At 39.9% G+C, this 108602-nt stretch overlaps 3 protein-coding genes, 1 long non-coding RNA gene and 1 other non-coding gene across 9 annotated transcripts; 4 read left to right on the top strand and 1 right to left on the bottom strand.

Moving 5' to 3' along the window:
* Positions 1 to 14736: 14736 nt before the first annotated feature.
* Positions 14737 to 26223, top strand: LOC122435250. Its single transcript, XR_006267620.1, has 3 exons — positions 14737 to 14836; positions 25621 to 25703; positions 26110 to 26223. It is a non-coding gene; the product is annotated as an uncharacterized LOC122435250 (long non-coding RNA).
* Positions 26224 to 37503: 11280 nt separating this feature from the next.
* Positions 37504 to 73018, top strand: SLC25A14 (solute carrier family 25 member 14). 5 transcript variants are annotated; one of them, XM_043459285.1, is made up of 12 exons: positions 37568 to 37651; positions 37782 to 38031; positions 38268 to 39002; positions 42967 to 43060; positions 44425 to 44572; positions 47039 to 47133; positions 48399 to 48484; positions 51864 to 51959; positions 61945 to 62069; positions 62849 to 62984; positions 71541 to 71621; positions 72576 to 73018. In XM_043459285.1, exons 4-12 carry the CDS (start codon positions 42997 to 42999, stop codon positions 72615 to 72617), a joined length of 873 nt encoding a protein of 290 aa, XP_043315220.1. In that variant the 5' UTR covers positions 37568 to 37651; positions 37782 to 38031; positions 38268 to 39002; positions 42967 to 42996; the 3' UTR covers positions 72618 to 73018. The 5 variants fall into 5 exon arrangements, with proteins under 5 accessions (XP_043315217.1, XP_043315220.1, XP_043315219.1 ...); XM_043459284.1 differs by lacking the exon at positions 38268 to 39002 and having other exon boundaries at positions 37782 to 38022; XM_043459283.1 differs by lacking the exon at positions 38268 to 39002.
* Positions 73019 to 86759: 13741 nt separating this feature from the next.
* Positions 86760 to 87764, bottom strand: GPR119 (G protein-coupled receptor 119). Its single transcript, XM_043458142.1, has one exon. The coding sequence runs from the start codon at positions 87762 to 87764 to the stop codon at positions 86760 to 86762; it is 1005 nt and encodes a 334-aa protein (XP_043314077.1).
* An 8582-nt stretch (positions 87765 to 96346) lies between these two features.
* On the top strand, positions 96347 to 105896 carry RBMX2 (RNA binding motif protein X-linked 2). The gene is made up of 6 exons (XM_043457861.1): positions 96347 to 96450; positions 96650 to 96765; positions 97875 to 97926; positions 102907 to 103036; positions 104626 to 104803; positions 105259 to 105896. The coding sequence occupies exons 1-6, from the start codon at positions 96386 to 96388 to the stop codon at positions 105816 to 105818; spliced, it is 1101 nt and encodes a 366-aa protein (XP_043313796.1). The 5' UTR covers positions 96347 to 96385; the 3' UTR covers positions 105819 to 105896.
* Positions 105897 to 106201: 305 nt separating this feature from the next.
* On the top strand, positions 106202 to 106308 carry LOC122436040. Its single transcript, XR_006267813.1, has one exon. It is a non-coding gene; the product is annotated as a U6 spliceosomal RNA (small nuclear RNA).
* Positions 106309 to 108602: the final 2294 nt, after the last annotated feature.

The raw sequence follows: 108602 nt of genomic DNA, 5'->3' as shown, positions 1-108602 counted from the left end.
TGACCTGCCTCTTGAGAAACCTGTATGCAGGTCAGGAAGCAACAGTTAGAACTGGACATGGAACAACAGACTGGTTCCAAATAGGAAAAGGAGTACATCAAGGCTGTATATTGTCACCCTGCTTATTTAACTTATATGCAGACTACATTATGAGAAATGCTGGGCTGGAGGAAGCACAAGCTGGAATCAAGATTGCCGGGAGAAATATCAATAACCTCAGATATGCAGATGTCACCACCCTTATGGCAGAAAGTGAAGAAGAACTAAAGAGCCTCTTGATGAAAGTGAAAGAGGAGAGTGAAAAAGTTGGCTTAAACCTCAACATTCAGAAAACTAATATCATGGCATCTGGTCCCATCACTTCACGGCAAATAGGTGGGGAAACAGTGGAAACAGTGGCTGACTTAATTTTTCTGGGCTCCAAGATCACTGCAGATGGTGATTGCAGCCATGAAATGAAAAGATGCTTACTCCTTGGAAGGAAAGTTATGACCAACCTAGACAGCATATTACAGAGCAGAGACATTACTTTGTCAACAAAGGTCCGTCTAGTGAAGGCTATGGTTTTTCCAGTGGTCATGTATGGATGTGAGAGTTGGCCTATAAAGAAAGCTGAGCGCCGAAAAATTGATGCTTTTGAAATGTGGTGTTGGAGAAGACTCTTGAGGGTCCCTTGGACTGCAAGCTGATCCAACCAGTCCATCCTAAAGGAAATCAGTCCTGAATATTCATTGGAAGGACTGATGCTGAAGCTGAAACTCCAATACTTTGGCCACCTGATGCGAAGAGCTGACTTATTTGAAAAGACCCTGATGCTGGGAAAGATTGAGGGCAGGAGGAGAAGGGGACGACAGAGGATGATATGATTGGTTGGCATCGCTGACTCAATGGACATGGGTTTCGGTGGACTCCAGGAGTTGTTGATGGACAGGAAGGCCTGGCGTGCTGCGGTTCATGGGGTGGCAAAGAGTTGGTAATGACTTAGCAACTGAACTGAACTGAACTGCATACAGTTGGGTATATCTTTTCCTTTCGCCTTTGCCTTTTGCTTTGTGTAAATCATGGAACTAAATCCCCATGTAGATTATGGAACTAAATCCAGGCTGCAAAACAGTCTGGTAAAATGAGTATTTGACACCTTCCTTCTGCTTTCATAGTGAGAGCTTGGCTCCACGTTCCTTCAAGAAATATGTTGGTGAATTCCTTATGCTCAGAAAGCAAGTTCAGATGCTGGGCAGCCAAAACACACACACACACACACACACACACACACACACACACACACACACACACACACACACACACACACACACACACACACACACACACACACACACACACACACACACACACACACACTCTCAAATTTCCAGTAGAGCCCTGCTCAAACTGTGATCCAGAAACCAGCATCATTGGCATCAACTGTTAGAAATTTAGATTCTCCTGCAGATCCTCAGAATTAGAATCTATTTTTCAACAAGCGCTCCAGATAATTCTTATGTACACTCTATTAAAGTTTTAGAAGTGCTACTCTACCTTGTACAATATGTAGTCCTTTTTAACTTCCCGAGATTAGTCACTGTTAACTCTCTACTCATCCTTAGGGTTGTCAGATTTAACCAATAAAAATACAAGACTCTCAGTTAAATTTGAGTTTCAAGATAAACAATGACTCCTTTTTTTAGTATGCATATATCCTGTATTTTATCTGGCAACTCTGCTCATCCACATGCCCCTCTCTCTGCAGTTAAGAAAATGAACAAAAAGAAAAATGAACATAATGGCTGAGAGGAATGCATGTACAACAGTTTTGACATGGTAGATAATAAATAGCGTAACAGCAGAACATGTAAACTCTACACAGTTTCCAGCACACTGAGTTCTGTGCAAGCATTCCAAGCCTGAGGTCTTTATAATTTGAGAAGTGGGTGGCTTTCTCTTTTAACTGTACTATAGAATAAAGTCTTTTTCCCCCAATAGACCTATGAATTGCAATTACTTATACTTAATGAACTTTGACCAACACCTTTATCCCATAGAATCAGACTTGCATTCCTTTCAAAATATGGATTAAACAAATCTTAAATAAAGAAAATACATGGTAAAAAAAAAGAAAATTTGAAAATATGTGCTGGCTTTCCTCTGGAGAGTACTTCAAGTATAAGACAGCTTAATTCACTCTAACATTTCAGCCAATACACCTATTGCCAAGCAACCAAATAAGGAATTTTGTGTGGTTGGGAGAGAGTGCTTTCTGTTCATAATTCTTAAGAATAAGGGATAAGTTTCCTAGGTAAAAGCTTCTTGCATAGGTGAACAAGAAGTGAGTTCCCTCCAATGAAGGTTAACAACAAACACCTTTCAGTTATCATATTCCTACCCAGTGTTATCCTCTACTATACTCATTTTTGCATGGTTTCTTTCATTCAACACTGTTATTTTGAGATTCAGTCAATCTTATGCATGTATCAGTAGTTCTTCCTTCCTGCTGCTGAATAGTATTCTGCTAGACACTTCAGTTATTCCAGTTTTAAGCTATTACAAATAGAGCTGCTTGGGACAGTTGTATACAAATCTTTGTGTAGATATATGCTTTCATTTGTCTTTGGTAAATACATAGGGGTAGAATAGCTGGCTCATATGGTAGTAATGTTTCACTTAAAAAAATATTTCATTGCACCAGGTCTTAGTTGTGACATGCGGAATCTTCGATCTTTGTTGAGGCATGTGAGATCTTTAGTTCGGGCATGTGAGATCTAGTTCCCTGACCAGTGATGGAACCTGGCCCCACGCATTGGGAGCACAGAGTCTTAGCCACTGGACCACCAAGGAAGTCCCCCTGTTTCACTTTTAAAGAAACTACCAAACTATTTTCCAAAATGGTTGAGTGATTTTACACTCTCTTCAACAATGTATGAGAGCTCCTCCACAACTTCACTAACACTTGGTACAATCAGTTTTTCAATGTTAGGCCTTCTTATAGCCTGTAGTGGGCTTCCCAGGTGGCACTAGTGGTAAAGAATTTAAAACTTTTGTGCTTCAAAAAATGCTATCGAGAAACTGAAAAAACAACCCATAGAATGAGAGAAGATATTTATAAATTCTATATCTGATAAAAATGTTTTTCTTATTTTTATATTTGGAAGTTTTTCCCTTTGACCACTTTCACCCCTTTTACCCATCCATCCACTTGCTGCCTCTGGCAACCACCAGTCTATTCTCTGTATGCAGGAGCTCAGTTTTGCTTTTGTTTGTTGCTGTTTTAGATTCCATATATAAATTAGGCGAAATAGCATTTATCTTTCTCTCTCTGACTTGTTTTACTTAGCATAATGCCCTGAAGGTCCATCCATGTCTTTGCAAATGACAAGATTTCTTTCCTTTTTTTTTTTTGCCACATATTCCATTGTGTACATGTACCACAATTTGTTTATCCATTCTTCCATCTTGAAACACCTAGGTTGTCCTCATTTCCTGGCTACTGTAAATAGTGCTGCGATAAACATGGGGGTGCATATATCTTTTGAGTTAGTGTTTTTGCTCTCTTTGGGTAAACAGCCAGAAGTGGGCTTCCCTTGTGGTTCAGCTGGTAAAGAATCTGCCTGCAATGCAGGAGACCTGGGTTTGATCCCTGGGTTGGGAAGATCCCCTGGAGAAAGGAAAGGCTACCCACTCCAATACTCTGGCCTGGAGAATTCCGTGGACTGTATAGTCCATGGAATCACAAAGAGTCAGACAAGACTGAGTGTCTTTCACTTTCACTTTTTTCCAGAAGTAGTAGAATGGTTGGATCGTATGGTCATTATATTTTTAATTTGTTGAAGATCCTCCATACTGTTTTCCATAATGGCTGTACCAATTTGCATTGCTACCAACTATGCATGAATGTTCCCTTTCCTCCATATCCTCATCAATACTTGTCATTTCATATCTTTTTATAATAGCCATTCTAGCAGGTTTGGAGGCAATTTATCATCGTGATTTTTATTTGCATTTCTCTGATGATTAGTGAAGCTAAGCACATTTTCATGTTTCTGTCAGCCACATGTGTGTCTTCTTTGGAAAAGAAAATGTCTGTTTAGTTCCATTTTATGCTACTGAGTTCTTCATGTATTCCAGATATTTACCCCTTTTCAGATATTCCCAACCCAGGGATAGAACCTGGGTCTCTTGCATTGCAGGCAGTCTTTACTATCTGAGCTATTACATATGCTTTATGAGATATTTAATTTGCAAATATTTTCTCCCATTTGGTAGGTTGGTCTTTTGTATTGTTGATGGTTTCCATTTTTTTGTGGAGAAGCTTTTAATTTGGTATACCCTCACTTGTTTATTTTTGCTGTTGTTGCATTTGCTTTTGGTGTAAAATCCAGAAAATCATCATAAAGACCAGTGTGAAAGAGCTTATTACCTTTATTTTCTTCTAGGAGTTTCATGGTTGCAGATCTGTGTTCAAGTCGATAGTTCATTTTGAGTTGACTTTTTGGTATAGTATGAGACAGTTGCTGTCCAGTTTTCCCAGCACCATTTATTGAAGACACTGTCCCTTCTCCATTGTATATTCTTTGTTCCTTTGTCATATATTAATTGACCGTATATGCCTGGGTTTATTTCTGGGTTCTCTGTTTTGTCCTATTGATCTATGTGCCTGCTTTTATGCCAATACCACATTGTTTTGATTAGCATATATATTTTAAGCATAGTTTGAAATCAGAAAAAAAAAAAAAAAGAATCCACCTGCCAATGCGGAAGACATAAAGAAATCTGGGATCGATACCTGGGTTGGAAAGATCCCCTGGAGGAGGAAATGGCAACCCACTCCAGTATTCTTACCTGGAAAATTCCATGGACAGAGGAGCCTGGCAGGCCACAGTCCATGGAGTCACAGAATCGGACATGACTGAGCACGTGCATACAATTATCCTCTTGACTGGTGATGAAATGTCCAGGGACTGTCAGAGGGATTATAGTTCCAGGAAAAAGCAGAATATCCTTTGAGGCTGATGAGTATTAGGGCCTAAAATATACTTAATTTCCTCTCTAGAGGTTTTATTTAATGTTTGCTGCTACCTTTTATTTTCCTAATTATTTTTTTTGCTTCCACCTTTTGATTCATTGTTTGCAAGTCCCACTGTAGAAGCAAATGTCTATAATAGGTGAATGTCTATATAACAAACGGAAATGGCAACCCACTCCAGTATCCTTGCCTGGAACATCTCATGGACACAGGAGCCTGGTGGGCTGCAGTCCATGGGGTTGCAAAGAGTCGGGCACGACTGAGCAACTAACACACTAACACTTTCATTATAGAACTGATAGAATGTCATCATTTTGTTATCCTTAATGAAGCGGTAAAAGGAGGAAAAGATCTTCAGAGACTGCTAACTTCAGGAAAACAATAGGTTAGGCCCCAAATGGGTCAATTGACTAGGCTTTTGTTAAATATCAATGTTAAATAATAGAGAAAACAGTTATAAGGTCATTATCAGTCACTTGTACATGCTATTCCTATAAAATAGCTCAGTATTTAATTTATAATATAGAATAGTTACAGAAACTATCTAAAGCTCTTTCCCTTCAAATAGTGGACTAGTTGAATAAGAAGTACATTCAAAAGATGTGGCCATTAAAAACCATCTTTTCCAGGTCTCCTTGGAGGTATAGCTGTCTCTAGGATTGGAGCAGGAAATTACAGTGTGATCCTGAAATATCTTGTCATATCAGAAAAGTATCAGTGATCACTGGATCTTGCTGAAAAGAATTCAGGAGCAACTTGAAGATCCCTCCTGTTGTTCAAAGAGGGGAAAATCTGAATATCAATGAGAACAGTAACTATTGGATTGAAACATATCAAGTCTGTTTCAATGCTTTAGGTCAGATTGATACTGTAAAACAACGCTAGGGAACCAACTCACTTTAAAAACTAGAAAACAAAAGAGAATGATGTATTTATCCTGCCTTTCATAGGGCATATTGTACTTGAGGATAACCACAGAGTTAGTAAGAGGATGTTTCTCTTTATAAAAGTATTCTAGTTGATAAATGGAGAAGAAATGATAGAATGTCATCATTTTATTATCCTTAATGAAATGGTGCAACTAGGAAAGGATCTTCAGGGGCCATTAACTTCCTAAAAACAAACATTGTTTATTTTGATGAAGTCCAAGGCATTTACTTTTTCTTTTCATGCTTGTACTTTTGGTATCATAATTAAGAAATCATTTCCTAATCCAAATTCACAAAGATTTAACTTATATGTTTCCTTCTAAATTTTTATAGTTTTAGGTTATATTTTAGGTTTTGATCCATCTGAGTGAATTTTATAGATGGTTTGAGGTAGGGGCCAAATATCAGTATGTTCTTTTGTATGTAAGTATCTATATTGTCACAGAATGATATGCAGAAAACACTATTTTTTTCCATTGAATCAATGTGTCACCCTTGCTGAAAATCAGTTGCCCATAGTGACATAGCTTACCTCTGGATTCTCATTTTATTTCACTGTTATATATTTTCCTTCCTTATAGAGAAACAACACTGTTTTGATTATTGCAACTTTATAGTAAGTTGTGTAATTGAGTAGTGTGAATCCTTCACCATAGTTCTTCCTTTCCAAAATTATTTTGTCTAGTCAAGGTCTTTTGGAATTCCACATGAAATTTAGGATAAGCTCATCTACTTCTATAAAAAAGGTATTTTGATAGTTCTTTCATCAAATTGAAGATCGATTTGGGAACAATTACTGTCTTAATCATATTATCTCTCTATTAAATTGGGCTTACTATCTGCTTATTTAGATCTTTGTTAATTTCTTTCAAGAATAGCTTGTATTTTCCAGTGTACAAATCTTGCATTTCTTGATTACATATATTAAATATTTTCTTAAGTACTTTTTTCCTTGATGATACCTTTTTAGAGGGAGTGATAATGGATTTTTCAAAAGAGCTTTATTGAGATATAATTTGTATATAGTGGATTTTCTGACTTAAAGAGTACAGTACAGTGGTTTTTGGTGTATTATGCTATTTTTAATAGTGGCAAAATATGTATAACATAAAGCCATTTTATCCATTTTAAGTTTATGATACAGTGGCATTAGATGAATTCATATTATTGTGTTACCATCACCACTATCTTATTTCATAACTTTTTCATCACCCCAAACAGAAAGACTGAAACCATTAAGCAATAACTACACATTTCTGTTGCCTCTCAGTGCCGGGTAACCTCTATTGTACTTTCTTTTTCTATAAATCTGTGTAATGTAGATAACTCATATAAGTGGAATCACATAGTAGGTGTCCTTTCGTGTCTAGCTTATTCACTTAGTGTAGTGTTTTCAAGTTTTGTCCACGTTGTAGCATGTATCAGAATCCCACTCATTTTTTTAAAGTATTTATTTTTGTCTGCTGAGTTTTTGTTGCTGCACAGGCTTTTCTCTAGTTGCGGCAAGCAGGGGCTACACTCTAATTGTGGTGCGCAGGCTTCTCACTGTGGTGGCATCTCTTGTTGCAGAGCACGGGGCTGTAGGGCATGTGGGCTTCAGTGGTTGTGGCTCCCGGGCTCTAGAACACAGGCTCAATAGTTATGGCCCACAGGCTTAGCTGCTCTGCAGCATGTGGGATCTTCCTGGATCAGGGATCCAACCCATGTCTCCTGCATTGGCAGGCAGATTCTTTACCATTGAGCCACTAGGGACATACCCCTCCTTTGTTTTTTAAAGCTGAATAATATTCCATTGTACATGTATACCATATTTTGTTTGTTCATTTATCTGTCGATGGACATTTGACCTTTTGGCTAATGTGAATAATGTTATTATGAAAATGAGTGTACACACACCTGTTTGAGTCTCTGCTATCAATTCCTTTGAGCATATATACAGAAGTGGAATTGATGGATTGTATGGCTTTGCTATGGATTAAATATTTGTCTTCCTAAAATTCATACATTGAAACCCTAACCCTCAATGTGATGATATTTGGAGGTGGGGGCTTTGAGAGGTAAGTTTAGATGAAGTCATGAGAGTATAGCCCACATGATGAGATTAGTGCCCTTATAAGAAGAAACACTCTCCCCTTGATTTCTCTCCTCCTATGTGAACATACAAGAAAGCAGCTGTCTGTGAGCCAGGAAGAGGGCTCTAACTAGGAATGGAATTGGCTGGCACCTTGATCTTGGACTTCACAGCCCCCAGAATGGTGAAAAATAAATGTCTATTGTTTAAGTCAACCAAGCAGACTGAGAAAATAATTATGTGTTTAACTTTTGAGGAACTGTCAAATTGGTTTCCCACAGTAACTGCATCATTTTACTTTCCTGCTAGCAAAGCAAAGGTCTTCCAATTGCTCTGCATTCTCACCAACTTGTTATTTTGAATATGCATGGTAGTGGATGTGAATTGGTGTCTCAGTGTAGTTTTATTTGCGTTAGAATTATGTCAAACATCTTTTTATGTATTTATTAGCCATTTCTGGTGAAATGTCTGTGTAAGTTCTTTGCCCGGTTTTTTTCATTACCCATTTTTTAACTTGACTGTTTATCTTTTTGTTGTTGAAGTCATAATGCCCAATGAGAGAAACTAGACAGAATGGTCATATGTATTTTTTATTTTTATTTTTTTCAAACTTTAAACTTTTTTATTTTGTATTGGGGCATAGCCAGTTAACAAAGTTGTGATAATTTCAGGTGAACAGCGAAGGGACTCAGCCATACATACACATGTATCTATTCTCCCCCAAACTCCTCTCCCATCCAGGCTGGCACATGACATTGAGTAGAGTTCCATGTGCTATGCAATAGGTCACAAAGGTCATACTGTATGATTTTTCTTAATGTGAAATATCCAGAATATCAAGTATATAAAGACTGATAGCAGATTAGTGGTTGCCAAGGCATGGATGGAGAGGTGAATGGGAAGAGTTTACCGGGTATGGAGTGTTGTTCTGGGATAATGAGAGGATTTGAAACTGGATGGGGGTGATGGCTGCATAGCATTGTAAATGTACTAAAGTGAAGTGAAGTCGCTCAGTCGTGTCCGACTCTTTTTTTTTTTTCATTTATTTTTATTAGTTGGAGGCTAATTACTTTACAATGTTGTAGTGGTTTTTGCCATACATTGACATGAATCAGCCATGGATTTACATGTGTTCCCCATCCCGATCTCCCCTCCCGCCTCCCTCCGCATCCCATCCCTCTGGATCTTCCCAGTGCACCAGCTCTGAGCACTTGTCTCAGGCATCCAACCTGGGCTGGCGATCTGTTTCACCCTTGATAGTATACTTGTTTCAATGCTATTCTCTCAGAACATCCCACCCTCACCTTCTCCCACAGAGTCCAAAAGTCTGTTCTGTATATCTGTGTCTCTTTTTCTGTTTTGCACATAGGGTTATCGTACATTTCTAAATTCCATATATATGTGTAGTATACTGTATTGGTGTTTATCTGTCTGGCTTACTTCACTCTGTATAATGGGCTCCAGTGTCATCCATCTCATTAGAACTGATTGAAATGAATTCTTTTTAATGGCTAGTATAGTCCATTGTGTATATGTACCATAGCTTCCTTATCCATTTGTCTGCTGATGGGCATCTAGGTTGCTTCCATGTCCTGGCAATTATAAACAGTGCTGCAATGAACATTGGGTACACGTGTCTCTTTCAATTCTGGTTTCCTCTGTGTGTTATGCCCAGGAGTGGATTGCTGGGTCATATGGCAGTCTATTTCCAGTTTTTTGAGGAATCTCCACACTGTTTTCCATAGTGGCTGTACTAGTTTGCATTCCCACCAACAGTGTAAGAGGGTTCCCTTTTCTCCACACCCTCTCCAGCATTTATTGCTTGTAGACTTTTGGATAGCAGCCATCCTGACTGGCGTGTAATGGTACCTCATTGTGGTTTTGATTTGCATTTCTCTGATAATGAGTGATGTTGAGCATCTTTTCATGTGTTTGTTAGCCATCTGTATGTCTTCTTTGGAGAAATGTCTGTTTAGTTCTTTGGCCCATTTTTGATTGGGTCATTTATTTTTCTGGAATTGAGCTGCAGGAGTTGCTTGTATATTTTTGAGATTAATCCTTTGTCTGTTGCTTGTTTGCTATTATTTTCTCCCATTCTGAGGGCTGTCTTTTCACCTGCTTATAGTTTCCTTTGTTGTGCAAAAGCTTTTAAGTTTAATTCAGGTCCCATTTGTTTATTTTTGCTTTTATTTCCAATATTCTGGGAGGTGGGTCATAGAAATCCTCGCCTGTGTAGTGTCCGAGTGTTGTGCCTTTTCTTCTCCTCTTAGTTTTTTAGTTTTGGACATTTCTTTATTCTTTATCCATTTTGAGTTTATTTTTGTGTATGCTGTTAGAAAGTGTTCTAGTTTCATTCTTTTACAAGTGGTTGACCAGTTTTCCCAGCACCACTTGTTAAAGAGGTTGTCTTTTTTCCATTGTATATCCTTGCCTCCTTTGTTGCAGATAAGGTGTCCATAGGTACGTGGATTTATCTCTGGGCTTTCTATTCTGTTCCATTGATCTATATTTCTGTCTTTGTGCCAGTCCCATACTGTCTTGATGGCTGTGGCTTTGTAGTAGAGCCTGAAGTCAGGCAGGTTGATTCCTCCAGTTCCATTCTTCTTTCTTAAGATTGCTTTGGCTATTCAAGGTTTTTTGTATTTCCATACAAATTGTGAAATTATTTGTTCTAGTTCTGTGAAAAATACCGTTGGTAGCTTGATAGGGATTGCATTGAGTCTACAGATTGCTTTGGGTAGTATAGTCATTTTCAGAATATTGATTCTTCTAATCCATGAACACGGTATATTTCTCCATCTATTTGTGTCCTCTTTGATTTGTTTCATCAGTATTTTATAGTTTTCTATATATAGGTCTTTTGTTTCTTTAGGTAGATATGCTCCTAAGTATTTTATTCTTTTTGTTGCAATGGTGAATGGTATTATTTCCTTAATTTCTCTTTCTGTTTTCTCATTGTTAGTGTATAGGAATGCAAGGGATTTCTGTTCGTGTCCAACTCTTGGCGACCCCATTAACTATAGCCTAATGGGCTCCCCGGTCCTTGGGATTTCCCAGGCAAGGGTACTGGAGTGGGTTGCCATTTAGGCCACCAAATTGAACACTTTAAAATGGATCATTGTATATGATGTGAATTTTACCTTAATAAAAATAAACAAGAATACTAGCAAGGTTTAGAGGGATCTTTGTATCTACCAATGTTCAGAGAGTAAATCTAAATAAATTTTCTAGCAGGGAATCCCAGAGATGGGATTTTATTGCTGGCTGATAGAGGAGAATAGTGGGAGTAAACTGGCTTATGATAACGTAGATTAAAATCTTGGATTTTTTAAAAAACTGACCTCATAAGTCTTCTTTTATATATGTGTATATACATACATATATACATGTGTACACACACACACACACACACACACACACACATATATATATATATATATAGTTGCTGTGAGGGCTTTTCTCCAGTTGTGGGGCACAAGCTTCTCATTGTGGTAGCTTCTCTTGTTGTGGAGCATGGGCTCTAGGGCATGTGGGATCTTCCTGGATCAGGGATCAAACCTATGTTCCCTGCATTAGCAGGTGGATTCTTTACCACTGAGCCACCAGGGAATCCCCCTAAATCTTGGATTTTAGTTCAGTGATAACTGACATGTCCTGAACTGAAGGGTTTGATTGCTCTTAAACAATTTTTTAAATCATATTGTTCCCTCTAGTCCCAAGTGTACAGAGTTATTATAGGAAATCCCCTGGTGGGAATAATAAAATGTATCATTAAAAATAATTTAAAATGACACATGCAAAGACTGTGTTGTGGCATAAATTTTTTTCTGTTATAATGTCAAATGATTGACAGATGTCATTCCAGCTCCCATTTTTTGAGTGTCTGCTTTGTAGTATGTTATACAAAAATGCCTGGCAACCCCAGCTTTCATGGGATTTGCAGTCTACTAAGAAAAAGAAAGTATAAAATAAAAATATTGTGGGCCACAATAGCTATGAAAAGTTCTCCCAATCAGTCCCTCACAGGAGTCACTTGCCATGACTGAGGATTTGGGTAGATGGCTGTTTCTCCCTCTGAATCAGTTGTCTGTAAAGGGTGAAAAGTTGGCTGTTCATTACTCTTGAAAGCAGACGTGAATCTCTCAGATCAGGTTATGGGCTTCCTCCTTCTCCAGGATTTCCTTTTAGCTCTACCACTCAAATGCGGTAGTCTCATCACTGGGAAAGGGCCTCAAAAGTTATTTAATCCATCTGCTCATTTGATGCTTAGGTCTTTGCTATCAAAAATGATCATTGGGCCTGTATTAGTTAGAAATGTGAAATGACAGTCAACAGAAAACTCAAATCTCACTACCCTAATCAATGAGGGTTGACATAGACTCAAAAGCTGCTTGATTCAGAGGCTCAAAAATGACACCAGAGTCAGATTTCTTTCTGCCTGTGCTTCTTGATGTGTGCTTTATTTTGACTTGGCTCTTTTTTATTGCTGATACGTGGCTGCCTTTAGTTATCAGGGGCTCTTTGTTTCTTTGAGCACATGCAGAGGAGGCGGTTGCTTGCTTCCACATTCCTCCAGATAATGAAAGAAAAAGTTTACTCCAAAGCCCCAGGAAATTGCTACCCTCACCTGCCCCAATTAGAGTATGCTCATAGCCAGCCAGTGGCAAGGAATGGGACAAGGCTGATTAATTTGGATTTGAATTGTGCTAATTTGCTAAGATTGGAATCATATATTCCGGAGGGAGTTAGGGCAAGGATGTGACATTAAGGAACAGAAGGTGACCACCAAGATAAGGAGAGGATATTGGGGAAGTTACCAAAGGGTCTGTCTGGTACAGGGTCTTGGGTTAGCCATTGACAGCATCATGAAAATCCCCTGGAGAAGGGAATGACAACCTACTCTAGTATTCTTGACTAGGAAATCCCATGGACAAAGGAGCCTAGCGGGCTACAGTCCGTGGGGTCACAAAGAGTTGGACACAGCTCAGTGACTAAACAACAATGAAGCTACAATTGCCTTCCCTGCTGGACAACTCCCATTTTAAGAAAGTATATTTTCCATTGAATCAACCTCCCTGTATCCATGCAGCTCAGAGTACCAACGGCTCCTTCTTGCCATGCTGTTTCCTTGAATTCATTACTCTGGATGTGTCGTCCTTCTCAGCAGCCTCTTCTGCCTGGGCCTTACCATTCTTTACTGAATTCACTGACCCCAAGGGTGACTGGCTGTCGCTGGTATTTCTTTCTGAATTCTGAATTGAACTAAATGGAGGTTCAGTTATCTTTTCTTTCTCTTCGGTTTTTGGATTCTTCCTCAAGCCAAGTTCAGAAGTTGTGCCAGATAGTGGCTATGTTAGGGGAAGCACACTGACTGAAACCGCCCACCCTGGCCAGGCACCATAGTAACCATTTGCATGAGTTGTTTTATGACAGGAGATCCTGATAAGGAATAGGGAACTAATAGGCCACCACCAGCCGGAAGAGTTGGGGAAAGGTCAAAAGGAAACACCGCGTGTCTATCCACTTCCCAGAATCCCTCTTGCTAGCATCCATCTTGGCTGAGCGATGCGTGTGCCACCAGGAAAGACTCTGAATTAGAATGATTGGCCAAAGACTACCCGGGAAACGAATCCCATCACCATAAAACCCAAGACTGCGAGCCACACGGCAGAGCAGTGCTCCTGGGTTCCCTTACCTACTGCTCTCCACCCAGGTGCCCTTTCCCAATAAAATCTCTTGCTTTGTCAGCATGTGTCTCCTCGGACAATTCATTTCCGAGTGTTAGACAAGAGCCCAGTTTCGGGCCCTGGAAGGGGTCCCCCTTCCTGCAACAGCTATGTGATAGAACCTATCTGGTTCTCAATGGTAAAATGAGAGGAAATGGGAGGAAATGATTCTGGGCGTGAGGGGCTCTGTGAGTGCCGTGTTTGGAAACCTGAAGCCCACACTGCTTTGTCGAGTTTGAGGGAGTTTCTGCCCTTTATTCTGCACTGGGCTCCGCACCGAATGTGATCAACCTAAACCTACTCCGAGGGTAGCCCGAGGTAGCCTGGTCTCCCTTCTCTCACGCGCGCATCTTCTTCGCCAAGCGCAGCGTAGCCGCCCCGGCCTGAGTCGCCAGCAGCCAGAACCGCTGGCTCGGGGACGGCAGCCATCAATGGCCTGGGCAGCGGATCCAGATGCGTCCGCAGCTGCATCTCCTTCTGGCTCCGCTTCGGGACAGGGGGAGTAGCTGGAAGAGCGCAGAAGGCTGGAGGCGTCCCGGTGCCCGTCGCCCCGCACGCCCCAGGGGCCCGCAAGCCTCTCGGCCGCCCCGCCTTCCCCCACGGGCGGCTTTGTCCTCCCGCTGTGCAGCATCTCCTTCCCCTCCCCCGCGCTTCAGATTCCCGCCGGCCTTTCTGCGCCCCCCGCCCCTCAGCCTCCGGCGGGTCCCTACTTCCCCGCGCTGGTGGCGCCAGCGAGGCAGGGACTAACGGGTTAACCAGGGGTTCTTCCAGGCGAAGGGGGCGCGCCAGAGCGGGCGCTGGGGCCACGCCGGTGCTGAGACCACCCCAGCGCCAAAAATGCCCGCCCGAGGCGGCCCACCAGCTGTGTTCCCGGGGACGGCCCCTTTGCCTGGGAGGAAGGGGCGACCCGGACGGTGGGCCGCCTCCCTCGCATGGACTCAGAGCCCCTGCTCTGGGTGAACCAGAGGCGCTCTCCCCACCCGAGGAACTGGAATCCGGGTGGCTGGATGCGACTGTGGGGCGGCCGGCAGTTTCGGGCTGGCGACGGGGAGAGGAGTGACCCTGGCCCGCGCCCCCACTCCCGCGCTCCTCGGTAGCGCGGGGAACACCTAGCCGGGTCTGCACTGGGGAGGGATGGGGGCCGCGAGTCCGGGATCGCGAGTCCGCGGGCGACGTGGGGGTCTGGGGCCGGGGCCCGGGCTCGGGGGCGCGTGGGCCAGAGCGTGGCTTCCGAGCCCAGCGAGCCTTCTGGTCTCGGTAGGTGCCGAGCTGGTCGGCCGCGGGCACGACGGCAAAAGTGGGAGGAAGCCAAGCCAAGGGAGGAGGATGCTGGGCGACAGCGAGACGTTGTTTTCTTTCTTTCTTCTTCTTTTTTTTTTTGAATTGTTTTCTTTTTAACAACGCTCCTTGGACCCGCTTTCTGACTCCAGGGCCCCGTTGAGGATATCCGGCGGCCGCTCGGACCTGGCCCTGCCACCGGCGCCTTCCCAGCATCAGGGCCCTTCTATCCTTGAGGGGCGAGCGGGTCACTTTTTGTCCGGCCGCCCAGCTGGCAGGGATGCCCAACTGACTCTCACCCGGCCTGGGCTCTTCCGCCTCCCGCCCGCACCGCTTTGGGAACTAGTAGGGGACCTTGGGGATCAGCCCGGGACCCCAACCTTCTTCCTCTTTCCCGACGCCCTGCTCCATCTGCCCACTCCCCACTCTGGCTTTGGTGGTCTCTCACTGAACCTCTTTCCCCAGATTAGGACCTGCTGGAAGGGGTCCTAAGATGAAACTCGGCAGCAGCGCATACTGTAGGGACCTAGGAGCTGAAAAACCTGCTCCACTTCAGTTCGGTATGAGAACTCCGCGGCATCTTGGAATGCTGCGGAAGTTTACAAACAAAAAAAGGAAAGAGAAAAATGCGGGGGCGGGGGGGGCGGCGGGAAGCGATCTGGAGGTTAGGCAGCTTGAATTCCATCTGCTTTGAGCAGTAGTTCTCGGGGCCAGAGTCCAGCTTCCCTGACTTGGACATCTGAATTTTGATGTAATGTCTAGACTTGCAGATTTAAAATTTGACTGCCAGAGGGGTCATTTGATTTAACCAGTTGAAAACAGTGAAATCATGAGTCACTCTCTGACCCTGATACTTATTAGGAATTTAGGTATTTGAGGTCTTATATGAAAAAAAGGTTAATTTTTTTTTTCAATATCCTTTTTAATTCCCTTCTCCAAGATCAGATTAATACAGTTAATGCTATCTGGACTTCCCAGGTGGCGCTAGTGATAAAGAACCTGCCTGCTAATGTAGGAGATGGAAAAGACCCGGTTTGATCCCTGGATGGGGAAGATTCCCCTGGAGAAGCAAATTATAGCCCACTCCAGTGTTCTTGTTTGGAGAATCTCCATGGACAGAGGAGCCTGGCAGGCTATGGTCCATAGGGTTGCAAAGAGTCAGACACTACTGAAGCGACTTAGCAGGCATCCACGTGACATCTGAAAGATGTCAGTTATAACAAAGTACAGGGCTAGAATTTTCAGCCAGTTTTAACTGGGCACTTTTAAGATCGTTTTGGCTTTTTATTTTTGACACAGGAAATAATTTAATACCTTAAAAACCCCCTTGGTTTTGGTCGATATTTTTTAAGCTATTAAATTAATGGGTTGAATTTTGTTGTTAACTGCATAAGAGGCAGAACCAACACTTGTTCTATCGAACTGTCATATGGTAAATCTTTACTGTGTGTGGTAGTGTCATTGAACACAATTTTGACTGCATATATGTAAATATAGAGTAAATGTAGTGAGATTTTCTTTCTTCCGAGATGAAGCTCAGAGGCAAAAAATTACAATGCAAATTTAACGATCTTAATCTCTCATATAAGTGACTAGTTTTTCAAAACAGAACCACCTTATTATTGGGAAGTAGTATCACTCAATGCATTTGCCGTATATTTGTGGACTATTATTTAAAATGTTAATGAAATAAATGATACAAATGAATAGAAATTCAGATTTTAAATGAGATTTTTATTCCTAGAATAGTGCTGTCTTGACGTTTACTTTCTGTGTATTTATGACTAACTCCATTATTAAACATTTAGCCCATTTTTGTGCTTTGTTTTTCAAACTTTTGAAACGTAAATTTTTATCAACATTCCAGAAGCAAGGTCTATCTTATCTGTAAGGGGAGTGTGAGAATTACATAAAAGAAGCTTTATAAATTGTTTAGTAGAATATGTGGAATTTATTAAGCACTCTATAAACACTCATTCCTCTTTTTACTTCTGTTCCCATGAAAAGTAACAAATTGATTTTGATACAAACCATGTTGGGAAGTCTTAACAGTCTTGGATGCTCCTTGAAGAGGCAGCTGTTTTGAATTCCTGCAGTTTGTTCTGAGCAAGATATGGACCTCTTAACCATTTTATTTAAGTGCTCAATCAAAGTTCCGTAAGTCAGGAAAATTAAACTGTTTGTAAAATTGGAGACATTGGAGAAGTTCCCTACATTGAGAGGTTTTTCTTGGTTTGGGAAATTATTGAGAAAAAAACTGGATCACCCCAGATTCTTATGACAGAATGCAAATTCTTAGAAGACAGAACGCCTCAGTTTCTCAAATCTTTTTAAAGGGAAAGGGAGATATTTACCTCACAGGGTAGTTATGAGACCTAATGGGGTATGTCTGTCAAGAGTTTGTCATGCTCAATAAATATTAGTTCCTTTCGTTTATTTATTTTTGGTTGCCCTGAGTCTTTGTTGCTTCCTGCGGGCTTTCTCTAGTTGTGGTGAGTGGGGGCTACTCTTCGCTGAGGTGCATGGGCTTCTCATTGGGGTAGCTTCTCTTGTCGTGGAGCACGGGCTCTAGGTATATGGGCTCCGTAGTTGCGGCTTGCAAGCTCTAGAGCACAGGCTCACTAATTGTGGTCCATGGACGTTAGTTGCTCTGCAGGCTTGTGGAGTCTTCCCCGCCAGGGATTGAACCTGTGTCCCCTACATTGACATTCTTAGCCCCTGTACCACCAGGGAAGTCCTTTTTGTGATGTGCTTTTGTTTTCATATATTCTAGTACTTTTATTTTGAGAATAACAAGCTTGAAATGATTTTCTTCAATATATTGAACCTCTACTTATTTATGATATATATCCAATGTTACCTAACTGAAATGATTATTTTAATGTTATTATGTCTTACTGTGCATTTTTTTTTGCATGGAGCAAGGCATTTTCTTGGCCTTTAGCATAGCTAATTATGCAGTAAGGTACCAGCTGCCCTGAACCAAATATCTTCTCTGCATTAAAGATACCACTGTGTCTAATTGTTTCTTCTTTCCTGATTTCTTGCTGTGCAGTTCTTAATTTTCCACCAATCCTATCTCCCTCCGTTGTATCACTTTTGCTCAGTATCTCTTTTCCAACTTGGAGTCTTACACTCTTAGATATCTGTACTCTTGTCCTTGGACTGTTTACATAGAAATCTGCCCCCTCCTTTCATTTGTGGAACATTTATTGAGATTCTGTTGTATTCAAGCCACTGGAACTGCTTGGACAAAATAAAAATGATCAGTCCACATTCCCTGGGCAGGAGTGCTGAATTCCATGGGAAAGACAAGTGATTGTACTATATGCTGATAAGTGGTATAATACAGACAGCCCAGAGTAGTGGAAACACAGAAATACAAGCAACACTTGTTTATGAGGCCTTCAAGGTATACACTAAACTTAGAATGAAAATGATAATCTGTTGTGTAATACAAGGAGCAGAAGATTTCGGTCTGGAGACATCTTCCATTATTCAAGTGGTCTTGGTCAAGTGAATCACTCTATCTAGATATCCCATTCCTCGAGTGTAAAGCAAAAGTTTGGGACAAGACCATGGTTTCCAAAGTGTATTTTATAGAATATTACTAGTGTGCAGATAAATAGCTCCATGATCAAATACATTTGTGATTACTGGGTGAAACCAAATTAGGCCAATTTGTTTATTGTTGAAATTTTTCAGTTTTTGATTGGATATTGTAAATATACATCTTTAAGAGGGGAATCTAATTCTTTACATTTTTTTATACCATAGAATCCTTTTGTATCAGAAATTAACTGCTACATAACATTTCAAGAAATATTTAACCTTTAGGTCTATGATTCACTGAGAGTTTATTGCTATATGGAACATAAAATGAGTGAAGTGATTTTTTTTTGTGTGTGTAAGGTTATCCAATTTTTACAGCGCCATTTATTGAAAATATTATCTGTGTCACCTCAGTGGAAAATCAGTTGACCATATGTGTATGGGTCAACTTCTGGACCCTCTGTTCTGTTCTGTTGATCGCTGTGTCTATCCTTTTGGCAGTACTATTATATCTTGATTACTTTACCTTTATGATAAATCTTGAAATCAGATAGTGTAAGTCTTTAACTTTGCCACTCTTTTTCAAAATTGTTTTGTCTATTCTAGGTCCTTTGCATATCAATTATGAATCTTAGAATCAGTTTATCAATTTTTACTGGAAAGCCTCCTAGGATTTTGGTTGGTATTGTGTTGAATCTATTCCTCAACTTGAGGAGAACTGACATCATATCAATATTGAGTCTTCCAGCTCATGAGGATAGTATCTTTTTCTATTTAACCCGTCTTTAATTTTGCTTAGTGATCTTTCATAGTCTTGTAGTTTTCAATGTCTAGGTCTTGCACATTTTTCATTCCATCTATCCCTAAGTATTTCATATTTTGATGCAATTTTAAATTATTTTGAAAATCTAAGTGTCTGACTAATATATGAAAATACAATTGACTCTTGTATGTTGACTTTATATGCTGTAACCTTTCTAGGCTCATTTGTTAATTGTTGTAGCTTTCTTGTATTAATACATTCTTTAAGATTTTCAGTTTCAACAATTTATCATCTTTGAATAATGAGGACATAACATTTTCCTTTCTACCCTAGATGCATGTTTTTTGTTTTTTTTTTTTTGTCTTACTGCTCTGACTAGAATTTCTAGTATAATATTGAATACAAGTGGTAAAAGTGGATAGCTTTGATTTGTTCCTGATGTTAGGGGAAAATCATTCAGTTTCTCATTAAATATGATGTTGGCTATAGGATTTTCTTCAGACTGAGGAAGACCCCTTCTAGTCTAAGAGATTTTATGCTTTTGCTAAGAAATTTTATTCTTTTGTCCAATGCTTTCTGTGTCTAATGAGATGATTATGTATTTTCTTTATTCTTTTATTAATATGGTGAATTACAGTGATTGATTTTCTTTTTATAATTGAAGTAAAATTTACAATGTTGTATTAGTTTTAAGTGTATAGTAAAGTGATTTAGTTATACATATACATATTCTTTTTTGTTTTTAATTGATTTTTTTATTGAAGTATGATTGACTTACAATGTCATGTTAATTTTAGGTGTACTGCAAAGTCATTCAGTTATATATATACACATGTGTGCATATATATTCTTTTCCAGATTCTTTTCCCATATAGGTTGCTACAAAATATTGAGTATAGTTCCTGTGCTGTACAGTAGGTCCTTGTTATTAATTTGTTTAATACATAATAGTGTGTATTTGTTAATCCCAAACTCCAAATTTATCCCTTCCCTCTACTTGCCCCTTTGGTAAGCAAAAGTTTGCTTTCTATGTCTGTGAGTCTACTTCTGTCTTATAAATAAGTTCGTTTATATAATTTTTTAAGATTCCTCGAAGTGATATCATATATTTGTTTTTCTTTGACTTACTTCACTTAATATGATAATCTCTGGGTCCATCAATGTTGCTGCAAATGACATTATTTTATTCTTTTTTATGACTAATATTTCATTTTGTATATACCACATCTTCTTTATCCATTTATTGATGTACATTTAGGTTGCTTCCATGTCTTGACTATTGTACATGGTGCTACTGTGAACACTGGAGTACTTGTATCTTTTCAGATTACAGTTTTCTCTGCATAAATGCCCCGGAATGGGATTGTGGGATCATATGGTAGTTCTATTTTTAGTTTCTTAAGGACCTTCCATACTGTTCTCAGTAGTGACTGCACCAATTTATATTTCTACCAACAATACAGGAGAGTTTCTTGTTCTCCACAGCCTCTCCAGTATTTATTGTTTGTGGACTTTTTGATGATGGTCATCCTGAATGGTGTGAGGTGATACCTCATTATAGTCTTGATTTGCATTTCTCTAGTAATGAGTGATATTGAACATCTTTTCATTTGGCCATCTGTATGTCTTCTCTGAAGAAATGTCTATTTAGATCTCCTGCCCATTTTTTGATTGGGTTGTTTTTTTGATATTACGCTGTATCAGTTGTTTGTGTATTTTGGAAATTAATTACTTGTTGGTCACATCATTTGCAAATATTTCTGCCCATTCTGTGGGTTGGCTTTTCATTTTGTTTGTGGGTTCTTTTGCTGTGCAAAAGCTTTTAAGTTTAATAAGGTCTCATTTGTTTATTTTTGTTTTTATTTCCATTACTGTAGGAGACAATCCAAAAAAAAAAATGTTGCTGTTATTTATGTCCAAGAGTGTTCTGCCTATGTTTTCCTCTAGGGGTTTTATATTATCTGATTTTACATGTAGGTCTTCAATCTATTTTGAGTTTATTTTTGTATATGATGTTAGAGAATGTTCTAATTTCATTTTTTACATATAGCTGTGCAATTTTCCCTGCACCACTTATTGAAGAGACTGTCTTTTCTCCATTGTATATTCTTGCCTCCTTTGTTGTACACTGCGCTGTGTGCTTAGTCACTCAGTCATGTCCGACTATTTTGTGACCCCATGGACTGTAGCCCGCTAGGCTCCTCTTTCCATGGGGGATTCTCTAGGCAAGAATACTAGAGTGGGTTGCCATGCCCTCCTCCAGGGGATCTTCCCAACCCAGGGATCAAATCCAGGTCTCCCACATTGCAGGCAGATTCTTTACCATCTGAGCCACCAGGGAAGCCCAAGAATACTGGAGTGGGTAGCCTATCCCTTCTCTAGGGGATCTTCCTGACCCAGGAGTCCAACTGGGGTCTCCTGCATTGTAGGCAGATTCTTTACCAGCTGAGCTACCCAGGAAGCCCTTGTCGTACATTAATTGATCTTAAGTGCATGGGTTTATTTCTGGGCTTTCTGTCCTCTTCCATTGATCTATATGGCTGTTTTTGTGCCAGGGCTATACTGTTTTGATTACAGTGATTGATTTTTGATTGTCAAACATAATTTGCATTCCTCAGATAAATCCCATGTAGTCATGATGAAGTATCCTTTTTACATATTGCTAGACTTCACTTGCTAAAATTTTGTTAAAAATTTTTGCATATAAGTTCTTGAGGAATCTTGTTCTTTGTTTTCTTTCTTATAATGTCTTTGATTTTGATTCTGGAGTAATGCAGGTCTCATATAATGGGCTGGAAAGTAATTTGGTAGCTTCTATTTTCTGGAAGAGTTTGTGTAGAATTGCAATAATTTCTTACTAAATGCTTAGGAACATTCACCAGTGACATCATCTGGGCCTAAAGTTTCTTTTGTGGAAAAGTTTTTAAACTACAAGTTAATGTTTGTAATAGCTGTAGGGCTAGTTGGGTTGTTGATTTCTTCTTTTGGAAGCTTTTTAAAAAATGTTTTAAGTTAATTTTTATTGGAGTATAGTTGCCATACAATGTTAGTTTCTGCTGTACTGCAAAGTGAATCAGCCACATGTATACTTATATCTCGTTTTTTCTTTTTTGGATTTCCTTCCCATTTAGGCCACTACAGAGCATTAAGTAGAATTCCTTGTGCTATACAATAGGTTCTCATTATTTATCTATTTTATCGTACTAGTGTATACTTGTCAACCCCAGTCTCTCAATTCAACCCATCTTCCCCACCAGTATCCGTATGTCCGTTACTGATTTCTTTTCTTTTTTTAAAGGTTGATTTATTTATTTTTAGCTGCACTGGGTCTTCGTTGCTACACTCAAGCTTTGTCTAGCTGTCATGTGTGGGGGCTACTCTTCGTTGCAGCGCACGGACTTTTCACTGCAGTGGCTTCTTGTTGCAGAGCACAGGCTCTAGAATGTGGGCTTAGTAGTTTTGGCACACAGGCTTAGTTGCTCTGAGGCATGTGGAATCTTCCCAGATCAGGGATCAAACCGGTGTCCCTTGCACTGCAAGGCTGATTCTTAACCAGTGGACCACCAGGGAAGCCCCTGATTTCTTCTTGAATGAACTTTGATAGTTTGTGTATTTAAAACAATTTTTCCATTTATCCTTTTCATTGTCAAATTTATTATCATAAAGCTGTTGATAGTATTTCCTTATCATTTTACATTCGTATTAGTTAGCTATTTCTAAATAATAAATTACCCAAAACTTAACAGCTTAAAACAATAGATATTTATTATCTAACAGATTCTTCAGTTCAGGAATTTGGGTACAGCTTAGCTGGCCTTCCCTGGTGGCTCAGATGGTAAAGAATCTGCAGTGTAGGAGACCCAGGTTCGATCCCTGGGTTGGGAAGATCCCCTGGAGAAGAGAATGGCAGCCCACTCCAGTATTCTTGGCTGGTAGGCTACAGTCCATGGGGTCACAAAGTCAGACACGACTGAGCAACTTACACTTTCACTTTCACTAGCTGGATCCTCAGTTCAAGTTCTCCCATAAGGCTGTAATCAGAGTGTCAGCCAGGGCCAGGGTCTCATCTGAAGACTTGACTAGGGAAGAATCCAATTCTCTGCTCACATGAGTGTTAACAGGATTCAGTTCCCTGTGGGTTGTTGAACTGAGGTCCTCAGTTTTTTGCTGGATGTTGGCAAGAGGTGGCCCTCAGTTCTTTGCCATGTTATCTCTCCAGCATGGCAGCTTGTTTCATTCAAGTCAGCCATAGAGGGTAGCAAGATGGAGTCATAGCCTAGTTATGGAAATGACATCCCCCTACCTTTGCCATATTTTACTGGTTAGAAGCAAGTCACTAGGTCAGTTCACACTCAAGGGGAGAGGACTACACAGGGGCATGACTACTAGGAGGCAGGCATCAGTAGGGATCATTTTAGACACAGTATTTGTAGGATCTATGTTTTATAGTTTATTGACATTCTCAAAGAACCAGCTTTTCTTTGTTTTTCTGTTTTCACGGTGTTTGAATTCTGTCATCTTTATATTGGGTTTATTTGCTTACTTTAAGTTTAATTTGCTTTTTATCTTTTAATTTCTTTTTTCTTTTTTGGCCACACCATGAGGCATGCAGGATGTTAGTTCCTTGACCAGGGATCGAGCCCATTCCCCCTGCAGTGGAAGCACAGAGTCCTAACCACTAGACCACCAGGAAAATCCTTTTTAATTTTTTAATGTGAAAGCTAAGGTCATTGTTTCCAGGTCCTTAATGTTTTCTAATATAGACATTTAGTGCTATAAACTTTCTTCTAACAATTGCTTTAGCTACATCCTATAAATTTTTCTGATTTCATTTTCTTTTTAGCAGTAGAATTTTTATTTTTATTGAGGTATAATTGGCATATAACATACTAATTTCAGATGTATAGCATAATGATTTAGTATTTGTATATATTGTAAAATGTTCACCACAATAAGTCTGCTTATTTGTGTGTTCATAATTTTCAGTTGTTAACAACTGACCATGACCAGAAAACTCAGCACCCTAACATTCTAGTTGACTCAAGCAATGAAAACAGGTTCATGTCATCAATCTTGATATTTCTGTGCAAAGCAACCCTAACAAGATGATACAACAGTGTCTGCTACTCCAGGTGTACACAACAAAATCATCAATCCATTGGTGATATAAAGAACACTCTGACAGACCTATTCTTTTGGGTTGGCTAAGGATCAGTCATGGTTCTTTTGGAGACAGGCAAGGAGTAAGTTACCAAGCCTGCTGTGTGAACTCTGTACCCACAACACGCAAGCATGAGATTTCCCTATTGTTAACTCTTGCAGTTTGAGGCACAGGTCTCAGTGATGGGGCAGTGAAAGAGGGTCGGGGATTGGGCACCATTTGGGTCTATAATCACATATAACCTGGGGCCATTTGTTTTAATGGAAATTACTCTCTTCTTCATTTAAAAATGTGAAGAATAGATACCTCCGCTTTTTGTGGGTTTCTTCTTTCCTGATAATGTCAACTTTCTCAGACTCTTAGAATAAAATCCAGAGTTGTCACCGGGATGTTACAACCCTATCTGGTTTGCCTCAACTCTTTTATGTTTCTGACCTCATCTCTAACTTCTGTCCCTCTTTATCCATCTGCTCCAGCCACTCTGGTGATCTGGATGTTCCTCAAACACACCAGGCTCACTCCTGCTTAGGGGCCTTTGCTATTGCTGTTCTCTTTGCCTAGAATGTTCTCAAAGATCCTTGGAGCTCCCTCTCTCACCTCTTTCCCGCCTCTCCTCAAATATCATTTCATTAGAGAGGCCTTCCTGACCATTTAATCTGAGACAGCAGCCCCTGCCATTCTCTGCCTCCTTTCCTTGCTTCATTTTTCTTTACACTTGATAATGTGTTATTAACTTGAATATTTGCTTCCTTTTTGCCTGCTCCTCCCTCAACCAGACTGTGCTCCAGGGGGGCAGGGGCTGTTTTTAGTTCATCACTAGATTTCCCATGCCCAGCAGAGTACCTGGCACACAGTAGGTGCTTGTAGGTACTTATCAGTGAATTAATGAATGAATCTGATATATAGACACATGTCTATCGATCTAGATGTATTTATATATGTATCCATAGATATAGAGAAGGAAGGCATTTAGAACACAAGATTCTTTATCCTCAGCTCCAGACTATAGAGGAAAAAAGCTCAACTAAAGTCAACTTTTCTTTCAGGATTTGAGTATGCAAATATATTTAATATCATAAAATCTCTTTTATAAAGATGATTTTTTTTTCTTTACTGTTTTCAGATTGGAAGTGACACTTGCGGAAAAGAAAATGTGAGCAATGCAGAAAGGACTCAGATAGAAAGTGAAGGTCCTCTGGACTGAAGGTGAGGAGACTGAATTGCATGCACAGTGCACTGGGGTGGGACACGGGAAACTGCAGTGCACTAGGGCAGTGGTGTCACAGGGCCATCAGAATGTCCCCACAGGAAAACTGGCCACGGCAGACTGTCTTGCTTTGCTGCTTGTTATCTTCTGTCTATTTTTCTAGGAAAATACGTTTCAGTGTTCGTATTTTTTTTTAAGTTATGAAGCTTGCTGTATACTAAAGAGCTTTTAGTCTGTCCATTTTTATTGTGTTGTCAGTTCTAATAATCCTTTTCTTTCGTTGTCTCTGCCTCTGATAGCGTGCTTAGAAACACTTCTTCAGCCCCAGGGTTTTAAAAGTGTTCACTTGAATTTTCTTCTACTAATGTCATGGTTTGATTTTCTTTTTCATGTTTAAATTTTCAGGGGACCTGGAATTTACTTGGTGAAAATGCATGTCTGGAATGCTTGTGGTGTGCCGGGTTTTATTCCAAGTGCCTTACATGGATCATCACATTTGAATGCTCAGAAACTCAGGAGGTGGGTGCTAATAGGAGCATTGTTTTCACAGGGGAGGAAATTTAGGAACAGGCAGGGTGGGTACGTGTCCAAGACCACACAGCTGGTGAAACCTAGCCCATCAGTGGGAAAGCCTAAACAGGATTAAGGAATAGAGTTGGCATGTGAAAAGTTTCTGAAATATAGTAGTCAATAGAAGGTAGAGTTTATTACTACTATTATTATTATTACACGGTTCTCATAAACTTAATTTCTGATGGCTGCAAATTATTTGAAAAATAGTGTATATTTAAGGCAAGCACAACTCCAAAATACTATTCCTTCCTTAGGAAGGACTCTTCAAAAACATGTTTAGAATTCCATGGTAACAAAACCTTTATTTTAAGAAACAGTTGTCATAAAAATAAATTCAGAAAGAACATTTATCAACATGTGAAGAGTTTTATAGGATAATGGGATTATAGATTTTTACAAAAATCTTATCTCTCTACTCCAGTTTTCTTAAAAGAGCATATTTTTAAAATGTTCTGATCAGAAATAAAGCCACAATAACTGTTCTTGTTTTTTTTAGAAAAGCTATAACAAAATAATGAAGCTGCTATGAAAAGCAGTTTGGTGGTTCCTTGAAAAGTTTAGTATAGAATTACTGTATCACCCAACAATTCCACTTCTAGGTGTAGGCCAAAGAATTCAAAGCAAGGAGTCAACCAATACAATTCAAACCAGGAGTCATAGATTCTTGTACACCAGTTTTGAAAGCAACATTATTTACATTGACCAAAAGGTGAAAACAACCCAAATGTCCATCACCATATGAATGGATAAGCAATATGTGATACATATATCAGTTCAGTTCAGTTCATTCGCTCAGTGGTGTCTAACTCTTTGTGACCCCATGGACTGCAGCACGCCAGGCTTCCCTAGCCATCATCAACTCCAGGGGCTTACACAAACTCATGTCCATCGAGTCGGTGATGCCATCCAACCATCTCATCCTCTGTCATCCCCTTCTCCTCCTGCCTTCAATCTTTCCCAGCATCAGGGTCTTTTCAAATGAGTCAATTCTTCACATCACATCAGGTGGCCAAAGTATCAGAGTTTCAGCTTCAGCATCAGTCCTTCCAATGAGCATTCAGGACTGATTTCCTTTAGGATGGACTGGTTGGATCTCCTTGCTGTCCAAGAGACTCTCAAGGTTTTCTCCAACACCACAGATCAAAAGCACCAATACTTCAGCACTCAGTTTTCTTTATAGTCCACCTCTCACATCCGTACATGACTACTGGAAAAACCATAGCTTTGAATAGATGGACCTTTATCAGCAAAGTGATGTCTCTGCTTTTGAATACACTGTCTAGGTTTGTCATAGCTTTTCTTCCAAGGAGCAAGCGTCTTTTAATTTCATGGCTTCAGTCACAATCTGCAGTGATTTTGGAGCCCAGAAAAATAAAGTCTTCACTGTTTCCATCGTTTCCCCATCTATTTGCCATGAAGTCATGGGACCAGATGCCATGATCTTAGTTTTCTGAATGTTGAGTTTTAAGCCAGTTTTTTTCACTCTCCTCTTTCTCTTTCATCAGGAGGCTCTTTAGTTCTTCTTCACTTTCTGCCATAAGGGTGGTGTCATCTGCATATCTGAGGTTATTGGTATTTCTCCTGGTAGTCTTGATTCCAGCTTTTGCTTCATCCAGCCCGGCATTTTGCATGATGTACTCTGCATATAAGTTAAATAAGCAGGGTGACAATATACAGACTTGACGTACTCCTTTCCCAATTGGGAACCAGTCCATTGTTCCGTGTCCAGTTCTAACTGTTGCTTCTTGAGCTGCATACAGATTTCTCAAGAAGCAGGTAAGGTGGTCTGGTATTCCCATCTCTTTCAGAATTTTCCACAGTTTGTTGTGATCCACACAGTCAAAGGCTTTGGCATAGTCAATAAAGCAGAAGTAGATGTTTTTCTGGAATTCTATTGCTTTTTCTATGATCCAACAGATGTTGGCAATTTGATTGCTGATTCCTTTACCTTTTCTAAATCCAGCTTGAACATCTGTAAGTTCTTGGTTCATGTACTGTTGAAGCCTAGCTTGAAGGATTTTGAGCATTACTTTGCTAGCGTGTGAGATGAGTGCAATTGTGCAGTAGTTTGAACATTCTTTGGCATTTGCTCTTCTTTGGGATTGGAATGAAAACTGACTTTTTACAGACCTGTGGACACTGCTTAGTTTTCCAAATTTACTGCCATATTGAACTGAACTGATTGAGTGCAGCATTTTCACAGCATCATCTGTTAGGATTTGAAATAGCTCAGCTGGAATTTCATCACCTCTACGAGCTTTCTTCATAGTGATGCTTCCTAAGGCCCTCTTGCCTTTGGAATCCAGGATGTCTGGTTCTAGGTGAGTGATGACACCATCGTGGTTATCTGTGGCATGAAGATCTTTTTGGTATAGTTCTTCTTGCCACCTCTTCTTAATATCTTCTGCTTCTGTTAGGTCCATACCTTATTCTGTCCTTTATTGTGCCCATGTTTGCATGAAATGTTCCCTTGGTATCTCTAATTTTCTAGAATAGATCTCTAGTCTTTCCCATTCTATTATTTTCCTCTCTTTCTTTGCATTGATCGCTGAGGAAGGCTTTCTTATCTCTCCTTGCTATTCTTTGGAAATCTGCATTCAAATCGGTATATCTTTCCTTTTCTCCTTTGCCTTTAGCATCTCTTCTTTTCTCAGCTATTTGCAAGGCCTCCTCAAACAACCATTTTGCCTTTTTGCATTTCTTTTTCTTGGGGATGGTCTTGATCACTGTCTCTTGTACAATGTCATGAACCTCTGCCCATAGTTCTTCAGGCACTCTATCAGATCTAATCCTTTGAATCTATTTGTCACTTCCACTGTATAATCATAAGGGATTTGATTTAGGTCATACATGAATGGTCTAGTGATTTTCCCTACTTTCTTCACTTTAAGTTTGAGTTTGGCAATAAGGAGTTCATGATCTGAGCCAGTCAGCTCCCAGTCTTGTTTTTGCTGACTATATAGAATTTCTTCATCTTTGGCTGATTTCAGTATTGAACATCTGGTGATGTCCATGTGTAGAGTCTTCTCTTGTGTTGCTGGAAGAGGGTGTTTGCTATGACCAGTGCGTTCTCTTGGCAAAACTCTGTTAGCCTTTGACCTGCTTCATTCTGTATTCCAAGGCCAAATTTGCCTGTTACTTCAGGTATCTCTTGACTTCCTACTTTTGCATTCCAGTCCCCTATGATGAAAAGAATATCTAAAGGGTGTTAGTTCTAAAAGGTCTTGTAGGTCTTCATAGAACCATTCAGCTTCAGTTTCTTCCGCATTCCTGGTCGGGGCATAGACTTGGATTACTGTGATACTGAATGATTTGCCTTGGAAACGAACAGAGATCATTCTGTCGTTTTTGAGATTGCATCCAAGTACTGCATTTCGGACTCCTTTCTTTACTATGATGGCTACTCCATTTCTTCTAAGGAGTTCTTGCCCACAGTAGTCGATATAATGGTCATCTGAGTTAAATTCACCCATTCCAGTCCGTTTTAGTTCGCTTATTCCTAAAATGTCAGTGTTCACTCTTGCCATCTCCTGTTTGACCACTTCCAATTTGCCTTGATTCGTGGACCTAACATTCCAGGTTCCTATGCAGTATTGCTCTTTTCAGCATCAGACTTTACTTCCATCACCAGTCATGTCCACAACTGGCTGTTGTTTTCGCTTTTCGTCTGCTGCACCCAGAGCCCTTGCCTATGCGGCAGGCCACTGTTGACCCGTACCTTCGCAGGAAACACTCAGACCCAGTTCTGGCTCAGTCTCTGTGGGGTCTCTGGGTCCTGGTGTGCACAAGGTTTGTTTGAGCCCTCTGAGCATCTGTGGCAAGTAAGGGGTTTGATTCTAAACGCAATTTTGCCCCTCCTATTGTCTTGCTGGGGCTTCTCCTTTGCCCTTTGACGTGGGGTATCTTTTTTTTGTGGGACCCAACATTCTCCTGTTGATGCTTGTTCAGTAGCGAGTTGTAGTTTTGGAGTTCTCGCAAGAGAAGATGAGCACATGTCCTTCTATTCTGCCATCTTAATTAATCTCACTCTATAATGTTGGTATATATATACAATGGAATAATTATTGTACAAAGGAAGGAAATTCTGAAATAGAGTACAACATGGATTAACATTGAAACCCTGTACTAGGTGAAATAAACTAGATACAAAAGGACAAATATTGTATGATTTCACTTATATGAGATACCTAGAATTCAGATACCTAGAATTCAGAGAGACAGAAAGAACAGTGGATATTAAGGGCTGCAGGGAGAGGAGAAAGGGAAGTGATTGTTTAATGGGCTTATGTTTGAAATAATGGGAAGTTCTGGAAATGGATAGTGACTCATCCCATGTGGCAGTGGTAAAGAACATGCCTGCAATGCAGGAGAGGCAGCATGAGCCACAGGTTTGACCCCTGGGTGGAGAAGATACCCTGTAGAAGGCAATGGCCACGCACTCCAGAATTCTTGCCTGGGAAATTCCATGGACAGAGGAGCCTGGTGGGCTACAGTCCAAGTGGTTGCAAAGAGTCAGATATGACTTGGTGATTGAGCATGCATGCAATGTTGTTTGCACAACACTGTATGTACTTAATGCCACTGAAGTATTAAAATGATAAATTATATATATTTTACCATAAACAACAATGACAGCAGCAAAAATAACAAAAGGAGTCAAAATTAGACTATTTCATAGAGTTGTTGTTCAGTTGCTAAGTTGGTTGAGTTTGCTCAAATTCATATGCATTGAGTCGGTGATGTTATTTAACCATCTCATCCTCTGCCACCCCTTTCTCCTTTTGCCTTCAGTCTTCCCCAGCATCAGGGTCTTTTCCAGTGAATCGGCTCTTCGCATCAGGTGGCCAAAGTATTGGAGATTCAGCTTCAGCATCAGTCCTTCCAATGAATATTCAGGGTTGACTTCCTTTAAGATTGACTGGTTTGATCTCCTTGCAGTCCAAGGGACTCTCAAGAGTCTTCTCCAGTATCACAATTCGAAAACATCAGTTCTTTGGCACTCAGCCTTCTTTATGGTCAAACTCTTTCATCTGTCCACAACTATTGGAAAAAACATGGCTTTGACTATTTGGGATGTTTGTCTCAGAGTGCTGGGCCTAAATGAGATAATTATGTGCTGTGCTTAGCATAATGCTGGGCTTACAAATATAGTTCTAATACTTGGAACCATTTGAAGATGGAATGGGCTTCCTTAGGGATGGGATAGTGAGTGAGTCCATGCTACTGGATGTGTTTAACGGGAGGTGGATCAGACCTAAGTTTTGTATGCAAATGAATCACCTGGGGATAGTGTTTAAATACAGACTGTAATTTAAATAGGTCTTTTGTGGGGCCTGAAATTCTGCATTTCTAATAAGCCCCAGGTGATGATGAAGAAGCCTAGTGATGACATTTGAATAGCAGGGAGCTAGATGATTCTTTCGGAGAAGGCAATGGCACCCCAGTACTCTTGCCTGGAAAATCCCATGGACGGAGGAGCCTGGTAGGCTGCAGTCCACGGGGTTGCTAAGAGTCAGACACGACTGAGCGACTTCACTTTCATGTTTCACTTACATGCATTGGAGAAGGAAATGGCAACCCACTCCAGTATTCTTGCCTGGAGAATCCCAGGGACGAGGGAGCCTGGTGGGCTGCCGTCTATGGGGTCGCGACATGACTAAAGTCGGACACGACTAGAGTCGGACACGACTAAAGTGACTTAGCAGCAGATGATTCTTTAGAGTGAGGGGATGCTGGAGAAGGTCTGTGATACTCCATTAGATGGAGCATTGAATTAGATCTCTGCTGTCCATTGTGGTGGCCATATCACCATATGTAGCTATTTGAAATGTATCTTGTCTGAGATGAGTTGTGGGTGTAAAATACACAAAAACTCAGTATAAAGAAAAGAAACTGTAAGACAACTCATTAATACTTTTTATATTGATTACATTCTGAAATGATATTATTTTGGTTATATTGGGTTAAGTAAATATTGTTAAATTTTTTACAAGGGCTGTGAATAGAAGGTAATTGGGCAATAACTAGAGGGTGTCACAGGATTAGAAGAGGATTTTCTTGCTTTGGCATCCTGGAAAGAATATGAGGCTAATAAGAAAGGGAGACTTTGACTCTCCAGGATCAGCAAGGTGGGTGAGTGAGGGAGTGAGGTCTATAAGGAGGAAAGGAGGTTAAGACAAGGTTTGTGTGGCTTGTATTGTTGTTTAGTCGCTAAGTGGTATCCGACTCTGCGACCCCATGGACTACAGCACGCTGGGTTTCCCTATCCTTCACTCTTGTGCCTTGTATACAGTTATATAAATGATGGAAAGACTGGAAGGAAACATGTAGAAATGTTAACGCCATTATCTAGGTAGTGGGGATGACGTTTGCATTATATTTTTGTGAAAGTGAAAAGAAGTGTTACTCCCTTCAGTCGTGTCTGACTCTTTGCGACGCCATGGACTGTAGTCTGCCAGGCTCCTCTGTCTGTGGAATTCTCCAGACAAGAATACTGGAGTGGGTAGCCTTTCCCTTATCCAGGGGATCTTCCCGACCCAGGGATCAAACCCGGGTCTCTTGCTTTGCAGGCAGATTCTTTACCGTCTGAGCCACCAGTACTTCTTTGTCTATGTTTTTGTATTTTCCTTTTTCTTCCATAAAGATGCATAACTTTAAAAATTGGGGCAATGTAGAGGGACCAGAAATTAGAGGTAGCTTGGAACACTGACTTTAGCACATGAGGCCACCCCAGAGGAACGTGTGATAGGAGCACGCAAATCACAAGAATGATAGTATAATAAGCAAATGTGTAGGCATAGAAAGACTAGGAAGAGTTGCTCCACACTATTAAGAGGAGTATCTGTGGATATTAGGATTTCAGGTAATTTATACCATCTTTTCACTCCCAATCCAGGGATCGAACCCGGGTCTCCTGCATTGCGGGTGGATTCTTTACCAGCTGAGCCATAAGGGGAGCCCTAAATACCATCTTTTGACTTCTGTATATAATTCATTTTTTGTGTATAAAGTTTTAAAATGATTATGTACTTTTTTATAATCAGAAAACAAAGCTATTGTACTTTTGAAAAATAAGCATATTCTTTCCTCACAGAAAATAATAGTCCCACTATATCCTGTGTTGATAAAACCACATCTTAGGCTCTCGTCTTCTGCCAGCTTGGAAGAAACAAGTGGCCTATAGAACCGCCTGTGAACTGCCTATAGAGAGGGCCAAATCACGGGAAACTGGGCCTGCTACAGGCGCTGGGAATGGCCTCTGGCCAACAGCCAGCAAGAAAATGAAGCCCTGGTGGTACAGCTCCATAGAAGTGAATTCTGCAACAACCTGAGTGAGTTTGGACATGGATTCTTCCCCAGTCAAGTCTTGAGATAAAAACACACTGGCTATTTACAGGATAGGAGGCAGGCGGTCACTACAGGTGGGTCACTGCAAGATTATTGCAAAACACACAATAATCTGGAGAGAAAAGGGAGGAGGGAGTATCTTTTAGGGCTGTTTAAGAATCACTGAAACAATGGAATATTACTCAGTCATAAAAAGAATGAAATAATGCCATTTGCAGCAGCATGGATGGACCTAGAGACTGTCATACTGAATGAAGTAAGTCAGAGAAAGATAAACAGCTGATTCTTTTTTTTTTCATTTATTTTTATTAGTTGGAGGCTAATTACTTTACAATATTGTAGTGGGTTTTGTCATACATTGACATGAATCAGCCATGGAGTTACATGTATTCCCCATCCCGATCCCCTCTCCCACCTACCTCTCTACCTGATTCCTCTGGGTCTTCCCAGTGCACCAGGCCCAAGCACTTGTCTCATGCATTCAAACAGCTGATTCTTAAACAGCCCTAAAAGACACTCCTGCCTCCCTTTTCTCTCCAGACTTTTATGAAGTGTCTTTCAAGTATTTTTTCTATTAAAAAAAAATGAGTTGCCTGTCTTTTGATTGCTGAGTTTAGGAGTTCTTTATTTATACTGGATATGAGAGTTGGTGGGATACGTGGATTAAAAGTCTCTTCTCCCAGTCTGGGATTTACCTTTTCACTCTCTTAATTGTGACTTTTAATGAAAATAAAAATGTTATCACTATTATTTATTTTTTGTTTTTCCCTCAGTTTTATTGCAATATAACTGACATAATATTGTATTAGTGATGTGAACTTCACCTCAATTAGTTAAAAAATGGGCTTCTGACTCCAAATAAAATTCTTTTTTCATTTTTTTAAGACCAGGTGTTTCTCTTGGGAGAGTATAAAGATGAAAGCACTTTTTCGTTCAACATAAGTGAGAGTTTTCAAATAGAACTATCAAAGAGCTTAATGGGTTGACTTGTGATCTATGCTTACACTCGAAGTATTCTAGCAGGGACTGGACAACTGTCTGTAATGAATATTATAGAAGGGACCTCTAAATCTCCTTCCGACTTGAAGATTCAAGGATACTATTCACTTGAATAGCTGATCTCTTGGAGAGATCAAAATTTGAACATTCCTGGAACCCACAACTACCGCATAACCCAAGACAGTGTAATCAAATTTGGGTCATGTGGTAGAGACTAATAAACAGAAAGTGATTAAAAAGTGTCCAACTTTGACAAATTAGATTTTTTAAAAATTTGCAGCTTTAGAAAAATGTTGGAAACTAAGCAAACTGCAAATGTGTTAAATAAAAGTGTGCTATATGTTTATAGTGTTGTTTCTACAGATGCTATTATAAAATTCATCTATTGTAGATCTTTTAAAATAAGTCATTTGAAAGCAATACTTCATTTAACGAAGTTTACCTAGGTGTTTGGTGAGATTAGCTGGCAGTGGCTGAGGCGACAAAAGTGCAGTACGGTCTTACAGAAAAGCTAAGAGAGTGATTCGGTCACAAGGAGAGCCATAATTCTACAAGGTTGGGCAGTCTGGATGTGAGGGACAGGCTCAGGTCACAGCTATAGCTAGACATACGGTTCATGTCACGGGAGAGAATATAGTCCTTACAATTTAGAAAGACTCTAAGCTGTAACCCGCTTAGTCTGACTGGAAGAGAGTACTTTGCTGAGATGTAAATTTAAGGGTATTCACATTTTGGAATGCATGTACAGGTTTCTCACATTATTTTTAGTAAGGAAGTTTCTGAAGATAACAAGGCTATTACTAAAGTTGAAAGCAGTGTAGCATAGTGGTTAAGAGCTTGGGCTCTTAAGTCAGAACTGAATTTGAATACCAGCTCTGCCACTCACCAAGTTACTCTCTTAACTTCTTAAGACCTCACTTTTCCTATCTATCAAAAGGGGGAAATAATAGCCCCTGTCTCATAGGGTAGTTTTGTGCACAAGAAAGCTTTCAGCACCACCCTTGGTAAGTATTCCATAGTGTCAGCTGATACTATGTGTGTTGCCTGAATAAATTTTTTAAGTGGGGGCAAAAAACCAAAATGTGAACTAAAATGAGAATGATCCTTTTGGAACAAAGGTATTCTGGACATTCATTCATTTAACAAATAATCACTTAGGGCCACGTGCTTTGCATTGACTTTTACTCAACATCTAAACCATACTATTTTGTATTCCTGTGTGATTATGGATCCTTCACGCAAGAGACTTAGAAGTGTAGCCCAGTGGATAACGTAATCACCTAGGGTGATTGAAGTTGTCCCTTCTGGTTTCTGGGGGTGACTAGAGCCCAAAGCTGGTCACCAGGCCCTCTTATCATTTGCTGGCTGATTGTGAGGTCCAGATTAACTCTCGGACTCCCCTGTTAGTATTTCCACTCTTCATTTCTTTATCTAAAACTTTTTATGTTTCCCTTCTCTGCTTCTAATTTGCTCTTTCTTAACCATGCTTTGCTTCCAAATAGGAAAAGGAGTACATCAAGGCTGTATATTGTCACCCTGCTTATTTAACTTATATGCATCATGAGAAATGCTGGGCTGGAGGAAGCACAAGCTGGAATCAAGATTGCCAGGAGAAATATCAATAACCTCAGATAGGCAGATGACACCACTATGGCAGAAAGTGAAGAAGAACTAAAGAGCCTCATGATGAAAGTGAAATAGGAGAGTGAAAAAGTTGGCTTAAAGCTCAACATTCAGAAAACTAAGATCATGGCATCTGGTCCCATCCCTTTATGGCAAATAGATGGGGAAACAGTGGAAACAGTGGCTGACTTTATTTTCTTGGGCTCCAATCACCACTGCAGAGGGTGATTGAAATTAAAAGATACTTACTCCTTGGAAGGAAAGTTATGACCAACCTAGACAGCATATTAAAAAGCAGAGACATTACTTTGCCAAAAAGGTCCGTCTAGTCAAGGCTATGGTTTTTCCAGTGGTCATGTATGGATGTGAGAGTTGGACTATAAAGAAAGCTGAGCGCTGAAGAATTGATGCTTTTGAACTGTGGTGTTGGAGAAGACTCTTGAGAGTTCCTTGGACTGCAAGGAGATCCAACCAGTCCATCCTAAAGATCAGTCCTGGGAGTTCATTGGAAGGACTGATGCTGTAGCTGAAACTCCAATGCTTTGGCCACCTGATGTGAAGAGCTGACTCATTTGAAAAGGCCCTGATGCTGGGAAAGATTGGGGGCAGGAGGAGAAGGGGACGACAGAGGATGAGATGGTTGGATGGCATCACCGACTCAATGGACATGGGTATGGGTAGACTCTAGCAGTTGGTGATGGACAGGGAGGCCTGGCGTGCTGCGGTTCATGGGGTGGCAAAGAGTCGGACACGACTGAGCGACTGAACTGAACTGAACTGATCTGAACTGAACCATGCTTTGAGGGCCTGGCGACCTCAGACCTGATGCTGAGGTTATTTGCTTACTGATCTTTATTTCAGTCTCGTCAGCCCCCATTTCCTCCCCCCGCCCCTCCCCTAGCTCAGGCACCCCTCTAAATACCGCTCATGCCTTTTCCCACTTTTAAGATCTTTGCCCCGCCCCCTCTCGCTCCCCCATTTCCGTACTCTGCGCGCAGGCGCCCCGCCCTCGTAGCCACCCCGCTTCTTTCCCTAGACCTTGCACGCGCGAGGTGGGTCGTGATACTGTAAGAAGGCATCACTGCACCCACGTTAGCTGCAGAAGCTGCCAAATTCTCATGCCTTAGCCTCTTGTCCCTGCACTTCCCTAAAGTCAGGTTTTCCCCTCTGGGCCTTTGCGCCGGTAGCCTGCCCGACTCCCCCGTTAAGACCCTTGTCATTTCCGCCTCTTCTTTCGCGCCTCCGTTTTTAGGCTCTGAGGGGCGGAGTTGGGATGGCGGTACCACCGTTGCCGAGGCGACAGCTTGGTTACTTCCGTTGGTATCAATGCTTCCGGGTTGGCGTTGCAGGGGCGCTTCCGACTGTGGGAGCCTCGGCTTCCCAGTCGTCCGATGAGCCCGAGCAGGTGAGGGGGAGCTCCTGGACTTCCAGGCTGGGGAGCGGGGCTGGGCCGCGCCAGGCCGCGCGGGGCCGGGCTGGCCTGGTTCCCGACCTGGGAGGGGCTTAACGGTCCTTTGATCTCTCTCTCCCCTCAGCTGAGCCCCTTCCCTGTTTTTCACTCTTCTGGCATCGGTGGTTTTACTTCTTCTTCGATTGAACCCTGCTTCCTCGACCCCCCAGGGAGGCCGCCTCATTAAGGCGCCTCCCTTCTCTCCACGAACTCGCTCTGACAGCTGAGGAACTGGCAAGATCCTGCTACCCAGAGGGTGAATGGGTATCTTTCCCGGAATAATCCTAATTTTTCTAAGGGTGAAGTTTGCAACGGCGGCCGTGATTGTAAGCGGAGTAAGCAAACACCTCCATTGTACTAGTGTGAGGGATGCTGTTGAAAGGTGCTCCCTTTCGGTTTCTATCCCCTGTCACTCCTTGAGATCAAGGCATTGAAGGCATCTATTAAAATGCAGTTCAGCTAACTGATTGGGATGACAGCCATTATGAATATGAATTAGCTTCTCAGACAAGGTAACAGCAGGGACATTTGTAGTTCTCTGTCAGTGTTTCCTTGTTTTTCTTTTTTTCAGGCCAGGGGCGCTTCAAGTCATCATCAGCTCCTCCCTCACCTTCATTCCCTACATCATCAAGTTCCTTTGTGTCTCCATTTTAGAAGTTTATCTCTAACCTTGCTGCCAACAAACATCTTGTCTGCTTTACTTCACACCATCCTAAGCTAGTTTCCCTGCCTCTCCCGTTTGTAACGCATTGCTTGCTTCAACCCTAGTAGGCTAACTAAAATGTGGTAGATTTCCTCAGGTCACTAGTCTATTCAAAAATTTACAGTATCCCTTCCACCCTGCCACACTCACTTTGATTTCATACCTTTCAACTGACTCTGTTCTTTATCATACTGTTTGTCTGATATTGTTTCAATATAAACAATATGTAAACAATATACTGTTTCTGTATAAAATAATTCTCTGTTCCAGTTGGGTTGCATTCTTCCTTCTGAGAACAAACCATACTGATGCTTGCCTCCACATGCTGTGTCTTTCTCCAAATTTGTATACCGTCTGTATACAGCCTGTTCTCCCCTTACCCTCTCCTTTACGTACACCTGTTAATATTCTGCCTGCCCTTTATCAAGGCCCACTTTAAGTTCTCTCATCTCCATAAGCTTTTCCAAATTATTCAAGCTCACGTGGATTGGTTCCTTTTCCATGCTTGTCCTTCACTTAAAGTTTGTGCTATATAGTTTAGCACTTTTTTTTTCTCTGATGAACTACTTTGATTTCTTCCACCGGATTATAAGCTCTTGAAAGGCAAGTACTGTATTTCATATAACTTTTATCCCCACACCCATCTCCTTAATTATCCAGGAAACATAAATATTGTCATGGTGTTAGAACATGTTATGTGGTTTTTTTAAAACATGGCATTTGTACCTGCAGCACGTTTGGGCATTTAGTATGCCTTCAGTAAACATTTGCTTGAGTCTCTGTTTTACCTTCTGAATCTGAGAATATCTAATGCTTACTCTTTCTTAAAGGGGAAACCAAGAAAAGCGCCTGGATTTTTCTGACCAGAGCTTTGCAGTAGTGTGACAGGATTATGTAACTTGTGTTCTAGGACATTCTTCTCACTCTTTAGGCTATCAAATTTTCCTTAGTCAGATTTCAGAATACATGTCTGCATTTTGAAGGCATTTTTCATTGGCTTCTTTACACAATAAAAATACTTAAGGTACTGTATTTCTATTTTAACTCAGATGTGGCTTCTTCTACCCATATCTGGGGATAGACCCCACAAATCAAAATCCTTTGGGGAGTATTTTACACAAGTAATTTTCTGCAACAAAAACCTAGGGAGAGAGTCTCTGAGGATCAGCAAAGTGTCATGTACAGACTGTGTAGTATTGGTCGGGTCCAGCAAGTTATCTTTCTGATTTCCCCTGTAACCTTTTAGATACAGGCTGTATACATTCATAAAGGACATCACGCTGGAACCAACCAAGTATTTAATGGATGTGTACCCAATTCTGTGTAAGCTATTTTAGGGGTTATAAAAAGTACTATGAGACCAGGTGCCAGCCTTCAGGGATCTTACCTAGTTAAGAGAGAAAATAACATGAGGCAACCAGAACATAAACCTCATCCTAGTCATTATTTGTATGCCTGAGATTTAAGATATAGAAGGGATAAATGAAGGCTCGAAAGAGCATTATACAGCTGTGGAATAGGTATGACATAACATGCATGCATGTATACAGCCTTATGTAAAAGACTTGGAGATTATAGCTGACATTTTAATGATTCAGTAGTGTGATATGACTCCCATAAAAGCGACTGCAATTTTCATCTATAGTAATTGAAGTGTAATATGGAGAACAACAAAAATTATTGGTACATTGATATGAATCAGCCATAGAGTTATATCAATGTATGACAAAACCCACTGAAATGTTGTGAAGTAATTAGCCTCCAACTAATAAAAAATAAAAAATAAAAAATAATTATTGGTAGATATTTAGCCTAAAAAATAATATGTAGGCGAAAATGGTAGCTGTCTTTAACTATTTGAAGGACTCCCCTAGGGGAAAAGAATAAATTGTTCATACTGCCTCCAAAATATGAGTGAAAACTAGAGGAAGACAGACTTTTGGCTCAGTATGAGGAAGGAATGTCTAAAATCAGACTTAAAGATGATACAGGATTTCTTCATAACAAGATTCTTTCCCTGCATTGGAGGGAAAGAAATTTTACTATCCGATGGGAGTGGGAAGATGGCAGTGGTCCCAGACTTTTAGGCTTCATGGACCAGTAAAATTGAAATGAAAGTGTGGGGAGGGGGCACAAATTAGGGTAGCCAGTCTTATTTTGCCAAATAAGAACACTAAACAAAATCAACTACCAACTATTACATTTCATATAAGAAAGGTGATTTTTGAGAAATGCTCCAGGAGTAGGAAGAACTTGATCTTTTAATAGTCCTTTAAATGAGATACATTTAGCTGAAAAAAGGCACTTGGTGCCCTTATTTTCTTTATTTCAATTCACAATTGTGAAAATTTCATTAAAGAACTACTGGGCTAACTGACCAGAGATTGTGAGTGGTCTTTCTGCTCCCTGCTGTGGCTTTGCCCCCTGCCTTTAACTGCATTAGTATTATTCTCTGAACCCTGAGTACATCTTTATTGAAAGGCTGGGTAGCAGGTAGTCAAGTCAGGCTTCTTCTATAATGAAGAGTTGAAAGAAGTTATAAAGAAAGAGCCTTGGAGAGAAGCATAGCTGCCTTTTGAAATGTTTGACTGTTTGGAGGAATCTCTAAATTAGTGAATGGAAAGGGCATTCCACCTCCCCTAAACTTAGAAAAGGGATATGCCGGTTCCTTGCTTTTCCATGTCTATCCTCTCATTGTGTGTGTCATGTGTTGCTATTATTTGTAGTCTTAAAATATGGGCATAATTGAAAATGTTGATAAGGTAGTATTTAGTACTCAAGATTCTTCTTGCAAGCTGCAGCTGATATTTAAAGTACTTATTCCTACTTGGCTTTTCAGAATTCTTTTAAACAGTTTTCCTCCAAAAGAGCTATGTATTACTGACTCTGTATGTCAGATGGACTTTCATACTATGCATGAAAGGAAGTTTCCGTAATTATTTTTGTGGCCTCTTAAACCTTTGTTTACATGTTAGGTATCCTTTCTGGAAAGCTGTTTTTCTGCGCTTAGTTACAGAGGATTCCTTGTGCGGAAACAAAACAAAACCTTGTCTCCTCTAAAAAGAGACTGTCAATTCAGTGCTAATCCCAGATTGGGTAGTAGGGGAGGTGGGCAGTAAGTATTATCTGTTAAAATATATATATTTGAGTACTTAACTATTCAAAAAATGTAATAATGGTAACTAATAATTGTTGAATTAGGTGCCAGGTACTTTTCTAAGAGTTTTATGTGTTTTATTTAATTTTCACAACAATCCTATAATATAGTACTTATTTTTATCCCCATTTTACAATTCAGCAAACTCAGGCACACGTGGTTAAATAACTTGCCTGAGGTCACAGAATGAATAAGTGGTGGTGCCAGGATTTAAACCTAGGCAAGTCTAACTTTTCGAATCCTCATTCCTGGCCAAAGACCAGTTGAAGTTGCTTTTGAAATTCAATAGTAGGCAGACCTTGAAGATCTGAAAAAGGAACATTTAAGAGAAATCTGAGAAGCCATCCTAAGAAAATAGCTTCCAGCTGGACCAGAATTTAGTAGGCAAGGCCTAGAGCAGTAGGTCTTAAAGCTTGAAAGTATCAGCATTGTTTGCAAATTTTCACATTCTTAGGCCAGACCCAGACCACCAATCAAAAACTTGCAGGAGTGAGGCCCAGCAATCTGTGTTTTAATCTGCCTTCTGGGTGATTCTGGTGCCCATTAAAATTTGAAAACCACTCTTGAGAAGGCAGAGCTGTGGGGAAAATAAAATTCCAGAGAGAAATAGCTGGGAGTGGCAGGAAAAGAAAATAGGCTGAAAAGATTGAAGGTGACAGGTCTAATGGGGGCAGGAGGGGGAGGGAGGTAAGGAGGACTGAGAGTAGAATACTTTGTTAAAGAACTCAAGCATCAGTATTTGTATTTATGTGCTTTAAAAGGACAGGGACAAGGAGATTCACTAGATGGATATATGTTAAATGTCAGAGAGAAGAGAGACATCATCCATGTTGCTGTCATTCCTCAGAGAAACAAGGAGGGTGAAAAGGTGCTTAACTTGGCCTGGGCCTAGTGGGAGGAGGTTTTGTGTAGCTGGAAAGTAGCTAGATGAAATAAAGTTTAGTGGAGAGATGAGAGGGCTAAGAATTTGAGAGGGTAGTGATGCCAGTCTGTGCTTTGCACCTGAATCAAGCTAACAGTACCATGAACTGCTTTTAGGAGATGCCTCAGCCTATGTAATTTAAACGCCAGATTCCTTCACTTGTAATTGTCCAGTTGAATGTCTAAGTTGGGTGTGTTAGATGGACTGAAACTTCTTCTTCAGGTGGGATGGGGATAAAACACTAAAGAAACTAGAGAACGTGAAGGTGCACAGGTTGACATTTGAGTGAATCGCACACTTACCCCTACGGAAAGGCAATAAAGAACACAATCATGGTCATCTATCACATAAAACAGGAGCCTTCATTTTGTGTCATTCCACTTGGTAGGGTTTTTCTCTATGTCTGTTTTGTTTGCTCTAAGTTGTGATCATACACTGACAGGTGCTCCTCACTCTTGTGCCTTGCTCTGATTTGTGTTTATTTTTAGCACCAGAAAAGTGCCACTGTAAGCCATGAGATGTCTGGTCTGAATTGGAAACCCTTTGTATATGGCGGCCTTGCCTCTATTGTTGCTGAGTTTGGTAAGAATGTGGAAACTGACATATCTGCTCCTTTAGGGTATAGATATGGTAATGTTATTTTTGGTTAAAAGTGGAGAAAAAGAAGCTTGCCCTATTTGTTTTAAAAACTGTTGTCTCATACATCAACATGGATCATCCAGAAACCAACACAATACTGTAATTATCCTTCAATTAAAAATAAGAAAAAAACTTGTCTCAATGCTATCAAGTAATATTTTCTGGGAAAGTACTACTACTGCAAGTGACGTTAAGAAAAGTCAAACTTAGGACGCTGTTTTGGTGGTTTAATTATTTAATTTGCTAGGCTTAAGAAGTATGCATGAAAATATAGAGGAGTTCGGTAAGATAGCGGTTTATGCTATATTCTTATGCTAATGGCCTTTCCTTTGTGCTAAGTTGTTCATAAATTTCTTAGTAAGTATTCAGACTCCTTTTTTTTTCAAACCTCTTTCCCATTTTGGAAGAAAATTGACCAACAAGATCAAACCAGATTCTTCTCTTTTTGATTTTAATTTTGAAGTACTTTTTAGATTGTTTTTCATTTTCCAGATTCTCTTTCCTAAATTGTTTGTTAAGTGACCCCACTAGCTTTTCTTGACTTTCTTGTCTTGAACTCTGGTGTTATGATTCAGGGTCATCAGTGACCAGAGTTGCATAATCACTGTGTTAGTTTTAGACCTTGAAATAGTCCTTGAAACATTTTGCCAATATAATGACTACTTTGTCTGTGTTGATATAATAATAAGAGAAAGAAGTTTAGTTAAAGAAATTTTCCTGCTAAACTGTGCTGGTTAGTCCTGAATTACCCAAGGAACCAGATGAGTAGGCTATTTAGTCCTATTTAGGACTTTACTATTATCTTGCATAATGCTAGAAAACTGTTTCTTATCAACAGATAAAAGAAAAACCCACAAAACTTTGTAACAGTATTTAAGAGTATGTGGAGCAGCGATCCCATGCTTTTCCTATCTTCTTTGCAAAAATTTGCGGAGATTTTATGAGGGGGAAGTGGGGAGACGAGGTGGGAGGTGGGGCAGAAGGAAGAGACAGATAATTGCCAGATTGTATGTTAAGATGAAATTAAAACAACATGTAAGTTATTTTGCATTTATAGTGTGTTAGGACTATGCTAAAGCAGTTTATTATATCATAGTCTCAGTTATACTGTGGGTCAAATCCTGCTGCCTAGATACAGTACATTTCACTTTATCATATACAGCCCTTGTCCTCTGATAGTGATATTTTAGTGAAGATCTATGCCTTTTGTTTGCCTTATGTTTTAAAAATTACCATTGGCCTGAATTCATCCAAAATTTAACTATGACTCTCTGGAAAAACTTATAAATGAGTGTGTTATTTCATAGGAACTTTCCCTGTGGACCTGACCAAAACGCGACTTCAAGTTCAAGGCCAAAGTATTGATGTGCGCTTCAAAGAGATAAAATACCGAGGAATGTTTCATGCCTTGTTCCGAATCTATAAAGAAGAAGGTGTATTGGCTCTGTATTCGGGGTGAGAATGGATTCTTTCCTTACATCATGAATAGAAATAATTTTTTGAGAAGCCGTGTAGTTCAGCATTCGATAGTTTGTGCCCTTTACATTCACCATTTCAACTTGTAATTCAGTATTTTTTTAACTTTTTGTTTTATATTGGAATATAGCTGCTTAACAGTGTTGTGATAGTGTTAGGTGAACAGTGAAGGGGCTAAGCCATACATACACATGTATCCATTTGCCCCCAAACTCCCATCCCATCCAGCTGCCATAAAATGTAATTCAATATTGATGTGCCAATTTATATTTCACTTGCTTGTAAATCTTGAGCTTTGGATTTTGTGTTCATTTGGCTATAAGTGATACATTTTTTAAATAGATCTCTCAGTGTAGCCCTGGCTTTCTCCTGTTTTCCTGAGAGTCGTCCATAGCCACCATGAATATTGCTATGATATTTTTCCTGAGTTGCCAAATCATGACTTAAATTTTTTTTCCTCTTTTAAGAAATACTATTCTGGCAGTTTAAACAGAAAATGAAGAATAAGAGAGAGGGAGACCCACCATTTGGGGGGGGAATAATCTGTTGATTATTCATAAGTTGGTGGTTTATTGTCCACTGTGTTGTTTAATCTGCTGCCAATAGTAGTCCACTTCTGCATCTAGGGTCCCAGTTTATTGCTCTGGGATGGATATCAATTTTATTACTAACTTATGTTGGACTTAATTTCAAAGATAATTTACTTGGGGAAAAAAAATCAAGAATTACATCCTGAAGCAAGTGAGTCATGGATCATGTGTTTTACCTTGTTCTTTCATCGGCACAGATAATCACAAGATATTTTTTTCAGATAGCAAGCAATAAAGCCAGAAATATGCATGTTTTGTCATCATTTTAAAAGCTTAACTGTTTGAATTGCTGCTGTCTTTCTATTTATAACTGCTAAAGTTTAATTCTGCAATATGGAAGAATCTCAAAGGAGGTTTGAGTGAGAATGTCTCCAGTTTATAAGCAGAACTTAAATAGAGTGAAATCTTGGCTCTGGTGTCTCCTGGATAAGATTAAAGTTGTATCTGCAACTGCTAGGAATTAATGTGGATTTTCAAAAAAAAAAATCTATGAAGCAGGTAATAGTGTCTACTTCTGCACTACTGGATTCAATTTGCTAATATTTTGTTAAAGATTTTCGTGTCTAAGTTCATGAGAGATATTGGGTTGTAATTTTCCTTTTCTATACTGTTTTTTTCTGGTTTTGTTATCAGGGTAATGCTAGCTACATAAAATAAGTTGAGAAGTGTTCCCTCTTCTGTTTTCTGGAAGAGATTGTGTAAGATTGGTGTCAATTTATTAAATGTTTGGTAGAATTCCCTAGTGAAATTATCTGGGCCTGGAGATTTCCTTTTTGGAAACTTTTAAATTATAAATAAAAATGTTTTAGATGTTATGAGATTATTTGGATTATCTATTTCATGTTGATTGAATTTTCGTAGTTTGTGGTTCTCAGAGAATTAATCCATTTCTTCTAAGTTGTTGAATTTATAGCATAAGGGTGTTTATTGTTGTTGAGTCGCTAAATCATGTCCAACTCTTTTGAAACCCCATGGACTATAGCCCGCTAGGCCCCTCTGTCCATGGGATTATCCAGGCAAGAATATTAGCCATTCCCTTCTCCCAAGGGACCTTCCCAACCCAGGGATCAAACCGGTCTCCTGCATTGCAGGTGGATTCTTTACAACTGGCCCACCATTCTAATGACTGTAGGGTTGTAGTGCTATTCCCCACGTCATTCCTGATATTGGTGACTTACTGTTTTTCTCCTGTTACTACCATGATGACCCTTACTAGAGGTTTATTAATTTTGTTGACTTTTTTCAGAATAACTTTTTGTTTCATTGATTTTTCTCTATGTTCCTGTTTTCAATTTTATTAATTTATGCCATTTATTATTCCTTCTGCTTGCTTTGGGTTCATTTTGCTCTTCTTTTTTCTTGTTTCGTGAGGGTAGGAACTTAGATTATTGATTTTGAGACTCTCCCTCTTTTCTAATGTAAGCATTTTGTGCTATAAATTTCTCTCTCAGCACTGCTTTGGCTGCATCCCACATATTGTAAAAGATTGAAATTTCATTTTCATTCAATTTTATGTATTTAAAAAATACACCAATGTCACCCAAGGATTGTTTAGAAGTACCATTTAATTTCCAAGTGTTTGTGAGTTTTCCTTACCTTACTGATTTCCAGTTTAATTCCATTATGGTGAGAGAACATACTGTATATAATATCAATTATTTTAAATTTTTTGAGGTTTGTTTTATGACCCAAATATGCTCTCTTGGTACATGTTCCATGGATACTTGAAAACAATGCATATTTTGCTGTTTTTATGGAACGAGGCGGGTGATGGAAGTGAATAGGCAGTCTAGATATGTATAATCTGCAAGTATACGATAAGGATAACTTTTTTTTCTTTCTTTCTCTTTGGCAGAATTGCTCCTGCTTTACTAAGACAGGCATCATATGGCACCATTAAAATTGGCATTTACCAGAGCTTGAAGAGATTATTTGTAGAACGTTTAGAAGGTCAGTGTAGACTCCTCATTCTCTTTTGAGATAACACTCAAAGGGATTGTTAAAATTGTGCTTAGTGAGAAGTGTTAATCATGGGGTGTCTGAGAATGGATAATAGTCACTGCAATTCACTCAAATCAGCTTGTACTGATTTGAGATTAATCCCACTATAGGTTTGAGGGATCTGCTCTTCAAGTTTGTCCCTTTTCCTGTCAAACAAAAAAAGGCTTCTGGTCATCACAGAGGGAACATGGAACAAACTTGTTGAGAAAATTAATGCTGTCCTCATCTATAAGAGAACTTCAACTATAAGGAATCCTCTAGCTGTGGGTTTTAATAAGCTTTGGTTAGATAGAGTGGTTTTATATATACATAAAATATGGTCATCTTAACCCACATTCAGCATTACCATATGTCTATTTGCTGCTATAGCTTTTTCAGCTAAATACTGTACTAAAATGATTATTTTACTACAGGCCTGAGACTGTTGCATAGTTGGGGACAGCTGGAGAGCTTTTCGGTTAGTAATGTCCTTTGAATTGCTTTATTTTCTAAATCAGCTTTTTCTGAAGCCTCCTCTTTAAGGATCCTGAAGTATTCTAGTCCTGAAATAATTTCCTCTCACATATTCTTCACTTGGGTTTACCTAGTTTCTCTTCGTAGGCTCTTCATGGTGAGGAGGCATGGTGAAGATTGAATTGTAGAATAATATGCTCTGTGGTTTCTTTGTTCTTTTTTCTAGCTGAGAGAATTTAGTTCCAAATGACTAGTTTTTCACATTTAACTACAGAAATCTTCTGTAAATAAATAGATGCTAGTAGTTATCAAGGCCAATTAAAATTAGTATTTAGGAAATTTTTTTCTATTAGACATAAGATTTTATTTTTTAATATTTGGTTCTGAGTCTTTAGAATTGATAATTATCTAGAAAGAGACTTAAAATTTTTTCTTTAGATGTTTGAAGTGATTAAAGTGCTATTTGCACTTTCTGAATTTATATGGAATATTGGCAGTTATATAGAATAATAGGATATATTCCAGTGTATTGTAGAAATATTTTAAAATAATCTATGTTTTACAAATTTTTTGTTTCAGTACTCCTTTGGAACCTAGAAATATTTGAGTTTCTTTATTTTTATAAGCTTTGTAGTTCATTTCTACAGTCATTTCTTTGACCATGGTTCCCTTCCTCTGATAGCTCAGTACTCTCTTTTCAGAAACTCTCTTCTCAGTGCCTCTTATAAGCAGACCTTTCCTTTTCTTGTTCCTTTTTACAGATGAAACTCTTTTAATTAATATGATATGTGGAGTAGTGTCAGGAGTGATATCTTCTGCTATAGCCAATCCCACTGATGTGCTGAAGGTAAGAGAAGTCTGGTTGCATTGGGTGTATTCAGTGTGAAGCAAAAAGAGCATGGGCTTTGTATCAGATTTGGTCACAAATCCCTACTGTGTCACTGCCAACTGTAAAACCTTGGGCAGATCACTTAACTGCTTTAAGCCTCAGTTTTCTCATTTGTAAAATGAAGATAATTCAGTATATAATACATGAAGTTGTTAAGAATTAAAGATAATATATGTAAACTATCATTACACATGGTAGGTAGTAGATGCTCAATAAATAGTAGTCAATTTATTATGATATATATTAATCCATTAGTCTTCAGACTATAGAGTATGCTAACCTTTAAATATTCTTTCCAAGGGGCTATGCAATTTTAAGGGAATCAATTTCCAGATCCCTTACTTTCTTTATACCCTTCTCAAAAACCGATCTAAAAATGAACTCATGTTTATAACAACCCTTTCCCCACTTTAAAAGAGAAAGGCATGTTCCCCCACCCATCCCAAATCTTAGTATGGTGTATCGACCTGTAGTGTAAGCTGGGATAGCAAGCAAAGGGATACACTGAAAGACAGTTTTAGAGAAACCTCCTTTAATGACTCATTGAGGTATCTTAAGTCTATGATGTCGATGTCTTTTCCTGTCTTATCCATATTTCTATTAAGGATGAGATTTAGCTTTAAAATTATATATTTTGGCTTATGTTGAGATATTCTGAATTCAGGACCAGAACATTATAGGTTAGTGGTACTGAGTTTTTTACAATATAATTGGATTTCTTTCAGTATTTCTCAGAACACAGAATGAAACATTTATTTAATTATATCAGTATTATCAATCTATATTTGATTTAATCTAATAATTGCATTTGATTTAATAGTATCACTCTATATCTTATATTTGAGATAGAGTGGTAAACATTTCCAACTTATTAACTCATTTAAACTGATGATAATTAAAATTACTAAATATATGATTAAAATGTATAAGAAGATCCCAAGTTTTAAAAAATTATTTTAGGGGAAATGTGAGGGGAAAAAAGTAAGAGAACATATACTTTATTTATTTGAAACCACAGGTGGCTAGGTTAAGTGGAAAGGGCATCTGTTGTGATTCAGAGAGTTTTGAGAACCGAGAGAGTGACTTGAAAAACAGTACACATGAAAGAAACCAGTGGTGGTTGATGAAGGATCTATGAAAATGATATTCCTGGATTAAATTGAGAAAATTTTATCTACAGAATTTTTATATCACTTTAGAGTGTACAGACTAAGTATTTTTAAAGATAACTGACTGTATCCTAAAACTCTAAAATATTTACCATGTAATTATACATGTTAGAAGGTGCTTTTCAGATTCACTTCAGTTTCCTGTCCCTCTGACTTGTCTGGTACAGTTGCAACCACTGACCAGTGCTACAGTCTGCCTTTTCCTTTCTTATACTTAGGTAGTGCTGAGTGGTGAGTGGTCCTGGGGAGTGGGGGACCAGGGTAGTCACAATCTTATTAGGAGTTATAATCACTGTTGATCTGTTTAATCCTTTCACTTATCCTTGAATGGTTCTCTCTCTGAACTATGTGCTGCTTTTTTGCCTGTGTGCATGTAGTTCTCTTTTTGCCTGCAATGATTTTTCCCCCTTTCCTCATGAATTTGTCCTTTAAGACAGCTCAGAAACAGGGTCAGGACTAGGACAACACAAGTGAGATACTCTGCTTGGGTGCAAAATGTAAGGATGTGCCAAAAAAACCCTCAATAATCAAGAGAAATAACATTTTATGCAATCTTTTTTAAAAATTAAAATGAGTGTAAAAATTTCATGATGAAACAAAATAGCCATATTTTGTACAATCCATCTCACTTGCTTACGTTAAATCCTGCCCTATTGGATCCTGTCTTTAGTTACAATTTTGATGATTGGTTCATCGTAGGTTTTTGTACATTCATTTTGATTTTTAAAAATATTGCATTGAAATATCATTTATCTGAATTACTGAGGTTTTTTTACACCCTCCTGCTACATTCTGTGGCTGAGGAAAGTGCCACACTTACCTCGATGTCATCCCAACCCTGCTCAGGAACTACCTCCATAAAGAAGTCCTCTACTTACCATAGGTTATTTATGGTTTCAGTTTGTCTTTTTGATAGTTTATATTTTATTTTAATATGGTTTAGGTTTTATTTCTACACTCTTAGTAGTAGCAGTGGACTTCCCACATAAAAACATGCCTGTACCATGACTTACCAAGAACATTTATTAAAACCTACAGTTGTGCTTCATGAAAATCAGGCCTGCACTTGGTCCACTAGAATTTAGAGACTGACTACCATGATCTGTGTGTGCTCTCAGTGGTGAATTGTACCAGATCTTTCACATGGCCTGTCAATGCTATCTCCCTTTTCTTGTACCTCTCAGAGGCGACTTTGCAGAATACAGTGTCATGCTTTTTACAATAAAACTCAATGTAAGGTCTTGTGAGCATTAAATTATATTTTAAAACTCCCCCCCCCTGCTTTTTACACCTCAATAAACAATGCATGTTCAATGTAGCAAAAAGTGGAAGGCAGGAAAAACACAAAAGAGAGAAATGCCCATTTGTGACTTCATCACTTATACTTAAGCTACCATCAACATTTGGTTGTGCATATGGTTATTTTTAAGTTTATGTATTTTTGATAAAAATGATATGTCATACATACTGCTTTGCAACCTGCTTTTTCTATCTAGCAGTTAATTGTTGACATTTTCAAATATCCACAAATATTATTCTACAATCAGATTTTATGGCTGCATACTATTCCATTAAATGGATGTTTCATACTTTATGCAACTAATCCTTTGTTATTTTTGAACTTGTAGGTTGTTTCTAGGTTTTCACTAAACTAATCATAGTTTAAATGGATTCTTTTCTACCCTCTTTGAGTACTTGTTCTTTTTTTCCCCCAATTTTCTTCCAACTCCAGAAATGATGGACTTAGTATGAAAAATGTGAGACTGATGAAAATCATCTTTATAAAATATACTTAGCCTTCCCTGGTGGTCCAGTGGCTAAGACTCTGAGCTCCCAATGCAGGGGGCCGGGGTTTGATCCCTGGTCAGGGAACTAGACCCCACATGCCACAACTAAGAATTTGCATGCCACAACGAAGATCGAAGACCCTGCATGCTGCAACTACAACCTGGTGCAGCCAAATTAAAAAAACAAAAACAAAAACAAAAAAAAATATACTTTGACACAAATAATGCTTTCTATACATAGCTTAAGTCATTAATTTCATCATAATAGCAGGCTGACTTTTTTTTTATAATTCCCAAATACTGTTTTCTTCATTTTAAATGAATGAAACGTTTCATTTTGGCTCTCTGACAAAACAAAATGTGCACCTCTTCCGATTTTAGATTCGAATGCAGGCTCAAGGAAGCTTGTTCCAAGGCAGCATGATTGGCAGCTTCATTGATATATACCAACAAGAAGGTACCCGGGGTTTGTGGAGGGTGAGTACTCTTGGTATTATTCTTTACACCTGGAATTTGTGAAGAAGACCTTTTATATAAAGGCATAAAATTGTGAATTGTCACCTTATACTATGCAAGATTCTTGATAACCCCCAAAGGATAAGAAGGTAAGAAGTTCCTTATCACCTTTGAAAGGACCAAAACTTATCAGTTGCCTTTCAGTTCAGTTCAGTCGTTTAGTCGTGTCCGACTCTTTGTGACCCCATGGACTGCAGCACCCCAGGCCTCCCTGTCCATCACCAACTCCCGGAGTTTACTCAAACTCATGTCCATTGAGTCAGTGGTGCCATCCAACCATTTCATCCTCCATTGTTCTTTTCTCCTTCTGCCTTCAATCTTCCCAGCATCAGGGTATTTTTTAATGAGTCAGTTCTTCACATCAGGTGGCCAAAGCATTGGAGCTTCAGCTTCAGCATTAGTGCTTGCAGTGAATATTTCTTTAGGATTGACTAGTTTGATCTCCTTGCCGTCCAGGGGACTCTCAAAAGCCTTCTCCATCACCACAGTTCAAAAGCATCAATTCTTCGGCGCTCAGCTTTCTTTATGGTTCAACTCTCACATCCATACATAACTATTGGAAAAACCATAGCTTTGATGATATGGACCTTTGTTGGCAAAGTAATGTCTCTGCTTTTTTAAAAAAAATTATTTATTTTTTAAGTGAAGGATAATTGCTTTACAGAATTTTGTTGTTTTCTGTCAAACCTCAACATGAATCAGCCATAGGTATACATATATCCCCTCCCTCTTGAACCTCAAGAGGAACCACAGTATGATGGGCATATTGTGCCCATCTTTGCGTGAAATGTTCCCTTGGTACCTCTAATTTTCTTGAAGAGATCTCTAGTCATTCCCATTCTATAATTTCTCTCGATTTCTTTGGATTGATCACTTTAACATTATAAAAGTTAAAAGATATACTATAAAATATTGAGAAAATATATGAAGAAGAAAAATATCCAGTAATCCCACTAGCTAGTAATGTCTGTGCTTTTTAATATGCTGTCTAGGTTGGTCATAGCTTTTCTTCCAAGGAGCAAGCGTTTTTTAATTTCATGGCTGCAGTCACCATCTGCATTGATTTTGGAGCCTAAGAAAATAAAATTTGTCACTGTTTTCATTGTTTCCTCATCTACTTGCCATGAAGTGATGGGACCAGATGCCATGATCTTAGTTTTTTGAATGTTGAGTTTTAAGCCAGCTTTTTCACTCTCCTCTTTCACTTTCATCAAGAGGGTCTTTAGTTCCTCTTCACTTTCTGCCATAAGGGTGGTATCATCTGTATATCTGAGGTTATTGCTATTTCTCCTGGCAGTCTTGATTCCAGCTTGTGCTTCATCCAGCCTGGCATTTTGCATGATGTTCTCTGCATATAAGTTAAATAAGCAGAGTGACAATATACAGCCTTGATGTACTCCTTTCCCAATTTGGAACCAGTCTTGTGCTCCATGTTCAGTTCTAACTCTTGCTTCTTGACTTACATACAGATTTCTCCAGAGGCAGGTGAGGTGGGCTGGTATTTCCATCTCTTGAAGAATTTTCCACAGCTTGCTGTGATCCACACAGTCAAAGGCTTTAGCATAGTCAATGAAGCAGAAGCAGATGTTCTTCTGGAATTCTCATGCTTTTTCTATGATCCAGCACATGTTGGCAATTTGATCTCTGGTTCGTCTGCCTGTTTTATTTTTTTTTTTAATTTTTTTTATTAGTTGGAGGCTAATTACTTCACAACATTTCAGTGGGTTTTGTCATACATTGATATGAATCAGCCATAGTCTGCCTGTTTTAAATCCAGCTTGAACGTCTGTAAGTTCTCGGTTCATGTACTGTTGAAGCCTAGCTTGGAGAATTTTGAGCATTACTTTGCTAGCGTGTGAGATGAGTGCAGTTGTTTGGTAGTTTGAACATTCTTTGGCATTGCCTTTCTTTGGGATTGGAATAAAGACTGACTTCTTCCAGTCCTGTGGCCACTGCTGAATTTTCCAAATTTGCTGGCATATTGAGTGCAGCACTTTCACAGCATCATATTTTAGGATTTGAAATAGCTCAACTGGAATTCTATCACCTCCACTAGCTTTGTCTGTAGTGATGCTTCGTAAGGCCCACTTGACTTTGGACCCCAGGATGTCTGGCTCTAGGTGAGTGAGCACACCATCGTGGTTATCTGGGGCATGAAGATCTTTTTTGTATAATTCTTCTGTGTATTCTTGCCACTTCTTAATATCTCCTGCTTCTATTAGGTCCCTACCATTTCTGTCCTTTATTGAGCCCATCTTTGGGTATCTAATTTTCTTGAAGAGATCTCTGGTCATTCCCATTTTGTTGTTTTTCTCCATTTCTTTGGATTGGTCCCTTTAACATTATAAAAGTTAAAAGATACACTATAAAATATTGAGAAAATATATAAAGAAGAAAAATATCCAGTAATCCCACTAACTAGAAATATCACTGTTAACATTTTGTCATATTATCTTCCAGTCTTCTATGTGTACTTTGGGTTTTTTTTTTTGTTGTTCCTATAACTTTGTGTCCTATGTTAATCACTTAAGTTTGTAATATTAAATAAGGCTGCTAGTAGTTCAGAGTATAATGGGAAATTCATTAATAGGTTCTTAAAAGGGAGAGACTCACTTTTATTCTTTCTTTATAATTTTCCGTAACTGTGCTGTGCTGTGCTTAGTTGCTCAGTCATGTCTGACTCTTTGCAACCCCATGGACTGTAGCCTTCCAGGCTCCTCTGTCCATGGGTATTCTCCAGGCAAGAATACTGGAGTGGGTTGCCATGCCTTCCCCCAGAGGATCTCCCCAACCCAGGTATCGAACCCACATCTCCTGCATTGAGGGCAGATTCTTTACCTTCTGGGCCACCAGGGAATGTCAAACATACAGAAAAGTTGAAAGAACACAACAATGAACAGAACCTACACACCTGATTAAATGACTCAAAGTTTAGTCATATTTGCTTTATCTACTTACGTGTATATATATATGTATATATATATATACACATGCATACCCACACACACACACATACTCTTTGTTTTTGCTAAACTATTTGAAAGGAAGTTGCAGACATCATAGTACTCCCCTAAGTACTTGGTTATGCATGTCCTAAGAATAAGGACATTCTCCTACATAATGACAATAAAAGCTCCAATATTTTGGTCACCTGATGTGAAGAACTGACTCATTACAAGGGCACTGATGCTGGGAAAGATTGAAGGCAGGAAGAGAAGGGGATAACAGAGGATGAGATGGTTGGATAGCATCACTGACTCAATGGACATGAGTTTGAGCAAGCTCTGGGACATGGTGAAGGACAGGGAAGCCTTACGTGCTGCAGTCCATGGGGTTGTAAAGAGTTCGACATGATTGAGTGACTGAACAACAACAATAAATTGTCACACCTCAGAAAATTAATAAGTCCCTAATACCTAATACCCAGTCCATATTCAGTTTTCTTATAAAATTTTCCTTGCATTTCCCCTGTATTTCCTGTATGCTGGAGGTTAGATCTGTTGGCTTGGTTAGATGCATGTGAAATGTTTTTGGTAAGAGAGCTTCATAGGTGACCCTGTATGTCATATTACACCACAGCAAGAAGCACATAACATTAGGTTGTCCCCAAGTTAGTGATGCCAAGTTTGTTCACTTGTTAAGATACTGTCCACCACCTCTTACCATAATAAAAGATAAGTTTTCCCCTCTTTGCAATTAGCAGGTCATGTTTATGGTAATATATCTTTTTTTTTCATTTATTTTTATTAGTTGGAGGCTAATTACTTTACAATATTGTAGTGGTTTTTGCCATACATTGACATGAATCAGCCATGGATTTACATGTGTTCCCCATCCCGATCCCCCCTCCCGCCTCCCTCCCCATCCCATCCCTCTGGGTCTTCCCAGTGCACCAGCCCTGAGCACTTGTCTCAGGCATCCAACCTGGGCTGGCGATCTGTTTCACCCTTGATAGTATACTTGTTTCAATGCTGTTCTCTCAGCACATCCCACCCTCGCCTTCTCCCACAGAGTCCCAAAGTCTGTTCTGTACATCTGTGTCTCTTTTTCTGTTTTGCATATAGGGTTATCATTACCATCTTTTTAAATTCCATATATATGCGTTAGTATACTGTATTGGTGTTTATCTTTCTGGCTTACTTCACTCTGTATAATGGGCTCCAGTCTCATCCATCTCATTAGAACTGATTCAAATGAAATCTTTTTACTGGCTGAGTAATATTCCATGGTGTATATGTACCACAGCTTCCTTATCCATTTGTCTGCTGATGGGCGTCTAGGTTGCTTCCATGTCCTGGCTATTATAAACAGTGCTGTAATATATCTAACAACAACATGCATATGTTCTGTTACTTAATAACCTTTCATCAATGGCATCCATCAATGACACTTGAGGTTTGGTTTTTGATAAAAAGGCCCTTTGAGGTACCGTATCTTGATTAGTCTAATTTAAAACCAGAAAATGGAACTAACTAGAACTCTTTCACAAACTAATGCTAGGAGAAGGACAAAGACAGAGCAATAAATAGAATTGGAGATTTTTTCAGGGGGACATAACTATTTAATTTTTATTTAAAATGATCTTTTAATTGTAATAAAATATATATAACACAATTTTACATAGTTGTACAACTACATTATTTTTATTTAAAATAATCCTTTAATTGTAATAAAATATGTATAACACAATTTTACGTAGTTGTACAACCAGTCTCCAGAATTCTTTTCATCCTGCAAAATTGGGACTCTATACCCATTAAACAACAGTGTGCCATTTCCTCCTCCCCCAGCCCCTGGCCACCAGCCTTTTATTATCTCCCTATGAATTTTATGGTTCTGGGTACCTCGTGTAAGTGGAATCATACAGTATTTGTCTTTTTATTACTGGTTTATTTCATTTAGCGTAATGTCCTTAAGGTTCAACCATGTTGTCACATGGGTCAGAATTCCTTTTTTAAAGCTGAACAATACTCTATTACATACATACACTGCATTTTGTTAATCCATTCATCCATTGATGAACATTTAGTTTGTTTCTATATTTTGGCTCTTGTAAATAATGCTGCTGTGAACATGGATATGCAGATACCTTTTCAAGACTGATTTTAATTCTTTGTGTATATACCCAAAAGTGGGACTGCTGTGGGTTGTATGATAATTCTGTTTAATTTTTTGAGGAATTGAAAATGGCTACTTTTACAATCCAGGCTATTTACATCATCCAGACATGTAAGGTAAAGAAGTGAAATACATTGGGTTATGTATTCGTTTGACTTCCCAGGTGGCACTAGTGGTAAAAAACCCACCTGCTAGTGTAAGAGATGTGGGTTCAATCCCTGGGTCGGGAAGATCCCCTGGAGGAGGAAATGGCAACCCACTCCAGCATTCTTGCCTGGAGAATCCCATGGACAGAGGAGCCTGGCAGGCTACAATCCAGGGGTCGCAAAGAGTCGGACATGACCGAGCAACTTAGCACATTCTTTTGACACAGACATGTATTATTTACATATTAAAATGCAGGAATCTTTTTTTCATTTCAACAGGGAAGTATGTTTACGTTTTTCTTCAAACACAGGGCCCTTTTCGTCTGTATTTTATTTTCTTGCTTTGATTGTAATAACATGGGTACTGGAAACATTTCATTTTCACTGGAAGCATTTCCCTTTCTTCCTAACTCCATTCTTAGAAATAACAGCAGGAGTACAGTAAGAAAGTGACTGGCGCTTGGGTCAGGGTTGGAGAGATAGTGGAGCGGTGACTTGGAGAGCACTTGCCCTGTTCATTGCTGCCATGTGCCATGGGAGTCCATGGTGCTTTCAAGAGAGGCTGAAAATCAGCATTCCTGTGTGAAGTATCCATTCCTGTGGTATTTTTTTTTTTTGGTGTTTTTTTTTTTTTTAATGTTGACGCTAATTCAGCCTTCTAAGAAACACTGTGTAGGCCACGCAAAACATGTCTGTGACCAAAATTCACCCCTTGGGGCCATACTGTTCACCAAATTAGTCTTCTGGGACTACCTCCTAACAGAGTTGAGCAGGTGGAAGGGTCAGAGAGGAAGGTACTGCTGGGCGAACCAGCCTGCTCAGCAGAATCAAGCATCCGCTGATAGCACAGCTCCATCACGTCCACTTTATGAATTGCGTTTGGGAATTTAGAGAAGATTGAACTCTAATTTTAACAGGTATCCCAGAAAGCAGTTACTCCTCCTGGTATATTATTTTCAGTTTTTTTTTTTTCAGTTTTTTATCAAATTATTTTAAATTTTATTTTTTGGCCATGTCACACAGCATGTGGGATCTTAGCTCCCCAACCAGGGATTGAACTCATGCCCCCTAGATTGGAAGCATGGAGTCATAACCCCTGGACCAGCAGGGAAGTCCCTCCATTTTTTAAATGATATTTAAACAGTTATAAAAGTAAAATATTCCTTGTAAAAATTTTTACATAAATGTGTCATTTGTATATATACCTCTCCTCCTAAAGTCAGAATGCTCAGTCACTTCAGTCATGTCTGATGCTTTGCGACCCCATGGATTATAGCCCACCAGGCTCCTCTGTCCATGGGATTTCCCAGCCAAGAATACTGGAATGGGTTGCCATTTGCTACTCCAGGAGATCTTCCTGACCCAGGAATCGAACCTGCGTCTCCCATGTCTCCTACATTGGCAGGCAGATTCTTTACCCACTGAGCCACCTGGGAAGTCCAGTTAGAATAATGCTATCTCTTCCCTTCTTTAGCTTTATAAGCATTTTGTGGTGTTATTCTTATTCTTCAAAAACATGACTTTTTAATGCTCTAGCAACCCTGTGTTGTCATGTAAGCTGTGAGAGAAATAGTGTGCTTGTGACTGAAAAGCTGTTAGTGTTACTGCAGGAGGACTTGTAAGGAAGTATACTTTGTCTTGGCCTTCTCCCTGGCTATGTCATAACTTTTGTGTGATCGTAGTGTATCCTTTGTGCACATTCTAAATTCTGTGAATTAAACTCGAAAGCTGTCCTCTCCCTACTGACTTTTGCTTCATGCTTTTATTTTTTAAATTATTTATTTATTTATTCTTGGCTTTGCTGGGTCTTTGTTGCTGTGCGTGGACTTTCTCTAGCTGTGGCAAGCGGAAGCTACTCTTCGTTGCAGTGTGTGGGCTTTTCGTTGTGGTGGATTCTCTTGTTGTGGAGCATGAACTCTAGGGCGGGCTCGATAGTTGTTGCTCCCAGGCTTAGTTACTGCTGGCCATGTGGGATCCTCCTGGACCAGGGATTGAACCCGTGTCCCCTGCATTGGCAGGTGGTTTTCCAACCATTGGACCACCAGGGGAGCCCAACATCTTTGTTGAGATAATTCACATACCATAAAATTTGCCATCTTAAAGTATATAATGTTTTTTGGATATCCACAGACTTGTACCGCCATCACCACCATCTAAGTTTAGAATATCTCATCATCAGAGAAAAAACCCTATACCCATTCATAGTCACTTCTCACAACCTCCAACCCTCCCAGACCTAGGCAACTACTAATCTGCTTTCTGTCTCTATAGATTTCCCAATTCTGGCAATTCATGTAAATGTAATTATACAATATGTGGCATTTATGACTGGCTTCTTTAGTTTAGCATACTATTCTAAATGTTTCAACTGTGTTTCAGCATTTATCAGTACTTCATTTCTGTTTATGGCTGAATAATAATTCTATTGTATGTACATACCACATTTTGTTTATCCTTTCATCAATTAATAAGTATTTGTACTTTTGGGCTATTATGAATAATGATGTTATGAACATTTATGTACAAGTTTTTGCATAAATACATGTTTAATTCTCCTGGGTATATCTGGATGCAAAATTGATTGGTCATATAGTAATTCTATGTTTAACTTTTTCAGGAATTGCCAAAGTGTTTATCACAGTGGCTGCTCTGTATGGTATTCCCACCAGCAGTATATAATTGTATATCTTCTTTGGGAAAATGTCTATTTAGATCTTTTGCACATCTTTTTTTCATTTATTTTTATTAGTTGGAGGCTAATTACTTTACAATGTTGTAGTGGTTTTTGCCATACATTGACATGAATCAGCCATGGATTTACATGTGTTCCCCATCCTGATCCCCCCTCCCACCTCCCTCCCCATCCCATCCCTCTGGGTCTTCCCAGTGCACCAGCCCCGAGCACTTGTCTCATGGATCCAACCTGGGCTGGTAATCTGTTTCACACTTGATAATACACATGTTTCAATGCTATTCTCTCAGATCATCCCACCCTGGCCTTCTCCCATAGAGTCCAAAAGTCTGTTCTATACATCTGTGTCTCTTTTTCTGTCCTGCATATAGGGTTATCGTTACCATCTTTTTAAATTCCATATATATGCGTTAGTATACTGTATTGGTGTTTATCTTTCTGACTTACTTCACTCTGTATGATGGGCTCCAGTTTCATCCATCTCATTAGAACTGATTCAAATGAATTCTTTTTAATGGCTGAGTAATATTCCATTGTGTATATGTGCCACAGCTTTCTTATCCATTCGTCTGCTGATGGGCATCTAGGTTGCTTCCATGTCCTGGCAGTTATAAACAGTGCTGCGATGAACATTGGGGTACACGTGTCTCTTTCAGTTCTGGTTTCCTCAGTGTCTATGCCCAGCAGTGGGATTGCTGGGTCATATGGCAGTTCTATTTCCAGTTTTTTGAGCAATCTCCACACTGTTCTCCATAGTGGCTGTACTAGTTTGCATTCCCACCAACAGTGTAAGAGGGTTCCCTTTTCTCCACACCCTCTCCAGCATTTATTGCTTGTAGACTTTTGGATAGCAGCCATTCTGACTGGCGTGTAATGGTACCTCATTGTGGTTTTGATTTGCATTTCTCTGATAATGAGTGATGTTGAGCATCTTTTCATGTGTTTGTTAGCCATCTGTATGTCTTCTTTGGAGAAATGTCTGTTTAATTCTTTGGCCCATTTTTTGATTGGGTCATTTATTTTTCTGGAATTGAGCTGCAGGAGTTGCTTGTATATATTTGAGATTAATCCTTTGTCTGTTGCTTCATTTGCTATTATTTTCTCCCAATCTGAGGGCTGTCTTTTCACCTTGCTTATAGTTTCCTTTGTTGTGCAAAAGCTTTTAAGTTTCATTAGGTCCCATTTGTTTATTTTTGCTTTTCTTTCCAATATTCTGGGAGGTGGGTCATAGAGGATCCTGCTGTGATTTATGTCGGAGAGTGTTTTTCCTATGTTCTCCTCTAGGAGTTTTATAGTTTCTGGTCTTACATTTAGATCTTTAATCCATTTTGAGTTTATTTTTGTGTATGCTGTTAGAAAGTGTTCTAGTTTCATTCTTTTACAAGTGGTTGACCAGTTTTCCCAGCACCACTTGTTAAAGAGATTGTCTTTTTTCCATTGTATATTCTTGCCTCCTTTGTTGAAGATAAGGTGTCCATAGGTATGTGGATTTATCTCTGGGCTTTCTATTTTGTTCCATTGATCTATATTTCTGTCTTTGTCTTTTGCACATTTTAAAAATTGGGTTGTTTGTCCTTTTATTGTCAAGTTGTAACAGTTCTTTATATATTTTGGATACTAGTCCATATATTAATATAATATATGCTTTGTACTAGTCCAGATATATGATTTGCAAATATTTTCTCCCATTGTGTGGGTTGTTGTTTTACTAATCACAAGAATGTTTAATTATGATGAAGTCCATTTATCTGTTTTTCTTTCATTGTTTGTGCTTTAGGTGTCATATCAATGATTTTATTTTTAATACAGTAAGTGAATTGGACATTTATAAGTGTTTCAGTATATGCAATTGATGGGAAAGAGTGATCTTATGCTGCAGACTTGGATTTTTTTCTGCCATTTTTAAATTCCTGGCCTATTTTGTTTACCTTTTGACTTAACTCACTACCAATGTATTTCCGCAGTGTCTCATGTCACTTATGTTTTGTAGGGTGTTGTCCCAACTGCTCAGCGGGCTGCCATCGTTGTGGGAGTAGAGCTACCAGTGTATGATATTACGAAGAAGCACTTGATATTGTCAGGGCTGATGGGAGACACAATCTTAACTCACTTTGTGTAAGTCAGATAGGTTGTGTTCATTCCATATTGTCAGTACTTCAAGCACAAAAAGCATCTTTCACTGAAGTCCTCATCTAGAATTGGTAATGAGTACATATGGCCTAAATACCTTTTTCTCTCTTATCACCAGAACTTCAAGCCTTCTGATAAACGTACAGAGATTCCAGATGCAATAGGCACTTTGGTACTTGGGAGCAGTGTCTAATTCCAGATGTCTGCAGTATTTGAATTTGTTCATATAGACTCTATATCTTTTAAACTCATCTATTATTTGCTTTGATTAATTTTGGGTCAGAAAGCAAATTTTATCAATGATAAAAAAAATAAAAGGGTGAAATTTTATAGGGCTTATGAAGCAAGACCACAGTTTTGGACTGAAATGTTGCTCATTTCATCTTACATTTTTTTCATCTTGCAACTTTTATGATATTTTACTACTCAAACTCCTTTTGCATATGATGTTGTGACTTGAAAATTTTACATAACTAATAGATGATGCATAATACTTCCTGCTTAGGAAACTTGCTAGACTTACAAACTCTCTCTCTCTTTTTTTTAAAGGCCATCTGAATTTTGGATTGAAACGTGAAGGGGACAGCTTTTGACTAATGTTTCTTTAGTAAAGATTTCCTTTCTCTTTAGATTGTAATAAAAGAGCAAGTGCCAGGTTTTCTGTGATGTCTGACTCATTGTACATTTATGTTTGACCTAATTTCTGTTTACGCGGGCAGAGGTGGAAGTGGGGCAGTCTGTCTTCTTACAGTTTTTATCTTTAGTTCCAGCTTTACATGTGGCTTGGCTGGGGCTCTGGCTTCCAATCCAGTTGATGTGGTACGAACTCGCATGATGAACCAGAGGGCAATTGTGGGACACGTGGACCTCTATAAGGGCACTTTGGATGGCATTTTAAAGGTATGCACATAGTGAACTTGGATTGTGTTTTTGATTTTCTTTGATGTCTCAGACCTTCTTGCAGTCCTTATTCTTAGTTGCTGCTCTGAAGATGGAAGAATCATTATGTCTATTTTTAGTAGCCTCTCAGAGTAATTGCCAGGTAGGAAAACTATCTCCTTGGTAATCTGCTGATGCTTAGTGGTCCTTGATATTATTATTCCAGTTTGAATGCTTAAGACTTCAGGATACCTTATCAATAGCACCATGTAGAATTACTGATGAAAAGGACCGGACGTATTCCACATTTGCCCACTTCAGACAAGGCAGAGATGCTGTAATAGAAAATCTGATACTCGATTCTAGTTCAGTATTGTACTATTGTTCCCAGTTTGGCTTTGAAAGTTTCTGCTGTGTTATGTTTGTAGGAAGCTGAGAATCATACTGGTATTATGCATTATATAACCACTAGTAATAATACTTCTAAAAAAGCAAATTTGGAGCTAAAATATGATACTATCATATGGTTTCTCTGCTGTTATCAGTTCAGTTAACTATTATCTATCAGATACCATTTTATTTTATTAATATTTAATTTTTTAGTTAGTTATTGGTTGTGCTGGGTCTTCATCCTCCTGGATGAGGGATCGGACCCATGTCCCCTGTATTGGCAGGTGGATTCTTATTCACTACTGCCAGGGATGTCCCCAGGCACCATTTTAGTAGAAACAGAGAAATTACAGTGTACTGCAGGTATACAAACAGATAATCAACACATCTTGTTAAGTGATAAACTCAGGGCTCATTGGAAGGAAATTTTAGTCCAGTTTGGAAATTTGGGATAGGTTTCCTGTAGATGGAAGAATACTGAATATAATAACTCACATCTGTTGAGTGCTTTATCAGGGACTGTTCTAACAAGACTTACATGTATTCATTCATTTAATCCTCACAGTTACAGCACACTGAAGCACTAAGAGGTTAATTAACCTGCCCAGGGTTTCACAGCTAGTAGGTGGGAGAGCTGGGATTTCAACTCAGACCATTGGTTTCAAACCAACATTTTTTTTTTTTCTTTTTAACCTCTTTTATTTATTTATTTATTTATTTATTTTTTTTTTTTAAATTTTTTATTAGTTGGAGGCTAATTACTTCACAACATTTCAGTGGGTTTTGTCATACATTGATATGAATCAGCCATAGATTTACATGTATTCCCCATCCCGATTCCCCCTCCCACCTCCCTCTCCACCCGATTCCTCTGGGTCTTCCCAGTGCACCAGGCCCGAGCACTTGTCTCATGCATCCCACCTGGCTGGGGATCTGTTTCACCATAGATAGTATACATGCTGTTCTTTTGAAATATCCCACCCTCACATTCTCCCACAGAGTTCAATAGTCTGTTCTGTATTTCTGTGTCTCTTTTTCTGTTTTGCATATAGGGTTATCGTTACCATCTTTCTAAATTCCATATATATGCGTTAGTATGCTGTAATGTTCTTTATCTTTCTGGCTTACTTCACTCTGTATAAGGGGCTCCAGTTTCATCCATCTCATTAGGACTGCAAACCAACATTTTTAACTACACCGTGGTGCCTTCCCTACGTTGGTGGCTGAGGGTTAGTAAAGTTATAAAGGATATTAAATGCTATGTTGAAATGCTTGGGCTTATTTTTTTTAGTTGATGAGGAGCTGTTGAAAGATTTAATCAGGTCAGATTTATGTTTTAAATAGATCATGCTGTTTATGTTTTAAATAGATCATGCTGGCTTTGTGGAGAGTGGATCTAAGACAGTGGTTCTCAATCTTAAGTGCACACTGGAATCACCTGGGGAATGTTCTCAGCTTCTGTGCTCACCTTAGACCATTGACATCAGAATAGGGGTCCCCACCCTCTGGGGTCTAATGCCTGATGATCTTAAGTGGAGCTGATGTAATAGTAATGGAAATAAAGTGCACAACAAATGTAATACGCTTGAATTATCTCAAAACCATCTTGCTCTCCCAGTCCATGGGAAAATTGTCTTCTACAAAACTGATCTCTGGTGCCAAAAAGGATGGGGACAACTGCTCAGAATGTCTGGAGTAGGAACTAGGTTGTCAGGATTTTCAAAACTCCTCAGGTGATTGCAATGTTCACCCAAGGTTGAAAACCATAAAACCAAGGGAATAAGCCTGAAAACTTTAACATGTATCTGTACCACCTGGAGGGCTTGTTAAAATGCAGATGGCTAGGCCCCATCACCAGACTGTGATTCAGTAAGTTTGGAGTAGGACCTGAGAATTTGCATTTCTAACCAGTTCCCAGGCAATACTGATGCTGCTAGTTTGGGACCACACTTAGAGAACTGCTGACCTAGGGATAGGGAAACTTAGTGGGAGGCTCTTAGAGTGGCCTGAGCAAGAGGTGATGAGAGACTGGACTTGGCATGAACAGTAGGGATAGAGCTGAGAATAATTTAATTGATAAAGTCAACAGGATTTGGTTGACTTGGTGTGGAGAGGTGGGGGAGAAAGAAGGTGTCAGAGATAACTTGCCAGTTTTTGGTTTGGGTGACCATGTGGTGACTTTTATTGACAGAGACATTACAGGAAAAGGAGCAGGTTTTGTGGGGGACATCACAGTTCTGTGATACTTAGTTTGAGGTGTGTGGGGAATACCCAGTGAATATATTTGGATATCCTAGTCTTAACTTGGAGGTTCAGGGCTGGAGGTAAGAACTTGAGGAAACAGTAGTGTACAGGTGTTATATAACTGTGGAGGGGGAGACCAAGGAGAGCAGGAAGAAGAGTTCACAAGTTTGTTGCTTTCGTCACACACTGGAATATTGTAATGCTCCTTCCATTGCTAGTGATTCACAGAAGCAATGATTCTCATACTCTGAAGAGTAGAGTTTTGCCAAAGCCCTCCTTTCTAACATGCTCACCCTTCCACTTGACAATCACTGGTATAGAGAGAAGAGCAGGGCCAAAGAAAGAACTCCCAATTTTTAAGGGCTTGACCGATGAGGAACTCAGGAAAGACACCAAAAGATAACAGTTCAACAGATATGAGGGAACTTACAAGATATACTATTGTCATAGAAGCCAAAGGAGAAATGAGTTTCAAGAATGGATGAGAAGTTATTTAATACTAAATAACTGGGATAGAGAGATCCAGTATAAGGGCTGCAAAGTCTGTTGGGTTTAATATTTTCTAGAGAAGGTTTGCTGGGTTGGTGTTTGCAAAAGCCAGATTGCTGTCCATTGGAGAGTATGTTTAACCATTCATTCATTTCTTGCAAAATTGCTCAAGTGTCTTTTGTGCCAGGTACTGTTCTAGGTTGGTGAGCAAAAAAGTCCTGGCCTTCGTGACTTAATTCTAATAGGGAGAGACAGATAAACACATAGGAAGTGAGGATAAGTAGACAAGTGTAAAATACTCTTTCAAGAAGGTTGGCTAAGAGGAGATAGAGGGTACAGTAATACAGTAATAGTTAGCATTTATTGCATGCTTATTATGTACCACACACTAGAGTATATTCTTTAACTAGCAGCAACCATATAGAGTAGATAATATCTTTGCCATTTTATAAATGAGAGAACTTAGGTTCAGGGTAGCTAAGTATTTACCCAAGATTATATACCTAGTAAGTAGCAGATCTGGGATTTAAATCAGGGTTCATCTGATTCCAAAGTTTATACTCATAACTACTATGCCATATGGTATCGTCAGAAATGTATTTTCGTGTTGACAGTAACCTTTATGTACTTACATTTACCAGCCATTCATTTATTTGCTATTAAAACAACTTTGCTCTATATGGTCATCATACTTTATTATTTTATCTGTAAGAGTACACTTGGGTGAACGGAACGATGCATTCCTCTTTGATGTAGAAATGAGCAGCTGTACATCTCATCCTCTTAACCTCTATCTGCAAACACTTGAATTGCTTCTCATTGACACAAAGCTCATATTATTAGATCCCTTTTTACTTCTTACAGCCTTATCTTTGCTACCTTGATTCTATATTCCAGACAGACTGAACAAGTTCTAGTACTAGACTTTGTTTCATTGCCAAGTTTTCACCCATGCCATGTACTTTGTTAGATGGCTAGCTCCTACTCATTCTTCAGATTGCATTATTTTTAAATATTTTTTAGCATGTGTTAGAATTCTCTTCCTTTTTATTTTTTTTATTTTTTATTTTTTTAAAAACATTTTTGAACAGTTTTTTTTTTTTTTTGGCTGTGCCACATGACATGTGGGATCTTTTTTCTCTTTGCTAAATTTATTTATTTTTAATTGAAGGATGATACTATAAAGAAATTATTTATAAATTTTTAATTGGAGGATAATTGCTTTACAGTGTTGTGTTGGTTTCTGCCATAAGATTGCGTTATTTTCATAAGTGCCTTCCCTGACCATTAAACTATATATGTGTGTGTAGTTTTATGTTCTTGCTCTCCCATAGCATTTATTATATTTTGAAAAACATCTTTTTGAGAGTCAACTCACTAATTCATAAAATTCACCTATTTGTGTGGCTTTTGGTATGTTCTGAGCTGTGTGCAACCATCAACCCCACAGTCAATTTTAGAACATTTTCATTACCTCAAAGAGAAATCCTGTGCCTTTTAGCTATTATCCCACTATCCTCCCAGCCCTAAGCAACCAGGAATGTACTTTTATTTCTGTAGATTTGCCTATTGTTGGGTATCTTATATAAATGGAATCATAGAATATGTGAGGTTTTTGACCAGCTCCTTTCAGTTAACATGTTTCAAGGTTCATCCATGCTGTAGCTTGTGTCAATCCAAGCATAGCTCTAGAAGAGATGCGCTTCCAGACCACCACAATAAAGCACATACTGCAGTAAAGTGAGCAACATGAACTGTTTTGGTTCCCCAGTACATGTAAAAATTATTTTTACATTACATAATAGTTTATGAAATGGGCAATAGTATTGTCTAAATAAAACAATGTACATACCTCAAAATGTTAACCATCATCTGAGCCTTCAGCGAGTGGTAATCTCTTTACAATAGTAACATCAAAGATCACGGATCACAGATCACCATAACAAAAAAGTAATATAATGAAAAAGTTTGAAATATGATGAGAATTACCAAAAGTGACAGAGAGATACAAAATGGGCAACTGCTGTTGGAAAAATGGTGCTCATAGAGTCACTCAAATCAGGGTTGCCACAGACTTTCAGTTTGTGAAAAATCCATTATCTGCAAAGTGTAGTAAAGTGCAATAAAATGAAGTATGCCTATAGTTTGTTCCTTTTTATGGTTGGGTAATATTCTGTTGTATTGCTGTATCACATTTATTGACATTTGTTACATTTTATTGTACAGTTGACCCTTGAACAACTCAAGTTTGACCTGCACAGGTCCACTTACATGCAGATTTTTTTAGTAGTAACTACTACAGTACTACACGACCTGTGGTTGGTTGAATATGTGGTTGCGGAGGGCTGATAAAAAGTTATACCAGGAGTTTTGACTGCAAAACTTTGAGGGTTGGTGTCCCTGACAGCTGTGTTGTTCAAGTCAATTGTAGTTGCTTTTAATGTCTGTCTGCCCAGTGGACGTAAGTTCCATGAAGGTAGGGACATATCTTATGTATCTCTCTATCCACAGCAAATTATTTATTGAATGAATGTATAACTTCATAAAGTAGCCTCTTATCTCTGTGTATCTACAGAAGTTCTTGTTTGTTTTTACTCAACTGTCTCAAGCCAAAGAGTTCCAGTTCCAATGTTCAGAAGTTGGTCCCTGTTTTGGAACTCAACAAGGAATCATTAGGCTCATGAGATTGTTAGTGACTGTGTGTGTGTAAAAGTTTGTGTGTTCATTTACTCAACAAATATTTATTCAGATATTTAGTGGAGACTTTACTATGCCAGAGAGTGTTTGTTAGTGGAGTAGAATGGTGAAGACCAACATGGTCCCTGCTCTCTTCTTTCCTGGAGATTACATTCTAGTTGAGGGAGACAGAGAATCAATATGCAGATAATAAATGGTGTAATTTCATAAAGAAGTAAATGCTATGAAAAAACTAACATAGTGTAATGAGATAGTGACTCTGATGGTGGTGGGGAACTTCTTCAGCTAGGATGGTGAGGGAAAGGGTGTGAGGGGGTGACATTTATTTGAGCAGGGGTCTGAATGATGAGAAGAGGGTGGTCACGAGAAAATCTGAGAGAAAAGCATTTCAGAAAGAGGGAATGGGTACAAGGGCTCTGAGTTTGGAATGAACTGGACACTTTCAAGGGTTAAAAACAAGGCTGGTGTGACTGTGTGTGTGAGATGAATGAAGGGAAAAGTATTAGGAAATGAAACTGGAGAGAGGCAGGGCTAAATCATTTAGGATCATGTAGGTCGCTGAAGAAAATTTACAATTAGAATCAAATCTACTGGTAAGTCATTGGACAGCTTTAAGCAGGAAAATGACACTGTCTAATTTATAATTTTAAAAGATTGCTTGGCTTCCTAGGTGGAGATCATAGACCAGTTAGGAGGCTTGTTGTGGTGTTCCAAGTGAGAGGTGATGAGATTGGTTTGTATCTCTAAGGTCTCTTGTCTTAGCAGTCTGTGATTCTAGGAGGCTATCTGCCTCCAGGATTTATTTTGGTTGATTTTCACAATTTTCCAACATCAATTTTGGTCTGAGACCTTTAGCATTTGCTGATGATCCATTGGGACAAGCATATTACCACTATGTTTTTATAAATAGTGTGCTTATGTTACTGTTTGCTTCCAAAATGGTTAGTAAGGATAATCATATCAAGTCTTCTTAATCTATAGTATAGGATAAGGGATATTTAGAAGTCTGGATTCTCATATTGTTGTTTTATCCAAATATATTCATTTTTTAGTATAGTGGTGGGTTTTACTTCACCAGTGAGAGGGCAAAATAACATTTTTCATTGTAGAACATGATATCTTACACACAGGAGTTACTTAATATTTATCCATTAAACAGGAACTGTTTCTGTTGACTGAATTTAACACACATCATAAAAAAAAACACATCATCAATTTATGACCTTTGCTATGCATTATTTGTCATTTAATTCTAATAACCACTCAGTTGGTATATGTAGGACCTCCATCGTATAAAACAGAAAACTCAAATTCAAAACATTTCACATTGTCCCTCACCTAATCCTCCAGTCATTCCTATAAAGTCAGCCATGGCATTACATATGCAGAATCTGCAGTGATGAAACAGACTTAGAAAGGACAGTGACTTGCCCAATTCCCTATTCCCCTACCCTGCTTTAGTTTTCATATTAGTACTTATCATTTCTTAATATAATATTATTAATTTGTATATTTGTTCATCAGTTCCACTAGAGTATGCATTCTGTGGGACTTCCCTGGTAGCTCAGTGGTAAAGAATCTGCCTGCAATGAAGGAGACACAGGATATGCCAGTTCAATCCCTAGGTCGGGAAGATTCCCTGGAGGAGAGCATGGCAGCCCACTCCAGTATTCTTGCCTGGAGAATCCCATGGACAGAGGAGCCTGGCGGGCTACAGTCCATGGGGTCACAAAGAGTTGGACATGACTGAAGCTACTGAGCACACACATGGATGTGTGCATTCTCTGAGGGCAGAGAATGTATAAGTGAGCTGCTGCTGCTGCTGCTAAGTCACTTCAGTCGTGTCTAACTCTGTGCGACCCCATGGCCTGCAGCCTACCAGGCTCCTCCGTCCATGGGATTTTCCAGGCAAAAGAGTACTGGAGTGGGGTGCCATTGCCTTCTCCATATAAGTTATCTATGGCTGTGTAATAAATGACTCCAAAGCTCAGTGCCTTAATACATCATACATTTATTATCCCACAATTTCTGTGGATCAAGAATTCAGAAGCAGCTTAGCTGAGTGATTTCAGCTTTAGGCTCTCTCATGAGGTAATTGTCCAGATGTCAGCTAGGTCTATAATCATCTGAAGGCTTGACTGGTGCTGGGACATCTACTTCAGAGATCACTCATGTTGTTGTCAGCAGGAAGGCTCTGTATCCTTTCTGGCTGTTGGCCAGAGACCTTAGTTTCGCCTCACGTGGGCCTTTCTTCATGATATGGCAGCTGGCTTCCTCCAGAGCAAATTATCCAAGAGAGAACAGGGCAAAACCTTCTTAAATGCAAAGTATCTTTTATAGCATAGCATAGCATTGTTAACTACTGCCATATGCTATTGGTGACACAGACCAATCCTGATATGTGTGGGAGGGACTACACAAGGGTATGAATAACTGGAGATGGTTATCACTGGGGGCCGTCTTGGAGGCTGGCTACCACAGCTGCTTTCTCTCTTGTTTACTATTGTTACTATTATCCCAACACTGAGAAGAGTATCTTGCATATTGTAGGTACTTAGCAAATATTTGTTGAATGAGTGGGTGGATGGATTTAGAATACCATACTAATTAAAAATGTATGTCTGTAGCAAAAAGGATCATTCATGGATCCTAAGTTGTTGGGGAGGGGCGTGGAAGACGAGTACTATAATAATGGTAATTGTCAGATGTAAAGTGTAAGGAGAATTCACTCTTATTTCTTTTATATCTTTCCCTCAGATGTGGAAACACGAGGGCTTTTTTGCACTCTATAAAGGATTTTGGCCAAACTGGCTTCGACTTGGACCCTGGAACATCATTGTATCCTTTGAGAACATGAGAATGAAAGCACATGCTTCAAGCTCCCAGGTAATTTGAGGCTATGGGAAGGAAAATTGTGATTATTGGAGCCTTTTAGGCAAATGAGAATCTATTCTAGTGATGACCATTGCACATGGAACTAAGTACAGGAATGGCTTTCAGTTGGAGTCTAATACAAGCTAAAGGGATTAGAAAAGAAATGCCAAAATTTCTTTTCCTCTTTAAAACAAACAACAAGCACAGCCAAATCTGGAAGGGACTAGGAAGGTTTTGAAAACCCTGCTGTGAGGTATCCACAGGAAGATCTATGCTGCGGTAGTCCACATTTCCTATCCCTAAGTATAGGACCAGAGTAGCTGGGGAAATAAGAAGACAGAAAATACTCATAGAACAAAGGAATCCAGAGCCAAGGGGGGCTCTTTCCTCCTGGGTAACTTTCCTTCCTTTAGCTGTGTTTGAGTGCCTCCTGTGTGCAGAGCCGTGAGTCAGATGGTGTGTGTGGTGGTGTTTGTATTGTGGTGAGCACTGCAGGGTTGAAAAGTCATTCCCTGCCCTTGTGGAGTCTGTAGGTTGAGGGAGATAGTGTCTCCGTTCGTTCTTCTTCCTGATCATCTAATGTCTGTAACAGTTACTCTAGCACTGAATTTTATGTTGTTGATGTTCTTGGATGTGTGTGTGTGTGTGTGTGTGCGTGGCCTATTTGCCCCTAAAGAATAGAAGTATGTTAGACTTTTAATATGCTTATATTGCTAAATGCCAACAATTAAAATGGGTGCATGATGGGCACTCAACACATGCTTGATTTGCCAGATGTAGTCTTTAAAAAGACTTTTAAGCAAGTACAACTTAGAATAGCAGAGACTAAGTATCCCAATAAGAGAATGCAGTATACAATTTATAACCAGGTTTGACTTTCAGTATCATTCCAGTGATCTTCCATGACTTACTCTTCAGTTTTTTATTACATATGAGCAGCTCAAGAGGCTTCAAATCTAAGGACGTGAGCCAAACCCTGCCAACCTTTCTACTTTTCTTTCCCCTTTTTTCTGTGTTCTAATGTATTTTGATCAAGTTGTAAGTGTTTACTGAACCATTGGTCTCCCAAGGCCCTTCTGGTGGAAGAATGATAGGATGGTTCAAAATTGCTCATGTGTTTGTGTTGCCATGTGAACTTTTCCCTGAGAGGAAGTATTAACATTGAGACTCTGGCCCCAGATTGGTATCTTCTGTGAAGATGGATACTGATGGATGATACTCAAAATGGCCTTCTCTTCAAATGTGGGTTAAATGTAGTTTGTTAGCCCCAGACTTGGGCTAGAGCAAAAGGCATAGGCCAGGGCAGTTACTGCTATGTATGTTACAGACCTCAGTTCTCATTAAAGTATTTATTGACAGAATCACTTTGGCTTTGTCTTCATTTACTGTTCTCTCATCTGCCAACTCTTTAAGTTACATTCTCCGGAAATTGATAAAGATAAGGTGACTATGAAATTGAGTCTGGACTCTTAAAGCACATTTATGGGAACAGACTAAGAGCATTGTGCTTTCCCACTGCCATTCATTCTTATAATGCCACTCGCTTGTAAACATCAGACAAGTGGTTCTAACCTAAAGAGTGAATAAGCAAACAAGGGGCTCATTTGGACAGTTTCCACAGATAAAATGCTGAAAGAGGCTTAAAATAGAACCCTGTGTCCAAGGTTCTAATTGCCTTACAGGCAAAAATTTCTGGCTTTCTTATACTAGAATAGTATCTACCACATTTTAGGCACTCGAATACTTGTGAAAGGAATAGTTTAGTTCTTCATCTTTATCCATCCATTTATTTGTTCACCAAACATTTATTGTATGTCTAGTATGTCCTAGATGCTGGGGATGTAAAAATATATTAAGACATAATCACTACTTTAGAGGTCACATCCGAGGAGAAACAGACATGTAAATAGATTCTAAGTACAGTACAATAGGTACTGTCTGACAAATGAACTAAGCGCTATAGAAGCACAGAGGAGGGAACAGTCCATTGCCTAGGGGCTGGGCTAAAGGCTTCACAGGAGAGGTGCCATTTGTGCTAAAAAGTGGATGTTACTATGTAGATTAAGGCAGGGAAGGACATTCCAGGCAGGGGAATGGGGGTGGCGGCGTTCAGCATGGCTAAAATACAGGGTTTTGGTTTTCAAATACCATGTGAGGCAGAATCACCTGGAGATCTTGCAAAAAAGATAGATTCTTGTGTTCTATTACCTGAGATTCTAACCTTATGTGGGGAAGAGGTATCTGCTTTTGTCACAGGCATTCAGTGGTGGGCAATCCTTGGATTACACTTTGAGGAGCACTTGTAAAGAAATATGGGCTAGAATGAAAGGAAATTATAGCATGGCCAAAAGGATCAAATTATGAAGGCTCTCTATATATCCCTAAAAAAGAGTTTGGCTTTTATCCTGGAGGAGGCAGGCAAAGGAAGCTGAAAATAGGGGATAGTATAACCAGCTTGTGATTTTTAGGATGATAACCCTGGTGTGAAGGGTAGCCTGGGAGGAAGCAACCCAAACCAGGTTAGGATCCACTGAGATCTACTCCCCTTTATGTACAAGGTCCAGAAAAGCCAAGAAAATGTGTCCTAAGTCATAGCCTGATTGTGGCAGGTTTGAGGCTAGCACATAGTTGTCAGATTCCTTCTCTGTCTCATTCTACCACCCCACAGTACCTTCTTATTTGTTAAAGTACTGCCTTTTCAAAATAAACTTTAACAGACTATTTTTTTTAGAGAAGTTTTAGGTTAATAGCAAAGTCATGTGGAAGGGGTAGAGATTTCCTGCATACCTCCTACCCGCACAAATGTGCAGCTTCCCCCTCATCAAAATTCCTTACCAAGGTGATTCATTAGAGTCAATGAATCTATATTGGAACATCATTATCACCTCACATCCATCATTTATATTAGGGTTCACTCTAAGTGTCATACATCCTGTGGGTTTTGACAAATGTATAATGACATGTATCCACCATTATAGTATTATATGGTAGAGAGTCACTGTCCTAAAAATCCTTTGTGTTCTGTCTATTCATTCTTCCTTCTCCCCAAATCCCCAGGATCCACTGATCTTTTTACTGTCTCTGTGGTTTTGCTTGTTCCAGAGTGTCATATAGTTGGAATCATACAGTATATAGCCTTCTTAGATTGGCTTCTTTAACTTAGTAATATATACTTAAGGTTCCTCCCTGTCTTTTCATGGGCTTACAGCTCATTTTCTCTTTTTTTCTTTCTGCACATACCACAGTGTATCTATCCATTCACCTATGGAAGGACTTATGGTTGCTTCTTCCAAGCTTTGGCAATTACGAACAAAGCTGTTATAAATATTCATGTGCAGGCTTTTATGTGGACACTAGTTTTCAGCTCATTTGGTTAAATATCAAGAAGTGCAATTGCTGGATGGTATGGGAAGAGTCTGTTTAGTTTTGTAAGAAACTGCCAAACTGTCTTCCAAAGTGGCCATACCATTTTGCATTCCCACTAGCAATAAATGAGAGTTACTATTTCTCCACATCCTTGCCAGCTTTTGGTGTTAGTGTTTTGGATTTTGGTCATTTTTATAGGTGTGTAATGATACCTCATTGTTTACTTTTTATTTTTAATTGGAGTATAATTGCTTTACAACATTGTGTTAGTTTCTGCCATACAACAGAGTAAGTCAGTCATAAGTATACATATATCCCTTCCCTTTTGAACCTCCCTCCCCTGATCCCACCTCTCTAGGTCATCATAGAGCACTATTAGAGAGTATTATACAGCAGCTTCCCACTAGCTATCATTGTTTATTTTTAAGACTACCAGTCAGATACTCTACTCCTTTCCAAATAGGTGAACGAAAAGGAAGCCACTTTTTTTCACAGTGGTATAATTTCTTGTACAAGAAAGATAATTTCTGGTAGGGTGTGTATATATTGGAAATTAACTTTCAGCTCAGTTTAAATGTTATTCCTTCAGAGAAACCTTCCATTGGTTTCCTCTCCACTAATCTAAATCACTTTCATCATTGTAATTCCTTATACCATGAATTTATCACTACACATTATATTTATGTGATTATTTGATTAATAATAACTATATCTCCCATTAATCTGTAAACTCCACAAAAATAGGGATTCTGTCAGTTTCATTTACTGCTGTGTTCTCAGTGCTGAGTACAGTTATATATACTCAGCAAATATTTGTTAAATAAGTTGATCTGCATCCAAAGACCTGATAAAAATGTCTAAAGCATAGCAAAGGTTCAGCAAATGCTGTGGGATTTAAATGAAATGAAACTAAATTTGGAGTTACTAGATAATGGTGGGTAATAGGTTATTTAAGAGAGAATAGAGGTGCTTGGGAAGATGCATGTCACCTTTTAAACTGATTATCTGTTCATTTGTTCATTCAACAAATATCCACGCCTCATGGAGCTTATAGTTTACAAAGGGAGACATCATGAAAAGATAAATGAGAAAAAAAAGATAAATGAGTAATATATAGTATATTGGATGGCAATAAAAGGTTTATAGAAAAATAAAGTGGGGGAGAGATATGGGGAATATAGGAGTGGGGTTGCACACTAAGAAAGCCAAATTGGATTGAAGTCTATAGGTTGAGAGAAGAATCCAATCTAGGGTTAAAGCAAATGCAAGACCCCTCAGGTGAGAGTGTGCCTGGAATCTAATGTGATGATTCAAGCAAGAACTAATGGTGGCTTTGATGAGAGTAGCAGTGGAGGCTGTGAAAAGTGGTTGAAATTCCTGTATGTTGGAGAAGAGTGAATAATGACTTGCTAAGGGATAGGATTTGGGCTTTAAAAGAGAAAGAGAGCAGAGGTTGGAGTTTTAGCTCCAAGGCCTAGGCCATGAGAAGGGCAGTATTGTCATAGAGATGGAGAAGACTCTGGAAGGTTCAAGGCTTTTTTGGCAGGGGTGGGGGGCGATAATTTTGTACATGTTAAGTTTGAAGAGCCTAAAGTTAGACTTTTGGAGAGATGTGGTTTAAGCAGTGAGACATTGAAGTGTGGAGTTCAGGGGGGATATGGGCTGGAGATGTATATTTGGAAATCATCAGTATGTAGATGGTGTTTAAAGCTGTGATAATGAATGAGATCACTAAGGGAGTAAGCGTCAATAGATAAGAGGTTCAAGAACTGAGCCTGGGGCAGTCCTTCCTAAAACAGTTGTCTAAAAAAGATCAATATTCTGGTGATAGAAAAAGAGTGAAGGAGGCAAGGAGGTAAGTTATTTTCAACATGAAATTTGAAGAAACAGGGTTTGAAGCTAATGAGATCTTTAGCCAAATTGCCAAAGCTTTAATGATTGCTGCCTTTAAGTAGCCATATCATGAGCAGATAGTTCAAATTCAAGAATTTGACTTGCTAATTTAATTTTTGGTGTAGTATTCCTATCCTGTCTTACTCATGGACAAATACAGTATCCCCCCAGGTAACCAGTATGATGAATAGAGCATTTTGATTGAACACTTAAGGGCTAACCCATTTCTATAGTGAAATAGGCTACAGTGAGGGCACCTCAGTGAGTCAGAGTCTGCCTCTGGCCACATCACATTTGAAGGGGATTATTTCACATGCCTGAAGAACTCATTGTTTCACAAAAATATTCACCATAGAATTCCTATAAGTAGCAGCTCCCCATTGTATTTTTGAATTGCAATTTTTGATTGGAAAAAAACTTACAAGGGTATGTCAGATGTGAACTAGATCCACCCAGGGTCTTTTGAAGGTAGATTGAGAAGGAAATCTTTGGAGTCAGTGAGTACAAGGAAATCGTCTTTAAAGAGACTAAGGACCAAGAAAAAAAAAAAAAAGAGACTAAGGACCTTGGTTGAAATCTTGTATATCAAGGAACAAAATAAGACTAAATTCTGTACTATCTGCTCAATTTATCTATAAACCTAAACTGTTCTAAAAAATAAAGTCTATTAATTTTTAAATGCTCTGAATTTAAAAGGGCAACACAAAGATGACCAGGCACCACTGGTTCAGAAGAGAAATAATTATTTTCCCAGGTAAAAAGTCCAACATATCAAAAAGAGACAATAACAAGAGTTGGCAAGGATATGAAAAAGTCAGAACTTTTATACATTGCTGGAGAGGTTGTAAAATGGTGCAGCTCTCTTTGGAAGACAGTTGGATGAGTCCTCTATAAAGCTAAACATAGAATTGCCATCAGTTCAGTTCAGTTCAGTTCAGTTGCTCAGTCTTGTCTGACTGTTTGTGACCCCATGGACTGCAGCACACCAGGCCTCCCTCTCCATCATCAACTCCTGGAGTTTACTCAAACTCACGTCCATTGAGTCGGTGATGCCATCCAGCCATCTCATCCTCTGTCATCCTCTTCTCCTCCCGCCTTCAATCTTTCCCATCATCAGCGTCTTTTCAAATGAGTCAGTTCTTCACATCAGGTGGCCAAAGAATTGGAGTTTCAGCTTCAACATCAGTCCTTCCAATGACTATTCAGGACTGATTTCCTTTAGGATGGACTGGTTGGATCTTGCAGTGCAGTCCAAGGGACTCTCAAGAGTCTTCTCCAACACCACAGTTCAAAAGCATAATTCTTCGGCGCTCAGCTTTCTTTATAGTCCAACTCTCACATCCATACATGACCACTGGAAAAACCATAGCCTTGACTAGATGGACCTTTTTGGCAAAGTAATGACTGCTTTTTAATATTCTGTTTAGGTTGGTCATAACTTTTCTTCCAAGCATCTTTTAATTTCATGGCTGCAGTCACTATCTGCAATGATTTTGGGGCCCCCCAAAATAAAGTCTGTCACTGTTTCCATTGTTTCCCCATCTATTTGCCATGAAGTGATGGGACCAGATGCCATGATCTTTGTTTTCTGAATGTTGAGTTTTAACCCAACTTTTTCACTCTCCTCTTTGACTTTCATCAAGAGGCTCTTTAGTTCTTCTTCACTTTCTGCCATAAGGGTGGTGTCATCTGCATATCTGAGATTATTGATATTTCTCCCGGCAATCTTGATTCCAGCTTGTGCTTCCTCCAGCCCAGCGTTTCTCATGATGTACTCTGCATATAAGTTAAATAAGCAGGGTGACAATATACAGCCTTGACGTACTCCTTTTCCTATTTGGAAACAGTCTGTTGTTCCTTGTCCAGTTCTGACTGTTTGAGTCTCTGTCTTCAATTAAGACAGAGACTCAAACAGACACTTGTACACCAGTGTTCACTGCAGCATTATTCACAATAATTAAAAGATGGGAATTACCCAGGTGTCCATTGACAGATGGATGAATAAACAAATGTATATCCATACAATGGGATATTATTCAGCCATAAAAAGTATGAAGTGCTGACATATTAGTGCAACGTGGATGAACCTCAAAAACATGCTAAATGCAAGAAGTCAGACTCAAAAGGCCACATATTGTATATTTCCAGTTAAATGTTCAGAATAGGCAAATCTATAAAGATAGAAAATATTGATAAAGTAATTATTGCCTAGGGCCGGGGGGAAAGAGGGAGGCACTGCTTAATGGGTATAAGGTTTTGTTTGGGGATGAAAATATTCTGAATTAGATTATGGTGATGGTTGTACAATGCTGTAAATGTACTAAGAAACATTATATGTTTTAAACAGGTGATGTTTATAGTATGTAGAGTATATCTCAGTAAAACTCTTTAAAAAAAAAGACAAATACAGCATGTAGGTTATCTTGATTAGGATGACTAGTGAAGAGTTTCAATGAAGCTGCTTGGTAACAAACTACAGACTGATTCATGTTAACTCCGGATGACCACAGGGATATTTCCCTCTGGAATAAGCAAATCCATCATGTTACCAGTAATGTGAAGCTTCAAACAACTGAAATGTCTGATCAGGAAACCTCAGGTTTGAGGGGATAAAATGATGATCAAAATCTGCAGGGTGTAAGATGAACAAATTTTCAACTTCTCCCCCCCCCCCCGCTTTTTTGAGAAGGTAGAGCGTGAGACAACTCAGATAATAATAGTAATAACTAACTCTTAGAGCTTTTATTATGTGCCAGACACTGTTTTAAGTGTATTATGTTTATAAAACTGTTTACATCCTTTCAGTCACCCTATAAGATAGGTACTATTCTTATTTTTCAGGTGAGAAACTCAGGCACAGAAAGGTAAAATAGTTTGATCCTAGAAAATGGCAGAGCTGGGATTCTAACCCAGGCAGTCTGGGTGGGTCATGAACCCATGCTTATGGTACCATGCTAGAGGTGTACTGACTCAGCCTTATCCAGGGTCACTTAAAATTTATGGCAGGTGAGCAGCAAAGAATACTGATTTCATTCCATGTCTTTATAGCACCTCTGGAGAGAGAAGGTCAATAGTTGTTGTGGTTGGTCACTCTTGGACACTTGACTGTAATATTAGATTTTAAATTCTTTCCAGGAGACCTGGGACTGCAAATATATCATTTTCCTCTTATTATCTGCTTTCTACTTTATTTTTCTTCTTTATCTTTCCTTTGCTGACCTTTCTTCTCCATGACCTGCTTCATCACTAGCCCACTCTTCTTCCCCAGTCTAAGTGAGCCATACACAGCGGGGTGTGTTCTTGTTTGTATGTTATACTATTGATTGAAGAACTTGGAGTTACTGATACAGATGTATGTCACTAGTTTCAAATTTAACAATTTGGATATGTGACTAGACTTCTCACCCTCTCTTCTCCCATGCAAAGAAGTATGCTGTTAGACTTGTAAACAAATTTATGGGAGGAGGGATAAAACTTCTAAGAGCCTGCTTATCAATACTTCTTCTCTATCCACTAACACATGTAACTTAGGGGCTAATATTTTTGTTAGCCTAACACAATCAAAATATTGCATATAAGCCAGAGTGATAAAGTTGCTTTTTAAAAATACCATCATACCTTCTCAGTGAGAATGGCTACTCACGTTAATCTTAATTCCTGAGGTTTCAGTAAAGGATATTTCTTTTCTCTATTCAGTGCCTCAGCATCAAAAAGAATTCAGTTGCATTTGGGGCTGTGCCTAACTCATTATAAGCACTCTTCATGCATCCTTGGCTCTCCTATTTATATAGTAAATAAGAAAAACAATTTAACACATCATTGCATAGGATTTCTAGGGCACCTGATAATTTTAAAGTGGTAGTTGGAATTTTGGATTATGAGCCCATTTTCCACATTTGAAATAACCTCATAGCCTTCAGCTCTAATTTCTTGGTTCAATTTTCTTAACCATTTAAACCACCTCTGAAATGACATCAGTTTGCTTTTCCATAGGATATGCTTTAGTATTTGTGGAATGGCTCAGTGGGAAAATCTGCAAATTTTATGAATCATAAAAGCACATTTGTAAGACAGCATGGCATTTTATTGGGCCAATGACTGTTATCTCAGCCTGTTCATCATCTTTTAAAAAATTAATTTTACTGAATTTTTTTTGGCTGCACCATGTAGCATGCAGGATCTTAGTTCCCCAACCAGGGATTGAACCCACACCCTCTGCAGTGGAAGTGCGGAGTCTTAACCACTGGAGCACCAGGGAAGTCCCCATCCTTTGAATGCTGTGGTGTCAACACAATCAAGACAGAACTGGAACCAATATGGATTTATTATAGTAAATGGGAAATAGAATTCAATCATGAAACTATTGGGAAACATACACCAAATGAAAGCAAACCTAAAAAAATAGAGACCGCCCCCATCCCCCAGGTTCTTGGTGTGATTTTAGTCCCTCTGGCGCTTTGGAGCAAATGAATCCTGCCCACCCCATTGTGTGGAAGGCATTTGAAAGAAACAGGCACTGCTTTGTGCATTAAAACAGACTCTGAGACCCTTAGCAGCTGCATCAGTCATTTCTAGGACTCCTCATGAGAGGGCTCTTTGAGCTCAATGGCGGCTTATGGTCCCAACAGCTTGGAAATCCAGTGAACATACAGTTGCCTAGTTGCCTGTGAAGCCCTCCTGCACTTCAGCCTGCCACAGTGGATCTGTTAGGTGGAACACATCTTTCCCGGTCAGCCAGGCTGCGAGACTATGGCTTCGAGGCTTCAGCTGCATTAACAGCTGACTCCTGGCTCCATGTGATCATATTTTCATATTCTCATGCCTACTTAGCATTTTATGGTATTGCATAAAGCAATTCTCTCAGAAGATTTTAAGAGTGAAAACACACTGAAATTGGTATCTATATCACATGGCGCTGTATCAAGGATGCCTTTGTCCTGTGAGGGGGGGTTGTTAAACTGCTGTGTCCCATTAGTCCAGATTTCTGGATTTGCAGATTAACCCCGTGGCAGAGCATACTGACAGGTTTTCTTTTGTAAACACAAACAAACAAAATAACTGATGAGCCCTCTTGGTATAGATTATGCTTTCAGGAAGCCATGCACATTCATTTCTTTGAGATATTCATATCAGTGTGACCTGTTCATTTATGGCTCACTTTTGACTTCTTGTACCAAATAGGGAAACATCTTGTTGTTGTAGTTGTTTACTCGCTAAGTCATGTGAGACCCTTTGTGATGCCGTGTACTGTAGCCCACCAGGCTCCTCTGTTTATGTGATTTCCCAGCCAAGAATACTGGAGTGGGTTGCCATTTCCTTTTCCAGGGGATCTTCTTGATCCAGGGATTGAATGTATGTCTCCTGCACTGGCAGGCAGATTCTTTACCACTGAGGCACCTGGTAAGCCCCCAGGGAAACATTACCCTCCAAGAAATGCCAGCAAAAGTGTGAATCAAAATTCTTACAAGTGTTTAATGCTCCTTGACCTAGTAATACTACTTCGGAGAATTCTATCCTGAGGGATTAAACAGACATGTCAAAGATTTATGGCTGTGTGTGTGCTCAGTCATTCAGTCATGTCCAACTCTGCAACCACATGGACTGTAGCCCAGCAGGTTCCTCCGTCCATGGGATTATCCTGGGAAGAATACTGGAGTGGGTAGCCATTATCTCCTCCAGGGGATCTTCCCAACCCAGTGACTGAACCCACATCTCCTATGTCTCCTGCATTGGCAGATGTATTCTTTACCACTGAGCCACCTGGGAAGCCTGATAAATATTTATACACAAGGGTGTTTGAAGTGGTATTATAACAGTGAGAAATTGGAAATAACAAATGTACAGCTATAGAAAAATGGTTAAAATATTACATACTCATGTTGAAAAACATGCAACCTTTACAACTCATGTTTTTGAAGCAAGTTTAATGACATAGGAAAATAGCAAATATAATATTAAGTGAAGAAAGCAGATAAAGGAAAGTAACAGTGAATATCTCTGGACGGTATAATTATAGGTAATTTTATAATTTTCTATATTTTCAAAAACTTCTAAAATGAATAAAAATTATAATCAGAAAAGAGTAATGAACATCATGTATACATGAATATATATCTCTAAAAGAAATCCAGGAAATCTGGGGTAGTTTTAGCACCTAGCTCTCAATAAACATTCATGGGGTAGGTAGACAGATGAATGAATAAATGGCAGTTGACACTTATAGGTACCATCATTGACTTTATATGATTGCAAGAAATAACAAATGAAGATTTATTAATTAAAAGGAGAAGAATTTCAGACCAGTCAGCAGTTCGAAGGATGACATAGAAGGTACTGGAGGAATCACAAAATGAGTGGCTGATGGCAGCTAAGGTGTGGGGCCAGTTGCTGTTCTTGTTGCCCAGCTGTCAGTACCATCTTTCTTCTCGTTCTGTGCATCCTCGAAGTATCTCTCGAGCCTGCTGTTTTCACTGGGCTCTGTTCACTTTGGCCAGTGACTGAGCAAGTGCAGATGAAATCAAAGTCACAAGTTCATTTCCCATGTGAACCAGCACACACTTCATCATACAGGGTGACAGTATCCCAAGGCCAAAGTCTGGCTAGCCAGCTCCCAGAGATGGCTGTTTGGTCATGTGGACAAGCAGGGGGGGTGGTGATGGATCAGGGAACATTTGTGAGACAACTCAAAATGCCCGTGTCCAGAGGGCTGTGTGTTCTGTTCTTGAGGGTTGTCCTCTGAAACAGAGGTGTGCTATGTGTAACATTAGCTACCCAAGGAATTAGCATAAAACTTAGCCATGTCACAGTATTTTTTTTAACAGATTCACAGTAAGCTGTTCATGGAAATGATTGATGAGCCCAGTTGATCCACATTCTGTCCTACAAGGTATTAATATCTTTTGGCTATTTTGATCAAATTGCTGAACAGGATCTGGCTTCTCTGCAAGTGTATCAGGAGACAACATTGGATGCGTGAATGAAATCTAAATATTTCCACGCCAGTGCATTCCCTTATCTGTACAGGAACCTGCCTCAAAGAAAGCCATTAGGGCAGTACAGAGCTTTCTGTATCTCTGCTCTTGGTGGCTTATCAAACACAGGCTTCTTGATTGCGGTTACTCTTAGACACACGTATATGATAACAGTGCCCAGTTTATATCTCCTCTGTCTTGATCCTGCTAAGGTATTAGATTGATGTTTGTCTTTTCCAGCCTGAGTCACCTCTCATCACTCATTTTTCAAAACCCTTATTCAGGGATTGAGGAATTCATGGTTTGGAGCCTGATAGTCCTTGTCCTAGAGGTCACAATGCCTGCAAACATGACTGATTCCCTTGAATCAATCAGCTGGATATTTTATACCTCAGGATTTTTAAGGAAGAGGAAGAGAACATTTTCTGAGCAGTAACAATGTGCTGGGTTTACTAGGCATTTTTACATACAGTGTCTAAGTTAATCTTCACCAATAACCAAATAAAGTAGGTATAATTACCCCCAATGTTACAAATGAGAAAGCTGTGGCTTTGAGAACTTAAACGACTGAATCATAATTTGATTACTGGTCGGTTGGACTTCAAAACCTGTGATTTTCCCATTGGACACACCGACTTCCAGGAATAGCAGGGTTTTTTTAGGCTGAACCTCATAGCACAACAATCAGCTGGCCTCCGCTCAGCTCCTGCCTTTCTCCTGTAACTAAATTCCATTCCACTTTGCTTGTGTTACCTTGGCAAGATCAGGCCTTTGCAGCAAGGCCAGAAAATTAAGCGTTGAACCACTAATAAGGAGACCATTGATTTGAGCCTGCTTTCAATTTTGTCCTCAAACCCAGTTACCCTTTGTGTTTTACCTCATTCCCAGTAACTCATAACCCAGTCCAAGCTGGCATAACTGGTACTTGCTGGGTGCTTAGCCTTTCAAGGCATATTGGACTCCATCATCCACTCGAGAGCCAGAAAGTTTTTCAGTTGTAGGAACATAAAGGTTACTATGGCAAAGGCAAGCACGGTGCTGCTCTAGGTCAGAGTAGCAAGCAGAACAACTTGCAAAATGATCTACCAGAGGAGGCTTAATGTGTATTAGAAGAGATCAGAGAAAAATATGCCATTTGGTCTGAAGGTAAGAGAAGAAAGGGAGAAGGGAACTTTCAAGAGCATGGACATGAAAAGGGATGACCATTAACTTCAGAACAACTGAGGAGAGCAAGCTGGGGGTTAATCTAAGAATGAAGGGGAATGAAAACCCAAGTGCAAAGCATCCTTCTGAGAGGCCAATTCCATCCAGGTTCTGAGCATCATAGTTTGAGATTGGAATGAAAATTGTCAGAGGCCTCTTAGAGTTAGGCATTACACATTAGGCTCCGGTGTATCCCCAAGTCATCATTTGTAGAGATATCGAGGGGTTAACCTTCCAAGGTTGTTTGGCACCAGGTCCCAGACAAATCAATCTGTACTGTTTTGGTTTCTTCCTTTCCCATTTTTGTTGTCCACTTGGCAGCTTTCTAGGGAAATAATCTAGTTTAGGGCCTTAGGAGACAAACTTCCGAGGAATGTATTGTGGAGACTAGGAGGTTGGAGTAAGGGTTATAGGAAACTCAAGTAGGCTGAACATGGCTCCTAGATTTCTTCCCCACTATGCTCTTATAGTTTCTGCTGCCAGGGTTGCCCAGACGGAGCCTGAGCATAATTCCCAGTTGCCAACTCTCATTTTCTGTACCCACAAGAGAGCAGGATGAGGCTGGTCTCCTGGGCCATTTTGGGGGCATCCTCTTATGCAACTGAATTTCTTAGGGAAATGCAGATTTGGGAGTAAATGGCAGAAGGTCGAGCTTTGAGGAGCAAAGTGGGCCCAGTGTGGAGAGCTTGGCAGTGCCGTGTTTTGGTACCTGCCCCTTTCTTTCCTTTAAGTGTCTTGGAATCTGTGGTTCAGCATCGTCACCAGCAAGAAGCTACAAGTGACATAAGAGGCCACCTGAGGGAAAGGGGCACCACAGAGTTAAGAAGGTGGTGGGCTGGGTGGGTAGGGGGTGAGCAGCAGAAAGAATCACAAGACTGGCTATTTGTCAAAGAAACACTCTTGAACACCATACTAAAGACCAGCTTTAGTATCTATTTCAGGTTCCTACATTTATACAACCTCACTACATAAAATGTCTGATTACATCAGGGAGGGCAGGACTCCTCTTTTTATCAAAGCAATCACTATAGTAAACAGTTACAAAGAACAGAACCTCATTTTTCTAGTACTGTGCTGTCTAATCTGATAGCCTCTGTCCATGTGTAGCTCTTCAGCATTTGGAACATGGCTAGTTTGAATTGAGGTGTTCCATAAAGGTAAGATACACAGCAGACTTCAAAGATTTAGCATGAAAAAGAGTATAATATTTTATATTGATTACAGGTTGAAATAATAAAGTTGGAGGTATATTGAGATAAATGAAACATTAACATTAATTTTGTCTGTTTCTAGTTTTACCTTTTTAACACGACTACAAGAACATTTAAAATTACATAGGTGGCTTGCAATAGATTTCTATTAGACAATGCTGTTTTCGTGTGTTCAAAAATAAGATTTGAGCTTAAGCCTCTTTCCAGTAGTACACTTGTTGCTTTAAGTGAGTATACCTGTATAGGAGAAACAGGTTCATTGCCAAAGAAGGGCAGGGAGGAATGGAGATTTGCAAGTGGGGAAGCTGATTATAGAGGGTGAGGGGGTGCAGGGGTACAGGGGGTGGTCGGTTGCCAGAAGCAAGTGCTCTCTTTCCCCCATAGCTCCATCTGATCTCCTAGCTGGGGCTCTGCGAAGCGAGGGAGAGGCACTTTGAAACTGGTCTGCCTTTACCATCTTAGCCTTCAGGCTCTAAGTGGGACATGGTGGTGATGTAACGCACACTTTCCCTGTGCCCCTCTGGGCCCCCATCCCTGGCCAAGAGAAGAAGGCATGCGGCGAGCCCCTTCTTCATAGCCAGGGCCATCTGGGAGAACTGTTGCCGCACCTCCTTCTGCCAACAGGCATAGATGAGTGGGTTCAGCAGGGAGTTGCCCACGCCGAGCAGCCACAGGTACTGCTCCAGCACCAGGTAGAGGCGGCACTCCTGGCAGGCCACCTGCACAATGCCCGTGATAAGGAATGGGGACCAGGACAGCGTGAAGCTACCAATGAGAATGGCCACTGTGCGCACAGCCTTTAAGTCACTGGGGGTCCGTGGGGGCCGGTGAGCCCCGGCCAGGGCTCCTGCATGCTCCGTGTTGCGGATCTGCTGGCTGTGCGTGGAGGCAATCTTGAGTATGTCACAGTAGAAAAAGACAAAGAGCAGCAGGGCCGGAAAGAAGCCGACGCAGGAGAGGGTCAGCACGAAGCGCGGGTGAAACACAGCGAAGAAGCTGCAGGACCCCCTGTAGGTGGTCTGCTGGAATCCGTGGATCCCGAGGGGAAGGAAACCAATGATGTTAGACACCAACCACAGCCCGGCAAGGCAGGTCCCGACCACGAACCCATTCATGATCTGGAAATAGCGGAGGGGCCACTTGATGGCAAGGTACCTGTCAAAGGCAATCAGCATGACCGTGAGGACAGAGGCGGCTGCAGAAGAAGTGACAAATGCCATCCGAAGGCTGCACAGCGTCTTCTCCGTGGGCCGAGCCGGGCTGGAGAGCTGGTCTGTGACTAGGCCAGAGATGGCCAGGCCAAGCAAGGCATCAGCCACAGCCAGATTCAAGGTGAAACAGAGACTGATGCTATCATTCTTGAAGATCAACGGCAGTACCGCCATGGCCACAAGGGCATTAGTAGCAATAATGAGGGAGGCCAGGACAGCAAGGATCACTCCAAATGAGACAGATGATTCCATATCTTGAAGTGGCAGGATTTCCACTTACCGGGGGAGACTGGCCCTCCAGCTCAAATTCTCACGGGCTGGGTGAGATGGAGCTGTGTGTTCAGAGTTGGCAGTCCAGGCTGGCAGCTGGCTGTCTTCAGGATCCTGCTGGTCATGGAGAATCACTCCTCTGGTTTTCAGTCCTCAGCCTCTTGCCTCTCCAGTGATCTGAAGGCAGCAACCCCAGTGCAGATGTATCCCTCGGCCCTGAGCTAGTCCCTCCTCCAACAACCAAGTTACTAGACAACTCCCAAGTACCTGCCTCCTGTTGTCTCGCCAGGCTCTCTCCCCTCACTAATGTTTCAAGGGCTTTGTTTGGACAGACCAGGGCATTCATCATGTCTCCTGTCTCACAGAAGATATAATTGACTCTAATCACACGTTTTTCTCTCTATAACTTGATTTTAAATGTCCACTTCTTTTCTTCCTAAGCCTCAAGTACTATCTTGACAAATAATCTCAGCTGAATTAAGCATTTTTCTGGGATAATGAATTCTCAGTTACTATTATGACTGCTTTTATTTTTTTTGTTTTTTATCCCTTTTATTTTATATATTTTTTCCATTTATTTTTATTAGTTGGAGGCTAATTACTTTACAATATTGTACTGGTTTTTGTCATACATTGACATGAATCAGCCATGGATTTACATGTGTTCCCCACCCCAATCCCGCCTCCCACCTCCCTCTCTACCCGATCCCTCTGGGTCTTCCCAGTGCACCAGGCCCGAGCACTTGTCTCATGCATCCAACCTGGGCTGGTGATCTGTTTCACCCTAGATAATATACATGTTTTGATGCTGTTCTCTCAAAACATCCCACCCTCGCCTTCTCCCACAGAGTCCAAAAGTCTGTTCTGTACATCTGTGTCTCTTTTTCTGTTTTGCATATAGGGTTATCATTACCATCTTTCTAAATTCCATATATATGTGTTAGTATACTGTAATGGTCTTTATCTTTCTGGCTTACTTCACTCTGTATAATGGGCTCTAGTTTCATCCATCTCATTAGAACTGATTCAAATGAATTCTTTTTAATGGCTGAGTAATATGACTGCTTTTAATTGAGCACGATGACCATAATCCATTGAAGTGGGAAGTGGGGCAGGCAAGCTATTTTAGGTCCAGCATACTTTCAGGAGAGTTATACACATGTTGGTGGTTTCTTATCTTTCATTTCCTAACACCTCAGATTCTAATTCTTTCAAATAGGGTGTGCTGGTCCCCTATTTCTCATCCCTCAAAGCTTGATTAGTTGAGGATTCAGAAAGGCTGGAGAAGCAAAAGAGAATTGTTACTAGCTGTCATTCAGTTTAGAAGAGAGCCCGTTCCCTATTGAAAGCTGCTGTCTGTTGGGTATACTCATTGAGAAAATTTCTGCCATATGTTGGACTCTGTCTCTGGTCAAGAGTTGTGGCTGCCAGCCTTGTACTTTCTTCTCTTTGGCTGTGCCAAGTGGCATGTGGGATCTTAAGTTCCCTGACTAGGGATTGAACCTGTGCCCCCTTCAGTGGAAGTGTGGAGTCCTGACCACCAGACTGCCAGGAAAGTGCCTGCCTTGTACTTTCTTGATCCTGTGACCTTGCCTTTCTTTTTAAAGAATTTTATTTTATTCAAGTATAGTTGATTTACAATATTAATTTCTGCTGTACAGCAAATTGATTCAGCAAATTCACACACATTCTTTTTCTTTTTCATGTTCGTTTCCATTATGGTTTATCATAAGATATTGAATATAGTTCCCTGTGCTATACAGTAGGACCTTGTTGTTTACCATCCTACATATAATAGTTTGCGCTTACTAATCCCAAACTCTCAATCCCTCCCTCCTCCTCCCCCCTCCCTGTTAGCAACCACAAGTATGTTTTCTGTGTCTGTGAGTCTGTTTCTGTTTCATAGATAGGTTCATTTGTGTCATATTTTAGATTCCATATATAAGTGATATCATATGATATTTGTGTGTCTCTTTCTGACTTACTTCACTTGGTATGATAATCTTTAGGTCCATCCATATTGCTGCAAATGGCACAATTTCATTCCTTTTTATGGGTGAATAATATTCCATTGCCTATATATGCCACATCTTCTTGATCCATTCATCTTCTGAAGGGAATTTAGGTTATTTCCATGTCTTGGCTATTGTAAATAATGTTGCAATGAACATTGGGGTCCATGTATCTTTTTGAATTATAGTTTTCTCCAAATATATACCCAGAAGTGGGACTGCAGGATCATATTGGCCTTGTTTTTCTTGATCCTATTGACTTGAGGTATCTCTGGGACAGGAGAAGGCGAGGTGAGCTGTACTCTGGAAAGTGCGCTAATGTTTGGTTGTGGAATTTTCCATTTTCCAGCAATAGAGTTAGACCAAAGGACAGCAGTGTTGCTGAGGCAGGTGAGATGGGCCCAGGGAGGGTGGCTGTGTAGCTCATTCTTATTTTAGATTGTATATCCATTTGCTCAGGTACATTAGAACTAACCTTTTGCATGCTACTCTCATCTTGGATACCAAGAAGAGAGGGATGGGGAGAAGAGTGATTAGAAGCTTATTTACTCAATTCGGGTCAGAGCACAAATGGGAAAAGTTAGTGTTTTAAGTGAGAGCGTGGAGAGCAGGGTGCAGAGTTGGAAGCAAATATTATATTCCAGGATGTTTTGACAGTCTGAGAGGGCCTTTGGCAGATGTCTCTCTTATAAGGATCAGAAAGCCAGTGGAGTGGTATTCCGGTTGCCAACCTGAACAGTTCTTATTTTTTGGTACATCCATTAGGAGGCTGCTTTCAGTCGCTTAGCACCTGGTCTAATTTTAAACCTGGATCTAAGGCACGCTTTTGTTTCCCCAGCCCCTTGACTCTATGTGTGGAGTCAAGATGGCTGTTTCAAGGCCATGCTAAAATTCAAGAGTGCATCAGGGTCCCCAGAGGGCTGGTTAACACCCATATTCTTTTTTTTTTCAACACCCAGATTCTTGAGGCTCGCTGTCAGAGTTTCGGATTCATTAGTTCTGAGGTGTTCCCAAGAATCTGCATTTCTAACAAGCTCCCAGGTGATGCTTATGCTTATGTGCCTCTAGTGAAATGCTCCAGGGAAATGGTTCTTAACTTTAACTGTGCAGTGTAAACACTTGTTGATTCCAAAAGTACAGACATTTGGGTCACACACCAAGGGATTCTTATGGCCTTAGTCTGAGATGTGACCTCTGCATCTGGAATTTTAAAAGATCCACAAGTGATTCTAATATACATCCAGGGGTGGGAACCGCTGTCCAATGGCAAAAGCACAGGCTCTGAATTCAGGCCACCTGGGGGCCACCCCTACATTAATTCCTGTACTTTTGTGTGGACAAATGACTTCACTTCTCTGACTTAGCTTTGACTTCCTCATGTGTGACATGGGGACGGTAATACCTACATCTCAGTGTTGTGGGGATGATGAAAATGAGATTATGATGGATATGAAAAGGCTTTTTAAAAGATTGTATTTATTTATGGCTGCAATGGGTCTTTGTTGCTCCATGAGGGCTTTCTCTAGTTGGGATGAACAGGGGGCTACTGTTCATTGCGGTGTGCAGGCTTCTCATTGCAGTGGCTTCTCTTGTTGTGGAACATAGGCTCTAGGGCATGTGAGATTCAGCAGTTGTGACACATGGCCTTAATTGCCCTGCTGCATATGGGATCTTCCTGGAGCAAGGATCGAACCTATATCTCCTGCATTAGCAGGCGGATTCTTAACCACTGGACCACAAGGGAAGTCCATGAAAAGGCTTTAGTTGAGTATACCTTCTTATTGAGGAGAAGGAAAATGACATGAATATCCATCCAATGTTGATAAATACAGTGAATGAAAAGGGCTTCCCTGGTGGCTCAGATGGTAAAGAATCCTCCTGCAATGTGGGACACCTGGGTTCGATCACAATGTGGGAGACCTGAGTTCCATCCCTGGGTTGGGAATATCTCTTGGAGGAGGGCGTGGCAACCCACTCCAGTAGTCTTTCTTGGAGAATCCCTATGAACAGAGGAGCCTGACGGGCTACAGGCCATGGGGCCGGAAAGAGTCAGACATGACTGAGCAACTAAGCATAGCACATGGAGGAAAAATAAAGCAGCTAATTGTGTCCAACTCTTTGTGACTCCATGGACTGTTGCCTGCCAGCCTCCTCTGTCCACGGCATTCTCCAGGCAAGAATACTGGAGTGGGTTGCCATTTCCTACTCAAGGGAATATTCCCCACTCAGGGATCTAACCCGGGTGTCCTGCATTACAGGCAGATTCTTTACTGTTTGACCCACTAGGGAAGCCTTGTCTTCTAGCGTCTTGTGCACCAAAGGCTGAACCAGATCAGCAACATTGGTATGACCTGACAACTTTGTAAAAATGCAAATCTTTTGCCTTTGGTAGTTCTGCTGGTTCCTCTGCTTGAGATGCTCTTGCCCATTCCCTATCTTCCATCTACAAGGTGACTACCTTCAAGGTCCAGTTCAACTGTTATCTGCCTTTCTGTAGTACACAACAATCTGCTTTCCATCCCCAGCTTCTTCTGACCCCAAGCAGTCAGAATGAACTGATGCCTTATCTAGTTCCAGTAGCACTTCACTCATGTCTTCACTGCAACATTCATCCTTTTGTATATTTATTCACATATGTAACTGTCTGGAAACACTGTGAGCTGGAATCATGTAGTTTTGTTCACTGTAGTATCCCCAGCATCTAGACCAGGACCTCAACACCAGTACCTGAACACTAAGAAACACAGGATATGACTTTATGTTGGTGTTAGACGTGTTATTATTATTATTTTTTTTAGCATAAAAAGATACCAGCATAGAATATCACCTCCTTTGCTATCACCCTGAGGCAAACCACCATCATCTCTTGCCTGAATTATTGTGGAGCTTCCCAACTGGTCTTACTGCTTCTATCCTAGGCATTTCCATGCACCCTCCACACCCCTGACTTCCCCACCCCTGACCACCTCCAGTCTGCGGCCAAGGTAATCCTGCTAAAATGTAAGTCAGACTAACATCCTTTAGTGGCTTCTCACCTCACATTGTGTAAAATCCAAAGTTGCCACCCAATATGTTCATGCCTGATCTCCTCCCCTGACCCCATTTATCCTGTGACCCTCATTTATCCCCTTTAGAGGCTAAAGATACAGACTTTGGAGCCACACTATCCTGTGGCTTCCCATTTATCAGTTATGTGACCTAGGGCAAGTGACATAACCTTTCTGTGCCTCAGTTTCTGCATCAGCAAAATGGGGACAATAGTATCTCCTTCATAGGATTGCTGTGAGAAGTAAATGAATTAATATGTGTAAAGTACCTAGAAAAGTGTCTAGTATGTGGTGGGTACTAAATCAGATTTTATTAAATGAACAAAAATCTGTCATTCTTTCCCTTGCCTGCTCCTCTCCAGCCAGTCTGGCATGCTTGTTGTTTCTAAAACATACTCCCATCTCAGGACCCTTGCACATACTGTTCCTGCTGCCTACAATACTCTTCTCCCAGAAATCTCCAAGTGTTGCTCCTCATCTTCTTGTAGATCTCTGCCTTCATGTCACTTTACTGGGGAAGGGGCTTCTTTGACTGACACCACTTATAAAATAGCAACACTCTCCCGCTCTCTGTCACCAATGCTGCTTTATTTTTCCTTCATAGTATTTATCAAGATTGGATGTATATTCATGTAATTTTCCTTCTCCTCAATAAGAGTGTAAACTCCATAAGGACAGGAATTCCACTTCCCCTGTTTGCTGTTATATCTCCAGCACTTATACCAGTGTCTAGCATATAATAGTTGCTCAATAAATACTTGTTGAATGGCTGAATAAAAGACAAAAGCAAGAAAATTAAGGTCATGCTCTTTCTGCCAAGGTAACATGGCAATAAAAATCTGATAAAGATATCTGGATAAAAGTAAGAAAATGATAACGGTGTAGAAAGCGACAAAGGGAAATAAAAGCCTCTTTCCCTTTACCCTCATCTGTTTTCATAAATGTAACCATAGCTGTATTTTCAGTCTCATTAACCAATAATTGTATTGTGTACTTGCTATGTGTTTGGGCTTTGAGGTACTGAGAGCTTAAAGATGCAGTCTTTACCTTCTAGGACCTCACAGTCTTTCTGGGGGGAGAACATAAAAAAGCTGTGAAGAACTGCAGAGTTCAGAAGTTGGAGCCATCAATGCAGGCTGGTAAGGTCAGGGAAAGTTTCCTGAATGAGAAATGCTTTGACTGGAGTTTGGAGCTTGGGCAGGTTTCAATCAGAGTGAGGTGAGTGGCCCAGGGATATATGGATCTCTCAGAAGAGGTATCTAGGTTGGATAATGAAAGGGGCCCTTGAGATAACAGATAGAAGTGGAGCCTGGCTGAAACTGAGGCTTCATGGGGCGGGGGAGCAGTTGGAGAAAAGACTGAAGAATAGGGGCTGGGGCAGTTATAAGAGTACTGAAAGAGCTAGGAGGCATGTGACGATGACTCAGAACATCACTGAGAGTAGACAGGATGTGTTTGACAGACACTGAAGTGGCGCAATTATTAGGAATTGGTGATTGGACAGATATCTTTGGGTGAATAGCAATAGGGAATACAAGCATGACATCCCTGTTTTTGAACATGGGCAACCAGGAAAATAGTGATAACATTCCCTGAAACAGAGAAGTCAGGAGGGAAAGTGTTTGTGGGTATAGTGTGGTGGTCAGAAGTGGAGAGATGAATTTGACTAGCCATATTGTTGAGCCTTTCCTTGAATGTGGGGACTGCCGTCAATTTCCTTAGCATTACCCACTGAACCTAGAAATGAGCTCTGCGTACAGTAGGTGCAAGTGAATGTTATTGGTGAAGAAAGGAGTAGAAGCTGGGAGAGCTGAAAACCTTCCCAGTTTGCCTGGGACATCTCCATGGATGTACTTCCAATTGGTAGGAACTGGTAGGTAAGATGATGCCTAGATTTCCGTAAGTCTGAGTGGAAAGGGGAGGAGAATCCAGAGGACCCTCTGAATTTAATGTCTGAGAGGAGGACCAGAGTTTGCCATCCCAGGTGTCTGTTATTTGGTTGGTCTTACTCTTCTCTTTTGCTTCAGCTTCCTTTTGAACTCTGATGACCAAGGCCTAGGTATTGCTCCAGTTCTCCCATTTCACAGTTGCTGGAAGAATTCAGCCAGATAATGCTGCAAGCTAGTTTACCACTTTGCAGTGACTACTTCAGCCCTACAACTAGGCAACCTAAGGTTTCCAGGAGCAGATAAAACCCCTGTGCAATCTGTCACTGTTTAGTTTTCATTGCCAATGTAATTCTACCAAGTTAATGAATAGCTGGGTTGGAGTGGGGGAAGGGAAGAGACACAGAATGAATGAAGAGAAACTGTCATTTATGGGCAGATTCTGTTCTGCTTCTTAGCAAGACATTGGGTACACGGTGAACCATTGAGGGTACAGTTGTCATCATCACTGTCATCATCAAAGTACTTTTATGAAGTGGCTAGTTTCAGGGATTCTGAGCTAGGCCTACACAGAGAACTACACAGCTCTGGAATTTCACTTTTAGACCATGCATGGTCTAAGACCAGATACTGATGTGGACATGTGCAAGATGGATTTAAATCTTCAATATGGTTTATTTACACATTATATGTCACCACCTCTTCTACAGGTTCCTGATTACTTCTGGAGTGAAATCTATCAAGCAGATATATCCTGTATGCTCAATGATATTATCAGCTCTTTGAAGGCAAAGAACCCAACCTTACAATTCTGTCTACAGACTTGCTGTACAGAACATATACAGATGCTCAGTATGGATTCATAAATCAACCAGACCTGATGGGTAGACAGAGTACCTTTTAAACCATTAATATTTAACTCCTTTGAACCTCAGTTTCGTCTATAAAATGGAGAGAATAATTGTATCACAGACATCACAGGGCTGTTGTGAGGATAGAAAGCCAATGCATATAAACTGATTAGCACACAATTTAGTATTGTCTGCTCAACTGTTAGCTGTTAATTTAACAATACGAATTTCTACCTCCCGTAGGAGACTGTGGAAAAGGGGTAGCAGCTTTTCACACAAATCTGGGTATTCAATTCAGCCTACAGAGGTATACTTGTCAGTTGCCTATGCATTGGGATTTGAGAGAAAAAAAAAAAAAAGATTCACCCTCTCACATATCTTCTTTACTTTTCTGCCGTCACTCTTGAACAAAGATGGTTTGCTGGGGGTGCGCGTGTGAGTTACTGACTGGGAGTGAAGGATGGAGGCGGAATTTGACTGGGAGCGAAGGCTAGGATTCAAGTCGCCGTATCAAGCACTTTTTCAGTCTTAATTCAGCAAACATTTGTAGCTAACCTAATCAATGCCAGGTGTCGTCCAGGAGCTAGGAGTCCTGGAATAGACCAGGCTCGCACCCTTACCCAATTTTACGGAGGAACGTACGAACGGACCAGAGAAAAACTCTCCGATTAAACAGCGAGCTCCCCCGAACAAGGAAAGCCGCTTCGGGCTCTAGTGCTCAAGCGCTACGCCCCCGGCGCGCCAGCTCTCTTCCGGCGCGGCGCAAGCTCCGCGGCAGCCAATGGGCGCGAGGCGCCGGGACCGCGCATGCGTCTTGCGGCTTCTTCCGGAAGTCGCTTCCTAGGTTCTGAGGCCGAACCCGCGGAGATGAAGTAAGGCCTCCACTGCCCTCTGAGGAGGGGTCGGGGGAACTGGTGTCCGGGGGCAGCCCACCGGGGCTGAGGTGGTAGAGCATCTGCGGGGCTGACGGGCGGGAGAGGCGGGGAGTCTAGAAAATTAGTCTCTCGGTTTTGTTCGGTTTTACCTCAGGCCGGGGCGCGCTTACATGTCCGCTTTTCCTTCGGTTTACAGCCCTTTAACTAAAGTGAAGCTGATTAATGAGCTGAATGAGCGTGAGGTCCAACTGGGGGTGGCGGAGAAGGTGTCTTGGCACTCCGAGTACAAAGACAGCGCTTGGATCTTCCTGGGTGAGGCCCACGTTTTCTTCCTGTAGGGCGCCTCCTTTCCTGCCCTGCTTCCTAACATTTCAGCGTTCCCGCCTTTCATTCCTCCCGATATTCACCACCCACATTTATTCCCTTCCGCTTTCTCCCGGGGTTTTCCTTGTCTGTTTTCTCCCCATTTCTAGTTTGCTGTCTCTGCCAAGTCAGTGCTCATAATAGGTACTGCCGGCCGTTCACTGTGCTGAGAATCGTGCCACTTGGTTTCTCAGAGACCGTTATCATCATCCCCCTGTCCCTCCCCATTTATACAGCTAAAGAAACAGGTGCAGAGAAGTTAATGACTGCAGGTCACATAGCTTAGGAAGTGGAACAGCCAAAACTATGGGACTCTAGAACTCATGGTCTTAGCCCCTATCTCGTATTACTGCCGACTCCCTCCCCTCCTCGTTTTCCTTCCCTCAGAATTTATGTTCCTCATCTGATTATCTCCTGCCTTCTATCTGTGGCCGTATCACCATCGCTAATTCACTTAGTGTCGTATGCAGTAATTTGACAATTTATTCAAAGAGGTTATTGCACCAGACATTGTTTTAAGCATTTTATTTCCATTTATTTAACTAATATAACAATTCTGTGATGTTAGAACTGTAATATCCTCATTCTATTGATGAGGAAGGAAACATTTGCAGGGAAATTTATTTCCTATGAAATGCTTAGCAATTGACTTTATAATCCTTAGTCTTTGTGAGGTGGGGTTAATATTTGCATATTTAAACTGATTTTGGACCTTAGCTGTGAATTTGCAGATAGACAGCACATGAGTTCAACATATGTTTTTGGAAGCCAAGTTTTGTGCTGGAAACTATCTGCTTTGTCCAGAAGATTTTGGGTGTGAGGGGGGTTAGTTTGGTTAGGGGTGACCCCAGCTTTTCCACTCAAAGTTAATCACTCCTTTTTATGTGTTACTGCTACATCTTCTATGTCCTTCTGTCATTGCATTAGACTAGGTTCTTTGAGGGAAGGCCCGGTTGCTTATTCTGATTTGCATTCCAGTGCCTGGCCTAGTGCATGCATGGTACATAGTAGACACTTGCTAAGTGTCTGCTGAACTGAAATGTGTTTTTCTTTTTGAGGGGGACTTCCTTATGAACTGACTGAAGGGGACATCATCTGTGTGTTCTCACAGTAAGTCACCTTTTTTCCTTCTTTTTAGTAAGTCACTTTTTATTTCTTACCTTCTGGGTCTCAGAATAATTTGCTTCTGTAATGCATTTTATGGCATCACAAAAGCCCATTTATTTTAACTCTAGACTGACTGGCCTCCCTGCATGGGGAGGCCTGGAGCTTCTGTTCTAGTCTAGATCAGTCCCAGGACATGGTTCTGGAACTCTCCAATGTGCCAAATCCAAGAAGTTGGTTGATATAGGAGCCTGTCTTGGAGATTCTGGTCTATTTTTATTGCCTTTTCACTGAGGCCTCCACTGGAACAGACTGGAACTCCTAGGGAGGTACTCTGTTGGCCCGTCTCCTTGGGCTCTTATAAAATAGTGGTAACTCATGATCACGGGGCCATTCTGGGCCCACACCTGTGTGGCACTGTAGGATTAGGACAAAGCACAGAGGAACTGGGAAAAAAGCAAAAGGTTTAGGCAGTAGTTTTTTCATTGTTGTTGTTTGTTTCTAGTTGAGTGTAAGGTTAGTGAGCAGAGCCAGTCTCTTTAACTGGAGACTAAGAATCACAGGCTGATGAGGGATAAGAATGAATAGGAGAACCTTGTATTCTTCATTCTGCTATGGGGTGATAGCAGCAGCAATCGGTGGGAGAGAGGCTTGGCAGCTCACACTAGTAGTGGCAGCCGGTAGGAGAGGGGTTGGGTACAACCCCAAAGCTACACAGAGTAGTTAGTCCATAGATGCCAGAAGGCCTTGGCAGCTCACAGCAGCAGAGAGCCATGACCCCTGGACGGTGGAGTCCTCAGGCAGAGGACCATGATAAAAGAGGTTGGGCAAGCAGACAGTGGCTGGCACACCCTGGCAGAGGCATTGCCATGGCAGGGAATGGTTGGACCATCCAGTGGGCAGAGGTCCCCGGCTGACTGGTTGGGCCATATATAGGACAGAAGGCCGTGGGAAAGAAACTGGGCAAGAAAAAGGCCATGGTAGAGGGCCCTAGCAGGGCCTGAGGCTGCTTCTTCCAACTCTTGGGTATTGGGAAGGTCACAGTAGGTACAGCCTATAACTTCCACCCCTTTGTGGTAGCTGTGCCTAGTCCAGTCTTCCACCTGGGAGCTGTTTTTGTCTTATTTGCATTGAGTGATGATTACTAGTGTGTGTGTTTATTCCAGTTCTCTGTTTTGGCTCCACACATTGCTCTCCATGAAGATTACCTGTGTCACTGATAACAGTGGCTTTCAAAAAATATTTTGTTTTCTGATTATCAGAGTAATGTATAGTTGTTGTAGAACATTTGGGAAAAAGAAAAAAGTATGAAGAATAAAGTAAGAATGTACTTTAAGGAAAAAATGTTAACATCTTTGTGTATTTATTGTCTTTTTTTCAATGTTGGGCATTATTTCCAGTATTTTGCTGTTAGGAATTATACTGCAGTGTACATTGTGATATATACATCTTTGTATGCCTCCCTGATGGTTTCCTTCATGAAATTAATTTATAAACATTGTCAAATTACTCTCTGAAAAAGTTGTATCAGTTTTCACTCTGACTGGAATGCTCATTTTCCTGAATCCTAATCAGTAATGGTTATTTTAAGAAAATATTGCCATATGACTTTTCATTATTATTTTACTTTGCCTTTATTTCATCATCAGGGAGGTTGAACATCTCTTCGTAGATTTATAGGCCCTTATTCTTTTTCTTTGTAAATTGTCTATTAAGATCATTTGCCTATTTTTTCCCTGTTAGTGTGTTCCTCATTTTCTTACTGATTTTACAAGAGCCCTTCATGTATTAAGGATATTAACTTATTGTTTTTAACACTTTATTGTGTATTGTATTGCTGTGGACTTATTTTTTTAATTTGATGTGTTATACTACATTGCCATTATTATTATTTCTTGATGCTCAAACTGTCCCAGTTTGGTCTGTACTTATCCTGTCAAGCCAGCTCCTATATTCTTTTTTCTTTTACTTTTTATTTTGAAATACTTGAAATAATTTCTCAGTTAAAACAGGAAAGTTATGAAATAGAATAAAGAATACCTATATCCCCTTTACTCAAGAGTCCCCAGATGTTAGCATTTTATCACATTTGCTTTGTTATTTCTTTCCACCTATATGCATATTATTTTTTTTCTGAACCATTTGGGGATCAATTGCAGACATGATGCACATTTACCCATAAATTCTTTTTTTTTTTTTACCCCTAAATTCTTCAGTGTGTATTTCCCAAAATACCGGGACATTTAACTTCAGGATAGTAATCAAATTCAGGAAATCAACACTGTTACACTGTTATCTAATCTATAGACTTTATTTGACTTTCAGTTGTCCTGATAATGTCCTTTATAGCAAAAGGAAAAAAAATGGCTTTCTAGCCTTAGTCTGTGATGTAAATTGCAGACGTTTTCTCCTAGTTTGTCATTTGACTGCTTGTTGTGATTTTTTTTCTTTGCAAAATTATTATTTTTAAATTTTTATGCATTCATCTATTCGTATGTTTAAATGATCTTATGGTAACATTGATTTTTTAGGGGATGTACAGTCCTATGAGTTTTTTTTAATACTTGAATAGATTTGTGTAATCACCCTCACAATTAGGATGAAGGACCATTCCATCATCCCCCAAACTCCCTCATGCTATCCCTGTATAGTCTGTCCTCTAAGTATTTCATGTGGTCAAATTTATCAGTCTTTTATTGCTTCTGGATTTGAGTCATAATTAGAAAGTATTTCTTCCCACTCATCTGTGTTCTCTTCTAATACTTGTATGGTTTCAATTTTATGCACAGAAATAGCTGATCGATTTAGAGTTATTCTGATGTGTAGTGTGAGATATGGACCCAATTTCATATTTTTTCAAATGGCTATCTAGTCCCAACAGCATTTATTTAAAACTCCATATTTTCCCCCAGCATGTTGGAGTGTCACCCTTATACAGAAGTATTAACTTGGGAGGTGATTTTGATATCTTTATAATGTTGAATCATCTTATGCAAGAAAAAGAGATGTCTTTATATTTATTGAAAACTGGGTTTGTGTCTTTCAGTAGTTTTTAAGAGTTTTCTTTGCATAGACCTTGTACATTGCTTGTTGTTAAATTTATCTCTAAGTATTTTCTTTTTGTTGTTGCTGTTACAAATGGGGCTCCTCTTTCCTTATATCTTATGATTATTGTTTGTAAGAGAGTGGTTCATTTTTGTTAACTTTATATCCTGTTATCCTACAGATTTGTTATATTGTTTGTTTTTATCATTGTTTATCATTGCTTCCCTTGGGTTTTCTATATATATCATCATATATAATCTTCATACAGAGATAGCTTTACTTTTTCATGTTTTAATTAATTTTTAAAATTATAGTTGATTTACAGTGTTGTATTAGTTTCTGCTGTGCAGTCAAATGAGTCAGTTATACATACACATATATTTACTCTTTTTTTATATCTGTTTTCTCCTGTCTAATTGCATGGGCCAATACCTACAATATTAAATAGTGTTAAATAGTTGAATACCATAGTTGAATCATTTCTAGTGTGTTCTTTTAAGTAAGATGCTAGATTTGGGGCTGAGGTGTATATATGTGATCATGTTATAACATTTCCATCAGTTACTGTTGTATTTTTATGACTGTAGTTTTAAATTTATGAAGCTTTAACTTTTCTGGAATTTATATAATGAGTAAGGTAGAATTTTTTCTATTTTCTTTTTAATTAAATTATGTCTTTGTTAATTTCCACCTACGTTCCTTAGATTTACTCTCTCCCACTCCCCAGTGGCTTATGGGATCTTAGTTCTCTGACCAGGGTTTGAACCTGGACCCTGGCAGTGAAAGCACCAAGTCCTGACCACTGTGACTGCCAGGGAATTCCCCTTTCCTTTTTAACAATAAAATTCTTTAATGTTACATATTTTCCTGAGTGTGGTTTTAGCCACATCCTGTAAGTTTTGGTGGGCTTCCCTAGTAGCTCAGGTGGTAAAGCATCTGCCCATAATGCAGGAGATCTGGGTTTGATCCCTGGTTCAGGAAGATCCCCTGGAGAAGGAAACAGTAACCCACTCCAATATTCTTGTCTGGAGAATTCCATGGACAGAGGAGCCTGGCGGGCTATAGTGCATGGGGTCACAAAGAGTCAGACAAGACTGAGCGGCTAACACACATAGTCACTAAGTTTTGGTATATATTCCCATTTTTGTTGTTTTCTAAATAGTCTACCATGATTTCTTTATTTTATTTCACTTTCTCTTTCATCCAGTAGTTAGCCTGGAGAATAGGTTTCAAGTTCTAGTTAGGGCATTTTTTGTTTTGAAATTATTGTTCCCAGCTGTTTCACATTATGATTGGAGAACATGGTCTGTGCTGTTTTTGGAGATGATTGGGGTTTACTTTGAGATCTAGTCTACAGTCAATTTTAATATGTGCTTCATGGATTCTTGAGAAGAAACTCTTTTTGTACAATCAAATATATCTGTATATCTACTAGTCTGATGTTAATATTTTTAACAATGTAATTGTTATATTATTAAGTATATATTTATTTGTAGTTATATAAATTTATATTAATTCCTCTGACTTATTTTTCTCAATTTTATGTGTTGTGAACTCAAAGTGGTGTATTAAAATCTCTCATAACTTTCACTCTTAGTTGCTCTTTGTATTTTTAATTAAAATTTTGAATGTGTTAACATGTATAAAATTTCATGACTTATGTATTAGGACCTTGTTCTGAGTAAAAGAGCCCTCTTAGTCACATTTAAATGTTTTTTTTGGTTGGCCTTGAGTTCATCTTTGATCTTAATACTACCACCCATTTTTTAAATTAGGTGTTCTTGATATATCTTTTTCTAACTTTTAATTTTTAACCTTTGTCATCTTGTTCTTAGTGTGCCTCCTGTACAGATTATATTATTTGAATTTTGTTTTGTCATCTGATCTGAAAGTTTTTACATTTTAAATCAATAGTGTTTTACTCTTTTATAAATTAAATAGATACGGGGAGATTGTTAACATTAATCTGGTACGGGACAAGAAGACTGGGAAATCCAAAGGATTCTGTTTCCTCTGCTATGAAGACCAGAGGAGCACAATTCTGGCTGTTGACAATTTTAATGGGATCAAGGTGAGTATGCTTACTGAGCAGAACTTTTCCATTGTGTAGGGTTTCAGTTTCATTTCCCAGCTGATGACTACAGGCTCAAGGGCAATACTGGTCATCTGGGTTGCAGAGGTGTGGGGACATACTGACCGGGAAATGACCCCAGGAAATAATTCCATTGGCTCATGACCCTGTCAGCACGCATTCCTTTTCCCCATCTCTTAGCAAGCTATGTCCTCAGGAGCATAGGTACCGTGACCCCCCCACTCCCCTTCATCTTGCACCCAACCAGGCATCTGTCTCTCACCTTTTCCTCCTCACACTTCACTCTCATTTCTGCTATATTGGAGAGCAAACACTGCTATTTCATGCTGTCCTGTATCAGGGAATTGGGTTCTATCATGGTTTCGTGGCTGAGGACATAGCCATGTATGTCATTGACTTAGTAGTACTGGGCCCTGAAAATTCTCTAGTTAAAATCTGATGACAAATTCTATGAAAGTAACTCATTCTGAAGTTTTCTGTCCTCTATTCTCTCTCCTCCACCCTTGTAAGTGAGACAGGGTGAGTGATGACATGAGAGAGACATGAGAAGGGGATGGGGCAAGTCAGGGTTATCTATGTTCCACATGCTCCCTGTGCTCATTTAGGAAAAGCACTGCCATTGAATGAGCATTGTCACAGGTTGAAGGGGTGACTCTTGACTTGGAGAATTTGTCACTGATTGCACCAGCAGTGAAAGGAAGTCACCATAAAAGGTGACTTTATTCTACCTTTTATGGTGGAATGGGATAGGTGAAAGTACTCGGGCTTAGGGGTAAGAGTAAAAACTTGCTCTTGAATGGAACAGTGAGAGCCAGACATTTCAAATTTCTGATGGCATTGCCTATAGAATAAGTCTGTATCTGCCTGAATGTTTTTGTTTTAAGTCAGGGTTTTATTTTTTGTTGTTCACCTGGAGAGTTGTGATTCACAGTGATAGTATCAGCATGAGCCAGTGGTTCCAGTATGGTGGGGGTGGAGCAAGGAGTGAGGGCTTAAGAGAAAAGAAAGTAGTCCTTTCTAGATTCCTTACCCCCTCCCAGCTATTGTTCTGCTTTGGCCTCATCCAGTTGTGTTGAGAAAGCAGCTGTAGCATTGAGCTGAATTTTAGGAATTCCCTTTAGCTTCCAGGCTTTTTCACAGTGCGTTTCACTGTAAATTAATGTTACAGATGGAAGGTAATTCATGTTTGTGCATCTAAACTCTTGCAGTTTTCCATGCTGCTTATGCTTTGGGGCAGTACTTCCCAGGCTCTTTTCACTTCATGGCACACTTATAACATGGAGATATTTATATAGAACTCTGGGATAAACTTAAGAGGCTCCCAGGATCTCCAGCTGCCCCAGGCTCCACCTGACTGCCCCTAGGGCTAAGCGAATGTGTAGGGATGTGTGCTGTGACACATCAGTTGAGTAGGTCTGCTTTTGAGATTTTCTGAGAAACAGAATTAACAAGAGGGTAATGGGAATGGTTCAAACCATGGATTTCTGCAGCTGGGTTCAAATAGATAGAAGGCTGTGTTTGGTAGCAAGTAGTTAGCTATTTGCTAAAGCATTGCCCGTCTGTCTTAGATCAAAGGGAGAACTATCCGAGTGGATCATGTATCTAACTATCGAGTTCCTAAGGACTCAGAAGAAATGGATGAGGTGACCAGAGAGCTGCAGGAGAGGGGCTGTGGGGCTCATACTCCTCCACCAAGTTCATCTGAGGGCTCTGAAGATGAGAAACCCACCAAAAAACACAAAAAAGGTAAATGGTTAAGGCTTATGAGAAGATTCTGGGTAGGCTTAGTGTTTGCTCTTCTTAGCCTTCACTGAGAGTTGGTAGTCAGTTCTCAAGTGTGAAGGGGGCAGGTGTGGGGAACCTTACTTTAACTGGGAAAGGAGAAGTATCAGCAGAAGACTAATGCTGTGGGCTAAATTCTGGCCACCAAAATGCATACATTGAAGTCCTAACCCTCTGGTAACTAACAATGTGACTGTTTGGGTAGGATATTTAGAGAGAGAATTAAAAACTGGAGTTGCCTTATACAGCAACCTGACATATTAAGTGTGACAGACATCCAGCTTGGATTCTTGGAGGCACTTTTCTAGAAATAGAGACCGTGAGTGTTTCACGCTGCTGCCAAACATGCTTTCCTTTTGTATGTCCTTCATCTTTTCCATCTTCTTTTTCTTACTGATTGTGCCCCTCTTTTCCTCCAGACAAAAAGGAAAAAAAGAAAAAAAAGAAAGACAAAGAGAAGACTGGCCGGGAGGTACAGGCAGAGCAGCCAGCCTCCTCTTCATTGCCCAGAAGCAAGATGATAAAGGAAAAGGATGACCCTGGCTCTAAAAAGCACAGTGGCAAGCACTCAGAGAAGGCAGAGAAGGGTCAGAAGTCAGAGTCCAGGGAGGTGCAGAAGTCCCACCCCAGTTCCCCTGAGGTCAGGACGACCTGCCGTGGTGGAACGGAGGACCGAGAGAGGGAGCCAAGGAAGGAGAAGTCCAAGCACGAACATAAGTCATCAAGCAGGAGGGAAGAGAGAGAAGACAGGCACAGGGAGAGAGACAGAGGTCGAAGCTCAGACGTGCATTCCAGACGTCATGACAGGCGCTCTGAGGGGCGGCATGACAGGCGCTCTGAGGGGCGGCATGACAGGCGCTCTGTGGGGCGTAGTCACAGGAGTAGAAGTAGGAGCCGAGATAAATCCCACCGGCACAAAAGGTCCCGGCACTCCCGGGACCGGGAGTCCTCTAATCCCAGGGAGCGCAGGCATCACTGATGCCGCAGCCTGTTCAGCTATTCAGCACAGTAGAATTAAAAATGAACTGTATTTTTCAAATACAATGAAATTCAGTTATTCTTTTACTGTTTTTACATGTAAAGTCTCTGAGAATGAATTCTTTTGATCCCTTGAGTATAAGCATCATCAAAAGAGCTGTAGTTTTTTAACAGCTAAATGTCCTGGATTTTTGAGCAGAATCCATTGTCCCTGGGAGTATACTCGGTACTTTTGGTACTTGCCAGAGCATGTATTCTAAATCTGGGTTCATATATATGGCGGTTGAATTCATGACCCCAATTTAGGATGAAATGGCCAGGAAGGGGAAATACCAGACAGTTCTAGAATTCCAGTCTTTGTGCTACATGTTAAGAACCCTTCCAGTGCTCGCTTCGGCAGCACATATACTAAAATTGGAACGATACAGAGAAGATTAGCATGGCCCCTGCGCAAGGATGACACGCAAATTCGTGAAGCGTTCCATACTTTTACCTAGATGCCCATCAGCAGATGAATGGATAAGGAAGCTGTGGTACATATACACCATGGAATTTTACTCAGCCATCAAAAAGAATTCATTTGAACCAGTCCTAATGAGATGGATGAAACTGGAGCCCCTTATACAGAGTGAAGTAAGCCAGAAAGATAAAGAACATTACAGCATACTAACACATATATATGGAATTTAGAAAGATGGTAACGATAACCCTATATGCAAAACAGAAAAGGAGACACAGAAATACAGAACAGACTTTTGAACTCTGTGGGAGAAGGTGAGGGTGGGATGTTTCAAAAGAACAGCATGTATACTATCTATGGTGAAACAGATCACCAGCCCAGGTGGGATGCATGAGACAAGTGCTCCGGCCTGGTGCACTGGGAAGACCCAGAGGAATCGGGTGGAGAGGGAGATGGGAGGGGGGATCGGGATGGGGAATAAGTGTAAATCTATGGCTGATTCATATCAATGTATGACAAAACCCACTGAAATGTTTTGAAGTAATTAGCCTCCAACTAATAAAAAAATTAAAAAAAAAAATAAAAAAATAAAACATTGTCAAAAAAAAAAAAAAGAACCCTTCCAGTTGGCAGCTATAACCACTGAGCAGAGAAGTGTGGCTTAACTAGGTTCAGACAGGTTGCTATGAATGTGATAAGGATTCTTAACATCAGTCTGCTCCTTCCTTATTTTTGCCTACATGCCCCCTGTGTTTTGAAATTGTAGACATCTTTTTTTAATTTTGCTATTTTTGTTTTGGTTGATATGTCTACATTTTTTTCCTTGTAACTTATTTATGTATTTATTTTATTGAGAAATTCACATGAAATTAACCATTTAAAAATTTTTATTTTTTAATTTAAGGATAATTACTTTACAGAATTTTGTTTTCTGTCAAACATCAGCATGAATCAGCCATAGGTGTACATATGTCCCCTCCCTCTTGAACCTCCCATCTCCCTCCCCATCCCAACCCTCTAGGTTGATACAGAGCCCCTGTTTGAGTTCCCTGAGACATAACAGTAAATTCCCATTGGCTATCTATTTTACATGTTATTGAAAGTTTCCATGGTACTCTCCATACATATCACCCTCTCCTCCCATCTCACCGTGTCCATAAGTCTGTTTTCTATATTTCTCTATGGCTGCCTTGCAAGTTCATCAGTACCATCTTTCTAGATTCTGTATATATGCGTTAGTATACGATATTTATCTTGAAATTAACCATTTTAAAGGGAACATTCAGTGCAATATGGTACATTGACAGTGTTATAAAACCACCAACCCTACCTAGTTCCAAAATATTTTCATCACCCCAAAATGAAACCCTATATACCCATTAAGCAGCTCCTCCCCATCCCCTCCTCCTCCTTTTCCCTGGCAACTACCAATCTGCTTTCAGTTCCTGTAGATTTACCTGTTTTGGACATTTCATGTAAGTGGAATCATACATGTGGCCTTTTGTGTTTGGTGCCTTTCACTTAGTATAATATTTTTGAGGTGCATCCATATTGTATCAGGGAAAGTGTTACTCAGTCATGTCCAACTCTTTGTGATCCCATGAACTGTAGCCTTCCAGGCTCCTCTGTCCATGGAATTCTCCAGGCAAGAATATTGGAGTGGGTAGCCCTTCCCTTCTCCAGACACTTCTTTGTTTTTATGGATAATGTCCCATTGTATGGATATTCCATGTTTTGTTTGCCACTCCTGAATGGATAGACATGTGGGTTTCCACCTTTTGGCTAGCCAGCTCCCTTTTCATGTTCCAGGTATACCAACCTGCCTCTGTGCTTAGTCTGCTTTTCGAGTAGCTCTTGGTGAGGTGGGAACACTTTGTCAGCTCCATTGCATATCTGTCTGGTCTGCTGGGTAGTTCTTTCTCATTTTGAGATTCCTTTTATTTATTTATTTTATTCTATTTATTTATTTAATCAATCCTTTATGAGTTTGATAGGAACAGTCCACAAAACCTTAATACTTCTGCTGAATTATTGAAATGAAATTTCTGACACTGTAAAACAGAGGACTAGAGCTTTAATAGTGAATGTATCAAGTTAGATTAACTGGTATGTTTGTATGGGTCCTAGATAAGATGTGCAAGAAATTTGGTGGTTAGGATGTCCATGATGGAGAGTGGGGAGGGAGCTGGTGGAGATTGGGAAAGCTGTCAGACTATGATGTATGTCTAACTTCTGGAGTAGAAAGGGAGGGAAAGAAGGAAGTTACATAGGAAGTCTTAGACAGCAATGGAGTTATAAGAATATTTCAGCAAGACCAGTGGTGAA

The sequence above is a fragment of the Cervus canadensis genome, chromosome X (genome assembly GCF_019320065.1).
Source record: "Cervus canadensis isolate Bull #8, Minnesota chromosome X, ASM1932006v1, whole genome shotgun sequence".
Lineage (NCBI taxonomy): Eukaryota > Metazoa > Chordata > Mammalia > Artiodactyla > Cervidae > Cervus > Cervus canadensis.
This window is presented reverse-complemented; position numbering and strand designations above follow the sequence as displayed.

Bases quoted from the DNA above. Each gene is read 5' to 3' on its own strand.
- GPR119 (XM_043458142.1), bottom strand. From the start codon at position 87,764: ATGGAATCATCTGTCTCATTTGGAGTGATCCTTGCTGTCCTGGCCTCC.
- RBMX2 (XM_043457861.1), top strand. From the start codon at position 96,386: ATGCGTCTTGCGGCTTCTTCCGGAAGTCGCTTCCTAGGTTCTGAGGCC. The intron at 96,451-96,649 runs GTAAGGCCTCCA...TTCGGTTTACAG, and splicing joins GCCGAACCCGCGGAGATGAA to CCCTTTAACTAAAGTGAAGC. The intron at 104,804-105,258 runs GTAAATGGTTAA...CTTTTCCTCCAG, and splicing joins CACCAAAAAACACAAAAAAG to ACAAAAAGGAAAAAAAGAAA.
- SLC25A14 (XM_043459282.1), top strand. From the start codon at position 37,520: ATGGCGGTACCACCGTTGCCGAGGCGACAGCTTGGTTACTTCCGTTGG. The intron at 47,134-48,398 runs GTCAGTGTAGAC...TCCTTTTTACAG, and splicing joins ATTTGTAGAACGTTTAGAAG to ATGAAACTCTTTTAATTAAT. The intron at 62,070-62,848 runs GTAAGTCAGATA...TTTTATCTTTAG, and splicing joins ACAATCTTAACTCACTTTGT to TTCCAGCTTTACATGTGGCT.